Source organism: Camellia sinensis, chromosome 9 (genome assembly GCF_055761805.1).
Source record: "Camellia sinensis isolate YWXY chromosome 9, ASM5576180v1, whole genome shotgun sequence".
Taxonomy (NCBI): Eukaryota; Viridiplantae; Streptophyta; class Magnoliopsida; order Ericales; family Theaceae; genus Camellia; species Camellia sinensis.
In genome coordinates, this window is record NC_138969.1 from 51,003,916 (window position 1) to 51,148,094 (window position 144,179).

Consider the following 144,179-nt stretch of genomic DNA (forward strand, 5'->3'; position numbering starts at 1 on the left):
CCTCTCTATATTTGAGGCTTCAAAACATGATTTTAGCCTCTGAAAAACCTCTAAGATTCAGAAGTAAAAAGCTAAAAAAAAAGATAATAGAAAGGTGGGAAACACAAGGGCAAAGACTTAAGAAGTTAGGTATAAAGAAGGGTGATCCACCCTTTCACCCTTAATGGCCTTAAACCACAAGTTTCAGCCCAGAAACTCAATTTAAAAAGAGTCCAAAAACAGTAGAAAAGATGGCAAACAAAGAAGGGAAACAAGTTAAGAATTATACCTCTTGACGAGGGATACTCTTTTTAAGTTACAAACTAACAATTACACACCCTCAAGAGCTAAATACAAGCTCAAAAACACCTTAGCACAAATACCACAAGGTTTGCTTTAAAGTGTATAGGCAAAAAGTGAATAACTTACAAAAGAGAGAGAATTGTAAAGAGAGAAATATTTTTGCTCCCAAATTTTTCTAACCTAAATTTTTCCAACCTTCAAACCAAGAGGGAAGGTCATCTATATATAGAAAACCATGTGTCTAACTCGAAAATATCTATGTACATACAACTGGAATGGTGTATGCATCTGAAGGGATAGTTGGCAGAAAATATCTGTTTTTTTTTTTTGAACTAGTGGCTAGCAGGCCACTAATAGTGGACGACCAGCCACTAATACTAGCCAGCAGGACACATTAGTGAGAGGCATGCCACACTAGTGGATGGCAGGTCCTTGGAGGCTCAAGCCTGAAAAACCACTGTTTTGGTCCAAAACAAGGTACAATGTTTGTAGGTTCAACACTGAGGTTTCTTGTTGAGGCAATCAAGCATTTGACAAGCATACACATTCATCATTGGGTGCGCAATCGGTGACGCCCAAGTTGTAAGGGCGGTCAAAAATGGGGTGTCTACACTTAGTTATCGAGTGAATCCTCAGATTGTGTTTAAGAGAAACAAATGACCTATATTCATTGATCCTTTTTGTTGTGGGAACCTGAAGTACGCTATGTGGGCGTATTCGGCATAATGAGTGCTATCTTTGGTAAATGGTCAACTGAGTAGTTTAGACCTTAACCTTGCTCATTAGACTGTGGATAGGATGCTTTACTAGTAGTATATAAATTTGCCCCTTATAAGATTCAATGCGCTAGTTGGGTGCATCTTGGATGAATGCAAATTGGTTATCAAAATATCTTTAGAGAGGTAATTGCGCAAGGGACAGTGATCTTGAACCACTTCATATAAGGCGCACATGGTGGATTTCGTTGTATATGCTTGTCACAAGAGGTGATGATAAGGCTTATGTTTGGAATCTAGAATTACACAAACTGTGGTTTTGTTTTTTCAACCAATCACTTATTTTTGTGAGATTATGGGATGTTGATACTTTTATGGTTTGTGTCATAATGATTAACAGATGATGATGTTAACATGCAAGATTGGCTCACTCATATGAGCAATTGCCCTTGGCGCTTGGGAGAGAGCAAAGATAAGACTAGTGGTTATTTTTATTTGGAGCCAAGAGAGGCTTAAATTATCCACTATGTATGTTACCTTGGTTACAACCAAGATGAGGTCATGTTAAAGACCAAGCATGGATGTTAGTACCCACTTTCCATGTTGTGCCTGTTATGATTAGCCAGATACAAGATCTCATTTGGCGCTTGGAAGGCGAGCAAATAGAGAATTCGGGTTAGGTGCTAGAAAGCGACTGGACTAAGGTTTGTACAGTGTATTGAGTATGACGTCACTCTTTGGAAGAGTTGCTTCACTGTAGCATGTATCCATACTGCATGTGCTTGCCGACCAAGTAATAAGGTGAGAGAATGGATCATTGTTTCCTCACCATGTAAGTCTTATGTATCGTTATTGATATGACTTTCACTTATGTACCTTTTTGTGACCTTTGACTATGTCATAACGTAAGGGGTTGATGTTCTACTACTTTGGTATGTTGCCTGTGGTCATGTATGATTCGACCTTAAGGGACATTATTGGGAAAGCGGTTAATCCTAAACTAAATGGCATGAAGGCAAAAGGAAGATCATCTAGTATTGCACCACTATTGTATATTCACTGCCGAAAACTTACATCGTTCTGTATGAGAGGCGGATTGAGTGTGAATATATTGCAAGAATTAAAAGGGTCAAATATGCTTTTTTGAGAGATTAGAGATGTTTTTGGACCGGTGTAATTAGATGGGTCTAGGGTATATAAGACATTATTTCTATTCTTTTTAGGTTGATGTCCCTATGCTGGCTTATTTTGAGTTTCTAGCATAGAGCTCCCACATGCAGGTGTTTATCAACGGTCGCACGGTTCATTGCTAGTATGAGATTGTTTAATATTTTGGAAGATTGAGATAGAGATGTGGCAGTGTCATGCCAACTCATGTGCGAATGTGAGATGTTGGAAATTGGGTCGAGTACTGGACCCGAATTTGGGTGTTCATGTGGCATGACCCATGGCCCATTCAAATTACCCATGTAATTTGAATTTGAATTCCTAATTATCCTATTTGTTAGGATAACTCACTATCTATCTATATCTATAATATCTATCGGAGATATAGATAGATGGTTACATATCTGATTATATACATCTGATCTGGTATGTGAAAAAAAACTCCATAACGTTGTTTAATACTCTCTCTCTAACTCTCTCCCATTAAAATAATGATCAAGCCTTTGCACTGTAACTAGAGTGGGTGATACTTATACTGTGGTATGACTCCATTGCTAGGTGTTCTTAGTTCGTGGTTGTGAAGCATATGATTTACCTACAAGGTTCTTCGTTTCGGATTCTATCACATAAGGTATGGTTTGAATCGTTTTACCCGTTGCGTTATATCTGTATCTCATAGAGATCGATCTTGGCGGTAAAGGAGCTCATGGTCAAACGAAGATTCTTGATGGTAGAGAAGTTCAGGGGCTATTTGGTATACCCATTGAAGGCATTAATCAGTTTGGGAACTCTGGTAGCAAAGAAATTAAGGTTATTGAGAATAAAGGAGGATGAGGGTTAAATGGTGTGTGTACAATAGTTATGATTGAAAGATATAATTGTAGCTTTTAGTGTGTAGATTGAGAAAATTAATCAATAAACAAATTAATAAATGTGTGTATTGAGAAAAAAAAATGTGCACTGAGGTAATCAAGTGTGTGGAAATAGAATTTCCCCTGACATGCCTTTTACATCCAAAATTATTGACCAAAATGCCCTTACATTTTACATTCAGCATTAATGTCTTCACAAGTTGAAATTTTTGAAAACTTAAAAATTCAATAACTTTTGATTTAGATGTTTATTTTCAACAAAAATTATATTCTTGGAATGCTTTCATTGAGATCTATTAAATAAGATCTATGGTGAGTAAAAAAAAAATTTGGCAAAACAATCAATCAAATTTCTCTGACTTTTAATCAGAGAAATTTCATTGATTTATAGTAATTTCAATGAAATTTGTTGACTTTAGTGAAATTTTCTTGACTAAGTCAATGAAATTTCACTATCATCACTTTAGGTTAGTGAAAATTCACTCACTTTAGTGAAAATTTCTTGATTAAGTCAAAGAAAATCTAAATTTTACTGGAAGAAAGACATACTGAGAGATAGAGAGAGTAAAATGAAAAAAAGAGATGAGACACATATCAGTGAAATTTCACTAACTTAGTTCACTGTGAAGAAAAATTTAGAGAAATTTCAAAAATACATGGAGAAAATTCAAAAATAAATTCTCTTCACTGATAAATTTCTTTGGTATAAAACACAATTCAAAATTTCCATATAGAGATAAGACATACATTAATAAAATTTCACTAACTTAGCTCCAGAGAAATTTGAGACAAAATTTAGACAAATTTATCTACAAAGAAAAATTTAGATAAATTTCAAAAATACACATAGAAAATTCAAAAAAAAAATTCTCTTCACAGATAAATTTCTTTGGTGTGAAATACAATTCAAAATTTCCATAAATTTCACAAGCATGTGTATCGAAATGCAAAACCCTAAGCTCAAAAAGTCAATAAAACCCACTTCTCTCTCTATCATTTGATGCACCATTCAAAACCTGGAACCCAAGAGTAATGAACTTCTTGAATAGTAAAAAACCCAAGAGCACAGAGAAATTTTAGCATGTCCTCCAAATTTCTCCAGATCCGTGAGTTTATTATTGTTTATGATTACCCATTCATTATTTTTCAATAGATAAATCAAAGACTCAGCCTCATGGTAACGGATGAAGTAGATGGGAAAGCCGTGACCGCGAAGGCGGCGGAGAGGGGTTTGGGACTTGGCATTGAAGACATAAGCGTGGCCAGAATGAGAGTCGACGACGATGAAGTGGCCGTCGAAGTGCAAGGAGACAGAGATGGCGATGTTGGAAAATGAAGAGATTGTGGATTTGGGTTCTAGGGTTTGGAAAAAGAAGATTGTCACGTTGGCAGAGAGACCCAAATTTGTAGAGAGAGAAGGGAAATGTAAAGAGATCATAGAAGAAAGAGAAAGTACGTAGATCTGAAAGAGAAGAAATAAGAGACACAAATCAATATCATTTAAGGGTAAAGTTGGTTTTTTTTTTTTTTTTTTTTTTGAATAAAATGGAAACAAAGAATGTGAGGGACCTTAACTAAAAAAAAAAAATTATGGACCTCTCTTACTAGTAAAATTGGAGAGGAATGTTAAACCAATTTTTTTTTTTATTAATAAATGTCTCAAGAACACGAGGAAAAGACCCAAAAAAATGTAGAAGCCAAGACACTTATAACTAATATCACAACATATTTTACTCATTTTAAAACTTCTTTTAACTTTTTCATTATTTCGAAAACACTTTTGTATACGTATCTCAACATTAAACGATGCTCGAGAAAAAAAAATGCCCCAAAGCAGAAGCAAAAGATTATAAAAAAGTAAAAAAAAAGTGTAGAATCAAAAACACTTTCCACTAATTTCATAATATCGTTTTACCCACTATACAACTTTTTCTTTTAACCTTTTCGTCATATCCAAAACACTTTATATAAAAATCCCAACATTAAATAATGTCCAAAAAAACACTTGTTACATTTATCATTTTTCAAGGGGAAGGTTTCTTTCTCCTAAGATGGTGGAAGGTTGAATTGTCACCATTGACCTTTTCCATTGCCTTGTTTTTTTACATTAATTTGCAACAAAATTCAACTTCAGCCTAGTGGCTTATATTATTGGGGGATTGATCAATAAGTCTTATATTTTGAACTTGTAATTCATATGGTTTCATATTTTTTTCTTATGATCCATTTGGTTCTTTTAGACATGTAATGACTCATTTGCCCGCCATATTAGAGTATCACATTTAGAAAAAGTATACTAAAGAATTTTTTTAGTGTCACATAATACCCGTCACATTAGAGTGTCACATTTGAGAAAAGTACACTAAGAAGTTTTTAATTTTTTTAGAGTGTCATATCATACCCGCCACGTTGAAGTATCACATGTCACGTTTAGAAAAAGTACACTAAGGTGGTGTTTGGCAAGTGGGTTGGGGCTAAAATAGCCACAAAAGACAAAACAGGCTATTTTAGCCACAACAAACAAAACATCACATCCAACCCATAATCATTACACTCTTCTCTCACAAAAAAAAAGCCAAAAAGCCAAAAAGTCAAAAAGCCCTTCCCAAACCAAGCTTTTTAGCCCAGGCTAAAATAGCTAAAAAAGCCAAAAAGCCAAAAAGCCAACCCACTTCCCAAACGGAGGCTAAGGAGTTTTAATTTTTTTTAGAATATCATATCATACCCGTCACGTTGTCACGTTTAATAAAAGTACACTAAGGAATTATTATTTTTTTTAAGTATCACATCATACCTGCCACATGTCACATTAGGAAAAAGTACACTAAAGATTTTTTTTTTTTGAAATGTCACATCATATCCGTTATGTTGTCACATTAGGAAAAAATACACTAAAGAGTTTTTATTTTTTTCCGAATAAAAATTTTGGAGTGCCATATTATACGCGTCACGTTGTCACATTTAGAAAAAGTATACTAAAGAGTTTTTAATTTTTTGGAGTGTCACATTAATACTTGCCACATTTGAGTATTACATCATATTTGTCACATTAATAAAAGAGTATAGCTATCCACCAAAACACTATCAAAAAAATAGGATCACACGGAAATAAACTCTCAACTAATACGACTTAACAGATCACTAAAAAAAACTTGAGACTAATTGAAGTACTTATTTGTGAGATGTGATTTATTACTAAATATCCCTATATTATCCAATAGAGTATTGTTATTCAAGGTTAAAAATTAAACTTAGGGGTCGTTTGGGATGATCTAAATAAGTGCACTTTTTGACTTTTTATGAAATATGGGTTGGATTTGAAGTGATGTTGTAGAGAGGTGATGTGATTTAAATAAGATGATGTGACTTAAATAAGATAGTAACTTTTTGACTTTTTGACTTTTTTGTGTTATACCAAACTTAGCTTCAATTTTCAAAACTCAGTAATGTGGCAATCAATTAGAATGTTAAAGGTAACACTCTTTCTTATATCTTCTCTAATTATCAACTAATCATATCACTTATATGTCATTAAGTGTATAAAATAAGTTTAAAAAGTAAATTTATATATTATTTTTCTATTCGATAATGTATGTTGACTTTCATTGTCATGAAAATTGATCATTTTACACACAATACGGAAAGAGAATATTAGCCTTAATGGACCTTTCGTAATTGCATGTTGAAAATATTGAATGAAGCAGGCATGCTTTTGAAACAAGTATCTACCTCCCCAAGCAAGTTTGATTATACAATATTTATTAATCAAAAAAAAAATGATATACAAGTTTACTATTTAAGTTCATTTTCTACACTCAATGATGTGTAAGTAATATGATTGGTTGATAATTAGAGAAGATATAAGAGAAAGTATTGTCTTTAATATTCTAATGGGAAATTTGGCTATAAACCCATCTTATCTTCCTTTTATTGTTAAAAGGACCAAGAAAAAAAATTATACTTTTAAAACCCCCTCATAATTATAAAATCTTGTATAAATGACAAATTTTATTATTTAAATATTTTATCAGACTATTATACCCTCAACTAAATCTTCCCTAATCACCATCTCAATCTCTCAAGTTTCGTTTGATACAACTATTGTTATCTGTAGACGTCCCCGAACGTCCCGGGAGGGAAATCCCCCCCGTTTTGTTCATTTGGGCTTCCTACAATTCGGACTCAAATGTCACGGTCCCGTATCTAATCTCGCAGAGTGCAATGCAAGACCGATGAATCATCAAAGAGTCCAAATCCGGTAAATCGTTTTTGAAAACAGATTTTTTGAAAGAAGTGCCAAACATGGACTGCTTTATTAGATACAGAGTCGCCACCTAAATATTTTGTTTTGGGGGGAATTTAGGAAACCCTGACTCGTGCCGAAGGCCACGTGTCCGTCATCACCAAAGTTGCCTCGACTCGGGAACTTGGGTACGATTGGGGAAGGTCACTTCGTGAGCACCCCTACTCGCCCGATCAAAGATCGGCCTCTACTAACCATGATATCGAGTTTTGAAAATATTATGCGTTCTTATTCCGGTTATTAGCCTAGATTTACTACGTGATGCGCACAACATACAAGTATAGACCGAATTGCCTAAATTGGAATAAAACATTTCATGTTTATTTTTTAAAGCGGTTTGCTACTCGCAAGTAGGCTTAAAATGCAGATTTTGCCACCCTCGGGTGGGCTTAGAAAACATGATGATTTGTCACTCTCAAGTGGGCTTAAAACTCACAGTCAATGCATTATTCCAATTCAGATAATCCAACCTTCACCCACAGGCATTCAGGCAGTTATATCACATAAGCACGTAGCCTCATGGTAAGCATGTTATCATGGCAGTCACTCACACACATGCAAGGATGCTAAAGCATAAACACTTACCAAGTACTCCAAGCCAAAACAGAAGCTATGTTAGAAATCCATGCATGATCCTAACTATACAGAAATGCCTAATGCAACACATGCAAAAATGCAACTACAATAGGCTCGGCTGTTCTAAGAATGGCATATGAGATGCTACAACTAACACATATTCAACTTGGAATTGAGATACGATGTAGTTAGTATGATGCGCCGAGCCCGGTGCATGCAAGACAGATGAATGATGCAAACATGCAAGCATAAGTATTCTAATTGAAACATGCCCTAATCTAACCATCATAAGCTGGTAAATAAAAGGGAGAAAGAAGTGGGGTTGGAAGACATGCATCACGCACACTTATTACAACATTGCCCTCGCTCGGAGGGTCCGAATAAATAATACAGTCTGAATAAATAATTACAGTCTGAATGAATGATTAAATATTACAAAACTCTAATTAATTAACAAATTAACTAGGAAAGCAAATAAACTAGCACGCAAATTCATGGACCGCCTCAGCTTTATTCCGAATGATGAAAGATGCATGCTGGAGTTGCCTTGCGCAGAAATCCATTGCGATGCCCCGATTCGTCTCTGTTTGCAATTAATCCCGGAATGCTGTGCAAGGCTTTTGAAAGTTGTTGATTTCTGATTTGCTGCAACAGAGAGCAAGAAAGGGGCATGGCAAAGTATTTTCACATATGTATGCACACCTCGATCCTCGTGCCACCAATCACGCATCTCGATGCACGATGACCAAGGAGTCGAATTGCACGACTCGATGTGAAATGAATGCACATATAAACACAACAAGACCTAGACTCCATCATGGTTAATCTGGAGTGTCGGCGACTGGGAATTGAGACACGTTCCGTCACTTGGAGTACGAAACGTCCCTCGTTTCCCGTGCTTGGGCTAACTCCTATCCCAAACACAATGCAAATGAGATGGCATACACAATGTGACTAACATGTAACCTAGCATACACAATGCTATGGACTAAAATGACATACACAATGCACGTGACATGGCATGCACAATGCACTAACATGCAACCTAGCATACGCAATGCGATGGACTAAAATGGCATACACGATGTACGATGGACTTACACCAACATGAGTGGATCTCAGCCACACTCACATCAGTGGCCATATGATGGAAATGAGGCCACCGAAACACATACAAACATGCACGATGCAAGGGATCGATCCTAAGGCATCAAATGCCACTCTACCAAAGCATGGAAAAGGATGCAATATGGCATACAAACACACAAATTCCAGCTCTGAAACATGATACAAAATGGTCCCGAAACATGCAAACATGGCACACAATGCAAGCTATGGGGCCCGGGTACCGAAACTAGTGAAGTGTGTTACACTAGAGGTACCCAAAGCAATGCACCAATGGAAAAACCAACCCCAAACAGACCCTAGGCAGGTCTGAAACAGTGGGGAAATGGCCTAAAATGATGGCTCGGAATGCAAAGAAATGGAGCTCATTCAATGGCCCGAAAACAAGGCATTCATGGACAACTCTCGAGCACACTTAAGGAGTATAAAACATGGCAATATGGCATTGATGCAAGCTCTGAAATATGATGTAAAATGGACCTAAAACATGAACACACCTCAGTATATACATGTAATGAGCCTCAAAACTCAAAGTTAAGCATGGGTATTGAACTACAAGCATGCAAAACAAACATCATTTGACCACAAGACTGAAAAACAGAGCTAGAGAAGTCCAGAATATGCACAAAATCAGTTTAAGGTAAGGCCAAAAAGAGCTAAAATCAAGGGTCAACAAAGCATGCGAAATAAGCTAGTGAACCATGATTTACACTACAAGTATGTGAAGCACATAAGGGCTCACCGAACCAGCCAAAAACAGAAGTATGCCATGCCAAAATACGCCCAAATAACCACTAAAATTCAGTCAATGCATGCAAGAATGAAGTGTTCCTTTGGAAGGCCATGAGGTGGATTACTCTACACATACATGATGGACATACAAAGTGGAAAAACTAGCTCTGTAAAGAGGTTATGACAGCCCTAAAACTCACTGAAAAGGGCCTGAAATAGGTCAATGAAGCATGCAATGAAAGGTCCCTTTGAAAGGCCTTGAGGAGGATTACTCTACACATGCATGATGGACACAAAATATGGCCAAAAGGGCTCTGGATAGAGTCAAGTCAAACCTTAAAACTCACCAAATAGGGCCTGAAATGTGACTTCACAACATGCAAATAGGAGCCCCTTTGGAAGGCCAACAAAGCTAGTAAAGAGAACAAGGGGTGAGAGGGTCACCCCTCTCTGATTTTTGGGCTCAAAAGGCCAAACCAAGGCCGACACAAATGCTCTAATGCATAGCCCTAAACATGAGGAAATGAAGCATGCAAAGGGGAAGGTGACCCCAAATAGAAAAGTGACCTTAATCAAACTTAAAGAGGAGCTCAGTGGCTAAAAGGCCAAACCAAGGCCGACACAAATGCTCTAATACATAACCCTAAACATGAGGAAATGAAGCATGCAAAGGGGAAGGTGACCCCAAACAGAAAAGTGACCTTAATCAAACTTAAAGAGGAGCTCAAAAGAAAACTTTTTTCAGTTTATGTCGAAACCCAAAAATGCTCGCAAGTAGGGTTAAGATATGAAGCAAAATAATGCAAAAAAAAAAAGGGAAATAGAGGCTTACCCTTGTAGAGCCGACCCTCAGCAACTTCTGGACCAAGGTAATGAGCCTTCAACCTCTGCAAATCAGTTCCAATGTGCTTGGATGGATGGTAGAGGTGTTATGCTAGGAGGTGTAGTGTAATGGGTGCAAGAATAATGGGGTTTGGAGCTTGAAGAAGAGGGCTATGGAGGAAGAAGTGTATAAGCTTCAGCCAAAATTTTCTACCCCTTGCAAATGGTGAGGAAATCTTCTCTTATAGAAGACAAAGGGGCAAGGCTTCTCTAAGAAGCTTCAACAAAGGGTCAAAGCTTCTAAAAGAAGCTTAACAGAAAGGGTCAAGCTTCTTGAGGAAGCTAGACCAAAGGGTTCAAGCTTCCTCAAGAAACTTGACAAAAGGGTCAAGCTTCTCCTAGAAGTTAAGCAAATGGACCAAAGCTTCCTTAAGAAGACAAACAAGGGGGTGAAATCTCGAAGAGAGGGTCAAATGCTTCACAGCTAGCACAGCTGTGTTGCACTCAGGAAGGCCAAAAAGCAGAAGGTTGGCCGACCAGCCAAGGTGGTCGGCCGACCAGGGGTCAAAAGGGTCAAGGTGAAATGCTGGTCGGCCATACCAGAAAGGTGGCCTCTTAGATGAGTACAATACAGCTGTATGGTGGGAAACCAAAAATTGTGGCCCAAAAGAGAGGAAAACCAGCTTTCTAGCAAGGTTTAAAAGGGTCAGGAAAAAAAGCTGGTCGGCCTACCCATATTGGTGGCCTCCCAGATGAGTACAACACAATGGTGGTATGGGAGACCAGAAATTATGGCCCAAAAGTGAGGAAAACCAGCTTTCTGTCAAGAAAACCGGCTCGAGGAGAGAGAAAATGATTTCCAAAAGAATTGCTAGTCTCCCACTATAGTACCACCTTCCAAACAAAGAAAATAGAGTCCATACCAAAAATGAACCCTAACCGATGCAAAACGAGGGTTCGGGGGCCAAAACACGCGGCCTGGGCCTCGAAAACAGGCTGTTAGGTACCGAAAGTTGCGTGCGACCACGAAGATGGTCTCTCAGGCCACAGTGTCCGTCAAAAGAGAGGAAACAAGGTGTGTACCAAAAATCGGAGCAAACGGAGGTAGTTAAGCGGTCCTGAACTGAGGCACATGGCCGACGACTCAGAAAATCGGAAACTGGTCTCCAAACGGAAAAGATGGCCTACGACCACGAAACGTAGCCTACGGCTACTGAGAGATGGTCTACGAGACCTCTCCCTCCCTTCGGGAAGAGAAAACAGGACCTGATTTGCAAATCGAGGCAAAACACAAAAGAGCCCCGAAGTCCGGAGGTAAGGCTCGCAGCCGAGACTTTGAAACCTCAGAATGAGCACAACATGCATCATCACCGAGCACTCAATTGGTGACGTCTAAGTCTTAAGGCCGGTCAAAAATGGGGTGTCTACACTTTCTTCCTTTTATTGTTAAAAGAACCAAGAAAAAAAATTGTACTTTTAAAACCCCCTTATAATTATAAAATCTTGTATAAGTGACAAAATTTATTATGTAACTATTTTATCAGATTATTATACCCTCAACTAAATCTTCCCTAATCACCATCTCAATCTCTCAAGTTTCGTCTGATATAACTATTGCTTAGACGATGACGCCATGGCTAGGGTTTCAAAGGAGATCTTGTCGGAGTGACCAAATTTGGTAGAAAAACCGATGCTGAAGACCTCACATGCCTCTCCGCCACCTTGTTGCCTCCGCCTTCCACCTTCCACGGCATCTACTTCGTAGTTGACGAAAACCGCCGCCGCCACAGATCTAGATCTACTACCAACTCCAATTGAAGCATGAGAATATCAATCTGAGTTTCTAATGTTCCATTCGAATATTGATCTGTTGCTTCACCATCGTGGTACTCCAGGAGGTGGCGATGGAGTTTGAACGGCTTGAGATCTCGAAGAACTCGAGTTGTACGCTATCGACGCCATTACAGTGACTCAAGCTATTGATGTGGTTTTTGGAGTCGGTGAAGAGAAAGAAATACCTTGCTTAGTTATAAGTCTCTCTCTTGGTAGGTAGCATCTTTTCTTTCTTGATACAAACACGTAACACACACAGAGAAAGAAAGATGGTATTGAGGGTGCAAACATGGATGATTTTGTAGAAGATTGAACTTTGGTATTCATCGATTTTATTTTATTTTTAATTTGGCTGGTTATTAATCTAATTTTTTTTATTGGTTGTTGTTGACTGGAACATATAAATGTTGTTGGAAAGAGAAACAAAGAGAGAAAACTTAGATTATGATCTGTATAATTTCAATAGATAAATGTTGATGTAGAGAGGAGAGAGAGAACAGAGAATTGGGACTGTTTCAACAGATAAAACAATGAGTGGAATTGTTTCCAATTAGCTTTTTTTTTTTTTTTTTTATTTGTTAATAGATCTTAGAGTAAAATTTGACTTTGGTTCATTCATTTAGTATGTATTTTATTTTTTGTAATAGTAAAATTTTACTTTGGTTAAAAACATGTTGATTTGTTTAACAATATAAAATTTTACTTTGAATCATAGTAAACTTTACTCTAATTCAAAGTAAAATTGTACTTTCAAAGTAAAATTTCACTTTGAATCAGAGTAAAGCTTAAAATAAAATTTTACTCTGAAATTTTACTCGGGTTAAAAACATTTTGATTTGCTTAACGATATAAAACTTTACTTTGAATCAGAGTGTTTACTCTGAATCGGAGTAAAATATACTATGGTTCAAAGTAAAATTTTACTCTGGTTAAAAACATGTTGATTTGCTTAACAATATAAAATTTTACTTTGAATTATAGTAAATTTTACTTTGAATCATAGTAAACTTTACTGTGATTCAAAGTAAAATTTTACTCTGAAATACACTATGAGGATGGCTTAATAGGAGAATTGATAGATATGAGAATAATATAGTAAAATAAACAAGTTTTAAAATATTTGGGAGTTTTGAAAGTACTTATATAATTCTTATCCTTTTGAAAGACAAATTAGACAGTGAGAGATCTATCACCAAATCACCCTATTCTAATTGATCACTACATCACTAACTTTGAAAATTAGGTCTAATTTTTTATCTTGAATAGTAATGCCCAAAAAAATTTCTCCAAAGAGCTGCAAATGTGGAGTTCAAATTTCATTTGAATCTCTAATTCATAAATTCAATTTGTATCTTTTGTTGAAAATAAATGTCAATATATATTATGATGGGTTAATGCCACGAAACATATTGTTAGATCTATGCAATTGTCACAATAAGGATAAAAATACCCATACTCCAATCGAAGACCCACCACCTCCATTGTCTCTCTTCCTATCACATTTTCTACGACTCTCTCTCTCTCTCTTTAAAAAAATCAGTAACTGTATATTCCATTCTCTATCTACAAAAACAAAAACAAAAAAAAACAAAAAAAAAATTCTAACTCTCTCTATATTTCATCTCCTATGACCTATTATCAATAAATTTCTCTGACAATTAATCATTATTCCTTTCAGTAGTCTCACAATTCCTTTCTCTTCCCATTCCCCTTCCTCGATCACCATATCTCCTTTTCCCTCTCCCTTCCCCACTGATAGCCTCCCCAATACCCTAATTACAGTTGAGCATAACCCCTTTATCCATAGCTTTCATGGCAAAGTATTCTAGAGTTCTACACAATTTCACTAATTGCATATTGCCATAGAGTCAATATTTCAATTTTGTGATACAAAGTATGAGCAAGAAAGTACAATGAAGGAGAAAAATGAAAATTCATGCTACATTTAAAAGTAAATAAAAATGCCTTTTTAAAAAACAGAAATGCTCGAGACAATGAAAATTTTCACCAACATTGGCTTCTTTTTTTTTTTTACTTAAATGATGTGGGCTCTGCTCAACTTGTGTTTTGGTGACAATTTTCGTGATCCTATTTTCGTGATACATAGAAGAGCCTCTAAAAAATATTTGAAGAGGAATTGGTGTGGCCCTCCTAATATTCGTTTTATTTCTAATGTGCTAAACTTATCTTTTTTTAATTTAATGCACTCGTTTTTGTGGCAAATATATATATATATATATATATATATAATAAGGCAAGAAGGTTTTTGAAAATGTCTCAAAATGTATTAGAGATACATTTGGTTTTAATAGTTGAGATGAATCCTAATCAAAATTAATGGTCAGATTTGTTTGGCCCAAAATATCTCTCATCTCTTTTCTCTCCACTTCTGCCCTCTTTCATCATTCCACTACTTCCTCATCTCTCTCTCTCTCTCCCTCTCTCTCTCTCTCCCTCTCTCTCTCTCTCTCTCTCTCCAGAAAGTATAGCAACTCTCTTTATCTCTCTCTCTTCTTCCCTCCGGTGAAGACCTATCTCCACAACATAGAAGCCCCTCTTTCTCTCTACACATCTCATTCTCAGTCGCCCCCGCCAGGTTGCCATTGAAGCTGTTCTTCAAGCTGTTCTTGAATTTGGCTCTGTTGTTCATCGTTGTTGTTTTTGTTGCTGCCTTAGGGTAGTCAAATTAGGGCTCTTTTGTTTTTGTTTTTGTTTTTGTTGTTCAAGCTGTTCGATTGTAGTTCGTTAAAACGAGAGAGACGTTGGGGGAGGCAGATTAGGGCCCGAAAAGGTGAAGTGACATATCGAAGATAAGATCTGATGATGAAGATAAGATCGGAGATAAAATCGAAGATAAGATCTGATGACGAAACTGTTACTTTGTTTTTATTGCAGGAGAGTTAGAGGTGGTAATGGTTGCATAGTTGGAGACAACAATGGTAGCTTGTGAGTATAAACTTCTTCTTTCCTTAATTTTCTTGCGAAAATGGAGGAAAATAAGAGATGGGTTCTGCTAATTGTTTTACTGTTTTTTATGTTGTTCTGAGGTTACGTACTGTTTGGATGAGCAAGTAATTGGAGTGAGTTATGGGTTGATTGGAATATGGGTTTTGCAAAGTAAGAATTATAGATTGTTTGTCAGGAAAGCCTTCAACAAAATGTCTATTCACCAAAGGTAGGTACTTGGTAGGTCTTATTTTTAATTTTTTTAATATGAAATGTCTCTCTCACATATAGTAATTTTGGGGAGTAAAATTGATTATACAAATAAGAAAATTGGCTAAATCTTTAGTGCTCCACTCTCTATTTGATTTTTTTTTTAAATCAGCTGTTGTTCATAGAAAATTTGCTAAACCATTAAATGTATCCAACTTCTTTAATATGATGCTTGGCTTCCATTGGGAATTAAATTGTTCAATTTGCTTTTAGCTTACGATTTTTTTTTAAATTTAATATTATCATTTGTAAATGTTCTGCAATAATATATGAGTATATAATACTTGATTTTCAAATGTAATTTATCCAATTTAATGTAATTTATCATCTGGATTAAATTACATTAAATGGATTTAATTTTTTAAAAGGTTTTGGATTTGAATTAATACTTGATCTTCATAAAAATGGGTTTTATTTTTTAAACGGGTTTTGATTTTGGACATGGTTTTGAAATGGATATTGATTTCCTATGATTTAATCAAATCACGAATTTGAGAGAAAATAAAGTGAAGACAAAATAGAAAAAGTATGAATGAAAGAAGGGACTCATCGCCGCTCGTTGCCAATCTGTTCCGCGGCTGTCCACCACCATTAAAGAGGAAGATGAAACAAAGGAAATAAAGGGTTTGGAGAGAGAATAGTTAGAGACGTTAAAGAGAGAGAGAGATAATAGGTAAAGGGAAGAGACGATAGTAGAGATAATAGGTAGAGATAGAATAAGGACAGAGAGAGAGAGAGAGAGTGAGTGAGGCACATGTATAGAGTCCTAGAGAATTGTGATTCATTTATCTCTCTTCTTATATAATTGAAAAAATTAGTATAATCGGGAACATGTGTACTCTCTAAAAAATAATAGTAATAATAATAAAGTCAAACAGAATTAGTATTTTAATTTTTGATTATTTTAATAGATCAACATAGTTATATTTGAAAAGATAATTAATTTGAAAGTCAAAATTGGATCTATATTTATAGTTTGACTGCAAATTTTTAGCAACAAATTTGATAAATTACATTTTAATTTAATAATTTTATTTTCATTTATATTTTGATCTCATCATTAATTACATTGTGCCTTCAGGCATAGATATACACTAGTATATATATATATTTGAAGAAATGTGTCATATAAGGGTTGTAATCATGAAAAACATTATTGAGCTAGTTTACAATATTTTGCATGTGTTTTTTCAATTTTCAGATGCATTAAATAAAAAGGACTCAACATATCTAGAAAACCCATCTAACTTTACTCACAAATTTTGGAACTACATAATATATGTAGTGACCAGAAAGTGTTCATCTCAATAACACGTAAGAAAATCCACTAGTATAGTAAGGCCGGTCCTGAGATTTTCGGGATTTAAAGTCGATAATCAACTAATAAATTTCTGGGCCCTTTACATTTTTTTTTTCATTGAATGAAAAAAAAAAAAATTTAAGGTAAAGGACAAAATATTTGTATTAAAATCGCAAAAAATACTTAACAGTACAATAGCTCCTCTTTGACACTCGAGTAATTTTTTGACTCTTTGCTTCTTCTTTTTTTTTTTTGCGAATCTAGACGGATAATTTCTTTTAAGAGTCATGATGAGCTGAGATCAAAATATTTTTTTAGATCAAAATTCAAAACAAGAGTACCACCACCGCTTAACAAAACACAAAATTTTTAAATTATGTGATGTGAACTATTAAACTTAAACAAATTCTTCATGATGATGTAAATACCAATATTATAATAGCAATTAATTGAGCAAAAGACAAGACAAATATTTAATTAATTGAATAGAAAGAAAAAAAAATACATGTGCTGCTGCTTTGTTGCTTGGTTGGCTTGAGTTGCTGGTGTGCTATCAAACAAGCAGTTGGGAAAATTGGATTAAGGGAAGGTAGTAGGGTTAGAAATTAGATGGGCCTTTCAAGCTGCTGTCAAAGTGGGCCTTAACTATTGGCCCTTAATTATTAGGAATTAAGAATTGGATTAATTGTTGGGCCTTTCAAATTGCTGCTTTGTTGGGCTGCAGTGTTGGGCCTTTTAATTTTATAATGGACTAATTTATTTTAAGTTAGTTTGGGCCTTTTTAAATTTTTTTTGGACTTAAAACATACTTAATACATTACATTAAATTATAATAGGAGGGCCCCTTTTTTGAGCTTATTTTGAGGGGCCATAAGCCATGGCCTTGTGGGCCTATGGTCAGGACCGGACCTAGATGTGAACTATTAAACTTAAACACATTCTTCTTGATGATGTAAATACCAATATTATAATAGCAATTAATTGAGCAAAAGACAAGACAAATATTTAATTAATTGAATAGAAAGAAAAAAATAAAATAAAAAATACCTGTGTTGCTACTCTGCCCCGTCGTGTGCTGCTGCTTTGTTGCTTGGGCTGCTGGTGTGCTATCAAACAAGCTGTTGGGAAAATTGGATTAAGGGAAGGTAGTAGGGTTAGAAATTAGATAGGCCTTTCAAGCTGCTATCAAAGTGGGCCTTAACTATTGGCCCTTAATTGTTAGGAATTAAGAATTGGATTAATTGTTAGGCCTTTCAAATTGCTGCTTTGCTGGACTGCAGTGTTGGGCCTTTTAATTTTATAATGGACCAATTTATTTTAAGTTAGTTTGCGCCTTTTTAAAAAAATTTTGGACTTAAAACATACTTAATATATTGCATTAAATTATAATAGGATGGACCCCTTTTTGAGCTTATTCAGAGGGGCCCTAAGCTATGGCCTTGTGGGCCTATGGTCAGGACTGGGCCTGAGTATAGTTTATTTGGGCAATCCAGCCAAAGTAAACCTCTAGTTCATTTAGAAATTGGTTAGACTATCTATTTGAGTTCATTTATCTCTCCTCTTGTTTCCACTCTTCTTTCGTGATTTGTCGAGACTTAACGTCAAACCCTAGCACTGGCAAACATGGTCTTGATCGACTTCTTTGTGCAAAAGATGTAGGCCATGAGGACGTGAGGGATGGTGACCATGGAGGCTATGATGTTGGCAACATAGGACAAATGTGAATTTGAAGAGGCTAGGGTTCCCTTTGCACTTGAGATCAACAAAGGATAGGAGGGAATACTTGACATTGCTTTTGGTGTTAGGTTTGCAATTGGAAGCGAATGAGAAAAGAACGAAAAGATAGAAGATGAAGATGGTGAAACAAAGGTTTGGGCCGAAGGCAATTTTTGTCCTTATGGTGAAACTTGCGTGGATTTAATTACAGTATTTGGTATGTGGCGTTAGCACCACCTAATGTAATATAATTATTTGGTATGTGGCATTAGTGCCACCCTATGTAATATATTAATAATACCCAAATGCAAGCTGATATATGTTTTTATTTTGACCTTCTAAAGGTTGTGACTCGTGTAAACTATTCTTAATCTATTACAACTAAGATTATTATTATTATTATTATTTTGGGTGTGAGAACATGTAAATTAAGCATAATCAATTTTTTATAACAATAAAGTGAGATTACTTAGAATAATACTATATGTACTAATTAGTATACTAATTGATGATATGACATAATTTAAGAGATTTTTAATATTTATAATTTGTATAATGAATGGGGCCAATAATAAGTCATAACTAGAGTTGATATACTAATTAATATACTAATTTGTGTATGTAGCACCACCAAATTACTGAAGACCAAAAAACTTGTCCTAGCCATCGGTAATAGCCTTGTAATCGCCTCATGGTTTGATTTCAGACCACGTGGGAGTGATGCAACACATAACTCTCTTATTAAATTATTTTTGGGTCCATCCACAATTGATTCCTAACCCATTGTTATCCTACTCATGAAATGTGATATTTATTTAATAGTAGTTTAATTTAGCAATGTTAGGAATAGATTAAGTGATAGTTTTTCAATCTTCATTATTATTATTATTATTTTTTTTTTTTGTTGATTGCTGTATTTGTTCATTAATGTTTTCGGAATATTACTCCATCTCATTTAAAGGTTAAAAATTTAACATGAAAATATTGATTCCAAATTTTAGATCAATAATAACTAATACTTTGGAACACTAAGTATTGAATAATTTCTCCAACTCTTTACTAATATTCCTCCTCCTCCTCCTTTTTTATTTTTAGTTTCTTTAAATAATGGTAATAACACTACAGGAAAACATAGCAAAAAACACGGAGTTTTTAGCGACGCCGCGCCCCCCGTCGCAAAAAACGGTTTTTTGCGACGGTAACTTCACCTGTCACAAATAATAGCCTTTAGCGACGGTACTGACCCGTCGGTAATGAAACTAAGCGGAGGGGTCGGAAATGCGGATGTATTAGCGACGGTAAATAAAACCGTCGCAAAAAACCTTTTTTTTGAGACGGCATATATCATTTGCGACGGAAATTTGCCGTCGCAAAAAAGGATTAATTCAAACGGCGCCGTTTTGCCTTCTATTTGCGACGGTCTACATCATACCGTCACAAAAAGTCCAAAAAAAAAAAACCCCCTTCTTTTTCCTGTTGCCGCTCGATCCTCCTCCCCAAATCCCTAACTTCACCCCCAAATTTCCCAAACGGCCTACGAGGAAGACAGCGGTGGTGCGGCGGCGACGGCTCCGGCGACAAGAGTGGTGCTCCGGCGACGACTCTCTCTCCCTCTGCGTATGCTCTCTCTCTCTCTCTCTCTCTCTCGGTCTCTGTATATATAGATGAATGTCTGAAATCTGTCTATATATATATATATATGCAATGTATATAAATCTATATATATATATATATAAATCTGTTTATCTGAAATCTATATATATAAATCTGTCTATATATATATATAAATCTGTCTATATATATGTATATAAATCTGTTTATTAATAACATACTTTAATTAATAACATACTTTAATTAATAAATCTGTCTATATATATGTATATAAATCTGAAATCTGTCTATATATAACAGATTTGTCTCATGGTTATTAATAAATCTGTCTATATATATGTATATATATATATATATATATAAATCTGTTTATTAATGTAATTGGGTTTGGCCCCCTTGGTGAAAACGAAACAACAAACGGTGAGGATTCATCTTTAACCTCAATACTCTTCACTATCTTTGCCATTGGCTTGCTGTACAACTATTATCAATTAGTGTTTTTAATTTTTTTAATTATTTTTATGGTTGTTTTCATTTATATCTCTTCAACTATTATCATTTTTTTTTTCTATTTCATCCATAAATTATCAATTTTACCATTCAATCCTTCAAGTTTTTTATTTTTTTATTTTTTCCAAATCATATGCTCTAATTAGAAATAGTTTGTCAAAATCAGTAACAGTAGCAACCTAACATAATGTGAAAAATTTTAATCTTATAATTTAGACAACCACATCATCCGGCCAAACAACTATTTTCTTATTCATATTATATTAGAGCATCTCTATCAAAATAGTTATTTTTATTTTTTTAATTAAAACAGTGATTAAATCACTAAATTTCAACTCTATTGAACTAATAACTATCAAGTTAGCTATTTTAGTTTTCGTAGTTTTGGCTCAGTAAATGCAGTTAGTAGTTTCAGCTAGTCAAACATTAAAAATATATTATTTTTGGTATTTTTTAGTTACTTGTGTTGAGTTTACGAACTTAAGAACGAAATAAATTAAACTAATACTTTAATTGTTTAAATCGTCTCAAATTATATTGGTGTTTAAGAAGATTCAATTACAAATAACCATGAGACAAACTCAATTATAAAGTTTTAATAATAATATAAACTCAATTATAAAGGCATGAAGTTTTATCTTTAACTAATGGGGGTGTTTTTAACCACGGAAAGTCAGTGGAGGTTTGAAAAAACTTTACTAACGAAATAAAATTTTGACAATGGGGGTTTGATATCATACACATGTAATGGTTCGATTACAAATTTAAATTGCAAATGTTTAAATAAGTCATAAAAATATTTAAGAGAAAATAAAAAAAATACAAAAAAAAAAAAAACAGGATTTTAACCCTTATAATAAAATAAATCTTAAATTTTTAATTTAATTAATTTAAACCTTAAATAGGAATTTTAGACATTTCGTTAATTTGCCAAATAGGATGTCGAGTGAATATTTATGTGTAGGTATTATATTTAGAGTTACTTTGGTGAGATATTCTTGTGGATGTGTACAGATGATGGATAAGAGTTGGATTGATTTGCCAAATAGGATGTCGAGTGAATACATTAATGGGTTTGATGAATTCCTTGTGTTTGCCTACACCAATAGGGTTGAAGGTTCGATGATCAGTTGTCCGTGTAGGAAGTGTGAGAATCGATACTATTTTGTACGAGATGGTGTACGGGAGCATCTGATTTTGAATGGTTTTTTTAAAAAATACAAACATTGGATTAATCATGGGGAATCTTACATATCTCTGCATAGTAATCGAGAGAATGAAACATTAGCTAATTTAGACATTGGAGATGATATGATTGGAATGATACAAGGGGCTATGGGAAATCCACATGCCGGTACAAGTGTTGAGGGTGATGAACCACAGGGGCCTGATCCCCGTGCATCTGAACCCCAGCTCGGTCCAAATGCAGAGACTGCAAAGTATTTCAAACTTCTTCAAGATGCACAAAGTGAATTGTATCCGGGTTGTCAGAAGTTCACATCTTTGTCATTCATTGTTCGACTTCTACATTTGAAGGTGCTTAATCAGTGGACGGACAAGTCTGTTGACATGTTGCTTGAGTTATTGAATGAGGCGTTTCCGTTGGGTGTGAAACTCCCGGACTCATATTATAAAGCTCAAAAGGTCACAACAGATTTGGGCTTCACGTATGAGACGTGGGATGCATGTCCTAACAGTTGCATGTTGTTTCGAAACGAGGACGCCAATCTTGATAAATGTGTCATATGCAACAGTTCTAGATGGAAATCAAATGGTGATGGTGGTTCAAATGGTCCTAACACAGGTGGCAAACAAGTAGCTGCAAAACAGATGAGGTATTTTCCTTTAAAGTCAAGGTTGCAGAGGTTGTTTATGTCATCCAAGACGGCCAAGTTAATGAGATGGCATGCAGAGGAACGAACTGATGATGGTGTCTTCAGGCATCCTGCTGACTCCCTTGCATGGAAAGATTTTGACCGTCGGAATATTGACTTTAGTAATGATTGCCGAAGTGTAAGGCTTGGCTTAGCATCTGATGGTTTTAACCCATTCAGGACGATGAACATAGTTCATAGCACTTGGCCTGTTGTGCTCATTCCATACAACTTGCCGCCATGGATGTGCATGAAGCAACCATTTCTAATTTTATCTGTGCTTATTGACGGCCCGAAAGGACCTGGTGACAAGATTGATGTTTATATGCAACAGTTGATTGAGGAGTTTAAAGAACTATGGAATGAGGGTGTGTCAACATTTGATGCATCAACAAATCAAATGTTTCAAATGCATGCAGCTTTACTGTGGACAATTAGTGATTTTCCTGCATACGCAAACTTGTCAGGATGGAGCACTAAAGGAGAATATACATGTCCTTGTTGCAATAAGGAAACTACATCGTGTTGGTTGAAGCATAGTAGGAAACAATCATACTTGGGTCATCGCAGATTTTTACCTACTGGCCATAAATTCCGGAAGGATAAAGTATCATTTGATGGTAGTCGGGAAGTCAGACTCAAACCAAAATTGTTGTCTGGAACTGAGATGTTGCTACAATTAGAATCTGAGGGTATTTTAACCCAATACAATAGGGATGACCTTAAGGAGAGGCATAGGAGACAGGTAGAGAAGGAGAAAGCTGGACATCGCACCCATAGTTGGAAGAAAAAGAGTATCTTTTATGAATTGCCATATTGGGAGCACAATCTAATAAGACACAACCTCGATGTGATGCATATAGAGAAGAATGTTTGTGACAATGTGTTGTGGACAATATTAGGGGTTGCAGGAAAATCGAAGGATGGTGTTAATGCTCGGCGTGATTTACAAGATATGAATATTAGAAAACCCCTACATTTGCAGTTAAGAGGGTCGAATAAAGCCTATTTACCACCAGCACAATTCACGATGACCAAGGATGAGAAAGATTTGTTCTTGAAAGTGTTGAAGGAAGTAAGAGTTCCCGACGGGTATTCATCCAATATATCACGTCGTGTGCGCTTACATGATAGAAGCATTGGGGGTCTTAAGAGCCACGATAGTCATATTCTGATGCAACAACTTATTCCATTGGCTATTCGCAGATCGTTACCGAAGAATGTAATTGAACCCTTGATTGAATTGAGCAATTTCTTTAGACAATTGTGTTCGAAAGTGAATCGTGCGACGGATTTGCAATATATTAAAGATCGTATCGCTGTAACACTTTGTCATCTAGAGAAAATATTTCCTCCGAGTTTTTTTGATATAATGGAGCACTTGCCTATACATCTAGCTGATGAAGCGTTATTGGGTGGAGCGATTCAGTTTCGATGGATGTATCCAATTGAGAGGTATCTTCTTACTTTGAAGCAATACGTGCGTAATAGAGCTCATCCTGAAGGATCAATTGCTAAAGGATATCTTATGGAAGAATGCATGAATTTTTGTGCACAATATCTCAGTGATGTGGAAACCAAATCTAGTCGACCCGTGAGGAACTATAGTGGTGTTGATAATTTAGGTCATGCTACTGGTGAAAACACAAGCTTTTATCTTGATAATACTTCTTGGGTACAAGCTCATCGGTACATCTTATGCAATACAAGCGCGGTTCAACCATTCATAAAGTAGGTTAAGTCACTCACTCAATATTTTATTATGTTTTATTGAATTTTCAACTAAAATTTTTGTATGGCTAAAATTTCAATCTACACAGCAAACACCTTGAAGTACTTAAGCTCAAAATGCCTCGTGTCGACGATCATCAACTTCGGCGTGAACATTTTGAAACTTTTCACATTTGGTTCAAGGAACATGTATGTATTTAACTCTATAGATTCTAGTTACTTAAGTCGATCTACATTTTAAATTTTACATTTCGTGTTAAATAGGTCCAAACTTTGCGAAGGACTACTGATGTCATACTTTCTGAAGAGATTATTCTATTGGCAAATGGTCCTCATAACCTGGCAAGGAGGTTCAACGGGTATATACTGAATGGGTTTCGGTATCGAGTAAAGGCCATGGATGATCGTCGAGCCACACAAAATTGTGGTGTAGCTTTGAAGGCAGATACCATAAGTTATGCTAGTCGAAAAGACAAGAATCCTCGTCTGGGGTCTGTGTACTATTATGGACAATTGACAGATATTGTTGAGATTCGATATTCCAATGAGAAGAAACATGTGTTGTTTAAGTGTGATTGGATTGACAACATTCACGGAAAGAAAGAAGATGTCTTCAATTTCACGTTGGTGAACTTCAATCATTTGTTGTACCGAGATGATCGAATTACCAATGAACCTTTCATCTTGGCGTCCCAAGCAGAGCAAGTTTGGTATGTTGCAGACCCGTTACAACCAGACTGGCAAGTCGTGGTGAAGATGTCTCAAAGAGGTTTATTTGATATGAGTTCAACTGATCCACAAATCGAGCCATACATGAGCCAACAATTGGAAGAAAATATAATGCTTCGTGATGAAGAAGTTGGTTGGGTGAGGGAAGCCGCAGAAGGGGAAACTGTTGATGTTCAAATAGGCTGATATGTAATCAACATTAGTAATTCAATTAAGGCCAAGGTTGTAGTTAATCATCAATTTCTTAATTTACTTTGTCTTTGTAATTGTATTAGTTCAATTCATGTCATATTATAGTTGATGACAAACCATTGTCTATGTTTCTAATGTCAATTAATGTTATATTGCTTGCAGATTATTATGGGAAGGAAGAGGAAGCCTGATCATCCCCGGCGCATGATGTCTGATGTGCTACATAACAGGACATCAGTAGCACCACCATTAGAGGAGGCATCACATCGGCCAGCATCGAAGGGGCCATTAGTGCCACCACCATCTGAGGGGCCATTACCACCGTATCGACCACCATCAGTGGCACCACAGCAGCTACCATGTACTCGGCCTCCACGCCTACCATCGGTGCGTCCACCATCAATGGCACCACAGCAGCTATCATCATCAGCTTATGAGCCATCCGCAGGTATTTAAATTTGCTTTGATTTGCATGAAAATTATTTACACATACATTTATTTATGCTCATTATATATAACTTGTTTATTCTCATTGTATTTTGCAGACCCTTCGACTTCTTCACAGCCCACATCAGGTTTATTTGATATGATTTGTATTCACATTATTTAAATTTGCATTTGGTTGTTACCATTGCATATTGTTTATTATTATTGTATATCGCAGGTCATGTTAGTTCTTCATCAACCTCGACTAGGCGTGGTAGAGGATGTGCCAAGGGCATTAAAGAGTGGGGTACTGGTAAAAAGCTGCACATACAATTTGATGGAAATTACTGCCCAATAGGGGATAACGTGGCCAAGTTAACTACTCAACTTGGCATTATTGTCCGGAATGGTAACATTGTTCCTCTTACTTTTGTTGACTGGAACAGTGTGCCTGATGATATTGTTGATGCTATCTGGAAGGATGTGAAGGTAAAAGTATATTTTTGTCCACAAATTTGAATTCCAAATTTGTGTTATACTTAGCCTTAAACTTTGTGTTTTATAGGACAATTTGAATATATGTCCAGAGGAGTACAAGCCAATCTGCATGAAAAACTGCAACAGCATATGGAAGCATCACAAGAACAAGCTTAAGGCTAAGTATTTCAAGCCTAGAAGCTTTGATCCTAATCTGAAGGATGATGTTCCTATGAACGTTGTGCCAAGCCAGTGGGAACAACTTGTGGAGTATTGGCATACTTCCGATGCTGAGGTATACAATTACGTTATATTTATGATATGTAAACATACAAATCATATTTACATACTTACATTTGTTGAACTTGTAATAGAAAATTGCAAGTAGGAACGCTAAAAATCGGCGAGCTCACGGCATAACTCATACCACAGGGCGTACTACTTTCTCTCAGATACGGCATGAGGTTTACATTTTATTGTTTTATTTTTCTATATAAATAAACATTGTATATTTGCAAATTATTTGGATTCTAATTTTCATATTTCTAAAAAAAATTTAGATGACCAGTAAGGGGGAGTCTACTGATAAGATGAATGTTTGGCTTATGACACGTAGAGTAGATGACCCAGAGGTTATCCAGACCTTGGTAGTTTCCAAACACCTTTGATTGTATTTAAAGTTTATTTTTTGTGTGTCAACCATCTTAATTTGGCATATACTTGTGTGTCTTCTTCAATACAGGATGAGTTTAATCGTCAACTCTCTATGCTACCTGAGGATGGTCGGACTTTGGAGGCTAGGAATGCCATTTTCCATGAGTTGATAGGTCATGACAGACATGGATATTGTCGCACATACGGGAGAATCGTGCCTCGGAGAGTGGTGTATAAGGATGGTGCTGGGCCATCACAGTCAACACCCCAGCCATCGACTATTGATCAGATCACGCAGCAGGTTCGTGCTGAGCTAAGGGATGAGTTGAGGGAGGAGCTGCGAGCAGAGTTCTCTACACATTTGCAGCAGATGAGAGCTGAGATGCTGGCCCTTGTGTCACAGGGGGCGAGTGTGGATCCCAACAGACAGGTTCCATATAAACATCACAATTGTTTGATAGTTCAATTTTCACTCAAGATTATGTATGAAATTCGAATATGATTAACACATTATGCACTGACTAACATAGGTTCCTGATGCATCGAGTGGCCACCGGGCATTTAGGGAATCTGCAGAAGACGAGAATCCATATACACCACCACCAGAAGATCAGGTATAAAATTTATCTTTGCATTCTAAGCTAAAATGCATTTTTGCGTTCTTTACTTGAATTCGAGGCGTTAACGCCCCAAAATCAGCAAACGGCATCGGTTTAGGACAAAACTTGGCACACACGACCGCCTAGGCACGAGAGACTTGTGGGAGAAGACGGGGCTCGAATCGGGTTCCCAGTTTGGGAGTTAGAGCCGGATTTCACTTTAGGCAAATTACTTCCTTAAGAAACTTGAATTCGAGGAGTTAACGCCCCAAAATCACCAAACGGCGTCGATTTAGCACGAAACTTGGCACACACGACCGCCTAGGCACGAGAGACTTGTGGGAGAAGACGGGGCTCGAATCGGGTTCCCGGTTTGGGAGTTAGAGTCGGATTTCACTTTAGGCAAACTACTTCTTTAAGAAACTTCTTTTCGAGGCGTTAACGCCCCAAAATCACCAAACGGCGTCGGTTTAGCACGAAACTTGGCACACACGACCGCCTAGGCACGAGAGACTTGTGGGAGAAGACGGGGCTCGAATCGGGTTCCCGGTTTGGGAGTTAGAGCCGGATTTCACTTTAGGCAAACTACTTCTTTAAGAAACTTGAATTCGAGGCGTTAACGCCCCAAAATCACCAAACGGCGTCGGTTTAGCACGAAACTTGGCACACACGACCGCCTAGGCACGAGAGACTTGTGGGAGAAGATGGGGCTCGAATCGGGTTCCCGGTTTGGGAGTTAGAGTCGGATTTCACTTTAGGCAAACTACTTCTTTAAGAAACTTGAATTCGAGGCGTTAACGCCCCAAAATCACCAAACGGCGTCGATTTAGCACGAAACTTGGCACACACGACCGCCTAGGCACGAGAGACTTGTGGGTGAAGACAGGGCTCGAATCGGGTTCCCGGTTTGGGAGTTAGAGTCGAATTTCACTTTAGGCAAACTACTTCTTTAAGAAACTTCTTTTCGAGGCGTTAACGCCCCAAAATCACCAAACGGCGTCGGTTTAGCACGAAACTTGGCACACACGACCGCCTAGGCACGAGAGACTTGTGGGAGAAAACGGGGCTCGAATCGGGTTCCCGGTCTGGGAGTTAGAGCCGGATTTCACTTTAGGCAAACTACTTCTTTAAGAAACTTGAATTCGAGGCGTTAACGCCCCAAAATCACCAAACGGCGTCGATTTAGCACGAAACTTGGCACACACGACCGCCTAGGCACGAGAGACTTGTGGGAGAAGACGGGGCTCGAATCGGGTTCCCGGTTTGGGAGTTAGAGTCGGATTTCACTTTAGGCAAACTACTTCTTTAAGAAACTTGAATTCGAGGCGTTAACGCCCCAAAATCACCAAACGGCGTCGGTTTAGCACGAAACTTGGCACACACGACCGCCTAGGCACGAGAGACTTGTGGGAGAAGATGGGGCTCGAATCGGGTTCCCGGTTTGGGAGTTAGAGTCGGATTTCACTTTAGGCAAACTACTTCTTTAAGAAACTTGAATTCGAGGCGTTAACGACCCAAAATCACCAAACGGCGTCGATTTAGCACGAAACTTGGCACACACGACCGCCTAGGCACGAGAGACTTGTGGGTGAAGACAGGGCTCGAATCGGGTTCCCGGTTTGGGAGTTAGAGTCGGATTTCACTTTAGGCAAACTACTTCTTTAAGAAACTTCTTTTCGAGGCGTTAACGCCCCAAAATCACCAAACGGCGTCGGTTTAGCACGAAACTTGGCACACACGACCGCCTAGGCACGAGAGACTTGTGGGAGAAGACGGGGCTCGAATCGGGTTCCCGGTTTGGGAGTTAGAGCCGGATTTCACTTTAGGCAAACTACTTCTTTAAGAAACTTGAATTCGAGGCGTTAACGCCCCAAAATCACCAAACGGCGTCGATTTAGCACGAAACTTGGCACACACGACCGCCTAGGCACGAGAGACTTGTGGGAGAAGACGGGGCTCGAATCGGGTTCCCGGTTTGGGAGTTAGAGTCGGATTTCACTTTAGGCAAACTACTTCTTTAAGAAACTTGAATTCGAGGCGTTAACGCCCCAAAATCACCAAACGGCGTCGGTTTAGCACGAAACTTGGCACACACGACCGCCTAGGCACGAGAGACTTGTGGGAGAAGACGGGGCTCGAATCGGGTTCCCGGTTTGGGAGTTAGAGCCGGATTTCACTTTAGGCAAATTACTTCCTTAAGAAACTTGAATTCGAGGAGTTAACGCCCCAAAATCACCAAACGGCGTCGGTTTAGCACGAAACTTGGCACACACGACCGCCTAGGCACGAGAGACTTGTGGGAGAAGACGGGGCTCGAATCGGGTTCCTGGTTTGGGAGTTAGAGCCGGATTTCACTTTAGGCAAACTACTTCTTTAAGAAACTTGAATTCGAGGAGTTAACGCCCCAAAATCACCAAACGGCGTCGGTTTAGCACGAAACTTGGCACACACGACCGCCTAGGCACGAGAGACTTGTGGGAGAAGACGGGGCTTGAATCGGGTTCCCGGTTTGGGAGTTAGAGTCGGATTTCACTTTAGGCAAACTACATCTTTAAGAAACTTCTTTTCGAGGCGTTAACGCCCCAAAATCACCAAACGGCGTCGGTTTAGCACGAAACTTGGCACACACGACCGCCTAGGCACGAGAGACTTGTGGGAGAAGACGGGGCTCGAATCGGGTTCCCGGTTTTGGAGTTAGAGCCGGATTTCACTTTAGGCAAACTACTTCTTTAAGAAACTTGAATTCGAGGCGTTAACGCCCCAAAATCACCAAACGGCGTCGGTTTAGCACGAAACTTGGCACACACGACCGCCTAGGCACGAGAGACTTGTGGGAGAAGACGGGGCTCGAATCGGGTTCCCGGTTTGGGAGTTAGAGTCGGATTTTACTTTAGGCAAACTACTTCTTTAAGAAACTTGAATTCGAGGCGTTAACGTCCCAAAATCACCAAACGGCGTCGGTTTAGCACGAAACTTGGCACACACGACCGCCTAGGCACGAGAGACTTGTGGGAGAAGACGGGGCTCGAATCGGGTTCCCGGTTTGGGAGTTAGAGTCGGATTTCACTTTAGGCAAACTACTTCTTTAAGAAACTTCTTTTCGAGGCGTTAACGCCCCAAAATCACCAAACGGCGTCGGTTTAGCACGAAACTTGGCACACACGATCGCCTAGGCACGAGAGACTTGTGGGAGAAGACGGGGCTCGAATCGGGTTCCCAGTTTGAGAGTTAGAGCCGGATTTCACTTTAGGCAAATTACTTCCATAAGAAACTTGAATTCGAGGAGTTAACGCCCCAAAATCACCAAACGGCGTCAGTTTAGCACGAAACTTGGCACACACGACCGCCTAGGCACGAGAGATTTGTGGGAGAAGACGGGGCTTGAATCGGGTTCCCGGTTTGGGAGTTAGAGTCGGATTTCACTTTAGGCAAACTACTTCTTTAAGAAACTTGAATTCGAGGCGTTAACGCCCCAAAATCACCAAACGGCGTCGGTTTAGCACGAAACTTGGCACACACGACCGCCTAGGCACGAGAGACTTGTGGGAGAAGACGGGGCTCGAATCGGGTTCCCGGTTTGGGAGTTAGAGTCGGATTTCACTTTAGGCAAACTACTTCTTTAAGAAACTTGAATTCGAGGCGTTAACGCCCCAAAATCACCAAACGGCGTCGGTTTAGCACGAAACTTGGCACACACGACCACCTAGGCACGAGAGACTTGTGGGAGAAGACGGGGCTCGAATCGGGTTCCCGGTTTGGGAGTTAGAGTCGGATTTCACTTTAGGCAAACTACTTCTTTAAGAAACTTCTTTTCGAGGCGTTAACGCCCCAAAATCACCAAACGGCGTCGGTTTAGCACGAAACTTGGCACACACGACCGCCTAGGCACGAGAGACTTGTGGGAGAAGACGGGGCTCGAATCGGGTTCCCGATTTGGGAGTTAGAGCCGGATTTCACTTTAGGCAAACTACTTCTTTAAGAAACTTGAATTCGAGGCGTTAACGCCCCAAAATCACCAAACGGCGTCGGTTTAGCACGAAACTTGGCACACACGACCGCCTAGGCACGAGAGACTTGTGGGAGAAGACGGGGCTCGAATCGGGTTCCCGGTTTGGGAGTTAGAGTCGGATTTCACTTTAGGCAAACTACTTCTTTAAGAAACTTCTTTTCGAGGCGTTAATGCCCCAAAATCACCAAACGGCGTCGGTTTAGCACGAAACTTGGCACACACGACCGCCTAGGCACGAGAGACTTGTGGGAGAAGACGGGGCTCGAATCGGGTTCCCGGTTTGGGAGTTAGAGTCGGATTTTACTTTAGGCAAACTACTTCTTTAAGAAACTTGAATTCGAGGCGTTAACGCCCCAAAATCACCAAACGGCGTCGGTTTAGCACGAAACTTGGCACACACGACCGCCTAGGCACGAGAGACTTGTGGGAGAAGACGGGGCTCGAATCGGGTTCCCGGTTTGGGAGTTAGAGCCGGATTTCACTTTAGGCAAACTACTTCTTTAAGAAACTTCTTTTCGAGGCGTTAACGCCCCAAAATCACCAAACGGCGTCGGTTTGGCACGAAACTTGGCACACACGACCGCCTAGGCACGAGAGACTTGTGGGAGAAGACGGGGCTCGAATCGGGTTCCCAGTTTGGGAGTTAGAGCCGGATTTCACTTTAGGCAAATTACTTCCTTAAGAAACTTGAATTCGAGTAGTTAACGCCCCAAAATCACCAAACGGTGTCAGTTTAGCACGAAACTTGGCACACACGACCGCCTAGGCACGAGAGACTTGTGGGAGAAGACGGGGCTCGAATCGGGTTCCCGGTTTGGGAGTTAGAGCCGGATTTCACTTTAGGCTAACTACTTCTTTAAGAAACTTGAATTCGAGGCATTAACGCCCCAAAATCACCAAACGGCGTCGGTTTAGCACGAAACTTGGCACACACGACCGCCTAGGCACGAGAGACTTGTGGGAGAAGACGGGGCTCGAATCGGGTTCCCGGTTTGGGAGTTAGAGTCGGATTTCACTTTAGGCAAACTACTTCTTTAAGAAACTTGAATTCGAGGCGTTAACGCCCCAAAATCACCAAACGGCGTCGGTTTAGCACGAAACTTGGCACACACGACCGCCTAGGCACGAGAGACTTGTGGGAGAAGACGGGGCTCGAATCGGGTTCCCGGTTTGGGAGTTAGAGCCGGATTTCACTTTAGGCAAACTACTTCTTTAAGAAACTTGAATTCGAGGCGTTAACGCCCCAAAATCACCAAACGGCGTCGATTTAGCACGAAACTTGGCACACACGACCGCCTAGGCACGAGAGACTTGTGGGAGAAGACGGGGCTCGAATCAGGTTCCCGGTTTGGGAGTTAGAGTCGGATTTCACTTTAGGCAAACTACTTCTTTAAGAAACTTCTTTTCGAGGCGTTAACGCCCCAAAATCACCAAACGGCGTCGGTTTAGCACGAAACTTGGCACACACGACCGCCTAGGCACGAGAGACTTGTGGGAGAAGACGGGGCTCGAATCGGGTTCCCGGTTTGGGAGTTAGAGCCGGATTTCACTTTAGGCAAACTACTTCTTTAAGAAACTTGAATTCGAGGCGTTAACGCCCCAAAATCACCAAACGGCGTCGGTTTAGCACGAAACTTGGCACACACGACCGCCTAGGCACGAGAGACTTGTGGGAGAAGACGGGGCTCGAATCGGGTTCCCGGTTTGGGAGTTAGAGTCGGATTTCACTTTAGGCAAACTACTTCTTTAAGAAACTTCTTTTCAAGGCGTTAATGCCCCAAAATCACCAAACGGCGTCGGTTTAGCACGAAACTTGGCACACACGACCGCCTAGGCACGTGAGACTTGTGGGAGAAGACGGGGCTCGAATCGGTTTCCCGGTTTGGGAGTTAGAGCCGGATTTCGGTCCAGTCAGAATTATTTACTAAACTATCTTTCTAATTATATAGTAGTCAATTTTTTTATATATTTTTCTATATTTAAAATATTAACACATTATATGGTTTTTAATTATTTTTATCTTGTTTTTTTCAGATATTTCCTGAGTAGCAGTTGGCTTTTTCTGGAATGCGGGCGTATCAAGATTATGACCAATTTTTGTTTTTGTAACCCACGAACGAATGAAGACGAAAACTTTTGGTTTTGGTTTTGATTTTGATTTATGTTATTTAAATTTGTGAGCAACATTATGTATGTATTATGCGACGTTATGTAGTGGCATAATTTTTATTGTTGTGAATTTTTATTTATGTATTGCTATGAATGGAACAATATTATTAATTTTCATTATTTGTCAATTTTTGTTTATGTACGTATTTATATTATTCTGTAATTTTTCAATTTTTTATACTTATTTTTTATCTAATACAGGTTATTTTAATTTTTTTAATAATTTATCAGCAGGGTTTTTTTTTTTTTTTTAATTTTTTAAGACGAGAGAAGAACCCGTCGCAAAAACCATTAATAGGCTTTTGCGACGGTACCAACACAGTCGCAAAAGCTGTCTTATTGAATGTACAGGACACCTTCAGCGACGGTAACCGTGCCGTTGCCAATACTTATAAGATGCCAGAGCCTTTAACGACGGTAATGTTCCTGTCTCAAAAACTCACTTTTAGCGACGGGAATTACGTGCCGTCGCGAAAAGTGATTTTTTTCCCATTATTTGCGACAGGAAAAGTAGTGTGCCGAAGAGATTGAAGTCCAGAGATAGTCGAGCTCCAGGAAGGAGTAAAGAAGACTTGAGAGATTACCTCAAGAGGAAGCAACAGAATACTGAAGCTGAGGTAACTTCCCCGGTTAAGCCGAGGACACCATTCTCGGTGGAACTGGACAAATTTTAAGCACCAAAGCGATTCAGTATGCCGAGGTTCCAAATATATGATGGTAAGTCAGATCCCAACTTCCACGTTGGGCTATACCTGAATTCGATGGCATTATATTGGTTCCATAAACTACCGAAGGGAAGCGTAAAGGCTTAGGAAGGCCTGGCCGAGATGTTTGTGGCCAGGTTTGTGACGAACAAACTGCAGCCATTGAGGGTGGACGCATTGATGGCTCTGAAGATCAGCAAAGACGGAGGCCTTAGGGCCTATGCGAAAAGGTACTATGAGGTGTTCAATCGAATACCAGAATGTAATCAAGAAGTAGCGGTCGTGTCATTCAAGAACGGCCTAAAAGACAATTGTCCGCTACGGAAGTCTTTGGCAAAAACTTTGCCAAAAAGCATGGAAGAGCTCATGGCGAGAATTGAGAAATATGCCAGAGCCGAGGAGGACACATCAGGGAATAAGGAGGTAAAGCAGGAAAAAGGGAACGGCGAGCCGAAGCGAAGCCGAGGTGACAACGGATTTAACAAATCGGAGATAGAATTGAGGGGTAAACAGGCAGTGACGACTGTGTTCCGAATCCCAGTACACAAAGTCCTGGATCAAATCCGAAATCAACCTTATTTCAGAGCACCAGCAAAGGCCCCAGGGGAATACATAGGAAGGAACGTTGGTAGGCGTTGTGCTTACCACAATGAAGAAGGGCACCCAACTCAGGGCTGCAGAGCCCTAAAAGCATACTTAGAGGACTTAGTAAGGCAAGGTCATCTGAGGGACCTCGTCGACGAAGCCAGGACAAGAGAAGAGCAGGCAAGATTGCCTTAAGCACCAGCGGCCCCGCCTCCCCCAGCACAGCAACCACAGGGAGGGGGACCTAGGGTGGTTAATGTAATTCACTCAAAAGTGAACGAAAGCGACATTCGGGGAGAAACCCAAAGAGTAAAACACCTGCAGCACGTGAACCAGGTCGGACATAAAAGACCTCGGCCTGAAGAGTGCCGAGGACCGATGATAGCCTTCACTGAAGCTGACCTAGAGATGGTCCAGCATCCGCATAATGATGCCTTGGTAGTATCCCTCCAGGTTGGGGAGTGTGAAGTGAAACGCATCCTAATAGATTAAGGTAGCTCGTGTGACATCATGTACGTTAGATGTTACAAGGAGCTAGGCCTTCACCCAGACGACATGGAGCAATCGAATGGCCCGATGGTCGGATTCAATGGAACGCCGACGTGGCCACTGGACGCAACAAGCTTGAAAGTACAAGCTGGCACTAAGAAGATCAGGACAGAATTCATGGTGATTGACACACCTTCACCATATAACATCATCTTGGGAAGACCATGGTTGCATGCAATGGGGCAGTTCCCTCAACATTGCATCAACTACTGTGGTTCCCAACAGAGCATGGGATTGAAGAAGTCAGAGGAGATCAACTGCAGGCAAAAAGCTGCTCCATGGCAACAATGAAGTCTACTTGCAGCGTTCGAGAGCCAAAAGAGGCATAAATTGAAGATGAGGACGTGGAAGTACTAGAAGACGTCGGCAAAGAACCAGCTGAGAAGAGCGAAGAGGCACTAAAGAAAATCCTCGTCCAGGATGGAGACGAAGAACGCTTCTTTCTTCTCGGCTCAGGCTTAGCCGAAGAAGAGGAAAAAGAGTTGAAGACTTTTCTAAGAGCCAACATTGAGGTGTTCGCCTGGACATCTTACGAAATGCCTGGCATTGACCCCGAGGTCACTTGCCATAGACTGAATGTCGACAGGTCGACAAAACCTGTGATTCAACGAGCTAGAAGACCGACGTTGATGCATGTCGAAGTAGTAGAAGAAGAAGTGGACAGACTTCTGGAGGCCAGGGCCATCCGAGAAGTTCATTACTCGACATGGCTATCCAACACAGTAGTGGTAAAGAAGAAGAACGGTAAATGACGGGTCTGCGTAGATTTTACAAGCCTGAACAAAGCTTGTCCCAAAGACTGCTTTCCTCTACCCAAGATTGACCAGTTGGTAGACGCCACATCTAGATATAGAAGGATGAGTTTCCTGGATGCTTATAGGGGGTACCACCAAATAGCCATATACCCCCCAGACGAAGAGAAGACAGCGTTTATCACCCCAAAAGGCCTATACTGTTACAGAGTGATGCCTTTTAGGTTGAAAAACGCAGGAGCAACCTACTAAAGGTTGGTAACCAAAATGTTCAAACACCTGATTGGCCAAATAGTAGAAGTCTACATCAATGACATGGTCGTGAAGACCAAGGAGCCTAAGAGTCATCTTGCCGACCTAAAAGAGGTATTCGAGATCCTCAAAACATATCGGCTCTGACTCAACGCATCAAAGTGCGCGTTTGGAGTTGGATCTGGTAAATTTCTGGGGTACGTGGTAACAAGGAAGGGCATAGAGGCCAGCCCAGATCAGATCAAGGCCATCATAGACCTACAGAGCCCAACATCGGCAAAACAGGTACAAATGCTTACTGGAAGGGTCGCAGCCCTAAACAGGTTCATAAGCCGAAGCTCAGACAAATGTAAACCCTTCTTCAACCTGGTGAAGAAGACCACGGACTTCCTATGGATTGAGGAATGTGAGGTCGCTTTGGCCGACCTAAAGAAATATCTGACCACGGCTCCGGTCCTCTCGACATCTGAACCTGGGGAAGAGCTGTTTTTGTACTTAGCTATGTCAGAACACACAGTAAGTGCAATGCTAATCCGAGAAGAACAAGGAGAACAAAAGGCTGTTTATTATGTAAGTAAAACCTTAGCCGACGCAGAAACAAGGTATCTACCACTAGAGAAATTAATGCTGGCCTTAGTAATGGCCTCAAAAAAATTGAACCATTACTTTCAGGCGCACAAGATTGTGGTGCTCACAGAGCACCCACTGAAGTCCCTGTTACAACAAGGAGACTTAATAGGAAGAATAGCAAGATGGGCAGTTGCCTTGGGCCAGTATGACCTGGAGTTCAGGCCTAGAACAGCAATAAAGGGCCAAGTGTTGGCCGACTTCGTGGCAGAATTCACGCCTGAAACCATCGAACATCGGGCTCCGTTGAGCCAGGATGAGCATTGTCCCAGCAAGCAAGGAGAATCCCAGCCTAAGGCAAAAGAGCAAAGGAAGGAAAAACTCAGACCCTACAGCATCTACATCGGCGACTCATTCAGACTGTTTGTCGATGGAAGTTCAAACCAACAAGGAGCGGGGGCAGGAGTACTGCTGATATCTCCAGATAGAGAAATAATAGAACAGTCCATCCGTTTGGGGTTCAAGGCCTCAAACAATGAAGCGGAATACGAAGCATTAATTGCAGGGCTAAAACTAGCAGCAGCAGCAAAAGCAGATGAGGTAATTATTTTTTGTGATTCACAGCTTATTGTTAACCAGTCAACAGGAGAATTTGCAGCCAGAGACGAAAGGATGTCGGCATATGCAAAAGAGGTCATCAGATTGACAGCCCTATTTCAGAACTGCCGACTACTCCAAGTTAGCCGAGATGACAACACCCACGCCGACGCGTTGGCTAACCTGGCAAGTTCAATGCAGACTGGAAAAACAAGGACAATTATGATTGACTATATGGCGGGCCCGAGCATAGAACCACAGAGCACAGAGCAGGAAGCAATGTGTGTGGACATGGGGCCAAGCTGGATGGATGCAGTTGTTGTATTCCTGAAAGAAGGAAAGCTGCCAGAAGATTGTAAGGAGGCACACAAAGTCAGATTAAAATTGGCAAGATTCAGTCTGACAGTAGATGGACACCTCTACAGAAGGTCCTTCACTGGACCCCTTTTAAGGTGCGTACACCCTTTGCAGGTTGAAGATTTCCTATATGAAATTCATGAAGGAATTTGTGGAAGCCATGCTAGGGGCAGATCATTAGCCCACAAGGCCATTACCCAGGGGTATTGGTGGCCCTACATGCAAAAGGATGTTGAAGCCTACGTGAAGAAGTGTGAACAATGCCAAAGGTTTGCACCTTTGATACATCAGCCAGCTGCTGACCTAAACCCAGTATCCAGCCCTTGGCCGTTTGCCCAATGGGGCATGGATCTTGTTGGGCAACTTCCCCAGGCAACTGGGCAAAGAAAATACTTGCTGATAGCAACAGATTACTTTACGAAGTGGATAGAGGCAGAACCTCTTGCCAAAATCCGAGATGTGGACGTCAAGAATTTTATATGGAGAAACATCATCACCAAATTTGAGATTCCAAGAGCAATAGTTGCCGACAACGGAACACAGTTTGACAGCAAACTCATCAAGAACTTTTGTGCGAAATTCAAGATCAAGAATTACTTTTCAACACCAAGTTTTCCCCAAAGTAATGGGCAAGCAGAAGCATCCAACAAAGTAATTTTGGATGGAATAAAGAAGAGGCTGCAGGCAGCAAAAGGAAAGTGGGTAGACGAATTGCCCAACGTGCTTTGGGCATATCGGACTACGCCGAGAAGATCAACAGGGGAATCCCCCTTTGCCATGGCTTATGGCACAGAAGTAGTCATTCTACTGGAAGTCGGCATCCTAGGGATTCGAACCCAGGGAGTTGAGAACGGGACAAATGACATACTCTTAACCCGAGATTTGGATCTTTTGGAAGAACGAAGAGAGAAAGTTGCAATTCAACTCGCAGTATACCAGCAACAGCTTGCCAGAGCTTACAACAAGAAGGTCAATCCAAGAGATTTTCAAGTCGGCGACCTAGTCCTGAGAAAAGTCGTCGGCAACAAGAAGGATTCCAGAGAGGGCAAGCTTGGCCCAAACTTGAAAGGACCCTACAGAATTACTTCGGTATTAGGCAATGGAGCTTATCGGCTTGAAGATAACGAGGGCAAAGCGCTGCCAAGACCTTGGAACACTTGTAATTTGAAATTCTTCTATCATTAGATGTGCATTATTTTTGGCCGAGGTCATCAATAAAATCTTTTTCCTTTTCTTTAAACACATATGATTGATAAAGTTACATATTGGTATTTTTGGAGACATGAATAATGAGAACCCAAGTAGAACTCAGGTTCACATTGGGGACAGAGAGAAGACAGAGACACTTAATTCACTTGTTGAAATTTGTAGCAATTTACAAGTTGAAGTTAAGCCGAGATGGTTCCTTATCTTCACTTATTGAAATTTGTAGCAATTTACAAGTTGAAGTTAAGCCGAGATGGTTCATTATCTTCACTTATTGAAATTTGTAGCAATTTACAAGTTGAAGTTAAGCTGAGATGGTTTCTTATCTTCACTTGTTGAAATTTGTAGCAATTTACAAGTTGAAGCTAAGCATTCCTTATCTTCACTTGTTGAAATTTGTAGCAATTTACAAGTTGAAGTTAAGCTGAGATGGTTCCTTATCTTCACTTGTTAAAATTTGTAGCAATTTACAAGTTGAAGCTAAGCGGAGATGGTTCCTTATCTTCACTTGTTGAAATTTGTAGCAATTTACAAGTTGAAGCTAAGCCGAGATGGTTCCTTATCTTCACTTGTTGAAATTTGTAGCAATTTACAAGTTGAAGTTAAGCCGAGATGGTTCTTTATCTTCACTTGTTGAAATTTGTAGCAATTTACAAGTTAAAGTTAAGCGGAGATGGTTCCTTATCTTCACTTGTTGAAATTTGTAGCAATTTACAAGTTGAAGTTAAGCCGAGATGGTTCCTTATCTTCACTTGTTGAAATTTGTAGTAATTTACAAGTTGAAGTTAAGCTGAGATGGTTCCTTATCTTCACTTGTTGAAATTTATAGCAATTTACACGTTGAAGCTAAGCGGAGATGGTTCCTTATCTTCACTTGTTGAAATTTGTAACAATTTACAAGTTGAAGTTAAGCTGAGATGATTCCTTATCTTCACTTGTTGAAATTTGTAGCAATTTACAAGTTGAAGTTAAGCTGAGATGGTTCCTTATCTTCACTTGTTGAAATTTGTAGCAATTTACAAGTTGAAGTTAAGCCAAGATTACTGTTTCTCTTCGCTTGTTTAAATTCGTAGCAATTTACAAGTTGAAGCAAAGCCGAGGTTATTGCTAAACACTTGTAGCAATCTACAAGTTGGTTAAACCAAAGAAGATGCTTAACACTTGTTGAAATTTGTAGCAATTTACAAGATAACGTTAAGCCGACATATGATCATCTGTTGAAATTTGCAGTAATTTACAGGTTGAGGAAAAAGCTAAGTATGTTGTTTAAACACTTGTTAAAATTCGTAGCAATTTACAAATAGATTATTATTTAACACTTGTTATGTTAACCTTGTCGATCCCTGTTACAATATATGTTAATTCTTGTTGAAATTCGTAGCAATTTATAAATAGATTATTGTTTAACACTTGTTATGTTAATCCTTGTTGATCCCTGTTACAGTATATGTTAATCCTTGTTGAAATTTGTAGCAATTTACAAGTAGGCTAGACCGAGATCACCGTTTAGACACTTGTTAAAACTTGAGAAAAAGTTTGCAAAGTTAACATTGAGTAGTATATGTTTCACACTTGTTAGAATTTATGAAAAGTTTGCAGGTCAGTATCTTGCCGAAGTAAAAGTTTTGTAGCTATTATACCCGAGGTATGTAACCCCGAGAAGATTGCACAAAGGAGGCAAAGTATGAAAGGCATACAAAAAATTCTAAGTATAGAATCAAACAGAGGCAGTCAAGGAAAAGGCAAAAAAGAATGCAGTCATTCAAAAAAAGATAGTTATGTTAAAATATCTAACACAAACAGAAGGCACATCGGCCGTACAGAGAAGCTTCTACTGTCCACGAAACAAAAAAGTACAAAAGACAAAAAAAAAAGAGGGACATCAAAGTTATGATTCTTCTACATCAGGCGCAATTCGAGACTGGACCTCGACCGATTCTTGGAGAACTACCTTGGCTGATTCCTGGAGAGCTACTTCGGTAGTCTTTTCCGCTTCGATTTCGGCATCAATCTGCGCAAGGGTTTCATCAAGACTTTTTTCGGCTGGAGGAACGTCAGATGAGGCCTGTTCAGGAGTAGTTTCCTTGGCAACTGCATCACCATCAACATCTTGAGTCAGGTCCAATACCTGCTCATTCAGAGAAGGAGACTTAGGCCCAGCAGCCTCCTTGGATTTCCTTACTAAAGCCTCATCCTCACCTTCCTCCTCATCTTCAGACTCAGATTCAGATTCTTCTTCAGCTTGACTTGGAGGTGGAGGAGGAGGAGGAGGGAATGGGAGAGGAATAGCTTCGGCCTTGCGCAGAGGTGAATCTTCAGGAATATTGAGCTTTTTGGCCAGGGACATCCAACTAAGGGAAAGGCCCCTGTTGCATGCCTGCCTAACTTGTAATTTGTATTCCTCTGTAACATCGGCCATTCCTCGAGCATAGGCTTTTTCGTCGGCCTCTTTGATTTTAGCATCTTTAGTGGCCAAGGCCTCCTGAAGTTCCTTTTCGGCTTGGGCCTTTTTGTCCTCGGCTTCTCTCTTCTCGGCCTCGGCAACCTTCTTGATGGCCTCAGCAGATTCGGCCTTTTCTTCGGCTAGGGTTTGGGCTTTGGTGGCAGCCTCAGCCTGGTCTTCCAGTTTTTTCATTTTTGATTGAAGAGTTTTGTTCTCCTTTTTAAGGGCAGAAACCTCCCTCTTCATGTCGGCCAACTTTGCCCTGTTTTCAAAAGCTTGCATAGAGAGAGAGAGTGGGCATGTTGAATGGCCTGAAAGAGCACAGGGCAAAAATTATTACAAAATTTCACAAAGTAAAAGAGAAGACAAGTTTCCATGTAAAGACACTTACTTGGACAGAACATTGGAGCATAAAGGCATAGTTCTCGTACTCACTCATCTTGGCATTCCGCTCAAGATCACCTGGGAGAAGTAGGGCGGTACTGAGTGCTACGCCGACATTAATGTCGTCGGCACTATCGCTGGCAAGAACAGGCTTATCTTTTAAAGTAATTTCAGGCGTCCATGGGACTTTTGGTATTCTGGACCCCGAGGTCGTCGCAGACGATGACCTCGGCTTCTTTGATTGTGTGGACTCTAATGGCTGTGTCTCAGCAGACCTTTTTTTGGGAACGGAAGCCGTCTTCTCACTCCCTGCCAATTGTGAAATTGTCAGGGTATCCTCAGCCTCAACTTCAGTGGCTTTAGCCTTTGGCTGGGCTTTCTTGGTTCATTTTGGCTTTGGTGGGGGCATGGTTTACGTCGGCTGAGCATCGACGTCAACAGGGAGATCGGCAAGGAGGTCTTGAGCAACGGGCTTTGGGCGACCCATCTCAGCAGTTTTAACAAGTCTTCGCCGACGTTTTCGTTCTTGTATTGGGACTGTCACAGCCCAAACCCGGCCCCATGGGTTTAGCACCGTAACCGGCCAGTAATCCGAGATTACCGAAGGCCTGCAGAACAGTAATACAGTAAAACAGAGTACAGGGCCTGGCGGAAGCCAATACAGTAATTAAATAGTGTCCATTGAGCTGTGACAGTCTGTATGCAAAAAGGCTTTTCATACATTCACACATAAACAGTACAGAACAGTAAGTACAATATTTACATCCATTCAAACTAGGGACTCAATCCTATAGAACAGTACAGAAAACATTCCGTCTGTACAAAACAGTACGGTCTATACAAAATTTACAGTCACACAGTACAGGGACCTAATCCCTGTATAACAGTACAGTAAACAGTCAGGCTATACAGAACAGTTAGACAGTATAGAAGACAGGCGGGGGAAAACCAACAAAACACCCCCAAGCCATAGCATGGCAACTCGGAACCTCGCAGTGAGGCACAAAGGCTGGCTTGACAAAACTGGAGTAACCCTGACGCCTCTAGCTGCGGTCTGGTGCCTGTACACCTACATATATATATGAGCAGTGAGCTAAAGCCCAGTGAATAACATAAAGCGTAAAGGGGTTTAGAATGAATGTCCTTACAGTAATAAAAACAGTTCAATTCAATCAGTGTTTCAGTCGTTCAGTACAGTAAACAGTCGTATGTGGTACATCCATTAGCATAACAGTAACAGTAGGTCTTAAAAGACCGAACAGTAATGATGGCCATCAGTCAGTAAACAGTAGTGGTTCCACGAGGGAACCGACAGAGATCTCTGTAACAGTAACAGTAACAGTAAACAGTAGGTGCTAAGGATGCCACAGTACAGTTCAGAAATAAAGGACATACATTCATTCAGTTAACAGTAATCAGTTCAGAAAACAGTACAGTTCAGTTGTTCAGAAAATAATCATTTGTGAACATATCTTTACACAATCGTTACTCACAGAGTTCTGGGCTACAGTATGCTAGAGCGTGTCTCCCCAGTTGCCAACCCTACACAGTTCACAGGTTGAACACACTAAGCTATACAGTTGGGAAATCTCATAACTTAATCCCTAATTGCCTTGGTGTGTTCTACAATGATATCCTCATCAAGATGCCTTAAACTAGGCCTAAGAATGCCTAGGATGGAATGAGGATGCAAAAATACACTTAGAAAACATTTTGCAAACTTTGCTGAAAATAGGGGCTTCGCTCGAGCGAGACTTTCTACGCTCGAGCGTAAGTCCAAAATCAAAGGATTCGCTCGAGCGAGGAATCCTTCGCTCGAGCGGTCTGCAAAACAGTAAAAGTACTGGATGCTGAAATTTTACGCGCGATCGTCGCTCGATGGTCGCTCGAGCGGAGCCCTGGACAAAGGTGCTCGCTCGAGCGGGGAATCCTTCGCTCGAGCGAGGAAGCCAAATCTGGAATTTCCAGATTTGCCTCCCAAGCTCAAACCAAGCATTCAACCACTCCAAACTCGACCTCTTGGGCTCAAATTCTGGAAAACACCACTAAATTCAATGTATAACAAGATTCAAAGCTCAATTCATGAATTCAAGCCCCAAAGGTGAGTCAATTAAAACCATATTCAAACCCATTTTCAAGAACAACATTCAAACATGAATGAATGAGTTTTAACCCAAATTGAAGCTCCAAGGCTTGCTCAAATGAGCTCATTTCTTTCCAAAACCAGATGAAAACATGGTCTATAACAACAATATGAGCATGCATGTACCAATGTCCATGTAATCAACCTCAAAATGCAACAATACCAACATGCATGCAAGAAATGATCTTCAATCCATCATTTATGGACCAAATCATGACTTAGCTCTACAAATTAACATGAATCATGCAAGAATGAACTCAAGAACAGCAACAAGAAGATGGATGTCCTACCTTAGTCTTGTAGAATTAGGAGTGAGGGAGCTCAAATATGCAAATACACTTCAATTACCAAGCAATTCTACCAAGTTCCAAGCAATGCAAGATGAAACTCACTCTCTCCCTCTCCAGGTCGGCTAAAGCAAGGAAAATGGCTGATCAAAATGTGTTTTGATTCAAGTATAAGGCTCAAGTGTGTGTATATGAGATAGTGGCAAAATGGTAAATATGGCAAACTCTTTAATTGGCTTATTTTAATCTAATTTAATCATACCTAATCAGTTTTCAGATAAATATACCATAAAATCACATTAATTACGAGGGTCACGGAACATCAATCGGTTTCTAATTCGGCCGCCGATAAGGCCTTCAATTAGCAGTTTAAACATATAAACATGAACAGATAATCAGACAATCAAACAGATAGAATGCAATTAACTAACATATACTCAGTTAATTCAGATTCCAATTTCAATCAGTCAGTTCAGTACTTTACTCAGTTCAATTATCAGTCAGTTATCAGTCATTATCCGTTTCGTTTAACAGTAATCGGTGATTATCGGTAATCAATCAGTCCCTAATCAGTAAACAGTATGAGGGTTGTTACAGTCTCCCCTCCTTAAAAAGAGTTTAGTCCTCTAAACTCGAGTTACCTTCATTCTGGAAGAAAACAGGATTCAGTGGAAACAGTTCAGGATATCGTTTAGCCATGTCATCTTCCCTTTCCCAAGTGGCATACACGCCACCGTGGTTCTGCCAGTCAACTTTTACTAGCGGGATCTCTTTGTTCCTCAGTTTCTTGATTCGTCTGTTTACAATCTGTATAGGCCGTTCCTCGTAAGTGTAGTCATCACTCAACACTATCCGAGCAGGCTCAATCACATGGAAAGGATCCCGGAGATAATCTCTTAACATAGAAATGTGGAAAACATTATGCATGTGTTCCATTTCAGGAGGAAGCGCAACTCGATAAAATATTGAAGACTTGAACAGAAACAACTAAGTATTGACGAACGTCTGCAAGAAGAAACAGACATTAGAAACAGATAAAATATTGAAGACTTGAACAGAAACAACTAAGTATTGACACTGAGCTCTTACCCTTACCCTCTTTAACTGATCGGGGAAGAGGGTAGAGATGGGCATCCTCATCTGCGCCAAACTCCCAATTTCCCGAAGTAATAACATAATCATCTCCAGCCCCCTTGTTGGAGTCTGGGAGGTCGGCTACGATTTTGAATTTTGTAGACCTCGGCTTAAGATAATAGACGTAACCTTTTTCCTTCAGGTTAAGGGTGCACATGGTATAACAATATTGTATGTCGGCTAAGGTGATCCTAACGTTTTCCTGTTTAGCTAAGGCGATAATACCAAAAATCACTCGATAAGAGTTGATTGCCAGTTGCATGGGGTTCAACTTATAATAATGAAGAATCTCGCGAAAAAGGATGTTGAGTGGGAGCCGGAGTCCGCACTCAGTAAAAGCTACAATGGGAAGGGGCATGGCATTTTCTGTAGGCATGATGGAGTCATCATCCCCAGCGAGTCTCAGGTGGACATCAACAGGGATGGAGAACTCCTGCCTAAAGTACTCAAGTTTGGTCGGGGTATCTACCATGTGCCTTCACATACCCATAACGTCGGCCTAAAATCAGAGGGCTAGGTTTCAAAAAGAAGATGCTCTTAAGGGGTTATCGGGACCTCGGCGAAACCCTAGGTATATGCTGGTAAGGACTGTTTCAGTTTTTTCCTAAGAATTGATAGGTTCTATAGACAAATCCCAAACCTAAATCTATAAAGGCAAAGATTGAAAGCAAAAATTGAAGGCAGAGATCTGGAAAACAACACAGGAAACAAGAAACCAGAACGTAGTTTCAGAATGAAGAACAGAAGTGGGGTTCTCAAAAGCATAAAGAAAACAAGAACTACAGGGCCAAGAACAGTGACAAAAATGCAAGAAGTAGTGAACAATAAATATGATTCACAGAATTAACAGTTTAAACAGAACAGTAATGGCAGAAAGAAGATAGAAGAACATCAGTGAACTGAATACATAAAGAATAGTGGCTTACCAGAGAAATTGAAGCCGGAATAAAGTTCGCCGAAGACAGACGACGGTTACAGAAGTGACAGAGTAGCGAGAGCCTCACCAGAGAGACGAATGAAGTTGTAGAGCCTGGAGCTTGAACAATGGCGGATTCGAGAGACAAAGCTTAGAGAGAGAAAAAGCAAGTGAATCAAAGCGCAAAGTGAAGAGACGAAGGCAAAGGTAGTATTTTTGTTGAAAACAACGGCGGCAAAATAAGGCATTTACTGCGCCTGGAAAAACGCATGCGTCAGACGGCGCAGACAGATTAAGACGGCTTACAAGCGCGTCACCGGCACGGGCCAATAAAGATGAAACGCGTGTCTAAAACGGTTGAATTGAAGTGCATGACATCTCATGCGCGTAAAAAGTTCCTTAAAAATCTTTGATTTTTTAGGGAAAACATGTCGGCCAGAAATGAATGATCTCGGCTGTCAAATCTTAAGCCGATTTACTGGAAGAAAATACAGATATAGGTTCCATCACCTCAGAATGTCGAGGTAATAAAACCTAGGGGGCAGTTGTGAGGATGTATTTTCTGAATACCAACACGTGGCAAGGTGACGCCGACGTGTCAGCCGAAGTGCCACGTGTCCTGGTTGTGACGCCGAGGTTATCTCGGCGAGGCCGAGGTTATCTCCGAAGATATCGGAATCCGAGATAATCGGATGGAGGACAAGAGTCCTAGGACAAAGAGGAAACTTGGCCAAGATAAGGATAACACTCTTAGGGAGTTTATCCTTATCTCTTGAGGAATCCAAAATAAGCACAGAATTGGAGTCCATAGAAGTCAAGCTTCTAGTGGGATTAGGATTGAGTAAACTATAAAAAAGAGGCACCCCGTGGGTCTAAGGTACGCAGTTTTATGCTTTGAGTAGTGAGTTTAGCACTTGATTATCTTTGAGAGATATACTGACTTGATCGTCGGAGTGCCCCCGGGTGGAAGAGCCACTGCCGGAGCCTTTTCTTTCTGTTACAGATTTGCTGAAGCCATCTATTCTGCCGGTGCTCTCTAGCTGATTATTAGGCGGGCAGTGTGGTCAGAAAATCACTCACACATTCAGTTTTTTTTAAAAAAAATAAAAACGAAACAAAAACTAATTTGGTAAAAAAAGTTTTTTTTAAAAAATACTCATAATTTTTATATAAATTTTCATTTTTAGGAAAAAAATTTCCTTTTTCTTTTAAATATCTATTTTTATTAAATTCAATTTTATTGTTCAAATATTTTAAAAAAAAGATTTTGAAGAACAAAACCAAACAAAATGCTTACCTATGTTGAAAGTGTAAAAGAGAAAATGACCGGGCAGTGATATTTTTACAAAATTATTACAAATTTATAAAAAAAAAAAACCTTATAATTATAATTATTAATATTTAGAAACTTTATCACTAATTTGTAATTGAATTTTAAAATACCACCGACCTGTTATTTCCCTAAATTTGAATGTAGCTTAGAATTTTACACTGCGTGAGCCTCACGAAAGAACCACGCACCCGTGGCTATGTGGTCATCGAACCCACCCCACCCAATATCATATTCTTCGAACCATCCACTGCCTCATGGGTCCGATCTCCCAACACTCGACTCGAACCCCTCTCGCTCTCTCTCTCCCTCTCTCTCTCTCTCTCTCTGTGTATTGCAGCAACCTAGGTCTTCAAAACTTGCTTGTCTGAGAGACCAAATCAATGACCTATTCATCTATATCTATCTACATATATATATAAAGACAGTGGTGGTTTGTGGTGGCGCAAGAGCTTGAGAGAGCGAGTCTTGTCTGATGAATCGTCGTTTCATACACCACGGAAAATGTTGGCAACAATCACAGTACATCGCCTGCGCACGTTAGTCCTCCTCACCAATTCCATTGAAAACCAATCGTCTCCATGTCTAGGTCCGTAGTTTTCATTTAACTCTTCAATTGCTCCTGGGTTTTCTTTCTTTTCTTGATTCTGTGGTGCATTTGACATTTTACAGTTTTTTGCTTTTGGGTTAGGGCTTGTTTTCTAAAGCTTTTGTGATTTATGAGATTTTCAAAAATTCATGATTTTGGGTTCATAGGTTTCCTTGTTCTGTTATTTGGTATTCCAATTCACGGGTTTAGTGTTTTTTATTTTTGTTTTTAATTATTATTATTTTTTTTAATTTTTAATCTTTAAAAATGAAATGGAAAGTATTGCATATAGGCCCTGTTTGGCGTAGAGCTGTGGAAAGTGCTTATAACTTATGCCTAAACAGCATATAGCTTATAATTATGAACATAAGCTGATTTCTGACTTATAAATTAAGCATGACTTCCAAAAAGCTATAAATTATAAGTTATAAGCTAAACCAAACACATCAAAATAGCTTAAATTAAGCTGAAAGCTGAAATAAGCAGCTTTTAAGCTGCACCAAACAGGCCTATAGATTTAATTTTTGGAACTGTAGACGGATATTTAGCTTAAGTTCAATATTTTAAATTTAATTAAGCGTAACCATACTTGGGTTTGCTGATTCCCATTATATTGGAGAACCCGAATTTTTCTTAGAAGCCCCTGTCAAATTTATGTTGCAGTGGTTATACACACTCGCATTGCCGTTAATGAGGTAGTTATTTTGATTTCAAATGAATGATACAAGTGTTTGTCTCATTGAACAGACTGGATTAGGTTGGATTAGTATTCCCATGACTACTAGTTGCAGGATTACGAATTCTTTTAGATTGCGTATTCTATCTTATATTTGGATTGAGTTAGGATTTAAGGAGTGATTAATAAAATATTATCTAATCCGATGTTTGTTTAAGGGGATTGGAAATGATAGGACATGACAGGACATGGGATATCCAATATATTGACCATAAATAATATCCCTATTATAAGTAATGTAAAATTTTGCACTAGCATGTGTTATAATTTTTAAAAAGCAAATTTACATATTGTTGCTCCACATCCATTTTGATTCATTTGAACAAACTTTAATCCACTTTTGTTTAATAGAAAAAAATCCAAAATCATTCAATTATAAAATTTATATATCCATAAGCAACCATTAAAAAAATACATATTGGTATTTTAATCATCCAACCATTCATTGTCCAAATTCAAAAAAGTATTTATTTGAACAAAATTTAACCCCCACTTTTTTTAATATAAAAAATAAAAAATCATTCAACTATAAAATTTATATATATACGAGCAACCATTTGCATTGCTATTTTAATCATCCAACCATTCATTGCCCAAACTCAAAAAAGTATTCATTTGAACAAAATTTAACCCCTTTTTTCTTTAACAAAAAAAATAAAAAAATCATTCAACAATAAAATTTATATACACAAGCAATCATTAAAAAATATGCACTGCTATTTTAATTATCCAATCATTCATTGCCCAAATTCGAAAAGGCATTTATTTAAACAAAATTTAACTCTTTTTTTTTTTCGAATAGAAAAACATCAAAAATCATTCAACTATAAAATTGTAGAAATATAAATCTACCATTCATCATTTCAAAATAAACATTCCAAGTAGCATATTGCAACATGAAGTAACAAAATATGAGCCGTTCAACAAAAAAAGTAGAAAGCCTGTCCTTATTACATGCATTAGAGTAATCAAAAAATTATGTAGAAGGACATAAAAGAGTCACAAGTCTGTCATGGAGCACTCCTAGGTAGCAACCTCATCGCCCACCTTAGTGTGTCATCACGTGCCAAGCTGAAGAACATGTTGAGCTTTTGAGCACTTTGTGCTATGATCTCACAAGCATTTAGCGTTTCATGAAGAGTAATTGGCAACTTAATAGGTTCATCATTCAAACTTGCCTGTTTAGATGCGAGATCATGTTCATAATCCATCCTTTGACCAATGAAATCTAGCTTTTCATTGGTAGCAAAAAATACCTCACCCAACTTGTTAGCAATCATGGACAACCTTTCCACTACATCATCATTACCTCTAGGCCTCTTCTTGTTGTCATTCTTTTTTTGTAGAACTTTCAGGTGATCGTTGACTTGATAAGCTGGAGCAATTTATCCCCTCGCCAATATGACTATTCATACCCATATGTTCAAGAAATGTGCCATCATGTGCAAGACTATTAACAGCAATTTTCCTTAGCATTTATAGCATGAACTGCATCGGCAGGCCCTTCAGCAAACTCCCCCGTAGCTCAATCCTTACCAAATATGTGGATCTATTAGTCGAAATAGGGAAAACTTTTGTTTCGTAGGTTTTCGCATCGCTCTCCCTCTACAATAACCAATTCAATTAATATCTCCAATTTAAGATTAAAGAAAAATGAATTAAAAAATTAACAACTTGTACAAAGTAACTTAAAGAAAGTATTTTACCCGAATGTATGCTTCCCAGACACTATCACTCTCAACATCAATCCTTTTTTCGGTGTCATTCCATTCAAAACCACTGATACCCAGTATTTTTGCTACACAGTTGTAGTGCTTCTTCCATATCTTTATCTTTGATTCGATGTGGTAATTTCATAAGGGTAGCCGGCCTATTGTATGAACCGTATGGCATAACATCATAAAACAACGCCTGTCTGTATGAAGTTGTTCAATGCATGTAATGTCGTTTTTTCTCACTAGCCGGTTAATGTGGTCCATCTGTTCTTGCAATCAATTGGGCCCTCTAATAATGGCACGACGATGCTTGTAAATGTACCTCTTCAAGACAATTTCAATGGCAATATATGCTACAATGCATAAGGCGTACAATTCTTGCATTACAACTTGCAACACTATGTATAGCTCAAGCTCCTCATTACTCTCATCTCCAAAACCATTAAAATTGTAATCCATCTATGCAAACAGTGATGCACATCAATATATTAGAGTATAAGAAAACTTCATAATTCCAAAAAAATTAGCCAAAAAAAAAAAAAAAAAAAAAAGAGATTGTCACCATTGGATTGGATGCATTTTAAACCCATGCATTTTTAAAAAATATGTGTTTATCAGGGCCATTGGGTTCATTGGATGGGTATCTTAGTCTCATTCATAAGTTTTATGTTTTTTTAATCAAATAAACCTTGTTGCTAACCAAAGGAAGCACAACAAATATATTATATAAAAAAAAAAAAACCCATTTATTAAGTCTAATTTGCCCACCAAATAGAGTGGACTACCAAACAGAGCAATCCAATTTTCCCAGCAATAGACACACAACAAAAGCAATAATTAAAGAGATTTCTTTCTTGAATTTTCCTAATTTCTCAACATATTTACATAGAAAGTGAAGTGTGTCTCTGCAAGAACTCACAAAATCACCATATAATTGCAAGAAAACTGAAGCTAATTGTTGAAGTAAAACAGGGCATAGAGAGTAGGACTTACCAGTGGAAAGGAGAGACAAAGAAACAATAATTAATTGATGAGTGGGCATATGATTGCCAAAACAGATTTAATAACTACTAAATAAATTTTTTGACAAGAAATGTTTAACTTTCTAAACTAATTTTCATTTTATTATATTTTACACGAATATATATATATATATATATATATGTATGTATTTATATACACAGATTGTTGTTACACAAAAGAAATTGGTATTTTCATTTTATTTATTTTATTTTATTTTACACAAACTGGTATATATATATACATACACAATATATACACCATACACAGGTCTCTCTCTCAATCGATTATGTATGTATGTTCGTAAAATCGATTATATATGTGTTTGAATGTGATTTATGTGTTTTTCTTCATCATCTTCAATGCGATTTATGTGTTTTCACCTAAAATCGATTTATGTGTTTTTTTTCATCATCTTCAATGTGATATATGTGTTTGAATGTGATTTATGGTTATCATAGAAGATAAATGAGTACCACAATACATAGAACTCCTCAACCTCCCTAGTCCTTTCTCCATCAAAACAAAATTAAAAATCTAATTTAATCAATTAAAAATCAAGACAAAACTTTTGCTAAACATTGAACAATGCTTCAACACATACAAATCTAACAATATGACCCCACAATCAACAAATGTGAGAAGCATAACCCTGGATCTATGAAGATGAAGAGAGAGAAAAAGCAATAACTATAACAACACCAATGTAAAACAAAGATTCATACAAATCAAACCATGTAATAGCAACGTAATTCAAACCGAGCATCAATAGGGAGAAAAAAAAAAAAAATTTACTCACTAAAATTTGTTGAGATCAACAAATCGTGGTACAAAAACGATGAATGATTTTTTCAAATCAACAAATGGTGGATCCAAATTGATAAACAGTTGCTCCAGATCTGTGAATGGCGGCTCCAAATTGGTGATCAGTGGCTCAAGATTGGTGACAAACTTTGGAGACTCTCATCTTATCACAACGATGTCAAAGAAGATTGAGGGTTGTGGAATAAAATAATCAACAAATATAGATATATAGTGAGGGTTAATTTGGTCATTTGATGGGTTAGTCCAGACTTTGGCTTAGTCCCTCAATTTATATCCCACCCCCCTCTGTAGAATTGAATAGTCCATCATATGTGGGATACCTGGATGGATTGTTACTCCGTACTTCAATTTTTTAACCAAACATCGGATTAATAATTTTATTGGACTATTAGTCCAATCCCAAGCACATGTCTGCCCAAACACACATGGCCTAAGGGTATAAGGATCGAAATGTAGTATCCACTCTTTTCCAAAGTGTGTAATTGCATTATTGAAGCCTTGAAGGGTTTTTCTGTTAAATTTATCTTCACTGTAAATGAACAAGACTTAACTATCTGCTGAGGAACTAAGATGTTAGGGTGTGCCAATTATTTGAATAATTGCTGAATACACTTGTTATGTAGTTAATCTACAATATTTATGTCGCAAACAATCTGTGTTGGTGGTAATTGACACTATAGTTCGGAATGCAGGCTTTTGACAATTAGGAATATTAGGACAGTTGCACATTCTATTCGTGCAAACCAGAGGAACTTTTATTCAGAAGGAAGTAAATATGGGGCAGCTGTTACAGCCGGGTTACATTCCCCCCAATACAGATTATACTCGCAGTATATTTTTCCTATTCGGGAACATGCTTCATTCGCGGGGTACAAAATCAAGGGCAGTTTTGGCAAGATTAGTTTCTCGAGTAAATTTTCTACCATCCCTGCAAGTAACACAGTAGCACATCATGCCCAAGTTGCTTGGAAGAGACTCTCACAGATGTCTTCTCAGAATTGCCAGACTTCCCTTCTCATAAGTAGGACTGCTCAAGCAGTTAGTTTGGCCTTGAGCCGATCTTACATGGTTGTTCCTGGTATATTTGCCTTGACATGTGGCAATCTAGCATTGGCACAAACATCAGCAGACATGGACCCTTTCTACTCAAGAAAAGCTTTGTACATGCGTGCTGAAGATGGGCATGCTTTTGTGACCTCATTATTATTTGCAGTGTTTGAAGGAGTGGTCTTGTTGCTAAGAGCTATTTATTTGGCAATTTTGTTCTCACCCAGCATAGTCATGGGCCCATTTGCTGATTGTTTTGGACCTCAATTTAGAAAAACATGGCTTCAGGTTGTACATCATACACTTGAAAGAGCGGGCCCAGCATTCATAAAATGGGGCCAGTGGGCAGCTACACGGCCAGATCTCTTCCCTAGAGATTTATGCTCTGAACTTTCAAAGCTTCACACCAAAGCTCCTGAACACAGTTTTGCATATACAAAAAAGACTATCGAAAAAGCTTTTGGTCGTAAGCTTTCTGAAATTTTTGATAATTTTGAGGAGGCACCTGTAGCATCTGGAAGTATTGCTCAAGTCCATCGAGCTTCATTGAATTATCGATACCATGGTCGACAAATCAAGCCTATTGTAGTTGCAGTGAAAGTTAGACATCCTGGTGTTGGTGAATCGATTAGAAGAGATTTTGAGATAATTAATATTGTAGCAAAGTGTTCAAAGTTCATTCCTACTCTGAAGTGGTTAAGATTGGATGAGAGTGTCCAGCAATTTGCAGTTTTTATGTTGTCTCAGGTTGACCTTGCAAGGGAAGCTGCCCATCTAAGCCGCTTTATTTACAATTTTCGTCGATGGAAGGATGTTTCTTTTCCAAAGCCCGTTTATCCCCTTGTGCATCCTGCAGTTTTGGTGGAAACTTTTGAGCAAGGGGAAAGTGTGGCGTACTATGTTGATGAGCTTGAAGGGCATTGTCGCCTTAAAAGTGCACTTGCACACATTGGGACTCATGCACTTTTGAAGATGCTTCTAGTAAGATATTTAATATTTTTCTTTGCATGATTAGTAATTTTTTTGCCTTAAAGTTTTTTTTTGTGGTGCATTGTTCGTTTGCTATTTAGTTTTCAAATTTATTAAATGTTTGTTTGCGGGGATGATAGCAACACACAAATCATATCGGTTGAGTGCCTACATTATAGCTTTATTTGTTTGGGATTGCCACTCTTGACTATACACTCTATGTTCTCGCTAATGAAGAGCTGATTGAACATCAATTTCAGGTTGCTTGGCACTATGAAAGCAGTAGTGGTAATGTGAAAGTCCCTGTTGTTAGTGGTAATTATATCCTCTTATTGCAACATATTTTGGGTTTTCTCGGGGTGGCATGAGTTGCGGATTAAACTACTCTGGAGTTCTCATTATCTCAACTTAGAAATTGAATTTTGAAACCTGTAAAGAACTTGGATGCTGAACCCTATGAAACCATTTACATATATGCCCATTTGTATTTTCCCTCTCTATAATGACAACATGATGCATTGTTAAAAAAAAAACTTGAACTTTTTTTTAATTATTTATTGAAGTGCAAAGGTTACGAGTTACTCTCCATCTCCATGTCATGTACGTCACTTTAAGATACAAGTTTTGCATTTAAAAATTCTAAGAGAGATTTGATAAGATAATGAATCACATAAATCTAATCCTTGTTTCTAATACACCAACACAAGCTAAGCTGTGGTGCAAACAGATTGGCTATAGGTTTTTAAAGGCTCTAGGGGTTTAAGAATGGGAAATCCTTTTTCTCCTTCGTTCTTTTATTATTATTATGGATTGTTCTTTGTCGTATGCTAAAGAAGGTGACATGGATGATCGATTAAATGGCTTTGAGGTTGAATAGAGGGGGTGAGGTGGCAATGGTGTTACACTTTTTGTGACTGATGACACTATTATTCTCTATGGAGTGCAGGAGGAGATGAGAGTTTCGAGGCTTGTGTTATGCTTTGAAACAGAAGTTGGGATGTAGGGTTGGTTCCCTTCCTTCGATGGGTTCATCTTTTAAAGATAGGGTAATGTGGCATGTGCTCGTAGAAAGGTTCAAGAAAGGTTCACTATTTGGAAAAAGTAATATTGTCTTACAAAGGCAGAATTACTTTACCAAGGGTGCTCTTTCCAGTTTACCAATGTAATTCTTATGCCCTTTTACTATTCCTTCTTCCGTGGTGTGAAGGTTAAATAAATTAATGAGGTTTTCTTTAGGGAGAGATTTGAGTGATATTTAAGTATCATCTTGTTGATTGGAAGGAGGTATCTCTAGCTTTGAAGGGAGAGAGTTGGGAATCCGTTATGGGTATCTATACTGCCTTTGCTACGTAGTGAGCCCTACAGGAGCCACGACATCGTCGCCTCTGCATCAACATCTACAGTGGCAGTCCTTCCAAGGCACCATGATTTCCCTTAGCAAACTAATTGGGGTTATATACCTGGCCTAAGTGAGGGCATATATACCACTAGTATGGTTGCTCGGCTCACTAACTCACTCAGCGCCCTAGTAAGCAAAACACCAAGTGAATGAGTCAAAGTATGAAAGAGCTCAAGACATGGCCCACACCACTACTCAGTTGACCCAAGCTCACCCAATAAATTATAGACCACTTGGTAGCACCATGGCTTGGCACCTCCCAGCTCTCCAAGATTTGCCCCCACTCGACCAATGGCCCTTCATATCTCCTTTCCACAAGGCATGTCAAGGAGCAGTCAGGAGCACCTCTCGGCTAGCGTGCCTCTGCTCAGTCACTTTCACTCGGCAGCAGCATAAGTTGGCCTATGTATCCCCCTATGCATTCATCTCCTTAATTGGGATCATTACTAACTACTATCATGGCCATCACTAGGCATGCTAGGCTGGGAGTAGTGTCCACTACTTGGGATCATGTGAGGATTCTGAATTAGAAACTAAGATCATGGGTTTGTCAGGGTTGTTTGGCTCTATGTTATCAGAAAATGCTAACACCTTAGTGAATTACGTGTTGGTACGCACGTTCCGAAACATGGTACACTTCCATTCCAAGTGATAAATTTAATGATCCAAAATGATCCCAAAAGTTTTTTTTCAATATATTTCCTTAAATGTTACCTTAGGAGAAAAAAATCAAATATATGAACTAAAATCTAAAGTGAGTTAAGTTTTGACAAGACAAAAAATCAAAAATGGGTTATAATTTTCATAAAAATGATTTGCTGCATGAAAATTATATATATATATATATATATTATTGGATACCTAATAGTTAAAAAAAAAAACTACTCTAGAAATACCTTAAATTCTCAAATCTAATATGTGTAAGCCTACTCCTATCATATCACATTTTAAAACATGTGGCGTGCCACGTTCCTATTCCCGTTCCATGTACCGGAACAATCCACGTTCTAGGTAACATAGGTTTGGCTTGCTTCCCATGGGAAAGAAGCTCCTCTTTGACTAGTCTTAGAGAGAGGGACATTGACCCAACAAGTAACACCTTGAGGGACGCAATGATAGGCCTAATACCTTTGCTCTGTCGAGCCACGGAGGGCTGGCCACCTACCCATTGTGAGTTGGCTTCCAACGGTCTTGAAGCCTATATAAGGGAGTATCCATGCATGTATACAACACAACTGCCACGCACGTAAACAACACAACTGCCACGCACCTAAACTCAAGCTGTATTGCAAAATGTATTTTTTCGTCACTATTTTAGTATTGAGTTACCAAAAGTTCAAGCTCTCTTAGTTTCTGATTAGGTAACATACAATTTTGGTATTCAAGATATTGTTTTCTCCTTTTTCAGGTGGACAACTTTATTCATGCAGATATGCATCCTGGAAATATCCTTGTCCGGGTACCTCAAAGCAAGTCTTCTCAGAAACGGCTCTTTAAGTCAAAGCCTCATGTTGTCTTCATTGATGTAGGCATGACTGCCGAACTTTCTAACAGTGACAGAGTAAATTTGGTGGAATTCTTTAAGGCTGTTGCCCGTAGAGATGGTCGCACTGCAGCAGAGTGCACACTCAGATTATCTAAGCAACAGAACTGCCCAAATCCTGAGGCTTTCATTAAGGTAGTATGGTAGTTTTTTTTATTTTTTATTTTTATTTTGAAAATATATAAATTTAGATTTTTGGATGTGGCTGTTTGGAATTTGTAAGCGGTGGTTCTGGTAGGTATCTAGTATGTTTCATTTTTCCTTCAACTATATTGCTTAATGGACATGAGAAGTTCTTTCCTAACTTATATATATTGTTTCATCTGATAAGCTGCATTTATTGAAGCTTTTTGTGCTCTGCTCTAAATACTTTGTTTTAACAGGAAGTGACAGAATCATTTGATTTCTGGGGTACTCCAGAAGGTGATGTGGTTCATCCTGCTGACTGCATGCACCACCTACTTGAGCAAGTTAGGCGTCACAGAGTCAATGTTGATGGCAATGTCTGCACTGTGATGGTTACGATTTTGGTTCTTGAGGTAAATATCTTTTCTACTTTCATTTGTGTAAGCTTAAGAGTTGAGTGATTGATCCAGTATAAAAAGTGGGAAGAAGAAGAAAACATATGACATAGCCCACTGAAGGTTGAATATTTTATAGGATAGTAAGCTCCTATAAATAAATAAATAAATAGTTTGGCTCTGTTCACTCTCCCCTTTTCACTAATATACTCCATATTTTGTCCTTGTTATGTAATTTTTTCACAAATGACAAATTGCCCCTCCCTGGAAATGAAAGAAGAGAAGTGTAAAGGTTTGTGGTAGGACAGTTTAAGTAGTTGATAAAAGTGTAAAGCGATTTATTGTAACTATGCCTAATAAAAATAGAAGGATGAGTGTATTCGTTAAAAGGGGAGTGAGAATAAAACCACAGAGTATTAGCAAATGCGATATCAAACTCACTATATCGAGTTAGATCCCCACATTTAGTCTATGGGCATTTGCTATCCCAACTCTGATGTTTGTCTGATGACAACTACTACTTTACTTATTAGATTAGTATTACTATTAGCCACATAACTTGGGGGAAAATCATGAACTAAATAAAAATCAAATCCAAAGATGTGCAGAAAATGAAATTTGGTTGCCCTCAAGACGTTGGGAAAATAAATTGAATTATATGTTAAATTTTTTTTCATTCTAGTAGGTAGATCCGATCGGCTTCTTGTTTCCTGTGATTTTGGGCAAAGTGAAAGTGACGAAATTGATCATCACATATTTACTCAACAATGCAAAAATGCTTTTGCACACTTCCTGATAAATTTTGGACTCTTTTATATGTGGTTACTAAATGAGTGAAACACAGATTACTGTGTCGGACTTGCCAATTTCCATTAGCAAAAAGTGTTGTCATGGGCCGTTTGGTGCAGCTTCTGGAAAGCTAAAAATTGATAATCGGAAAGTAGAAGTTGAAAGAACCTCTCCTCCTTTTTTCCAATGATTAGTTTTTTTCAACTTATATAAGTTATTCTGTCTCATAAGCTGTAAGTGAAAGTTACGCCAAATATTTTGACACACATTTTCAAAAATTAAAAAAAGAAAGAAAATAAGTTATAAGCAGCTCTATAAGCTGCATCAAACAATTTAAGTTGTTGCTTATATGCGGATGATGCAATATATTGTTAGAGTAAACTATAATTTGGTTCTCATTTTGGTGTCTAATATCTTCTGTAGGGTTGGCAACGGAAGCTTGATCCAGACTATGATGTTATGCACACACTGCAAACATTGCTTCTCAAAGTTGACTGGGCAAAGTCACTCTCGTATACAATCGAAGGGCTTATGGCTCCGTAAAACATTATTTGTCTGTGTTACTATTTCTCCACAATTTTGGCTGTGTAAAACCCAAAACTGTATATCAGTCCTGAGAAATCACTTTAGAGTCTCTCTTAGGTCTGTTTTCTTTTACTTTCAGCTGGCTCTTATTGTGTGCCTCACCATCCATTAATTTTACAAGGAAAATTTTGTATTTACTATTGTCGTTTTCCCCCACAAAAAGTTACTGTTCACTCTAATTCTTCCTCTGAGAAGTGGAAAGTACATAAGAGCAAAAGAAAGAAATAAAGGAATTATTCTTTGATCTGTTGATTATTCAATTAATTTTCACTCTCCAAAGTATATGATAAATGTGACTTCATTGAAATGTTAGTAATATTTTGGTTGATATCATTGGCTCTTATGTATATTTTTCTCTGTTTTCGTGATGCGCAACCCAATACATTTAACTAAACAGGTGGACTATGATCCTGTTTGGTAGAGCTGTGGGAAAGTGATTATAACTTATACCTTAACAGTTTATAACTTATAACTGTGAACATAAACTGATTTTTGACTTATAAATTAAAATTCGCCTCCCATACTCAAAGAATAAGTTGATTTTTGATTTACAAAAAGTTATAAGCTGTATTGTTAAGCTGAACTAAATACATCAAAATAACTTAAATTAAGTTAAAAGTTGAAATAAGCCCTACCAAACAGGGCCTATTTGTGGTTGTAACCGGAGAGGGGACGCTGCACAACCATTACTGTTGCGCCTTTTGGGGGAGGTTTTTTCGAGTATTTTTTGACGATTTGAACTGTTCAGAGGTCGTCGAATAGGTCATCCATATAAAAAATCAAGTTGATTGGATATTTGTAACCCTATAATCAAAGCACATTTGTTTCTATAAAAATTCACGGTTAACATAATTTTCATAAATTTTTAAAACAATTGGGATCTATTCATGGGGTTATGAATATCCGATTAATTTGTTTTTTACAAAAATAATATTCTCGACAAATCTTATAATATGAACGATTCAAATTATCGAAAAATACTCCGAAAGACTTCCCAAAAGAGGGCAGCAGTAATTACTGTGCCTTAGCACCCCGTTATCTGCAGGTACTACTTTTATAGCTGTGAAAGCTTACTCAATTGATTAATGTGGCTTAGCATAAATAAAAGGAGAAGAAAAGGCATCAAACACCTACTACCTTGAATATCAATACATTTACAGTTGGGAAGGTTTCAGATTTTAATCGCGTTGCAACGCAAGGTATCCGTTTGATTTAATAGATGTGCGGACTATACTAATGGTTTCTATAGTTTAGGGCTTATGTTATTTTGGTCTCTAACTTTTTAATTGTAACACATTTAATTTTAAATTTTGAATCTTATTCCAAACAAGGATAATTGAAGATACCATTACTTAATTTCAAGGGCAAAATTGTTAATTTTATAAAATATGAACTAATTTGACAAAAATAAATGTCAAAAAAATATTTTTGAATTTTTTAAAATTATTTCTACCCACTAAAGATAAAATTATGTAAAATTAATAAATCTCTTAGACATTTATTTATTCTTTTTGACCGAATTAATTTTTATTATGTGTTTGGATGATGATCGTTGTTTTTATTTTCATTAAATTAGTTTCTATTTTTCCAAAAGTCAAATATGACAACAATTTTAATATTATTATCAAACCAATCTATTAAATCAAAAGATCCAAAACTAAAAATATTTCATATATTAAATATATTGATTACACATTAAAATTCTAACAATTACCCGTTACATGATCATCATCCAAACACATAATAAAAATTAATTTGGTAAAATAAATAAATAAATAAATGTCTAAAAGATTTATCAATTTTACATAATTTTATCTTTGGTTGATAGAAATAATTTTAAAAAATTTTAAAATATATTTTTGACATTTATTTTTTTCAAATTAGTTTATATTTTATCCAATTGACAATTTTACCCTTAAAATTAAGCAATGGTATCTTCAATTACTTTTATTTGAAACAAGATTCAAAATTCATGATCAAATGTATCACAATTGAAAAGTCAGGGATTAAAGTGACACGAGTCTCAAACTATAAGAACTGTTAGGGTACCTCTATTTACACACCACATTTAGTCTCAAGGCACACCATTAATTGGTTATTTTTTATTACAACAATCACCTTACCTAAAATGACCAAAATGACCATAACTGAATACACACCTTAGTTGAACACACATCCAAACCCTAACCCTAGCCATCATTGCTGCAGCCGCTACCATTTCACCATCGCTGCCTTGTCACCCTCTCCAGATACGGTAAATCCCCATCACCACAAACCCTCGCCGCCGTCAACCCTCTCTCAACCCCACCACCTCGTAGATTGTGAGAGTACAGATCGCGATCGCGATTGCGATCTCCCTCTCTCTCTCTCTCTCTTTTAGTAGGAGGTGTGCCACCGGGGTCATGGGAGATGAGCAGCACACGGTCGCAATCGCAATCAGAATTTCAACTGTGGGGGCTGGAAATTGCGACAGTGAGAAATGGGGTGCAGTGGGAGGACTAGGTGAGTCTTACCAGAGGGGTTGGGGGTGGTTCACCGAAGGGTGGCGGCGATCTACGAGGTGGTGGGTCTCTGGGAATGGAGACGACTTACGGGACTTGGAAATGGGCAGCAACAGTTGCGAAAATGGAAGGAAAGGTTGACGGTGGTGGCTATGGTTGGCGTTGATGGTGGTTGCCGGTGATGGCTGCTGCCGCTGGTGGTAAGTATCTAACAATTAGGGCTTTTTTGTTTTTTTGAATTTGAGGTGTACTAAATGGTGTAGGACTAAGGGCAAAAATAGAACGTTGTGGTGTGTGTTAAGAAAAAATTTGTTTCAAATTATAAAAGGTGTGAACTGAGTAGCGGTATGCCTTGAGACTAAATGTGGTGTGTAAATAGATGCACCCCGAACTGTTAATGTGATTTGCCCTTTATAGATTTTATGATTTGTTTATTTGGGAGGAATTTTTTTTTTCTAAAAAATATTTTTTGCACTTTTTAGTGTTTGGTACAATTCTAGACTAAATTTTATCAATGCCACTATACTACTAGTCCCACCATCATCATCACCTCCTCTACCGTTATCACCCCCCAACCACATCTACCACCGCTTCCTCCTCCACAACCACCACCTCTGCCACTTCACAACCACCACTAATACAACCATAGATGTAATCAAACATAGAAAAACGTTTTCTATAAAAAAATATTTTTTGAAAATAGTTTTCATAAAAACCATTTTCCCATTCCTGCCAAACAAAAGGTGAGTCGAAATCAAAAATTTTGCCAAATTGGCAAGTTTTTGTAATGAGAAATGCTATGTATCCTAAACATTCTACCAAATATTTTACAAAATCTCTCACATAAGGTGGGACTCACACAAATCCATATGTGTGTGGGTCCCACACCCATATGAAAGGTTTGGTAGAATGTTTGGTAGAATATTTGGGATTCCTAACATAACTCTTTTGTAATATTTTGCTGGAAGAAATTTAGGGGAAGATGCAAACAACTAGGGTAATTCTATTTCAACATGTCATTTAATGCACATCTTTTTAGTGCATACACTTAATGAATTTATTTATCTTTTTTTTTTTTTTTTAACTCATTTCACATATAAAATGTTCCAAATATGTCCATAACATATAATGTGTGTACTTATCAACACAAAAATCCCAACACATTATATACATATACCACACAAAATATATACTTACACCACACCCCTAAACCTAACTTAAACCGTGCCCTACACACAGACATTTTTAGACACTCTCCAACAGTACTCTGATGATATTCTCTAAGGTATGCCATTTTTTTATATCAATAATTTTTTGTTATTATTTTACTATTATTCTGCAAAAACTAATGCTCTATTTGATTTTGAATTTTCAAAAAAATATATTTTGTTAATTTTAAAATCTTGTTATTTTATTTTTAGTAAACTTATTAAATATTTTAATCAACCTTATTTTAGATCCACTTAATTTATATACATTTAAAAAGTAAACTATTTGCAAAAAATATAGAAAAAAAAATCAATAAATATTGTGTATGCTTTTTAAGTGTATCTAAATGAAATGGATCTAAAAAATAATATATATATATATATATATTAGAATATTCAAAATATTCAGTAAAACGGATTGAAATTTCAAAAATTATTTTTCAAAACTCAAAATCAAACAAAGTGTCAATTATAGTTGTACTATTTTCGTTATTTGTTTCATATTGACCGGCAAAGAGATGGAAAACAGTTTGCTCTAGTTATCTAAATAAATTCAACAAATTTGGCAATTAACAACTAAATCAAACAATAGTTTTCGGTTCTTTTACTTCCAAATCAAATATAAATTTTCGATAGATAACTATTTTTTAAGTTAGTTTTCGAGTATATGAAATATTTTCGGAAGTAAATTTCCGTATAGGTGCAACATTTTCGAAATTGGTTTTTGAAATAATAATTGTGACAACGAAAAAAATAGTACTTCCAAACAAATAAAATCACCTTTTCGTTGCCTAATTTGGGATGATAATTATGACAATATAAGAGCAGGTTTGATGTGTGTATTTTTTGAAAAGAAAATGTGCACTGAAAATTTTCATCTAAAAGATGTGTACTAAAAAAAATCTAGTTTTAAGATTTGATTTGTATATTGACATCCATATTAGTCATTTTGTTTAATGATAAAATTATTAAAAATAAACAAAAAATAAAAAATTAATTCATTAAATGTGAGTACAAAAAGTAAATGATGTGTGAAAATAGTATTTCTGATTAATGCAATTCAACAGCCATGAATTTCTCATTTCAGGGGTACCAAAAACATAATTGTACAAAATTTTGGAAGTGCAGTTGCTTCAAACACAAAACAAAACAAAACAAGACAAGAAAAAGTGAAGGGAGCTTACGGTGTTGACAATCTTGAATAAAGTGTCTCAGAAGACCAAAAACATAATTGAGGCAGCGTTGATGAAGAAATCCAAGAAAAATTATAGGGCTTTTCGTCAACGCTGGACTCAATGATGATTTTGCAATTTAGGGTTAATGGCTATGTCCAGACTCTCTCAAATCGTTGCCTCTTCTTCTGCACATATATATTGCAATATGGGGTTAATGGCTATGTACTGCTTTATCGTACTCAAATCCTGTGCTACACTATACACATTGTGTTTTGGTGTGCGCCAAATTTTGTTCCTACATGGCAACAGAATAGAGAGTATGGTTAGTTGGCATATTTTATTTTATTCATAAAACACACAAAATGCCAACAATTTATGGACAAGGGGGACAACAACTTCATTCCAAGTTCTAACGTTTAATAACAGATTTACAATTCTTCAATTGTTCTCAAGGTCTAACCCCCCAAAACTAGTATAAACAATTATAAAAAAAAATGAAGTGTATGGTTTAGATTTATTTTAAGTGTGATCTATATCATATTAAATTTGAATTTACATGACACTTAATTTTATGTGATAGAACGAAATTGACATGAGAACTAAATTAATGATAAAACTTTGAATTCTCCCAATATTATTAATGAAAATTTGTTTTGCCCTTGGGATATTTATGATAAACCTTGTTTTTGTAACCAAGCAATCTAAAATTTAGAAACAGTCAATTAGTTTTTTTGTTGTTTTGTTTTAGAGAGTAGCTTAAAAATTAGGAAAACAAATTAAAAAACCTAATAATTGATATTCTTTACTAAAGTTACAAGCTTCCTAATAAAATGCTGTACTAAAAATAAAAATATAGATACTCCTAAAATATTACCCTACATTATTTTTGAACTACTTTTTCTCATTTCATAACTTTTTTGGTTAAATAATAGCATAAAGAAAAATGATATATATATATATATATATATGCCCACTTTTTAAACTCAATGATGCATAACTAATATGATTGATTGATAATTAAAGAAGATATGAGAGAAATATTGCCTCAAATATCATAATTAATTGCCATATCATTGGACTTAAAAATTGAGTCTAATATTTAGACTTGCATAGCAATTTCTAATAGTAATGCATCAATTGACCAGTTTTACTTATTATTAGTTGTTTTCCATTAACATTCATTTAGTTTTAACTAAAAATTTTCAGAAAATAATTTTTCATGATCAATAGAAAATGAGTGGCTGAATTTATCTTTTTTTTTTTTTTTTTTTTTTTTTGGGCTTTGCAAAGGAGGAATCATTTTCCGGAATAGAGTTATACTAATACCACCATCACACAACCACCCTGCTAACACCACCGCCACCACTCCTACTGTTGCTACCCTACCACTATTGCCACCACCACCTTATCACTACCACTGCCATTGTCATTGCCGCCACCACTCTACCACCACAACCACAACCACACCAACATCACCATCACCATCATAAATCAGTAACACATCTTTTTTAAGGTCACAACCAAAAAAAAAAAAAAAAACTATTTGTAAAAACAAAAAATGCTTTCCGCGGAATGATTTCCACCAAAAAAAAAAAAAAAATGTTTTCATGCCAACCGATGTGTACTTGACACTGAAGTAACCATATATTTTCATGGGGTTTCATTAAATTTTCCAGTACAAAAACTAACAATTGGTCCAACTGCAATTTAATATTTACATTTGATTGATACAAATTTACATAGACAATTTAGTCCTTAATCTACAATATCCAACAACAAAATAATCTACATATGCTGCACAACTCGACCATCACAAACCAAAACATACATAAAGATCAGATTCTTCTCTATCTTCTCCGAAGAACAATCTTACCCTCTGCATCTTCATGCATAATGGGAACAACTTGAAAAGGTGGATTGTTTCGCCAAATTTGAGGCTTCTTCATCTGATGCCCCATTTGTGCAAATTTATCAGCAGCTCGGTTTCCTTCCCTATAAATATGTGTCACAATACAATTATTCAACTCCGGTATCATCAAATTTATATGACTAACGTGCCTTTGCGCTTCTGTACATTTAACAAGTCTTTTTTGTGCAATTATTTCAACTAATGTCTTGGAATCGCCTTCGAGCCACACATCGTTCCATCCATTCTCAATCACCAACTCGAGGCCTCTTCTAAGCGCTGCCAATTCGGCAATGGTGCTAGTGGTTTTTCCTATGGATTGAGCATAACCAAACAAAAACTCAGCCTTGTGGTTCCTCAAGACACCTCCAATGCTTGCTTTCCCGGTTTTTCCCTTGCAAGAACCGTCAAAGTTCAATTTAGTCCACCCAACATGGGGCTTCTCCCACGCCACTGGAATAGGTTCCTTATGCCAATTCCTAATAATCAAAAGCTGAACTGGACTTTGTGTTAGTCTTTGACATCTAATAATATTAGAAATGGTCAACATAATTTGAATGTGTTTTTACTATATTAAAAAATAAAAAATTCAAAAAATTGATGGGAAATCGAATATTTGTATGCTTTTACTAAAAAAAGTTCCAAAAAAATCATATATATTTATGTTAATAGAAAGTTTTTGTATATACAGAGAAGGGTTCAAGAATGTACAAGAAATCAACTAACATAAGATTAAAATGAACATGGAAATTGAATGCTGGTGCAAAACAAAAAAATGTTTTTGAGAATTGACCATTAAACCTTTCAAAGAGAATGCTGAAAGCATTTCTAAGCAGAACGGTAAATTAAGAGCAACCCTTTTATGATTATATGAAATCATGTACGTATAACTTTATGTGCTTATATATTGAAAAGTTGGAGGATATAGAAAGCAATATAGTTCGAGAATATCACATGAACAAGGCACCTCGTTTGGATACCCAGAAAAAAAGAAAGAGAAAAGAATAGATAATGGTTGAGAATATTCCCTTGAAGAACTACTTAAAGTTTTATTCACGTAAGAGTTTGCTTGAAAGGCATAAGCACTGCATGAATTAATATATAGATAGACAGGGGTTTGCTTGAGAAGAGAGTGCAGGACATGTTGACCATTGAACTCTTAATAACTGTCAAAAATAACCACTTTTCATTCCAAGAAAAATAGTGAACACTAATTCGAATTTGAAAAACCAACTTCCTTTCTTATCCACACAAATGGTAGTTTAACCAAAAATTTAGGGATTCATGATTTTGTAGATTGAGGTCTAAATTTGTCTAGATACACGGTTCGCTTATCACGCTTCGAGTAATATCATGCCACCTTATGCTATGTTCGGTTCTTGGATTGGTAAATGGAATGGGAAAAAAATATGGTGATGGGCTGTATACCTTCTCTAATTGACATCAACATGTTTTGATGAGTTTGCACCATACGATTTGATCAATCTTTCCTCAAAAAATTTATGAAAAGGCGTGTCCATCATTTCTGATCAAATTGAATGGCTGAAATTGTAAATTTCAGATGGATTTTAGGACAACTGATCTAAAAATGGGAGCCATAGCTATCATAGCCCAATTTATCATTCAATTTTCTCTTCTTTCAAGAAATTTTAGTGACGGGATCATGTTTATTTTTTGTTTTATTTTTGGAATAAACGGACCATATTATTGAGCAAATGCATAAGTGCAATAAAATTCCCAAAACAAAAAGAGAAAGCCTCGCACAGAAGGGATGAAAACCTCCCACAGAGAAGGAAAAACAAGCTTCCATGCAGAGAGAAAACATAAAGATAAAATAAATAAAATAAAATAAAATAAAATTTATTCACCCAAAAAAAAAAAAAGATAAAATAAACAAAACTCACAAAAACATCTAACAACACATCATTACAACAAATAAGAGTTGTAAAGACTAATATTTTGTCTCTAAAAGGAAAAAATTTATTGCAAAAAACATTTAGGAACAAATTCATGCCGTGGTGAGGATAGTCCTGTCAAAATTGTCTTGGAAAAAAAAAAAAAAGAACTTTCAGCAATAAAATTTTGAGAATATTGCAAAAAAATATACTTGACAAAATAGTACGGTCCAAAAATATTTATTTTTTGAGTGGTAATAATTCATCATTAAACGTTTAATTTCGTCACAAAAAATACAATAATGAAGCTTTTGATAGCAAAAATATTTTTTTCCTAACAAGTAATTTTGTGTCTAAATTTTTGTCTTTAAAATCTTAATTTTTTATAGTTAACACACCAACTAAAGCCATCATAATGTTCTACAAAGTCTTGTTGTTGCTATGTTACTTAGATGTCGCAATCTCCATCACACAAGAACAAATCTGACCTAAATCTACGCATAACTCAGCATCTATGATGACTGTTTGCAACAGATCTAGTTCAAATTTGAAAGTTATGGCGGCGTTGAGTTGAGGAAAAACTGCAAAAAGTGTGACAGCGGTGATTAAAAAAAAATGAAAAACAGAAATACGTTCGTTGGACGGTAAGAAAGATCAAGGTGAAATGGAAGAGAAAATGGTGATGGAGCCAGCGGGCAAACTGAAACTGATCTAGGATGTGAAGAAGAGACGGAAACGATTTTTTTTGAGAGAGAGCCGTGAAAGTCACATCTTAACTAAGCAAATTGAGATGGGCAAGGTACACCTGCAGGAAAAAAGAGAGGAGAATTTGGCATGCCATACCACTGGTCACTCTTTGGTCCATCTGGAAGTTCAGAAATGAGTGCCTCTTTCAAGCCTCCCAACTAAAGATACAGGTGTTGCAGGAACTCATAATCACAACGCTTGCAATTTGGTTAAAGTCCTCTTCCAAAGAATTCCACTTCTCCATTAATTACCCTCTAGGCAGCAGAGTTTTGCATATTGCACTTGGTGAATTGATCTGATCTGCTAGTCTTGTCTGTTAGATTTGGCTGAATGGATCTGTTAGTCTCCTATGCTGGTATAGAAACTCTGTTTTGGTTGATTTGGTTGATTTGGTGTGTGAAGAAGCTCTTCATTTGGCCTGTTTTGCTCTGTTCTGCTCAGCTGGGACTGCATTTTGGTTGCCTTTCTTGTCTGTTTTGTTTCCTTTGCTTGCTTGTTGGTTTCTCACCAACTAGAGCTTGGAGCTTGTGTTAGCTCCAAACTCCTCTTTATTGATGTATTTTACCATATTTTGTATGTTTCATCAATAAAAATTTCTTTTGCCGTTCAAAGGAAAAAAAAAAAAAAAAAACTAAGCAAGTTGAGACGTTTAGAATGACTCTTTAAGCACTCAAAAAGATGATGAAAATCCAAGAAAATACTAATTACTGCATATTTTTCTACCGTCTCTCCTTTGTCGCAATGAATTCATAGAAAACAAACCCACAACCTATGTAACCATTCATACTTTCAACAATGGGAATTATATTATAAGTTCTAATAATAGTCACTCATAATTTGAAGAGATATGAAGAGAACTTATTCAGCATTTTTCTGGATTTTCTGGCATTTGGTATGATAAAAAACAAAGTTAATGGAAAATATTTTATATGGTCTACAGAAAACAAGTTCATTTGGATGAAAAATATTTTTCAATTTTGAAAGGTGAAAAAACAATTTATGAATTAAAATTTATGTTATATGGACTTTTCAAAATAAATCAAATACTTGTGTCGGATACCCGACAGTCGGACAAAGGCATGGGATATGTGTCGGATAATTTTAACGAGTACTTCTTACATAATTATATATAACGCTATTATTATATAATTGCTATAAATGTCTTTTTAACATTGTAAGTTACATATGTACCACCATTTGTTTTAAAGTTGCAACCAAATATAGAAAAACGTTTTTCATTTGAAGATTTTCCACGGGAGCAAATGGAATGTAAGTCTGTGTCTCCGGTTTCTTTTAATTACCTACTGTATCACTACTATTGCACAAAATAGCCCATAAAGCTTATGTTGTGCATGAGTAATAATGGATTCTTGATCTTTATGTTTCACACTGTCCCTATAAACTAACATATCAATACATTACAAGGAAGTGAAAACAAGTATCACACTAAATTTTTTTTTTTTAGAACAATTCACAGTCAAGGATGGACTTGTTTAACAATAAAATGAACACAATCACACTATAATTTGTCTATGGTGTTTTCATGACCCTATTTCATATCCAAGACTGTCTTTCTTCATCAAGTGATCAAGATACATGTAGTTCACATTTCACAATTTTTATTTTGAGAGGTTGGAATACGAAGAAATTGTCCTCTAAAACTGCTCATTACTGCCAATAAGCCACAACCAATCGAGTGAAACTCCTGCAAATATGCCGCCTAGAAGACATAACACTAGCAAATTACCCAAGGCATTTTGCTCTGGACCCTACAAAACCAAGAAAGAACTCAATGATTGATCATTATGAGGAGAAATTTTGAATTCAATATTAAACACTATTGGCTAATGTCAGTTAACTTACCTTGTAGCCTTTGGGAGCTTCTGTAAGGACACACACAGTTAGATAACCATTTGTTAGTCCCAAGAAAGATATGAGCATTATCATCCATCCCTGACCACCATACTTTGCAGTGAAGTAGAACGCAGGGATAAACAAGACTCGAGACATAGTTGCAAACAAAAGTCCTTTTCGCGATTTTAGCTTGAGTCTCTCCACAAGGGGAATGTATCTTGATATCAAATCCCATACATTGTACATTGCTACCAGAACGAGTGTATACCTGAAAGAGGGATAGAATTTGAGCCATTTTGTCATGTTGTAACAATAAATAGTCTAGGAAACTAGTATTGGAAGAAACTTAATCATGAAACTTGTGGGATCTATTTTTCACCACTTACCATGACCCTAACAGGTGATGTGATTTAGTGTTTTCGAATAAGAACCCGGGGAAGATTGACAAAGTCAGGACATATATAAAAAACAAGTCCAATGCATAGTCTGTGTTCTGAAAAAACAGTTGCTTGCTGCTCAACCGCTGTCTTTGATGTTTATCATCAGCTTCAACCTACATAGACATCAGAAGCTCTTTTAAAGTTTTGTATATTGAAGCTTATTTTTTAAGTATTTCCGCTAAAAAGAAAGCTGACATACTTCTCGGCTTGCCGCTTCTGTTTGGATGCCAGCAGCAGCAAGGTCTGATGAAACAGTTTTCGACCCTTCTGAGGCTGCTTTTGTGCGATAGTACTTCACAATTGGTAGTCTAGGGAAGATGAACGCGTATAGGAATATGCATAGAAACTCAAAGAATGTTGAGATTGCAAGGAACAACACTGCGAAAAAAGACAACAATAGTAAACATAATTAACAAGAAACTTTCTAAAATTGTTATCGCCTATCAAGGAGAGAGAGTTTACGTACTAACTCCCTTGCGCAGACCATTACTAGATTTTTCAAAGACGGCTTTCGTGATTAACCTCAAAGCAGACGTGAGAGCTCCTGATGCAGCCAAGCCAGCTAGGAAAGTCTGCAAAATTCATTACAAGAATGTTTATGAAGTAAGCAATTTTAATTCAAATTGTTGGAAATGAAAGCAAAAGTAGTCTAACAATTGATGGAAAGTAAAATTAAATGTCAAAATGCTTATTACTTGGATGAACTCAGGGCACATGAAGGACAGGTCCCCCACCATTCCTCCTTGAACATGAGCATCTGCAACTCCAAAGGCAGCCACAATGGCACATACACCAATGTAATTTCCAGTACCGCCCTTCCCGGATGTGACTAAATCCAACTTTTAAAAAGTAAAACCAGATTGATTGTGGTGACTTATATATAGATGAAATAAGACTATGGGACAAAAGCAACAGTACCAAATGAAGTGTTAAGACTACTTACAACTAGGAGAGACAAAGTACTTATGAAGAAAAGGATGTATCCGGTCAAGTTACGTTTCCTTGTATTGATCTTTGACTCATTATATGCAAGTATTGCCATTGTTCCAAGTGCAAATGGTTGATAAACAAGGGTAAGTATCCTCGCTGGATGGTATCGCTTCAAATCCAGAGGAACAACATCAAATAAATTGTTAACAACAAAATAATAATAATAATAATAATAATAATAATAATAATAATTAAATTGTCAATTTAGGCTTTGAATTAGTGATCATAAAAGTGATATTTAGCCCCACACACACACGCGCGGGAAAAAATAAAAGAAAAAAGAAAGAAAAAAAGAAAGGAGGGATGGGAAATTGGAAATATAAAATGGGCTGCTTACTCTTTTCGGGAACACCAAAGAATAGTAATCTTCTATAGTCAACATGCTGCTCCAGGAGACAAGGGAGCCGAGTCCAAGAATCCAACATACGACGATTGCACCATACTTCCCCTGAAATTAATATAAAAATAAGAACATAAATCAGTGTTTTTGTAATAAGATGTAACTAATTAACTCTATCTAGGAGAAACGAAAGAAATCAACAAATATAAAGTTTTGAGCCACAAACCTCAAGCCTAGTTGGAGCTTCAATTGTATCAGCAATAGCCATAGCTTCTTCTCTATATATAACAATAGCAATATTGATTGGAAGACAGAAACATAAACCGGAAGGAAATGAAACTGATATAGCGAAAAATTTTTTTTTGTAAGATTTGTTAGTTTGTATAATATTGTTACTCAGAATGGAATATTGGGCAGTGATTACATCAAAAATGAAACTGCTAAATGCAGATGAATTCTATATGGAACTGCCTGTTGGACAATCTTCACCGTATTTAAAAAGATATAATTCTGTTGTGTACAAAACAACAACAAGAATAAAAGAAATAGAGAAAAGGAGAGAATATGTTTGATTACAAAAATCAAACTCGAAATAAAAAATAAATAAATAAAAACAAAACAGATTTTATTTTGTTACAAAAACAAAATTAAAATCTGAATAAATAAACAAATAAAATAACACTGAAAGTAATTAAATAACTTACTTGATTTAATTTCTTCGAATTATTTTTGTGATCAAGTCCAGTGTTTAACACTGTCTCCTTAAGACAGATTCGTCCTCTCCACGGTGCTTTCAGAATTCGGACGTCTATCTCCCAGGATGAAATGATCTTCCACAAACAATAGCAGCACTACTAATTGTTTGCCTTACGAACACACTTAGTGTTTACACTCTTTCTTTTGAAAATAAAATGCAGCAAGATGAAGAATAGAAAACAGAAGTGAAATACGAAATTTCTGAATGTAAACATCAAATGAGGGTGGTCCTATTTATAGATGTGAAGGTGGCTCTTCAATTTGAATTAAACAGGTATGTAACTCTTTGTTTTGAATTGAACAGGTATCATACCTGTTGGGTTTTGAATTCAAACAGATAGTAAAACGGGAAGGGCCCTGTTTGGGTGTGCATTAATTCCAAAACAGTTTATTTCTGTTTGAAACCGGGAAGGGCCCTGTTTGGATGAACAAAAAAAAACCAAACCAATTTAATTTGAATTATGGATTTTATTTTAATAAAAAATAAAATTAAATTCAAATGTTTTTGGCCCAAAAAGATTAGAAGCCCAACCCAACCACACACCACGCACCCGCGCCCAAGCCCAGCCCAGCCCGCCCGACCGACCGGACGGACGGCGGCGGCGGCGCGCGCGCGCGTGTGTGGTGATTTTTGGGTCCAATGGGTCTAGCCCATTTTGCCCATAACCTCTCCCTCTAAAACACTTGGGTACCCCTTGGGGCACACCCCAAGTATCTCACCCTAAGCCTTATAAACCCTTTCAAAACCTCCCACCAAATCAATGTGGGACAAGCCAATTTACAACCTAATTGTTGGACAATCTTCACCGTATTTAAAAGGTTTTAATTCTGTTGTGTACAAAACAGCAACAAGAATAAAAGAAATAGAGAAAAGGAGAGAATATGTTTGATTACAAAAATCAAACTCGAAATAAAAAAAATAAATAAATAAAAACAAAACAGATTTTATTTTGTTACAAAAACAAAATTAAAATCTGAATAAATAAACAAATAAAAACAACACTGAAAGTAATTAAATAACTTACTTGATTTAATTTCTTTGAATTATTTTTTCTGATCAAGTCCAGTGTTTAACACTGTCTCCTTAAGACAGATTCGTCCTCTCCACGGTGCTTTCAGAATTCGGACGTCTATCTCCCAGGATGAAATGATCTTCCACAAACAATAGCAGCACTACTAATTGTTTGCCTTACGAACACACTAAGTGTTTACACTCTTTCTTTTGAAAATAAAATGCAGCAAGATGAAGAATAGAAAACAGAAGTGAAATACGAAATTTCTGAATCCAAAATATCAAATGAGGGTGGTCCTATTTATAGATGTGAAGGTGGCTCTTCATTTTGAATTAAACAGGTATGTAACTCTTGGTTTTGAATTGAACAGGTATCATACCTGTTGGGTTTTGAATTCAAACAGATTTGAATTAATTCAAACAGATAGTAAAACGGGAAGGGCCCTGTTTGGGTGTGCATTAATTCCAAAACAGTTTATTTCTGTTTGAAACCGGGAAGGGCCCTGTTTGGGTGAACAAATAATCCAAACCAATTTAATTTGAATTATGGATTTTATTTTAATAAAAAATAAAATTAAAAAAAAAATGTTTTTGGCCCAAAAAGATTAGAAGCCCAACCCAACCACACACCACGCACCCGCGCCCAAGCCCAGCCCAGCCCAGCCCGCCCGACCGGACGGACGGCGGCGGCGGCGCGCGCGTGTGGTGATTTTTGGGTCCAATGGGTCTAGCCCATTTTGCCCATAACCTCTCCCTCTAAAACACTTGGGTACCCCTTGGGGCACACCCCAAGTATCTCACCCTAAGCCTTATAAACCCTTTCAAAACCTCCCACCAAATCAATGTGGGACAAGCCAATTTACAACCTTAAGGAATTTCCACCAAAACTCCATTTTCATGGAGCACACTTTGGCTTCAATTTCCCATTCACTCGGTAATGGTTTTGAGCAACCAAATATACCACGTGAATCACAACGCGGCATAGAACGCGTTACCACTTTGACCCGAGTTAATCGACACTCGGGGCCCACCTAAAAAATAGACCAAACTTAGGAAAAAATTCTGGTTTTATCCAGAATTTTATAACCATTTCCAACAATCCCCCACATGAATGGAATTTGATGACAACGGAAATGCAACAATATGCAGACTTAACGAAAGAGTATAAGTCGAAAATATCTTGCATCAGGATAGGTAGTTTTCGGCTTTGAACCTTCCCTAGTGATAACCTATCGGACTTACTGGCTAACCAATGGACGCGATGCCTTGAATTGTTCAGCCGTTTGTGTAAGCCAAGACAACAGATTTCACACAAAATATCTTCTAACACATCGTGGTTCTCACTGTTGTGTTCATTTTGGCCTTGAACGCACCTGGTTTTGATAAGTGTTTCTAGAGAATTTAGCCTCTTCATTCTCATAGAACCGGCCCCAGTTCAACACTCATATAGGTGATTCTTATTGTGAGTATCTCTTTATACTCGTCTTGATTTTATGCCTTAATCAAGATATAAGTAATCATTAAAAGCAAAGCTTATCCTTATACCCCTGCAGACAACATATGTTGCAGATATCACTCTCACCATAGGAATGGGTAGGAATTTTAATCCCTTGGTGATTTCTGGCGAGCCATACATAACTTAGTTGTCCCTTTGAACTTAGTTCTTGGGATCTCCAGTCATATAAGTAGGGTTACCATTATGACGACTCTTATGTAATAGGCTTTAATCCCATCCCCTTTGATGAACTATACACTAGCTCTTTTGTCAAACCTTTTGTTAACGGATCCGCAATATTCTCTTTAGATTTTATATAATCTATTGAGATTATTCCGTTTGACAACAATTGCCTTACGGTATTATGTCGACGACGTATATGTCGTGACTTACCGTTATACATGTGATTCTGTGCCCTGCCTATTGCAGATTGACTATCACAATGAATGCAAATAGCTGGCACAGATTTTGGCCACATTGGAATGTCTTCTAAGAAGTAACGAAGCCATTCTGCTTCTTCACCTGCTTTGTCTAAAGCAATTAACTCGGATTCCATTGTGGATCGTGCGATGCAAGTTTGTTTCGTGGACTTCCAAGAAACAGCAGCGCCTCCTAGAGTAAAGACATATCCACTAGTGGATTTTGAATCTTTAGTATCCGATATCCAATTGGCATCACAATAGCCTTCGAGTACTGCTGGATATCGAGTAAAGTTCAAACCATGATCACGAGTAAATCTTAGATATCTAAGAACACGAATGATCGCTTTCCAATGGTCTTCTCCAGGGTTGCTAGTGTACCTACTCAATTTACTGATAGCATAAGCTATATCAGGATGAGTACAATTCATTAGGTACATTAGGCTTCCAATGATTTGGGAGTATTTTAACTGAGACACTGCATCACCTTTATTTTTTGATAAATAAAGACTGATGTCTACAGGTGTTCTAGCTAAATTCAAATCATCCTTGATAAATTTATCAAGAATTTTCTCAATATAATGAGATTGAGATAATGCATATCCGTCAGATGTTTTAGCAATTTTCATTCCTAATATAACATCTGCGACCCCCATATCTTTCATATCAAATCTTTTGTTAAGCATCTTCTTAGTTGATTTGATCATGTTTTGACTGCTTCCGATGATAAGCATGTCATCCACATAAAGACAAACTATGACATATCCTAGGTCAGTGTTTTTAACATAGACGCATTTGTCACATTCGTTTATCTTAAACCCATTAGTAAGCATTGCATGATCAAATTTTTCATGCCATTGCTTAGGTGCTTGTTTTAATCCATAAAGGGATTTTACAAGTCGACAAACTTTCTTTTCTTGTCCTGATACTACAAACCCTTCGGGTTGTTCCATATAGATCTCTTCATTTAGATCACCGTTTAAGAAAGCTGTCTTAACATCCATTTGATGTATTTCTAAATTAAACAACGCTGCTATAGCAATAAGCATGCGAATGGATGTTATTCTTGTCACAGGGGAATATGTGTCAAAATAATCCAGACCTTCCTTTTGTCTGTAACCTTTAACAACAAGTCTTGCTTTATACTTGTCAATTGAACCATCTGCTTTCATTTTTCTCTTGAATATCCATTTATATCCAAGAGGTTTAGAACCTGGTGGAAGATCCACCAATTCCCAAGTATGATTTTGCATAATGGATTCAATTTCATTATTAACAGCCTCTTTCCACAAAGGTGCTTCAGGACCTGTCATTGCTGCCTTAAAGCTTTGAGGTTCATTTTCTAACAAGTATGTCAGAAAATCTGGACCAAAGGATTTTGATGTTCTCGCTCTTTTACTTCGTCTTGGTTCATCATTAGTTAAATCCTGTTGGTCGAGACTATTACTAGTCTCTTGTGTTTGATTGTCATTAGTCTCTTGACTTTGTGTACAATCATAAGTTCTTTTCTGTGAACTTAATTCCTGTCCTTTCTTGTAAGGAAAGACATGTTTAAAAAACACAGCATTCCTTGACTCTATAATAGTGTTCACATTTATATCAGGTATATCTGATTTATAAGTCAGAAACCGATATGCACTACTATTCTGAGCATAACCAATAAACACACAATCTACTGTTTTTGGTCCTATCTTAGTTTTTTTAGGAACAGGTACTTCAACTTTTGCCAAACACCCCCACACTTTTAAGTATTTGTAGGAAGGTGGTCGACCTTTCCACAATTCATAAGGAATGCTTTTGGTTTTCTTGTGGGGTATTCTATTAAGAACATAATTAGCAGACAATATTGCTTCCCCCCACAAGTTCTGTGGTAAACCTGAACTTAGTAACATGGCATTCATCATTTCTTTTAGGGTTCTATTCTTCCTTTCAGCAATTCCATTTTGCTGTGGAGAATAAGGGGCTGTAGTTTGGTGAATAATGCCATGTTGTGCACAAAATTCATTTAATGGTGCATCATATTCACCACCCCTATCACTTCTAATATAAATCAATGAATTTTAAAACAAATTCAAGGAAAAACCAAAATAATTATGACTACTCAAGTCAGAATTAATGTTTTGACAAAATCATATCCTCATAAAAATTTTTGCCTAAGAATCAAACAATTCAAAAACCCATTTGATTGTATACATTCTTGCAACTCAATAACAAATAAATGTCACTGTCATAAAAATATTTGTGACAGAAGAAAATTAAATTATCTCAACTAATGCAAGAGATACACCCCCATATTAATAAAATGGTTCATGATTTAACAAATTCTACTACGCAAGTAAAATAATTATTAATGACATCTCATGTCACATAATTCAATAAACAATATAAAAGATTTCTTAAATTACTTCCCAATTAAACGGACCGATATAATTACATACATCTTCATGTTTAAATTTCTCTGGTATTTAAACACCCATTCAAAATTGATTAGAAATATTCAAATTAACATGCTTATGTCCAAAGTCGACATAACAATTTATCATTCCAAATCACTTGAAATTAATGTTAAGAAATAACTTGAGTTGATATCATACATGCATATCAAACGCATCAACTAAAAATAATGAATCAACAAAATAAATTAATCATGCACGATCCCATCACTTGCATCATGAAATAAAAGGATTCTCAACTCATAAATAAAATCCAACGCATTTAAACTTTACACTTCAAAATTAATAAGTTTGATTTGTACATAAATAAACAAATTAAATATGCATTAAAATGTTCTTCTGAATATATATATATATATATATATATATATATATATATTTTCCGACTCAAGTACCTTTTCACAAAGGGTTCAAAAATAAGTGGTCTACCAAACGAAACCATAAGTTACTTACAAAAATAACAGATTGTGACCGAGTCACAGAGTTACATGATTGATTAACAAAATTAATTTTATAGTTACTAAAACTAGAAAATAAATTAAAATACAAAATAATTTTATTTTCCTTGTTACTAAAACTATCTGATTACAAAAATCAGAAAACCAAACCATAAATTAATTTTCTAGTTACTTAAACCAGAAAATAAATTATAACACAAAATCATTTTATTTTTCTTGTTACTAAAACTAGAAAATAAAATACCACAAAACTTATCTGATTACAAAAATCAGAACAAACACAAAATAATTTTCTAGTTACCAAAATTAGAAAATAAATTAAAACACAAAATAATTTTCTAGTTACTAAAACCAGAAAATAAATTATAACAACAAATAATTTTATTTTTCTTTGTTACTAAAACTAGAAAAATAAAATATCACAAGAATTTTCTGTAATACCAAATAATATTCTGAATTGTTAATGACACCAGTATCGTACTACTAGTAGTTGTCAAAGAAAAGAGACAGTATATTACTACTATCTGTCAAATAGCATAAATCACTATTTGTTTTTCCAACCAGAATATTAATTTGAAAACACAGAAAATTAAATACAATGAAGATACCCAAAAAGGAATCTGTCTTAAGATTGTAAACAGATGGTTCAATTGACAAGTATAAAGCAAGACTTGTTGTTAAAGGTTACAGACAAAAGGAAGGTCTGGACTATTTTGACACATATTCCCCTGTGACAAGAATAACATCCATTCGCATGCTTATTGCTATAGCAGCGTTGTTTAATTTAGAAATACATCAAATGGATGTTAAGACAGCTTTCTTAAACGGTGATCTAAATGAAGAGATCTATATGGAACAACCCGAAGGGTTTGTAGTATCAGGGCAAGAAAAGAAAGTTTGTCGACTTGTAAAATCCCTTTATGGATTAAAACAAGCACCTAAGCAATGGCATGAAAAATTTGATCATGCAATGCTTACTAATGGGTTTAAGATAAACGAATGTGACAAATGCGTCTATGTTAAGAACACTGACCAAGGGTATGTCATAGTTTGTCTTTATGTGGATGACATGCTTATCATTGGAAGCAGTCAAAACATGATCAAATCAACTAAGCAGATGCTTAACAAAAGATTTGATATGAAAGATATGGGGGTCGCAGATGTTATATTAGGAATGAAAATTACTAAAACATCTGACGGATATGCATTATCTCAATCTCATTATATTGAGAAAATTCTTGATAAATTCATCAAGGATGATTTGAATTTAGCTAGGACACCTGTAGACATCAGTCTTTATTTATCGAAAAATAAAGGTGATGCAGTGTCTCAGTTAAAATACTCCCAAATCATTGGAAGCCTAATGTACCTAATGAATTGTACTCGTCCTGATATAGCTTATGCTATCAGTAAATTGAGTAGGTACACTAGTAACCCTGGAGAAGACCATTGGAAAGCGATCATTCGAGTTCTTAGATATCTAAGATTTACTCGTGATCATGGTTTGAACTTTACTCGATATCCAGCAGTACTCGAAGGTTATTGTGATGCCAATTGGATATCGGATACTAAAGATTCAAAATCCACTAGTGGATATGTCTTTACTCTAGGAGGCGCTGCTGTTTCTTGGAAGTCCACGAAACAAACGTGCATCGCACGATCCACAATGGAATCCGAGTTCATTGCTTTAGACAAAGCAGGTGAAGAAGCAGAATGGCTTCGTCACTTCTTAGAAGACATTCCAATGTGGCCAAAACCTGTGCCAGCTATTTGCATTCATTGTGATAGTCAATCTGCAATAGGCAGGGCACAGAATCACATGTATAACGGTAAGTCACGACATATACGTCGTCGACATAATACCGTAAGGCAATTGTTGTCAAACGGAATAATCTCAATAGATTATATAAAATCTAAAGAGAATATTGCGGATCCGTTAACAAAAGGTTTGACAAAAGAGCTAGTGTATAGTTCATCAAAGGGGATGGGATTAAAGCCTATTACATAAGAGTCGTCATAATGGTAACCCTACTTATATGACTGGAGATCCCAAGAACTAAGTTCAAAGGGACAACTAAGTTATGTATGGCTCGCCAGAAATCACCAAGGGATTAAAATTCCTACCCATTCCTATGGTGAGAGTGATATCTGCAACATATGTTGTATGCAGAGGTATAAGGATAAGCTTTGCTTTTAATGATTACTTATATCTTGATTAAGACATAAAATCAAGACGAGTATAAGGAGATACTCACAATAAGAATCACCTATATGAGTGTTGAACTGGGGCCGGTTCTATGAGAATGAAGAGGCTAAATTCTCTAGAAACACTTATGAAAACCAGGTGCGTTCAAGGCCAAAATGAACACAACAGTGAGAACCACGATGTGTTAGAAGATATTTTGTGTGAAATCTGTTGTCTTGGCTTACACAAACGGCTGAACAATTCAAGGCATCGCGTCCATTGGTTAGCCAGTAAGTCCGATAGGTTATCACTAGGGAAGGTTCAAAGCCGAAAACTACCTATCCTGATGCAAGATATTTTCGACTTATACTCTTTCGTTAAGTTGCATATTGTTGCATTTCCGTTGTCATCAAATTCCATTCATGTGGGGGATTGTTGGAAATGGTTAATTTTTTCCTAAGTTAGGTCTATTTTTAGGTGGGCCCCGAGTGTCGATTAACTCGGGTTAAAGTGGTAACGCGTTCTATGCCGCGTTGTGATTCACGTGGTATATTTGGTTGCTCAAAACCATTACCGAGTGAATGGGAAATTGAAGCCAAAGTGTGCTCCATGAAAATGGAGTTTTGGTGGAAATTCCTTAAGGTTGTAAATTGGCTTGTCCCACATTGATTTGGTGGGAGGTTTTGAAAGGGTTTATAAGGCTTAGGGTGAGATACTTGGGGTGTGCCCCAAGGGGTACCCAAGTGTTTTAAAGGGAGAGGTTATGGGCAAAATGGGCTAGACCCATTGGACCCAAAAATCACCACACACGCGCGCGCGCGCCGCCGCCGCCGTCCGTCCGGTCGGTCGGGCGGGCTGGGCTGGGCTTGGGCGCGGGTGCGTGGTGTGTGGTGTGTGGTTGGGTTGGGCTTCTAATCTTTTTGGGCCAAAAACATTTGAATTTAATTTTATTTTTTATTAAAATAAAATCCATAATTCAAATTAAATTGGTTTGGATTATTTGTTCATCCAAACAGGGCCCTTCCCGGTTTCAAACAGAAATAAACTGTTTTGGAATTAGTGCACACCCAAACAGGGCCCTTCCCGGTTTCAAACAGAAATAAACTGTTTTGGAATTAATGCACACCCAAACAGGGCCCTTCCCGTTTTACTATCTGTTTGAATTAATTCAAATCTGTTTGAATTCAAAACCCAACAGGTATGATACCTGTTCAATTCAAAACCAAGAGTTACATACCTGTTTATTTCAAATCCAAGAGCCACCTTCACATCTATAAATAGGACCACCCTCATTTGATGTTTGCATTCAGAAATTTCGTATTTCACTTCTGTTTTCTATTCTTCATCTTGCTGCATTTTATTTTCAAAAGAAAGAGTGTAAACACTTAGTGTGTTCGTAAGGCAAACAATTAGTAGTGCTGCTATTGTTTGTGGAAGATCATTTCATCCTGGGAGATAGACGTCCGAATTCTGAAAGCACCGTGGAGAGGACGAATCTGTCTTAAGGACACAGTGTTAAACACTGGACTTGATCAGAAAAAATAATTGGAAGAAATTAAATCAAGTAAGTTATTTAATTACTTTCAGTGTTGTTTTTATTTATTTATTTATTCAGATTTTAATTTTGTTTTTGTAACAAAATAAAATCTGTTATTTATTTATTTATTTTTATTTCGAGTTTGATTTTTGTAATCAAACATATTCTCTCCTTTTCTGTATTTCTTTTATTCTTGTTGTTGTTTTGTACACAACAGAATTAAATCCTTTTAAATACGGTGAAGATTGTCCAACAGATGGTAACTAGAAAAATAACAATCTTATTAACAATCTTATTGGTAATTTATTTTCTAATTTTGGTAACTAGAAAATTACTTTGTGTTTGTTCTGATTTTTGTAATCAGATAAGTTTTGTGGTATTTTATTTTCTAGTTTTAGTAACAAGAAAAATAAAATGATTTTGTGTTATAATTTATTTTCTGGTTTAAGTAACTAGAAAATTAATTTATGGTTTGGTTTTCTGATTTTTGTAATCAGATATTATTTCGGTATTTTATTTTACTAGTTTTAGTAACAAGGAAAATAAAATTATTTTGTATTGTAATTTATTTTCTAGTTTTAGTAACTAGAAAATTAATTTTGTTAATCTATCATGTAACCTTTGTGACTGGGTCACAATCTGTTAATTTTGTAAGTAACTTATGGTTTCGTTTGGTAGACCACTTATTTTTGAACCCTTTGTGAAAATGTGTTAATTATTTTGACTTTATCATAGTTCATCGTGAGTATACATGGAAGAATTTGTTTCTAGAGTAAAATATTAGTTTTACAAACTAATTTTATTTTTTACAATGTGGATTCATAGTCTTGAATTGTTGCTGCACTTGCGTCGGAAAGTATATATATATATATATATATATTCACAAGAACATTTTAATGCATATTTAATTTGTTTATTTATGTACAAATCAAACTTATTAAATGAAGGTATGCTTTGTCATTTTGAAGTGTAAAGTTTAAATGCGTTGGATTTTATTTATGAGTTGAGAATCCTTTTATTTCATGATGCAAGTGATGGGATCGTGCATGATTAATTTATTTTGTTGATTCATTATTTTTAGTTGATGCGTTTGATATGCATGTATGATATCAACTCAAGTTATTTCTTAACATTAATTTCAAGTGATTTGGAATGATAAATTGTTATGTCGACTTTGGACATAAGCATGTTAATTTGAATATTTCTAATCAATTTTGAATGGGTGTTTAAATACCAGAGAAATTTAAACATGAAGATGTATGTAATTATATCGGTCCGTTTAATTGGGAAGTAATTTAAGAAATCTTTTATATTGTTTATTGAATTATGTGACATGAGATGTCATTAATAATTATTTTACTTGCGTAGTAGAATTTGTTAAATCATGAACCATTTTATTAATATGGGGGTGTATCTCTTGCATTAGTTGAGATAATTTAATTTTCTTCTGTCACAAATATTTTTATGACAGTGACATTTATTTGTTATTGAGTTGCAAGAATGTATACAATCAAATGGGTTTTTGAATTGTTTGATTCTTAGGCAAAAATTTTTATGAGGATATGATTTTGTCAAAACATTAATTCTGACTTGAGTAGTCATAATTATTTTGGTTTTTCCTTGAATTTGTTTTAAAATTCATTGATTTATATTAGAAGTGATAGGGGTGGTGAATATGATGCACCATTAAATGAATTTTGTGCACAACATGGCATTATTCACCAAACTACAGCCCCTTATTCTCCACAGCAAAATGGAATTGCTGAAAGGAAGAATAGAACCCTAAAAGAAATGATGAATGCCATGTTACTAAGTTCAGGTTTACCACAGAACTTGTGGGGGGAAGCAATATTGTCTGCTAATTATGTTCTTAATAGAATACCCCACAAGAAAACCAAAAGCATTCCTTATGAATTGTGGAAAGGTCGACCACCTTCCTACAAATACTTAAAAGTGTGGGGGTGTTTGGCAAAAGTTGAAGTACCTGTTCCTAAAAAAACTAAGATAGGACCAAAAACAGTAGATTGTGTGTTTATTGGTTATGCTCAGAATAGTAGTGCATATCGGTTTCTGACTTATAAATCAGATATACCTGATATAAATGTGAACACTATTATAGAGTCAAGGAATGCTGTGTTTTTTAAACATGTCTTTCCTTACAAGAAAGGACAGGAATTAAGTTCACAGAAAAGAACTTATGATTGTACACAAAGTCAAGAGACTAATGACAATCAAACACAAGAGACTAGTAATAGTCTCGACCAACAGGATTTAACTAATGATGAACCAAGACGAAGTAAAAGAGCGAGAACATCAAAATCCTTTGGTCCAGATTTTCTGACATACTTGTTAGAAAATGAACCTCAAAGCTTTAAGGCAGCAATGACAGGTCCTGAAGCACCTTTGTGGAAAGAGGCTGTTAATAATGAAATTGAATCCATTATGCAAAATCATACTTGGGAATTGGTGGATCTTCCACCAGGTTCTAAACCTCTTGGATATAAATGGATATTCAAGAGAAAAATGAAAGCAGATGGTTCAATTGACAAGTATAAAGCAAGACTTGTTGTTAAAGGTTACAGACAAAAGGAAGGTCTGGATTATTTTGACACATATTCCCCTGTGACAAGAATAACATCCATTCGCATGCTTATTGCTATAGCAGCGTTGTTTAATTTAGAAATACATCAAATGGATGTTAAGACAGCTTTCTTAAACGGTGATCTAAATGAAGAGATCTATATGGAACAACCCGAAGGGTTTGTAGTATCAGGACAAGAAAAGAAAGTTTGTCGACTTGTAAAATCCCTTTATGGATTAAAACAAGCACCTAAGCAATGGCATGAAAAATTTGATCATGCAATGCTTACTAATGGGTTTAAGATAAACGAATGTGACAAATGCGTCTATGTTAAGAACACTGACCAAGGATATGTCATAGTTTGTCTTTATGTGGATGACATGCTTATCATTGGAAGCAGTCAAAACATGATCAAATCAACTAAGCAGATGCTTAACAAGAGATTTGATATGAAAGATATGGGGGTCGCAGATGTTATATTAGGAATGAAAATTACTAAAACATCTGACGGATATGCATTATCTCAATCTCATTATATTGATAAAATTCTTGATAAATTTATCAAGGATGATTTGAATTTAGCTAGAACACCTGTAGACATCAGTCTTTATTTATCGAAAAATAAAGGTGATGCAGTGTCTCAGTTAAAATACTCCCAAATCATTGGAAGCCTAATGTACCTAATGAATTGTACTCGTCCTGATATAGCTTATGCTATCAGTAAATTGAGTAGGTACACTAGTAACCCTGGAGAAGACCATTGGAAAGCGATCATTCGAGTTCTTAGATATCTAAGATTTACTCGTGATCATGGTTTAAGATTGTTGGACAATCTTCACTGTATTTAAAAAGATTTAATTCTATTGTGTACACAACAACAAATAGAATTTAAAGAAATAAAGAAAAGGAGAGAAATTGTTTGATTACAAAAATCAAACTTGAAATAAAAATAAATAAATAAAAACAGATTTTATTTTGTTACAAAAACAAAATTAAAATCTGATTTAAATAAATAAAAACAACACTGAAAATAAATTAAATAACTTACTTGATTTAATTTCTTCGGATTATTTTCTGATCAAGTCCAGTGTTTGACACTGTGTCCTTAAGACAGATTCGTCCTCTCCACGGTGCTTTCAGAATTCGGACGTCTATCTCCCAGGATGAAATGATCTACCACAAACAATAGCAGCACTACTAATTGTTTGCCTTACGAACACACTTAGTGTTTACACTCTTTCTTTTGAAAATAAAATGCAGCAAGATGAAGAATAGAAAACAGAAGTGAAATACGAAATTTCTGAATGCAAAACATCAAATGAGGGTGGTCCTATTTATAGATGTGAAGGTGGCTCTTCATTTTGAATTAAACAGGTATGTAACTCTTGGTTTTGAATTGAACAGGTATGATACCTGTTGGATTTGAATTCAAACAGATAGCAAAACGGGAAGGGCCCTGTTTGGGTGTGCATTAATTCCAAAACAGTTTATTTCTGTTTGAAACCGGGAAGGGCCCTGTTTGGGTGTGCACTATTTCCAAAACAGGTTATTTCTGTTTGAAACCGGGAAGGGCCCTGTTTGGATGAACAAAAAATCCAAACCAATTTAATTTGAATTATGGATTTTATTTTAATAAAAAATAAAATTAAATTCAAATGTTTTTGGCCCAAAAAGATTAGAAGCCCAACCCAACCACACACCACGCACCCGCGCCCAAGCCCAGCCCGCCCGACCGACCGGACGGACGGTGGCGGCGGCGCGCGCGCGCGTGTGTGGTGATTTTTGGGTCCAATGGGTCTAGCCCATTTTGCCCATAACCTCTCCCTCTAAAACACTTGGGTACCCCTTGGGGCACACCCCAAGTATCAAACCCAAGCCTTATAAACCCTTTCAAAACTTCCCACCAAATCAATGTGGGACAAGCCAATACAACCTTAAGGAATTTCCACCAAAACTCCATTTCCATGGAGCACCCTTTGGCTTCAATTTCCCATTCACTCGGTAATGGTTTTGATCAACCAAATATACCACGTGAATCACAACGCGGCATAGAACGCGTTACCACTTTGACCCGAGTAAATCGACACTCGGGGCCCACCTAAAAAATAGACCGAACTTAGGAAAAAATTCTGGTTTTATCCAGAATTTTATAACCATTTCCAACAATCCCCCACATGAATGGAATTTGATGACAACGGAAATGCAACAATATGCAGACTTAACGAAAGAGTATAAGTCGAAAATATCTTGCATCAGGATAGGTAGTTTTCGGCTTTGAACCTTCCCTAGTGATAACCTATCGGACTTACTGGCTAACCAATGGACGCGATGCCTTGAATTGTTCAGCCGTTTGTGTAAGCCAAGACAATAGATTTCACACAAAATATCTTCTAACACATCGTGGTTCTCACTGTTGTGTTCATTTTGGCCTTGAACGCGCCTGGTTTTCATAAGTGTTTCTAGAGAATTTAGCCTTTTCATTCTCATAGAACCGGCCCCAGTTCAACACTCATATAGGTGATTCTTATTGTGAGTATCTCTTTATACTCGTCTTGATTTTATGCCTTAATCAAGATATAAGTAATCATTAAAAGCAAAGCTTATCCTTATACCCCTGCATACAACATATGTTGCAGATATCACTCTCACCATAGGAATGGGTAGGAATATTAATCCCTTGGTGATTTCTGGCGAGCCATACATAACTTAGTTGTCCCTTTGAACTTAGTTCTTGGGATCTCCAGTCATATAAGTAGGGTTACCATTATGACGACTCTTATGTAATAGGCTTTAATCCCATCCCCTTTGATGAACTATACACTAGCTCTTTTGTCAAACCTTTTGTGAACGGATCCGCAATATTCTCTTTAGATTTTATATAATCTATTGAGATTATTCCGTTTGACAACAATTGCCTTACGGTATTATGTCGACGACGTATATGTCGTGACTTACCATTATACATATGATTCTGTGCCCTGCCTATTGCAGATTGACTATCACAATGAATGCAAATAGCCGGCACAGGTTTTGGCCACATTGGAATGTCTTCTAAGAAGTGACGAAGCCATTCTGCTTCTTCACCTGCTTTGTCTAAAGCAATGAACTCGGATTCCATTGTGGATCGTGCGATGTACGTTTGTTTCGTGGATTTCCAAGAAACAGCAGCGCCTCCTAGAGTAAAGACATATCCACTAGTGGATTTTGAATCTTTAGTATCCGATATCCAATTGGCATCACAATAACCTTCGAGTACTGCTGGATATCGAGTAAAGTTCAAACCATGATCACGAGTAAATCTTAGATATCTAAGAACTCGAATGATCGCTTTCCAATGGTCTTCTCCAGGGTTACTAGTGTACCTACTCAATTTACTTATAGCATAAGCTATATCAGGACGAGTACAATTCATTAGGTACATTAGGCTTCCAATGATTTGGGAGTATTTTAACTGAGACACTGCATCACCTTTATTTTTCGATAAATAAAGACTGATGTCTACAGGTGTTCTAGCTAAATTCAAATCATCCTTGATAAATTTATCAAGAATTTTCTCAATATAATGAGATTGAGATAATGCATATCCGTCAGATGTTTTAGTAATTTTCATTCCTAATATAACATCTGTGACCCCCATATCTTTCATATCAAATCTTTTGTTAAGCATCTGCTTAGTTGATTTGATCATGTTTTGACTGCTTCCAATGATAAGCATGTCATCCACATAAAGACAAACTATGACATATCCTTGTTCAGTGTTCTTAACATAGATGCATTTGTCACATTCGTTTATCTTAAACCCATTAGTAAGCATTGCATGATCAAATTTTCCATGCCATTGCTTAGGTGCTTGTTTTAATCCATAAAGGGATTTTACAAGTCGACAAACTTTCTTTTCTTGCCCTGATACTACAAACCCTTCGGGTTGTTCCATATAGATCTCTTCATTTAGATCACCGTTTAAGAAAGCTGTCTTATCATCCATTTGATGTATTTCTAAATTAAACAACGCTGCTATAGCAATAAGCATGCGAATGGATGTTATTCTTGTCACAGGGGAATATGTGTCAAAATAATCCAGACCTTCCTTTTGTCTGTAACCTTTAACAACAAGTCTTGCTTTATACTTGTCAATTGAACCATCTGCTTTCATTTTTCTCTTGAATATCCATTTATATCCAAGAGGTTTAGAACCTGGTGGAAGATCCACCAATTCCCAAGTGTGATTTTGCATAATGGATTCAATTTCATTATTAACAACCTCTTTCCACAAAGGTGCTTCAGGACCTGTCATTGCTGCCTTAAAGCTTTGAGGTTCATTTTCTAACAAGTATGTCAGAAAATCTGGACCAAAGGATTTTGATGTTTTTGCTCTCTTACCCCGTCTTGGTTCATCATTAGTTAAATCCTGTTGGTCGAGACTATTACTAGTCTCTTGTGTTTGATTGTCATTAGTCTCTTGACTTTGTGTACAATCATAAGTTCTTTTCTGTGAACTTAATTCCTGTCCTTTTTTGTAAGGAAAGACATGTTCAAAAAACACAGCATTCCTTGATTCTATAATAGTGTTCACATTTATATCAGGTATATCTGATTTATAAGTCAGAAACCGATATGCACTACTATTCTGAGCATAACCAATAAACACACAATCTACTGTTTTTGGTCCTATCTTAGTTTTTTTAGGAACAGGTACTTCAACTTTTGCCAAACACCCCCACACTTTTAAGTATTTGTAGGAAGGTGGTCGACCTTTCCACAATTCATAAGGAATGCTTTTGGTTTTCTTGTGGGGTATTCTATTAAGAACATAATTAGCAGACAATATTGCTTCCCCCCACAAGTTCTGTGGTAAACCTGAACTTAGTAACATGGCATTCATCATTTCTTTTAGGGTTCTATTCTTCCTTTCAGCAATTCCATTTTGCTGTGGAGAATAAGGGGCTGTAGTTTGGTGAATAATGCCATGTTGTGCACAAAATTCATTTAATGGTGCATCATATTCACCACCCCTATCACTTTTAATATAAATCAATGAATTTTAAAACAAATTCAAGAAAAAACCAAAATCAATATGACTACTCAAGTCAGAATTAATGTTTTAACAAAATCATATTCTCATAAAAAATTTTGCCTAAGAATCAAACAATTCAAAAACCCATTTGATTGTATACATTCTTGCAACTTAATAACAAATAAATGTCACTGTCATAAAAATATTTGTGACAGAAGAAAATTAAATTATCTCAACTAATGCAAGAGATACACCCCCATATTAATAAAATGGTTCATGGTTTAACAAATTCTACTACGCAAGTAAAATAATTATTAATGACATCTCATGTCACATAATTCAATAATCAACATAAAAGATTTCTTAAATTACCTTCCAATTAAACGGACCGATATAATTACATACATCTTCATGTTTAAATTTCTCTGGTGTTTAAACACCCATTCAAAATTGATTAGAAATATTCAAATTAACCTGTTTATGTCCAATGTCGACATAACAATTTATCATTCCAAATCACTTGAAATTATTGTTAAGAAATAACTTGAGTTGATATCATACATGCATATCAAACGCATCAACTAAAAATAATGAATTAACAAAATAAATTAATCATGCACGATCCCATCACTTGCATCATGAAATAAAAGGATTCTCAAATCATAAATAAAATCCAACGCATTTAAACTTTAAACTTCAAAATGACAAAACATACCTTCATATAATAAGTTTGATTTGTACATAAATAAACAAATTAAATATGCGTTAAAATGTTCTTGTGAATATATATATATATATATATATATATATTTCCCGACTCAAGTGCAGAAACAATTCAAGACTATGAATCCACATTGTAATAAAAAATAAAATTAGTTTGTAAAACTAATATTTTACTCTAGAACAAATTCTTCCATGTAAACTCACAATGAATTATGATAAAGTCAAAATAATTAACACCTTTTCACAAAGGGTTCAAAAATAAGTGGTCTACCAAACGAAACCATAAGTTACTTACAGAATTAACAGATTGTGACCGAGTCACAAAAGTTACATGATTGATTAACAAAATTAATTTTCTAGTTACTAAAACCAGAAAATAAATTACAATACAAAATAATTTTATTTTCCTGGTTACTAAAACTAGTAAAATAAAATACCGAAATAATATCTGATCACAAAAATCAGAAAACCAAACCACAAATTAATTTTCTAGTTACTTAAACCAGAAAATAAATTATAACACAAAATCATTTTATTTTTCTTGTTACTAAAACTAGAAAATAAAATACCACAAAACTATCTGATTACAAAAATCAGAACAAACACAAAATAATTTTCTAGTTACCAAAACCAGAAAATAAATTAAAACACAAATTAATCTTCTAGTTACTAAAACCAGAAAATAATTATTACAACAAAATAATTTTATTTTCCTTGTTACTAAAACTAGAAAAATAAAATATAACAAGAATTTTCTGTAATACCAAATAATATTCTGAATTGTTAATGACACCAGTATCGTACTACTAGTAGTTGTCAAAGAAAAGAGACAGTATATTACTACTATCTGTCAAATAGCATAAATCACTATTTGTTTTTCCAACCAGAATATTAATTTGAAAACACAGAAAATTAAATACAATGAAGATACCCAAAAACGAATCTGTCTTAAGATTGCTGGACAATCTTCACTGTATTTAAAAAGATTTAATTCTATTGTGTACACAACAACAAATAGAATTTAAAGAAATAAAGAAAAGGAGAGAAATTGTTTGATTACAAAAATCAAACTTGAAATAAAAATAAATAAATAAAAACAGATTTTATTTTGTTACAAAAACAAAATTAAAATCTGATTTAAATAAATAAAAACAACACTGAAAATAAATTAAATAACTTACTTGATTTAATTTCTTCGGATTATTTTCTGATCAAGTCCAGTGTTTGACACTGTGTCCTTAAGACAGATTCGTCCTCTCCACGGTGCTTTCAGAATTCGGACGTCTATCTCCCAGGATGAAATGATCTACCACAAACAATAGCAGCACTACTAATTGTTTGCCTTACGAACACACTTAGTGTTTACACTCTTTCTTTTGAAAATAAAATGCAGCAAGATGAAGAATAGAAAACAGAAGTGAAATACGAAATTTCTGAATGCAAAACATCAAATGAGGGTGGTCCTATTTATAGATGTGAAGGTGGCTCTTCATTTTGAATTAAACAGGTATGTAACTCTTGGTTTTGAATTGAACAGGTATGATACCTGTTGGATTTGAATTCAAACAGATAGCAAAACGGGAAGGGCCCTGTTTGGGTATCTTCATTGTATTTAATTTTCTGTGTTTTCAAATTAATATTCTGGTTGGAAAAACAAATAGTGATTTATGCTATTTGACAGATAGTAGTAATATACTGTCTCTTTTCTTTGACAACTACTAGTAGTACGATACTGGTGTCATTAACAATTCAGAATATTATTTGGTATTACAGAAAATTCTTGTGATATTTTATTTTTCTAGTTTTAGTAACAAGGAAAATAAAATTATTTTGTTGTTATAATTATTTTCTGGTTTTAGTAACTAGAAAATTAATTTGTGTTTTAATATTTTCTGATTTTTGTAATCAGAGATTATGGCTACTGCAACTGAAACTGCATCTGGCAGTGATACTCCTATTGTTACACCTACATCGGTCCCTATCCAGAACCATGTTCATGTACCAATCAATCATGGAGAAAAACCGGAAAAATTTAATGGTACCGAGTTTAAGAGATGGCAGCAGAAGATGCTGTTCTATCTTACAACTCTTAATTTGGCCCGGTTTCTCCATGAAGAGGCTCCAGCACTTAAAGAGGGTGAAAGTGATCGGCAAGTTGTTGCCGCTGTAGATGCTTGGAAACATTCAGATTTCCTGTGCAGAAACTACATCCTAAATGGCCTTGACAATATGCTGTATAATGTATACAGTCCTCTGAAAACAGCAAAAGAATTGTGGGATTCTTTGGAGAAGAAATACAAGACAGAAGATGCCAGCACGAAGAAATTTGTCGTCGGTAAATTTCTGGACTTTGTTATGGTAGACTCCCAAACGGTAATATCTCAAGTTCAAAGTTTTCAAATAATTTTGCATGATATTCATTCAGAAGGTATGTCTCTTAGCGAGTCATTCCAAGTCGCAGCTTTAGTGGAAAAGTTACCACCGGCTTGGAAAGATTTCAAAAATTATTTAAAACATAAACGCAAAGAGATGACTATGGATGAATTGATTGTAAGGTTAAGAATTGAAGAAGATAACCGAAAGGCTGAAAAGAGGAATGAGAAAAATCCCATTGAGTCCAAGGCAAATGTGGTTGAACAAGTTCATAAACCACATAACAAAAAGAGAAAGTTTACTGGAGATGGTCCTAAACAAGGCGATAGTAGCAAGAAGTTCAAAGGAAAATGCTATAACTGTGGCAAAACTGGACATCGAGCTTCTGACTGCCGCCGCCCTAAAAAGAATCATGGAAGTACAAGTAAGAAGACCACCAATCAGGCCAATGTAACAGAATTGGATTACATCTCTGACGGAGTGAATGACATCAACCTCTCTGCTGTGGTGTCTGAGGCTAACTTGGTTGGAAATCCCAAAGAGTGGTGGGTTGACACTGGAGCAACTCGTCACATATGTGCGGACAAGAAGATGTTCACTACCTACAATGAGGCTGCAAATGGTGAACAACTTTTCATGGGAAATTCTTCTACTTCTGCTGTGGCTGGACAAGGGAAAGTAATCTTGAAGATGACATCAGGGAAAGAACTGACCCTCAACAACGTACTACATGTACCTGACATCCGGAAGAATTTAGTTTCTGGGTCTTTGTTAAGTAAAAATGGTTTTAGGCTTGTATTTGAGTCTGATAAGTTTGTATTAACAAAGAGTGGTATGTATGTTGGTAAGGGATACATGAGTGATGGTCTCTTTAAGTTAAATGTAATGACAGTTGTACCGAAAGTTGCTATGAATAAGAATAACACATCTTTTGTTTATATTCTTGAGTCAAATTTATGGCATGGTAGATTAGGACATGTGAATTTTGATGCTTTGCGTAGATTAATTGGTTTAGATTATATACCAAAGTTTGAAATTAATCCTAATCATAAATGTGAAATTTGTGTAGAAGCGAAACTAACTAAGGCTCCATTTAAATCGGTTGAAAGAAAAACCGAACCTCTAGAATTAATTCACACTGATGTATGTAATTTAAAGTTTATTCAAACTAGAGGTGGCAAAAAGTATTTCATAACATTTATCGATGATTGCACAAGATATTGTTATGTTTATTTACTTAGAAGTAAAGATGAAGCCTTAGAAATGTTTAAACTCTACAAAACAGAAGTTGAAAATCAACTTGGTAAAACCATTAAAATGGTTAGAAGTGATAGGGGTGGTGAATATGATGCACCATTAAATGAATTTTGTGCACAACATGGCATTATTCACCAAACTACAGCCCCTTATTCTCCACAGCAAAATGGAATTGCTGAAAGGAAGAATAGAACCCTAAAAGAAATGATGAATGCCATGTTACTAAGTTCAGGCTTACCACAGAACTTGTGGGGGGAAGCAATATTGTCTGCTAATTATGTTCTTAATAGAATACCCCACAAGAAAACCAAAAGCATTCCTTATGAATTGTGGAAAGGTCGACCACCTTCCTACAAATACTTAAAAGTGTGGGGGTGTTTGGCAAAAGTTGAAGTACCTGTTCCTAAAAAAACTAAAATTGGACCAAAAACAGTAGATTGTGTGTTTATTGGTTATGCTCAGAATAGTAGTGCATATCGGTTTCTGACTTATAAATCAGATATACCTGATATAAATGTGAACACTATTATAGAGTCAAGGAATGCTGTGTTTTTTGAACATGTCTTTCCTTACAAGAAAGGACAGGAATTAAGTTCACAGAAAAGAACTTATGATTGTACACAAAGTCAAAAGACTAATGACAATCAAACACAAGAGACTAGTAATAGTCTCGACCAACAGGATTTAACTAATGATGAACCAAGACGGAGTAAGAGAGCAAAAACATCAAAATCCTTTGGTCCAGATTTTCTGACATACTTGTTAGAAAATGAACCTCAAAGCTTTAAGGCAGCTATGACAGGTCCTGAAGCACCTTTGTGGAAAGAGGCTGTTAATAATGAAATTGAATCCATTATGCAAAATCATACTTGGGAATTGGTGGATCTTCCACCAGGTTCTAAACCTCTTGGATATAAATGGATATTCAAGAGAAAAATGAAAGCAGATGGTTCAATTGACAAGTATAAAGCAAGACTTGTTGTTAAAGGTTACAGACAAAAGGAAGGTCTGGATTATTTTGACACATATTCCCCTGTGACAAGAATAACATCCATTCGCATGCTTATTGCTATAGCAGCGTTGTTTAATTTAGAAATACATCAAATGGATGTTAAGACAGCTTTCTTAAACGGTGATCTAAATGAAGAGATCTATATGGAACAACCCGAAGGGTTTGTAGTATCAGGGCAAGAAAAGAAAGTTTGTCGACTTGTAAAATCCCTTTATGGATTAAAACAAGCACCTAAGCAATGGCATGAAAAATTTGATCATGCAATGCTTACTAATGGGTTTAAGATAAACGAATGTGACAAATGCGTCTATGTTAAAAACACTGACCAAGGATATGTCATAGTTTGTCTTTATGTGGATGACATGCTTATCATTGGAAGCAGTCAAAACATGATCAAATCAACTAAGCAGATGCTTAACAAGAGATTTGATATGAAAGATATGGGGGTCGCAGATGTTATATTAGGAATGAAAATTACTAAAACATCTGACGGATATGCATTATCTCAATCTCATTATATTGAGAAAATTCTTGATAAATTTATCAAGGATGATTTGAATTTAGCTAGAACACCTGTAGACATCAGTCTTTATTTATCGAAAAATAAAGGTGATGCAGTGTCTCAGTTAAAATACTCCCAAATCATTGGAAGCCTAATGTACCTAATGAATTGTACTCGTCCTGATATAGCTTATGCTATAAGTAAATTGAGTAGGTACACTAGTAACCCTGGAGAAGACCATTGGAAAGCGATCATTCGAGTTCTTAGATATCTAAGATTTACTCGTGATCATGGTTTGAACTTTACTCGATATCCAGCAGTACTCGAAGGTTATTGTGATGCCAATTGGATATCGGATACTAAAGATTCAAAATCCACTAGTGGATATGTCTTTACTCTAGGAGGCGTTCATTTTCTAACAAGTATGTCAGAAAATCTGGACCAAAGGATTTTGATGTTCTTGCTCTCTTACTTCGTCTTGGTTCATCATTAGTTAAATCCTGTTGGTCGAGACTATTACTAGTCTCTTGTGTTTGATTGTCATTAGTCTCTTGACTTTGTGTACAATCATAAGTTCTTTTCTGTGAACTTAATTCCTGTCCTTTCTTGTAAGGAAAGACATGTTCAAAAAACACAGCATTCCTTGACTCTATAATAGTGTTCACATTTATATCAGGTATATCTGATTTATAAGTCAGAAACCGATATGCACTACTATTCTGAGCATAACCAATAAACACACAATCTACTGTTTTTGGTCCAATTTTAGTCTTTTTAGGAACAGGTACTTCAACTTTTGCCAAACACCCCCACACTTTTAAGTATTTGTAGGAAGGTGGTCGACCTTTCCACAATTCATAAGGAATGCTTTTGGTTTTCTTGTGGGGTATTCTATTAAGAACATAATTAGCAGACAATATTGCTTCCCCCCACAAGTTCTGTGGTAAGCCTGAACTTAGTAACATGGCATTCATCATTTCTTTTAGGGTTCTATTCTTTCTTTCAGCAATACCATTTTGCTGTGGAGAATAAGGGGCTGTAGTTTGATGAATAATGCCATGTTGTGCACAAAATTCATTTAATGGTGCATCATATTCACCACCCCTATCACTTCTAACCATTTTAATGGTTTTACCAAGTTGATTTTCAACTTCTGTTTTGTAGAGTTTAAACATTTCTAAGGCTTCATCTTTACTTCTAAGTAAATAAACATAACAAAATCTTGTGCAATCATCGATAAATGTTATGAAATACTTTTTGCCACCTCTAGTTTGAATAAACTTTAAATCACATACATCAGTGTGAATTAATTCTAGAGGTTCGGTTTTTCTTTCAACCGATTTAAATGGAGCCTTAGTTAGTTTCGCTTCTACACAAATTTCACATTTATGATTAGGATTAATTTCAAACTTTGGTATATAATCTAAACCAATTAATCTACGCAAAGCATCAAAATTCACATGTCCTAATCTACCATGCCATAAATTTGACTCAAGAATATAAACAAAAGATGTGTTATTCTTATTCATAGCAACTTTCGGTACAACTGTCATTACATTTAACTTAAAGAGACCATCACTCATGTATCCCTTACCAACATACATACCACTCTTTGTTAATACAAACTTATCAGACTCAAATACAAGCCTAAAACCATTTTTACTTAACAAAGACCCAGAAACTAAATTCTTCCGGATGTCAGGTACATGTAGTACGTTGTTGAGGGTCAGTTCTTTCCCTGATGTCATCTTCAAGATTACTTTCCCTTGTCCAGCCACAGCAGAAGTAGAAGAATTTCCCATGAAAAGTTGTTCACCATTTGCAGCCTCATTGTAGGTAGTGAACATCTTCTTGTCCGCACATATGTGACGAGTTGCTCCAGTGTCAACCCACCACTCTTTGGGATTTCCAACCAAGTTAGCCTCAGACACCACAGCAGAAAGGTTGATGTCATTCACTCCGTCAGAGATGTAATCCAATTCTGTTACATTGGCCTGATTGGTGGTCTTCTTACTTGTACTTCCATGATTCTTTTTAGGGCGGCGGCAGTCAGAAGCTCGATGTCCAGTTTTGCCACAGTTATAGCATTTTCCTTTGAACTTCTTGCTACTATCGCCTTGTTTAGGACCATCTCCAGTAAACTTCCTCTTTTTGTTATGTGGTTTATGAACTTGTTCAACCACATTTGCCTTGGACTCAATGGGATTTTTCCCATTCCTCTTTTCAGCCTTTCGGTTATCTTCTTCAATTCTTAATCTTACAATCAATTCATCCATAGTCATCTCTTTGCGTTTATGTTTTAAATAATTTTTGAAATCTTTCCAAGCCGGTGGTAACTTTTCCACTAAAGCTGCGACTTGGAATGACTCGCTAAGAGACATACCTTCTGAATGAATATCATGCAAAATTATTTGAAAACTTTGAACTTGAGATATTACCGTTTGGGAGTCTACCATAACAAAGTCCAGAAATTTACCGACGACAAATTTCTTCGTGCCGGCATCTTCTGTCTTGTATTTCTTCTCCAAAGAATCCCACAATTCTTTTGCTGTTTTCAGAGGACTGTATACATTATACAGCATATTGTCAAGGCCATTTAGGATGTAGTTTCTGCACAGGAAATCTGAATGTTTCCAAGCATCTACAGCGGCAACAACTTGCCGATCACTTTCACCCTCTTTAAGTGCTGGAGCCTCTTCATGGAGAAACCGGGCCAAATTAAGAGTTGTAAGGTAGAACAGCATCTTCTGCTGCCATCTCTTAAACTCGGTACCATTAAATTTTTCCGGTTTTTCTCCATGATGAACATGGTTCTGGATAGGGACCGATGTAGGTGTAACAATAGGAGTACCACTGCCAAATGCAGTTTCAGTTGTAGTAGCCATAATCTTATTTGTTGTTGTGTACACAATAGAATTAAATCTTTTATTGTTGGACAATCTTCACCGTATTTAAAAAGATATAATTCTGTTGTGTACAAAACAACAACAAGAATAAAAGAAATAGAGAAAAGGAGAGAATATGTTTGATTACAAAAATCAAACTCGAAATAAAAAATAAATAAATAAAAACAAAACAGATTTTATTTTGTTACAAAAACAAAATTAAAATCTGAATAAATAAACAAATAAAATAACACTGAAAGTAATTAAATAACTTACTTGATTTAATTTCTTCGAATTATTTTTGTGATCAAGTCCAGTGTTTAACACTGTCTCCTTAAGACAGATTCGTCCTCTCCACGGTGCTTTCAGAATTCGGACGTCTATCTCCCAGGATGAAATGATCTTCCACAAACAATAGCAGCACTACTAATTGTTTGCCTTACGAACACACTTAGTGTTTACACTCTTTCTTTTGAAAATAAAATGCAGCAAGATGAAGAATAGAAAACAGAAGTGAAATACGAAATTTCTGAATGTAAAACATCAAATGAGGGTGGTCCTATTTATAGATGTGAAGGTGGCTCTTCATTTTGAATTAAACAGGTATGTAACTCTTGGTTTTGAATTGAACAGGTATGATACCTGTTGGATTTGAATTCAAACAGATAGCAAAACGGGAAGGGCCCTGTTTGGGTGTGCATTAATTCCAAAACAGTTTATTTCTGTTTGAAACCGGGAAGGGCCCTGTTTGGGTGTGCACTATTTCCAAAACAGGTTATTTCTGTTTGAAACCGGGAAGGGCCCTGTTTGGATGAACAAAAAAAAACCAAACCAATTTAATTTGAATTATGGATTTTATTTTAATAAAAAATAAAATTAAATTCAAATGTTTTTGGCCCAAAAAGATTAGAAGCCCAACCCAACCACACACCACGCACCCGCGCCCAAGCCCAGCCCAGCCCGCCCGACCGACCGGACGGACGGCGGCGGCGGCGCGCGCGCGCGTGTGTGGTGATTTTTGGGTCCAATGGGTCTAGCCCATTTTGCCCATAACCTCTCCCTCTAAAACACTTGGGTACCCCTTGGGGCACACCCCAAGTATCAAACCCAAGCCTTATAAACCCTTTCAAAACTTCCCACCAAATCAATGTGGGACAAGCCAATACAACCTTAAGGAATTTCCACCAAAACTCCATTTCCATGGAGCACCCTTTGGCTTCAATTTCCCATTCACTCGGTAATGGTTTTGATCAACCAAATATACCACGTGAATCACAACGCGGCATAGAACGCGTTACCACTTTGACCCGAGTAAATCGACACTCGGGGCCCACCTAAAAAATAGACCGAACTTAGGAAAAAATTCTGGTTTTATCCAGAATTTTATAACCATTTCCAACAATCCCCCACATGAATGGAATTTGATGACAACGGAAATGCAACAATATGCAGACTTAACGAAAGAGTATAAGTCGAAAATATCTTGCATCAGGATAGGTAGTTTTCGGCTTTGAACCTTCCCTAGTGATAACCTATCGGACTTACTGGCTAACCAATGGACGCGATGCCTTGAATTGTTCAGCCGTTTGTGTAAGCCAAGACAATAGATTTCACACAAAATATCTTCTAACACATCGTGGTTCTCACTGTTGTGTTCATTTTGGCCTTGAACGCGCCTGGTTTTCATAAGTGTTTCTAGAGAATTTAGCCTTTTCATTCTCATAGAACCGGCCCCAGTTCAACACTCATATAGGTGATTCTTATTGTGAGTATCTCTTTATACTCGTCTTGATTTTATGCCTTAATCAAGATATAAGTAATCATTAAAAGCAAAGCTTATCCTTATACCCCTGCATACAACATATGTTGCAGATATCACTCTCACCATAGGAATGGGTAGGAATATTAATCCCTTGGTGATTTCTGGCGAGCCATACATAACTTAGTTGTCCCTTTGAACTTAGTTCTTGGGATCTCCAGTCATATAAGTAGGGTTACCATTATGACGACTCTTATGTAATAGGCTTTAATCCCATCCCCTTTGATGAACTATACACTAGCTCTTTTGTCAAACCTTTTGTGAACGGATCCGCAATATTCTCTTTAGATTTTATATAATCTATTGAGATTATTCCGTTTGACAACAATTGCCTTACGGTATTATGTCGACGACGTATATGTCGTGACTTACCATTATACATATGATTCTGTGCCCTGCCTATTGCAGATTGACTATCACAATGAATGCAAATAGCTGGCACAGGTTTTGGCCACATTGGAATGTCTTCTAAGAAGTGACGAAGCCATTCTGCTTCTTCACCTGCTTTGTCTAAAGCAATGAACTCGGATTCCATTGTGGATCGTGCGATGCAAGTTTGTTTCGTGGACTTCCAAGAAACAGCAGCGCCTCCTAGAGTAAAGACATATCCACTAGTGGATTTTGAATCTTTAGTATCCGATATCCAATTGGCATCACAATAACCTTCGAGTACTGCTGGATATCGAGTAAAGTTCAAACCATGATCACGAGTAAATCTTAGATATCTAAGAACTCGAATGATCGCTTTCCAATGGTCTTCTCCAGGGTTACTAGTGTACCTACTCAATTTACTTATAGCATAAGCTATATCAGGACGAGTACAATTCATTAGGTACATTAGGCTTCCAATGATTTGGGAGTATTTTAACTGAGACACTGCATCACCTTTATTTTTCGATAAATAAAGACTGATGTCTACAGGTGTTCTAGCTAAATTCAAATCATCCTTGATAAATTTATCAAGAATTTTCTCAATATAATGAGATTGAGATAATGCATATCCGTCAGATGTTTTAGTAATTTTCATTCCTAATATAACATCTGCGACCCCCATATCTTTCATATCAAATCTTTTGTTAAGCATCTGCTTAGTTGATTTGATCATGTTTTGACTGCTTCCAATGATAAGCATGTCATCCACATAAAGACAAACTATGACATATCCTTGGTCAGTGTTCTTAACATAGACGCACTTGTCACATTCGTTTATCTTAAACCCATTAGTAAGCATTGCATGATCAAATTTTTCATGCCATTGCTTAGGTGCTTGTTTTAATCCATAAAGGGATTTTACAAGTCGACAAACTTTCTTTTCTTGCCCTGATACTACAAACCCTTCGGGTTGTTCCATATAGATCTCTTCATTTAGATCACCGTTTAAGAAAGCTGTCTTATCATCCATTTGATGTATTTCTAAATTAAACAACGCTGCTATAGCAATAAGCATGCGAATGGATGTTATTCTTGTCACAGGGGAATATGTGTCAAAATAATCCAGACCTTCCTTTTGTCTGTAACCTTTAACAACAAGTCTTGCTTTATACTTGTCAATTGAACCATCTGCTTTCATTTTTCTCTTGAATATCCATTTATATCCAAGAGGTTTAGAACCTGGTGGAAGATCCACCAATTCCCAAGTGTGATTTTGCATAATGGATTCAATTTCATTATTAACAACCTCTTTCCACAAAGGTGCTTCAGGACCTGTCATTGCTGCCTTAAAGCTTTGAGGTTCATTTTCTAACAAGTATGTCAGAAAATCTGGAGCAAAGGATTTTGATGTTTTTGCTCTCTTACCCCGTCTTGGTTCATCATTAGTTAAATCCTGTTGGTCGAGACTATTACTAGTCTCTTGTGTTTGATTGTCATTAGTCTCTTGACTTTGTGTACAATCATAAGTTCTTTTCTGTGAACTTAATTCCTGTCCTTTTTTGTAAGGAAAGACATGTTCAAAAAACACAGCATTCCTTGACTCTATAATAGTGTTCACATTTATATCAGGTATATCTGATTTATAAGTCAGAAACCGATATGCACTACTATTCTGAGCATAACCAATAAACACACAATCTACTGTTTTTGGTCCAATTTTAGTCTTTTTAGGAACAGGTACTTCAACTTTTGCCAAACACCCCCACACTTTTAAGTATTTGTAGGAAGGTGGTCGACCTTTCCACAATTCATAAGGAATGCTTTTGGTTTTCTTGTGGGGTATTCTATTAAGAACATAATTAGCAGACAATATTGCTTCCCCCCACAAGTTCTGTGGTAAGCCTGAACTTAGTAACATGGCATTCATCATTTCTTTTAGAGTTCTATTCTTCCTTTCAGCAATTCCATTTTGCTGTGGAGAATAAGGGGCTGTAGTTTGGTGAATAATGCCATGTTGTGCACAAAATTCATTTAATGGTGCATCATATTCACCACCCCTATCACTTCTAACCATTTTAATGGTTTTACCAAGTTGATTTTCAACTTCTGTTTTGTAGAGTTTAAACATTTCTAAAGCTTCATCTTTACTTCTAAGTAAATAAACATAACAATATCTTGTGCAATCATCGATAAATGTTATGAAATACTTTTTGCCACCTCTAGTTTGAATAAACTTTAAATCACATACATCAGTGTGAATTAATTCTAGAGGTTCGGTTTTTCTTTCAACCGATTTAAATGGAGCCTTAGTTAGTTTCGCTTCTACACAAATTTCACATTTATGATTAGGATTAATTTCAAACTTTGGTATATAATCTAAACCAATAAGATTGTTGGACAATCTTCACCGTATTTAATGTATACAATAGGCAGGGCACAGAATCACATGTATAACGGTAAGTCACGACATATACGTCGTCGACATAATACCGTAAGGCAATTGTTGTCAAACGGAATAATCTCAATAGATTATATAAAATCTAAAGAGAATATTGCGGATCCGTTAACTAAAGGTTTGACAAAAGAGCTAGTATATAGTTCATCAAAGGGGATGGGATTAAAGCCTATTACATAAGAGTCGTCATAATGGTAACCCTACTTATATGACTGGAGATCCCAAGAACTAAGTTCAAAGGGACAACTAAGTTATGTATGGCTCGCCAGAAATCACCAAGGGATTAAAATTCCTACCCATTCCTATGGTGAGAGTGATATCTGCAACATATGTTGTCTGCAGGGGTATAAGGATAAGCTTTGCTTTTAATGATTACTTATATCTTGATTAAGGCATAAAATCAAGACGAGTATAAAGAGATACTCACAATAAGAATCACCTATATGAGTGTTGAACTGGGGCCGGTTCTATGAGAATGAAGAGGCTAAATTCTCTAGAAACACTTATGAAAACCAGGTGCGTTCAAGGCCAAAATGAACACAACAGTGAGAACCACGATGTGTTAGAAGATATTTTGTGTGAAATCTATTGTCTTGGCTTACACAAACGGCTGAACAATTCAAGGCATCGCGTCCATTGGTTAGCCAGTAAGTCCGATAGGTTATCACTATGGAAGGTTCAAAGCCGAAAACTACCTATCCTGATGCAAGATATTTTCGACTTATACTCTTTCGTTAAGTCTGCATATTGTTGCATTTCCGTTGTCATCAAATTCCATTCATGTGGGGGATTGTTGGAAATGGTTATAAAATTCTGGATAAAACCAGAATTTTTTCCTAAGTTTGGTCTATTTTTTAGGTGGGCCCCGAGTGTCAATTTACTCGGGTCAAAGTGGTAACGCGTTCTATGCCGCGTTGTGATTCACGTGGTATATTTGGTTGCTCAAAACCATTACCGAGTGAATGGGAAATTGAAGCCAAAGTGTGCTCCATGGAAATGGAGTTTTGGTGGAAATTCCTTAAGGTTGTAAATTGGCTTGTCCCACATTGATTTGGTGGGAGGTTTTGAAAGGGTTTATAAGGCTTAGGGTGAGATACTTGGGGTGTGCCCCAAGGGGTACCCAAGTGTTTTAGAGGGAGAGGTTATGGGCAAAATGGGCTAGACCCATTGGACCCAAAAATCACCACACGCGCGCGCCGCCGCCGCCGTCCGTCCGGTCGGGCGGGCTGGGCTGGGCCTGGGCTTGGGCGCGGGTGCGTGGTTGGGTTGGGCTTCTAATCTTTTTGGGCCAAAAACATTTGAATTTAATTTTATTTTTTATTAAAATAAAATCCATAATTCAAATTAAATTGGTTTGGATTATTTGTTCATCCAAACAGGGCCCTTCCCGGTTTCAAACAGAAATAAACTGTTTTGGAATTAGTGCACACCCAAACAGGGCCCTTCCCGGTTTCAAACAGAAATAAACTGTTTTGGAATTAATGCACACCCAAACAGGGCCCTTCCCGTTTTACTATCTGTTTGAATTCAAAACCCAACAGGTATGATACCTGTTCAATTCAAAACAAAGAGTTACATACCTGTTTAATTCAAATTGAAGAGCCACCTTCACATCTATAAATAGGACCACCCTCATTTGATGTTTGCATTCAGAAATTTCGTATTTCACTTCTGTTTTCTATTCTTCATCTTGCTGCATTTTATTTTCAAAAGAAAGAGTGTAAACACTTAGTGTGTTCGTAAGGCAAACAATTAGTAGTGCTGCTATTGTTTGTGGAAGATCATTTCATCCTGGGAGATAGACGTCCGAATTCTGAAAGCACCGTGGAGAGGAAATGAAGGTATGCTTTGTCATTTTGAAGTGTAAAGTTTAAATGCGTTGGATTTTATTTATGAGTTGAGAATCCTTTTATTTCATGATGCAAGTGATGGGATCGTGCATGATTAATTTATTTTGTTGATTCATTATTTTTAGTTGATGCGTTTGATATGCATGTATGATATCAACTCAAGTTATTTCTTAACATTAATTTCAAGTGATTTGGAATGATAAATTGTTATGTCGACTTTGGACATAAGCATGTTAATTTGAATATTTCTAATCAATTTTGAATGGGTGTTTAAATACCAGAGAAATTTAAACATGAAGATGTATGTAATTATATCGGTCCGTTTAATTGGGAAGTAATTTAAGAAATCTTTTATATTGTTTATTGAATTATGTGACATGAGATGTCATTAATAATTATTTTACTTGCGTAGTAGAATTTGTTAAATCATGAACCATTTTATTAATATGGGGGTGTATCTCTTGCATTAGTTGAGATAATTTAATTTTCTTCTGTCACAAATATTTTTATGACAGTGACATTTATTTGTTATTGAGTTGCAAGAATGTATACAATCAAATGGGTTTTTGAATTGTTTGATTCTTAGGCAAAAATTTTTATGAGGATATGATTTTGTCAAAACATTAATTCTGACTTGAGTAGTCATAATTATTTTGGTTTTTCCTTGAATTTGTTTTAAAATTCATTGATTTATATTAGAAGTGATAGGGGTGGTGAATATGATGCACCATTAAATGAATTTTGTGCACAACATGGCATTATTCACCAAACTACAGCCCCTTATTCTCCACAGCAAAATGGAATTGCTGAAAGGAAGAATAGAACCCTAAAAGAAATGATGAATGCCATGTTACTAAGTTCAGGTTTACCACAGAACTTGTGGGGGGAAGCAATATTGTCTGCTAATTATGTTCTTAATAGAATACCCCACAAGAAAACCAAAAGCATTCCTTATGAATTGTGGAAAGGTCGACCACCTTCCTACAAATACTTAAAAGTGTGGGGGTGTTTGGCAAAAGTTGAAGTACCTGTTCCTAAAAAAACTAAGATAGGACCAAAAACAGTAGATTGTGTGTTTATTGGTTATGCTCAGAATAGTAGTGCATATCGGTTTCTGACTTATAAATCAGATATACCTGATATAAATGTGAACACTATTATAGAGTCAAGGAATGCTGTGTTTTTTAAACATGTCTTTCCTTACAAGAAAGGACAGGAATTAAGTTCACAGAAAAGAACTTATGATTGTACACAAAGTCAAGAGACTAATGACAATCAAACACAAGAGACTAGTAATAGTCTCGACCAACAGGATTTAACTAATGATGAACCAAGACGAAGTAAAAGAGCGAGAACATCAAAATCCTTTGGTCCAGATTTTCTGACATACTTGTTAGAAAATGAACCTCAAAGCTTTAAGGCAGCAATGACAGGTCCTGAAGCACCTTTGTGGAAAGAGGCTGTTAATAATGAAATTGAATCCATTATGCAAAATCATACTTGGGAATTGGTGGATCTTCCACCAGGTTCTAAACCTCTTGGATATAAATGGATATTCAAGAGAAAAATGAAAGCAGATGGTTCAATTGACAAGTATAAAGCAAGACTTGTTGTTAAAGGTTACAGACAAAAGGAAGGTCTGGATTATTTTGACACATATTCCCCTGTGACAAGAATAACATCCATTCGCATGCTTATTGCTATAGCAGCGTTGTTTAATTTAGAAATACATCAAATGGATGTTAAGACAACTTTCTTAAACGGTGATCTAAATGAAGAGATCTATATGGAACAACCCGAAGGGTTTGTAGTATCAGGACAAGAAAAGAAAGTTTGTCGACTTGTAAAATCCCTTTATGGATTAAAACAAGCACCTAAGCAATGGCATGAAAAATTTGATCATGCAATGCTTACTAATGGGTTTAAGATAAACGAATGTGACAAGTGCGTCTATGTTAAGAACACTGACCAAGGATATGTCATAGTTTGTCTTTATGTGGATGACATGCTTATCATTGGAAGCAGTCAAAACATGATCAAATCAACTAAGCAGATGCTTAACAAAAGATTTGATATGAAAGATATGGGGGTCGCAGATGTTATATTAGGAATGAAAATTACTAAAACATCTGACGGATATGCATTATCTCAATCTCATTATATTGAGAAAATTCTTGATAAATTTATCAAGGATGATTTGAATTTAGCTAGAACACCTGTAGACATCAGTCTTTATTTATCGAAAAATAAAGGTGATGCAGTGTCTCAGTTAAAATACTCCCAAATCATTGGAAGCCTAATGTACCTAATGAATTGTACTCGTCCTGATATAGCTTATGCTATCAGTAAATTGAGTAGGTACACTAGTAACCCTGGAGAAGACCATTGGAAAGCGATCATTCGAGTTCTTAGATATCTAAGATTTACTCGTGATCATGGTTTGAACTTTACTCGATATCCAGCAGTACTCGAAGGTTATTGTGATGCCAATTGGATATCGGATACTAAAGATTCAAAATCCACTAGTGGATATGTCTTTACTCTAGGAGGCGCTGCTGTTTCTTGGAAGTCCACGAAACAAACTTGCATCGCACGATCCACAATGGAATCCGAGTTCATTGCTTTAGACAAAGCAGGTGAAGAAGCAGAATGGCTTCGTCACTTCTTAGAAGACATTCCAATGTGGCCAAAACCTGTGCCAGCTATTTGCATTCATTGTGATAGTCAATCTGCAATAGGCAGGGCACAGAATCACATGTATAACGGTAAGTCACGACATATACGTCGTCGACATAATACCGTAAGGCAATTGTTGTCAAACGGAATAATCTCAATAGATTATATAAAATCTAAAGAGAATATTGCGGATCCGTTAACTAAAGGTTTGACAAAAGAGCTAGTATATAGTTCATCAAAGGGGATGGGATTAAAGCCTATTACATAAGAGTCGTCATAATGGTAACCCTACTTATATGACTGGAGATCCCAAGAACTAAGTTCAAAGGGACAACTAAGTTATGTATGGCTCGCCAGAAATCACCAAGGGATTAAAATTCCTACCCATTCCTATGGTGAGAGTGATATCTGCAACATATGTTGTCTGCAGGGGTATAAGGATAAGCTTTGCTTTTAATGATTACTTATATCTTGATTAAGGCATAAAATCAAGACGAGTATAAAGAGATACTCACAATAAGAATCACCTATATGAGTGTTGAACTGGGGCCGGTTCTATGAGAATGAAGAGGCTAAATTCTCTAGAAACACTTATGAAAACCAGGTGCGTTCAAGGCCAAAATGAACACAACAGTGAGAACCACGATGTGTTAGAAGATATTTTGTGTGAAATCTATTGTCTTGGCTTACACAAACGGCTGAACAATTCAAGGCATCGCGTCCATTGGTTAGCCAGTAAGTCCGATAGGTTATCACTATGGAAGGTTCAAAGCCGAAAACTACCTATCCTGATGCAAGATATTTTCGACTTATACTCTTTCGTTAAGTCTGCATATTGTTGCATTTCCGTTGTCATCAAATTCCATTCATGTGGGGGATTGTTGGAAATGGTTATAAAATTCTGGATAAAACCAGAATTTTTTCCTAAGTTTGGTCTATTTTTTAGGTGGGCCCCGAGTGTCAATTTACTCGGGTTAAAGTGGTAACGCGTTCTATGCCGCGTTGTGATTCACGTGGTATATTTGGTTGCTCAAAACCATTACCGAGTGAATGGGAAATTGAAGCCAAAGTGTGCTCCATGAAAATGGAGTTTTGGTGGAAATTCCTTAAGGTTGTAAATTGGCTTGTCCCACATTGATTTGGTGGGAGGTTTTGAAAGGGTTTATAAGGCTTAGGGTGAGATACTTGGGGTGTGCCCCAAGGGGTACCCAAGTGTTTTAGAGGGAGAGGTTATGGGCAAAATGGGCTAGACCCATTAGACCCAAAAATCACCACACACGCGCGCGCGCGCCGCCGCCGCCGTCCGTCCGGTCGGTCGGGCGGGCTGGGCTGGGCTTGGGCGCGGGTGCGTGGTGTGTGGTTGGGTTGGGCTTCTAATCTTTTTGGGCCAAAAACATTTGAATTTAATTTTATTTTTTATTAAAATAAAATCCATAATTCAAATTAAATTGGTTTGGTTTTTTTTTGTTCATCCAAACAGGGCCCTTCCCGGTTTCAAACAGAAATAAACTGTTTTGGAATTAATGCACACCCAAACAGGGCCCTTCCCGTTTTACTATCTGTTTGAATTCAAAACCCAACAGGTATGATACCTGTTCAATTCAAAACAAAGAGTTACATACCTGTTTAATTCAAATTGAAGAGCCACCTTCACATCTATAAATAGGACCACCCTCATTTGATGTTTACATTCAGAAATTTCGTATTTCACTTCTGTTTTCTATTCTTCATCTTGCTGCATTTTATTTTCAAAAGAAAGAGTGTAAACACTAAGTGTGTTCGTAAGGCAAACAATTAGTAGTGCTGCTATTGTTTGTGGAAGATCATTTCATCCTGGGAGATAGACGTCCGAATTCTGAAAGCACCGTGGAGAGGACGAATCTGTCTTAAGGAGACAGTGTTAAACACTGGACTTGATCACAAAAATAATTCGAAGAAATTAAATCAAGTAAGTTATTTAATTACTTTCAGTGTTATTTTATTTGTTTATTTATTCAGATTTTAATTTTGTTTTTGTAACAAAATAAAATCTGTTTTGTTTTTATTTATTTATTTTTTATTTCGAGTTTGATTTTTGTAATCAAACATATTCTCTCCTTTTCTCTATTTCTTTTATTCTTGTTGTTGTTTTGTACACAACAGAATTATATCTTTTTAAATACGGTGAAGATTGTCCAACACTGCCAAGTCCCAACCCTGGAAAAGGTCATGTATGCTAACAAAATTAACAGATAGTACCTATTAACAGCTTATCAAATTTTGAAAAAATTGCTGAAACATTGGATTCCCAAGGCACATTTCACACATTTCTAAACAATTTTACATGTTTTCAAGCATTTTTTTTATAATATATTTTAAGCACTTTTTCTTGCTCTCATCAAGACATTATTTGGGCTGTCATTAGCATTTTCAAGAGAGTTTGGAAACATATACCTGAATTGGGTGAAAATATCAGATCAATGAAGCAGCTAGGAAGAGGGTAACATGATATATATGATGTTTTAGTCTTGAATTGATCTGTATAAAGACCAGAGAGCTTATGAAGAGGACTAGAAGAAGAGTCAGCAAAGATGAACTTACTTTTGCAAGGATTGGTGAGTGTCAAAGTCTAAAAGAAAGTGAATTAAAGATGCTTTTCCAGTTGATGATATATGTGGAATCTTCACCTATGAAAGAGTGATTGGTGGACTTAAAGCTGAGAAAATGTTGGAGGAAAAAAAATCTTGACAAGTGTTCCACAAGGAATCTCCATCCTGCTATTCCAGTAAACTCAAAAACACGAGTCCACCAACAGGACCCAAAATGAAGAAAGTGAGTATATCAATATGATTAACTTGAAGAAAGTGCATTTAACAATGCTAAGTCCAAGTTAATCAGTAGCAAACTAGTGTTGTTGCCTTGCTTATATGCCACTGATTCGTTTGTGTTTCCAAAAATAATCTGTTCTCAAATCGTTTTGCCCAGGGATGCTCAGTGGATATACCGATTTGTCTAAATCGATCGAACCGAACCGAACCGATCCATAGCATTTTGGATGGATGCGTGATGATAAACGGACAGATATAAATTGATTTTCTCCAAACCGCCTAGTTTTGGACGGATGGCTGATTGGAGATTACTAGATCGCAATCAAACTGCGACTACCCCTAGTTTTGCAGTCATTGTTAACATAGAGGTTTTTTGGATTATTATCCATGTTTGTGGTTATTATTAATAAGACAGATTGGAATGATATCCTCAAAAAAAAAAAAAAAAAAAATTATGTCGACAAGTTTTATTATGTTCAAAATCTGTAAAATATAAACTGTCAAACTGATTCACATCCATTCGCCAATCCATCAAACTGCTCAATCCGCATCCGCCAATCCGGCAGACAGTTGCAAATTGATTTTATTTTCTCCAATCCGCCTAGTTTTGGATGGATGTCAGATTAGAAGTTCTCAAGCTGCGAGCATCCATAGTTTTGCCCTCCTGTCTGCCTATCTTCAATTCATTCCAAATCATTAAATTATGTGGAATCTCAAAGCATGATTCAATAAAAGTACATTGGAACAAAATGATAGAAGAATTTGGGAACAAAAAATCCCATGCTGCAACAAGTATAGAGGTTAATTTGTCCAAGGATTTCATTGGCTACATTATGTTTGGTTCACAATCATACGCATATATAAGAGTTAAATTGATTAATTAAGCTGATTTTTTTTTAATTGTAATTAAGCGGCGATTTTGCACACTTTCAATTTTATTAAGTACGAAAACTTATCATATAAGGTCATTAATTTGCTCAAGAAAGAAAAGAAAATATCAAATTCCTTTTTTCTAAAGCAATAATATGTTGAAGTGTCTAAGAGCATCTCCAACGCAGGAGCCAGAAGGGGAGAATTAGGCATTTTGCCTATTGAAGTTGGATTTCGAAGCTCCAACGCGCTCTGCAACTGAGGAGGCATTTTGCCAATTCTTGTTTTGGCTCTCCACATGTAGCCAGCGTCCTTTGCTAGGCAAAGCACTCTTCCCGCCATTGTGTTGGCTTCCATCACTGCTTGTTCCATATCTGTTCCAGCCCATTGATGATCACAGGTATGGCTCTCTTTCTCCACTTCCCTGTTCTTCCCCATCAAAAGTTTCGATTTTTGTTTTTTGGTCTGTATTTTCATGCTATTTTTGTATATTTAAAGCTGCATTTGATACATTTTTTTGGATAAAAAATTGGGTTTTGGGTTAGCTAAAATTATTGACAAATGCCACGTCAATATATACAGAATGTTATAAAAAGATTATTTATTTATTTATTTATTAATGTTTATTATAGTTTTCTTTTAAAAATTAGTTAAGTTAGTTTGAATGGTTAGCTAAAATAAAGAGTATGGTTGGAGTGTACACTAGCTAAACTAGTTAGGCAAAATAAAGAAGGTAGTTTTTTGTGTACTTTGAAGAGGCATTTTAGAGAGCATGGTTGGAGATGCTCTAAATCGTGGAATAAACCATGGAGGGAAATCCAAATATAAGAAACAAGGAATTCGGTCCTCATAATAACGATTCTGAATCAGTGGAATATCAGCAACAAGCTCACCACACAAATGGCAATGCAATCTAGCTCACATATCAGTCTTCAAATCCATATCATATCCACTTTTGGGACATGAATCCAACTTGAATGTGAGTTCAGATCGGATTGAACTAAACAAACATCTACATCATAACATGTTTTGTGACCGTTTAAGCATTATTAATTAAGAAACTATTAAACTTATTCAATACATTGAAATACCAGAATGCAATATGTACAAAATAGAGATGTGATTTAGCAAAAACATATAAGAGTAGAATGTATAATGCCAAAAGTTCACATTAGGTGGAACTCCAATATTACTATTTTCTAATCCATGGTCAAAATGCTCCAATTATTGGGCCACCACCAGGTGTGCATGAGGATGACATCCAAGTTGGCAGGTGGTATCTCATCCGCCATTCGTTTAAAATAAGACGGTTTAGAAAAAATCAATCCGCATCTGTTCACCAGTTTGGCAGATGTTGATTGAGTGGGTTGTGCGGATTGACGGATGGATGCTATCGGTTAGGCAATTTGGACTTTACAAATTTTGGACATTTTTTAAAATTATAATTCACAATCTCCAATAATTAGTAATCTGGAAAAAAATACATATATGTATTATTTGTCTATAATAGGCTATGGCACCACACATGCATAATTTTTAGGTATTGTTTTTCATTTTCATAAAAATATATATTTTATTATTTCTATTCTATGTTGTTACTTGTTAGTGGTTTCTTTTTATTTTTATTTTTATTTTTTTTGAACTTTATATACAAACTGATCGAGTTTATGCAGGTGCGGGATGGTTGATCCACTATGTGAACCGTGTTCGCAAATTTTAAAATATTTTATCTACATTCGTCCGCCAAAAGACATGCATCAACTCAAAATCAATCAAGTTCGGTCGGATTAGATCGATTGGACGGATCCATAATCACCCCTAGTTGACAACTAATTGATTACTTTATACTTCAACATTTAAGTTGGGTTTGGATTTAAATTGTAAAAAAAGATTTGTGAAGAAAAAAAAAATGTAACTCAAATAAAGTAATGTGAGAGACTTTTAAAACATATGTAGCATGCGTTGTGTTTTAACTGATTGATTCTTAAATAAATCAACAACTATCATATAATAATTCACGAAAAAATTTACTTCTAAATATTTTATATATTTATATATATTTTTTATTTTTATTTTTTATTTTTAAATTTAAAATCAAAACACAACTTTAAAATGGGCAGTAATGGGTGGATGAGAGCAACTCTCAGAAATGCAGTTGGTTTCGTGGAGTGTTTGCTGATGTTGAATTCACACACACACACACACACACGTGGCTCTCTGTATAATCCTTCTTCACACGAGTCCATGTTGGAATATGGAATATTATATATTTAATTTAAGAATTTAATTTTAGGGTTTAATTGCGTAATTATTTAATTCTTTTTTCCATGTATCTTATATTGATTATATATAGATATGGTCTCACTCAAATTAAGGTAAGCCAATATTTTACAACTCTCAACTTGGTATCAGAACTTGGTTGGGCCTATGACTAGTGGACTATTTGTCCAACTAGTGTGCGTTGTGGTCCAGGAGGGTGTGTTGGAATATGTTCCACATTGTTTGGAGTTGCCTTATCTGTACTAGTTATAAGGCTCTAATTTTCTTCTCCTTAACACCCGGATTTTAAAGAGAAATATGGGTTGGATTTTTCAACTGTCCAAAGCAACCAAGTTGGATGGAGAATCTGATCCATACTCATGATTTTTCTATAGGGATTATCTTCTACATTTTATTACACTAAAACAAGTTGGGGGGGGGGGGGGAATTAATGATTCCAGTTTAAAATTGAAGTAATATAACATCTAATTACAATATATATATTGTAATAAATGCAATTCAGGGGTACCAAAAACATAGTTGTACAAAACTTTGGAAGCGCGGTTGCTTCAAACACAAAACAAAACAAAACAAAACATGAAAAGGTGAAGGAAGCTTACGGAATTGACAATCTTGATTAAAGTGTCTCAGAAGAGCGAAAACATGATTGAGTGCAGCATTGATGAAGAAATCCAAGAGAAACTACAGGGCTTTTCATCAATGCTGGACTCAATGATGATTCTGCAATCTGGGGTTAATGGCTATGTCCAGACTTTGTCAAATATTTGCCTCTTCTTCTGCATATATATATATATATATATGTATTGCAACATGGGGTTAATGGCTATGTACTGCTTTATTGTACTCAAATCCTGTACTACACTATCCACATTGTGTTTTGGTGTGCACCAAATTTTGTTCTTACATGGCAACAGAATAGAGAGTATGGTTAGTTGGCATATTTTATTTTATTCATAAAACACACAAAATGCCAACAATTTATGGACAAGGGGGACAACAACTTCATTCCAAGTTCTAACGTTTAATAACAGATTTACAATTCTTAAATTGTTCTCAAGGTCTAACGCCCCAAAACTAGTATAAACAATTATAAAAAATGAAGTGTATGGTTCAGATTTATTTTAAATGTGACCTATATCACATTAAATTTGAATTTATATGACACTTAATTTTATGTGATAGAACGAAATTGACATGAGAACTAAATAATAAAACTTCCCAATATTATTAATGAAAATTTGTTTTGCCCTTGGGTTATTTATAATAAACCTTGTTTTGGAAACCAAGCAATCTAAAATTTAGAAACAGTCAATTAGTTTTTTGGTTGTTTTGTTTTAGAGGGGCAGTCAATTCACCAAAGATCCTCTAGAGTGAAATTTTTCTAAAGTTTCCTAGAGTGCTATATTGTGTGGTTGAGATTTACTGGCAAGTCACATCAGAAAAATTGATATGATTTGCCAGTAAATCTCAACCACACAATGTAGCACTTTATGAAACTTTAAAGAAAAATTACTCTAGAGGATCTTTGCTCCAGTCAATTAGTTTAATGTTTGTGAAACAAGTAGCTTAAAAATTAGGAAAACAAATTAAAAAACCTAATAATTAATATTCCTTACTAAAGTTACAAGCTTCCTAATAAAATACTGTACTAAAAATAAAAATATAGATACTCCTAAAATATTATCCTACATTATTTTTGAACTACTTTTTCTCATTTCACAACTTTTTTGGTTAAATAATAGCATAAAGGAAAATGATATATATGTTCACTTTTTAAACTCATTTTTTAAATCTAATGATGTGTAAGTAATATGATTAATTGATGATTAGAGAAGATATATATAAGAGAAAGTATTGCCTTAGGGGTTGGTTTGGGAAGTGGGTTGACTTTTTGGTTTTTTGACTTTTTTGGCTATTTTAACCTAGAGCTAAAATGCTTGGTTTGGGAATGACTTTTGATTTTTTTGGCTTTTTTGTGAGAGAAAGAATGTAATGATTATGAGTTAGATGTGATGTTTTGTCATATTGGGCTAAAAAGCCTATTTTGTTTTTTGTGGCTATTTTAATAAAAAACACCCAACTTTTTTCTTCCCAAAAAGAGCCTAAATATCATAATTAATTGTCACATTATTAGAATTAAAAATTGAGTTTAATTTTTAGACTTGAATAGCTTTGTAATAGTAATACATCACCAGAACAGTTTTGCTTATTACTAGTTGTTTTCCATTAATATTCATTTAGTTTTAGCTAAAAAATTTGACAAAAGAATGTTTTTATGATCAATAGAAAATGAGTACATTTCGCTGAAAAATATTTTATTTATTTATTTATTTATTTATTTATTTATTTTTGCTTTGCAAAGAAGGAGGAATCATTTTCCGGAATAGAGTTTTACTAATACCACCATCACACAACCACCCTACTAACACCACTGCCACCACTCCTACTGTTGCTACCCTACCACTATTGCCACCACCAACTTATCAATACCGCTGCCATTGTCATTGCCCCCACCACCCTACCACCACAACCACAACCACAACCACACCAACATCACCATCACTATCATAAATCAGTAGCGAATCGTTTTTAAGGTCACAAAAAAAAAAAAAGGTTTCCACGAAATGTTTTCTAGAAAAAAAAAAAAGAAAGTTTTCATGCCAATAGATGTGTACTTGACACTGAAGTAACCTATATTTTCATGGGGCTTCATCAAATCACTACAAGAAAATACACTTTTGGCGACTAATTTTTTAGTTGCCAAAAGTACAGTTTTTAGTCACCAAAACACTTTCCCAACCAAAAATTTTGGTCGTTGGCTTTGTCGCGAGTAGATTGTCGACGAAGGTATTGGCGACTAAAAAAATTTACTCACCAAAAGTCCTACAAAATGGCGACTAATGTTTTAGTAGGCAAAAGTAAAAGGTATTAGCAACTAAAATTGGTTTAGTCGCTGATGAGTGAAATTAGCGACTAACATATTAGTCGCCCAAAAGGATACTATTTTAATTTAACTCACATCTTCAGCTACTAAATCTTTTGTCACGAAAACTTCAAATACCTACGGCGACCAAATTGTTAGTCACCAATACTGTTCTTTTAGCTACTAAATGTTTAGTCGCGGAAAGGTTGATCCTTGTTTTGCGACTACACAGGTTAGTCGCCTGTGATATTTAATTATGTTTTGCCGACTAAATATTTAGTCGCCAAAAGTGTTTTTCTTTTTTGGCTACTAAACAATTAGTCGCCAAAACTGTTTTCAATTCGTTTGGCTACTAAACATTTAGTCGCCAAAAGATTTATTTCTTTTTTAGCTACTAAACAATTAGTCACCAAAACTGTTTTCAATTCGTTTGGCTACTAAATATTTAGTAGCCAAAAGATTTATTTCTTTTTGGCTACCAATTGTTTTGTCACCAAAAACACCATTTTATGTGTTTGTTTTGTTTTTTTCATTTTAATAACTTTTTCACAACATGTATGTATCCACCGCAACCGATAATAGGTATACAAACAAATCAATATATATATTATCACATATTCCATAATGCATATTTCACTTGCAACCATCAAGCAAAAAAGTACACCTTCTAATGTAAACTTATATACAGACCAACTATATATATTCCAATTACAAATAATAACGTCATACATAACAAATACGTTACCAAAACAATGTCCTCTATACACAAAATATTTTTACTATACTATTCATTATAATGACCATTTGGCATGGTACAAATTACCATGGTAATATGTACCATGACAAAAGATAATCTATATATACCACCAAAGCAATTAATACAAGTTCCAAAAGTATTATGTACCCCGCCAAAAATTATATGTACGATTCATCCAATTCCACACAAAAAAGTAGAGGACAACAAAAAATTTTCCAAATTTGCAAAACTGTGAATTATCTTCCGGACAAAAAAAATGAAAGATCCACATGTCAATACCAAAAGCCATCTACACAACAAAAATTACACCCATTAGTTCCATTGTAAACAAAAATTGTAAACAAAAAGTTACAGCCATCAACAAAACACAAATTACAAGGATGTCAATTGTAATTGAAATTGTATTTAAATATAGTTTGAATTTAGGAAGTAATGGTTAAAAAATTTTAACTGCTGAAACTAGGACACATAAAATGAATTTTCAAAAATGGGGAGTTGGAAACACAAAATGAGATGGAGAGAGGATTATAAAATTTTAATTATCAGTTTACAACACTTCTCATTTCAGCTTTCTCCATCATATGTGCACGCTCCTTTCTCACTCCAACCCTAACACGGTGCTCACTTGGTCTTGCAGAAAACTTAGGATCTAAATCTCCACAATGACAATATGTGAAAATGTGGAAAGGTATGTACTGTGTACAATATTGTACTAGAATAAAACTTAATATACTTCTAAGCACTTGGAAACTCAATGCAAAGGTATGTACTGTGTAACATTTACGTTGGCTTATAGAACAAAGTCTACTTAAATGTGTTGGTATTGTCAAAATCTTGGCAATCATGATCGAATGAGACTTTATTTCATACCAAAGCTCATATGATGTTACACCCCTAAACATCTAATGCGGCGGGTGCCATAAGTATGATTTCTTTGTTTTTTTGAATTCTTGATTTATGACATTATTGTAATATTTAATATGCTTCTAAGCTTTTGGAATTCAATGCAAAGCTATATGTATAACATTTATACTGAATGGACTTACATAGAATAGAACATTTACACAGAACTTTAGTTAAATGCATTGGTACTATTTCTCACAATCAAACGATACTCAATGCATAGATATATTATTTGAGAGTTTGCATTCACACCTCAAAAAAGTAATCTGACCAAAGCACATAGTTTAGGTACACCATTTAAATACTCATGTACTCCCTAAATTAATAAGCACTTAACACACAAAATTGGGTGCTACTTTTATCATTTTTTGTTAGTTAATCCACAATTTTAGTTATTCCATTGTTAGACTTAGGAAAGTCTCAAATAGGTTACAATTCAAATGGGTTCGGTTGAGTTGAGAGTTTATTCAAGTTTAGTCTAAAGTGCAAAGAAATTTCCTAAGTCAGGCATGAGCCCCAAGTCAAGTTTAGTCTAAAGTGCAAACATATATATATTTTATTCATAAAACTACATATATAGACATGCTTATAGAACATATATATTTATAAGCTTTATATATATTTATAAGCTTTGTGGCGTTTGTCACGCCAATTCCCAACGTACGCGTGCTAATTACATCCCGTCTGACCCCACAGGTCCTATTTGACATGAGGAAGCTACCTGTGGCATCCATAGAGTGTTTCGAGGGTTGCTTTGAATTTCCGACCCCGAAAGGTTTTTTCGGCTAAGTTTATGGCGTTTTTCACGCCAACTCCCAACGTACGCGTGCTAATTACGTCCCGTCTATCCCCATAGGTCCTATTTGATACGAGGAAGCTACCCGTGCCATCCATAGGGTGGTTCGGGAGCTGATTTTAATTTTCGGCCTCGAAATGCCTTTTTCGGCTATGTTTATGGCGTTTTTCACGCCAACTCCCAACGTACACGTGCTATTTTCATCCCATCTATCCCCATAGGTCCTATTTGACACAAGGAAGCTACCCGTGCTATCCCTACAGTGGTTCAAGGGCTACTTTCAATTTTCGGCACTTAAACGCCTTTTTCGGCTAAGTTTATGGCATTTTTCACGCCAACTCCCAACGTACACATGATAATTACATCCCGTCTATCCCCACAGGTCCTATTTTACATGAGGAAGCTGCCTGTGCCATCCATAGTGTGGTTCGGGGGCGGATTTTAATTTCCGGCCCCGAAAAGCCTTTTTCCGCTAAGTTTATGGTGTTTTTCACACCAACTCCCAACGTATGCGTGCTATTTTCATCCCCTCTATCCCCACATGTCCTATTTGACACAATGAAGCTACTCGTGCCATCCCTATAGTGGTTCGGGGGCTGCTTTCAATTTTCGGCCCTAGCAGGCCTTTTTCAACTAAGTTTATGGCGTTTTTCACGCCAACTCCCAACATACGTGTGCTAATTACGTCCTGCTTGTCAAACAGGTCCTATTTGATACAAGGAAGCTACCCATGCCATCCATAGAGTGGTTCGGGGGCTGATCTTAATTTCCTGCCCCGAAAGGCCTTTTCGACTCAGTTTATGGCGTTTTCACGCCAACTCCCAACGTACACGTGCTAATTACGTCCCGTCTGTCCCCACAAGTCCTATTTGACACAAGGAAGCTACCCGTGCCATCCCTACAGTGCTTCGGGGGCTGCTTTCAATTTTCGGCCCTTGAAGGCCTTTTTCGGCTAAGTTTATGGCGTTTTTCATGCCAACTGCCAATGTACGCGTGATAATTACGTCCCGTCTATCCCTACAGGTCCTATTTGACATAAGGAAGCTACCCGTTCCATCCCTACAGTGCTTCGGGGGCTGCTTTCAATTTTCGGTCCTTAAAGGCCTTTTTCGGCTAAGTTTATGGCATTTTTTACTCCAACTCCCAACGTACGTGTGCTAAATACGTCCTGTCTGTGCCCACAGGTCCTATTTGACATGAGGAAGCTACCTGTGCCATCCCTACAATGCTTCGAGGGCTGCTTTCAATTTTCGGCCCTCGAAGGCCTTTTTCGGCTAAGTTTATGGCGTTTTTCAAGCCAATTCCCAACGTACGTGTGCTAATTACGTCCTATCTGTGCCCACAAGTCATATTTGACATGAAGAAGCTACCCGTGCCATCCCTACAATGGTTCGAGGGCTGCTTTCAATTTTCGGCCCTCGAAAGCCTTTTCCGGCTAAGTTTATGGCACTTTTCACGCCAACTCCCAACGTACACGTGCTAATTACGTACTGCCTATCCCCATAAGTCCTATTTGACATAAGGAAGCTACCTGTGGCATCTGTAGAGTGCTTCAGGGGCTAATTTGAATTTTCGGCCCTCAAAGGCCTTTTTCGGCTAAGTTTATGGCATTTTCCACGCCAACTCCCAACGTACACATGCTAATTACGTCACGTCCATCCCCACAGCTCCTATTTGACACAAGAAAGCTACTCATTCCATCCCTACAGTGGTTCAAGAGCTCCTTTCAATTTTTAGCCCTCGAAGACCTTTTTCAGCTAAGTTTATGGCATTTTTCACGGCAACTCCCAATGTATGTGTGCTAATTATGTCCCGTCTGTCCCCACAGGTCCTCTTTGATACGAGGAAGCTACCCGTGCCATCCATATAGTTGTTCGGGAGCTGATTTTAATTTTTCGACCCCGAAAGGCCTTTTTCGGCTAAGTTTATGGCGTTTTCCACACCAACTCCCAACGTACACGTGCTAATTACATCTTGTTTGTCCGCACAGGTCCTATTTGACACAAGGAAGCTACTCGTGCCATCCCTACACTGGTTCGAGGGCTACTTTCAATTTTTGGCCCTCAAACGCCTTATTCGCCGAAGTTTATGGCGTTTTGGTGAGACCCTTTTGGTTCAAGGGTTGATGAGACCGTTTTGGTGGCTGAGGTACATTGTAGTAATTGTAACTTCGCTATGAACCAATAATGGCTTGCATGCACATTAGACTAGTCCAGTTGTACTAGGTATATTGTAGTAATTGTAAATTCATTCCAAGTTCACTTGGTTTTTCAATTAGTCTTATATCTCAAATGACATTCAATTGGATGGGGCTCCTAATATAGTTATTGCCCACATATTCATAGGCTCATCATACCCAATTTTGGGAAACTCAATATTTCATTGAAATCATGTGGTTACCTTATGGAAATCAGATTACGGTCCTTTGCGTAATGTATCGAAACACCAGGTCGTCTGCTGCAAAGTCTACTCACATTATGCCTTAAAACTTATTTGAAGCACAGAACAAAAAAAAATTGCATAGCAACTTTAGAAAACAATTCTATGTCAATATGATCCATATTTTTGTAGAACTTGCAGTAGCTTATCAATAAAATTCTTTTTACTGAATGGTAGGATGACCATCTGAACCTTGCAAGAGGGTTGTGAGCGGTGACACCACATCGTTCAGATGATTGAGTTGTACTTGTTGTGCCTCCCATGCTTTTTTTTCTTCTTCGACTTGTTTCATCAGCTCCTCTCTTTCCCTCATAATTTCCTCCTAATCTCTTTCGCGCTCCTCTTTCTCCTTCAATAGCTCCTCGTGATCTCTTTGGCACTCCTCTTTCTCCTTCAGCAACTTCTCGTGATCTCTTTGACGCTCCTCACGAAGAACCTCTAGTTCCGCTCTCATTGACTCCATATGTTTATCACGTGCTCGTGCCGCACTAGAAGCTGTGGAAAAGGGTTGTGGGCCTATCCCAAATCTACGCAAGTAATTTTTTTTTGCCCCGAGCACTTGCCTTGATAGTTCTTCGTGGGTCAATGGCAATCCCACATTGGTGGCTATCACTTATAGATTCACCATATCATCTTGTCATGGAAAAAAACAATAAAGTCAAGATGGCAGAAGGAATTTAAAACAACTTTACTAATTGATATGCAACACAATTGGTTTCAACATTCAATACTCACATGTAGCTCACCACATTTGGGGTCAATCCAGTCTCCCGTCTTCTTGGACTTGTGTGATTTCTTATAAAATTCAACAAAATCTATATCTCCATCCTCATTTGCTTGCTAGGTATGAAAAAATTCCATTGACAAATTGGATAAAGTAATATTCAAAATCAAAAAGAATCAATCATCCATAACATTACTAAATTAACAACTTCTCACCATAAGCGACATTGCTATAGGAAATGATCGCGATCCACTTATATGATCATAGGGGAGCATACCCCTATTTGCTTTACCAACTTTAGAGCGTTTCTTAAAATATATATAAAAAAAAAAAAAATTAGTGAATAATTTTTACATATTAACACATAAATTAATTTCAAGAATGGGGTTTCTAATTAATTTGTTACCAAGTGAGATTCATCTTTCCAAGCAACATCAATTAGATATTTCCAGTCCTCTAAGCTCACTCCACTAGGCACATAACTATAGGGGGACATCAACACCATTTTCCTCAAGTTCGAGGAACTCTTGCTTTAGATTGTACCTCCAATCCTTGTATAGCAAATATGCCTTTCTATCGAGGATCTGTTGAGCTTGTTCATCATTATCAAAATCATCGCCGATAACAAACTTGTCCTACAAACATAATAAGAGAATTAGTACATCAATTAATTTAAGCAATTACAAATAACATAATAAAGACATTATGGCAAGATGAATCTCATACTAGCACTGCTCGCATCTTTGGTACTTTGATCGATTTTTCTCCATGACTTCACGCTCTGAAGAGGGCACAACCGTCTAATTTGCAATCCCAACTCATTCGTCGCTAGGGTGGCATTCCCTCTTGTGATTGCGTTCAACACCCGATTGACATAGACATGTAATTTCTCTCCTTTTTCCTAGCTATTTTTTTCTGCACTAATTTGTCTAATGTAGGTCCTTGTACACGAGTTGACCTTGTTTGCCTTGGTACAAAAGGGGAAGCAAGTCACAAATTACAAACATTGCTAATGAAAGTGAAAAAAAATTGCTGCTGGTTGTGGGTCCTGTTAGTTTTGTTGCTGCCTACTACTGTTTGGCTGCGTAAAGTCTTGGTAAATTTTGTTACAACTTGGATTTCGATGTTATCCATGCAGCTGGGGCAACTGCCTGTTGGCTGTTGCTGCTGTTGTAGCTGATTTAAAGCTTGTTTGTTTTGGTTTTTCTTTGTTGTGTAAGTGTCCTTGTTATATGTAAAGTAATGTTTGTTTTTTTTTTCTTTTTACTTTTCTTTGTCTTTATGGGGTTTTCATTGCCTTACTTTATGACTTATGCACCCAAAAAAAAAAAAAAAAACCATAAACAATTAAGTTCAATGCTCTTACCCACGCCACCTGGCTGCGTCTCCTCGACCATTGTTTGTGTATCATCTGGTGGCTGCGTCTCATCAGAGAACATCAGCGGGGTGCCAATCTCCTATGGACATGCTTCAGAGGTTGATAATACGTTGCCACTTGTTGCTCTCTTACGCCGCCCCGTCTTGATTCCAAGACCAATGGTACCTATATTAAGTAACAAACATACATGAGTAATAAACGTCACATACATCATTTACATACATTTACATAAACCTCACATACGTCATTTACATACATTTAGATAAACCTCACATACATAAATGTCCAAACATCATTGGATGTTTAAATGTCATTATTTTTTGGACAACCAATCACAGTTGGACTCTTGTATTTGTAGTTTCTAATAAAGTAAGATTGGTAGTGTGTATAGAATTATTCAAAAAGAAAGACCTAACTTCAAGTTTATAAAAAAAAAAAAAAAAAAAAAAAATCCACAACGAAAATTGAAGACCAAATCAGGTATGAAATTCATATGCCTATGTTGAAAGGAAGAAGGATAATGTTTAGTAGTTTAACTGCTACAATTGCTTATAATGTTTAGTAGAGCCTCTGTGTTCAATAACATAACATTGAAAATAATAACACTAGTAAACTGCATCTACTTTTGCATTCTAATAACCAACCAAATTATTGAACCATCCACGTCTCCAAGCAATACAAAATGTTTTAGTAGATCAGTTTCCTCAATAATGACACAACATGTCAAAGTTCAATAATAAATTGCTCGTTAATCATGGCTTTGTTCACTCATACATCTTCATTTCTTTGTTTTCCAATCAGCATCAATTATTTTTCAACATGAAAAAAAATGTTTAAAAGGAAAAAGCCATGAGAATCTCCAAGGTCTCTTGTAGCAGCTGTGCTTAAAAATAAGGGGACCTACACACCAGTGGTGTGTCAAAAAAAATATTACAACAAAGTGATAAACTTCATAAATGTTAATAATTAAAATCATAAACTTTTTCACTATTTTGTAATAATTTTTGAAAACACATCCTCAATAGTAATTTTCCCTTACAAATAAAACAAACAGATCACATTCCCAACCCAAATAGACCCATCCACCGAAAAAAACAGAGTTATAGATTCAACAAATGCAACATATTAAGCCAATCTCGATTTAAAACCAGCAAGTTGCTGCCTTCTAGTCTATGCCGCAAGTCCATCTAACAACCTCTACATAGGAAAATTGTGAAAAACATATTTCATGGTGCCATTGACACTTTTAATAATACAATTACATAGTGTGACAGTCATAACAACACATCTCCATTGCACTTGTATTTAGTGTCACCACCTAATGATCCAAGTCAGAGGTCCTTTTTTCAAGAATACAAAGCAAATACAGTGTCAAACACAACAATCTTCCGTCAATGCTTTATCAATTTGGGATTACAAGTCAAGATGTCTTTTTTTAATTTGTGCTTTCACATTTCTCAAAATGTTTTGTCAATTTGAAAAAAAATTAATCTTAAGCTAATCATGATTCCCACATAATAAAAGAATGGTTATTAAAAGGAAATCTTGTAGTAATTAGCACAGATTAGCACAAATAGTCATAAAAATCTTGCAACGGCACCCAAAAAACAGGGCCTAAGCATTTAAGCAACCAACACAAAACAACAAAACAGCAGCACCTAAGCATAGCAGTCAAGCATGAATACAAACAGATTAACAACCAACACAACATGAATAACAACCAAACAGCAGCACACAAAACAACAAAACAAGGCCTCAGCAGAGCAGCATGAATACATTTAAACAACCAACACAACTTCCCAACTCAGCCAATCAACCATCCTACCATTAGCTAGCACCTAAGCATAGCAATCAAGCATCAAGCAACCAAACTGGAAAAAAAAACTGCAACAAACTCTCCAAGTCAGCAACCAGAGACAGAGCATGCACACCAAATCAAATAGATTAACAGACCGGCAAAATAATGGTTGTTCAACGCGCAAAATTGATCAACCCACTATCTTACAGAGTAATGCAAACCAACAGACCAATAAAACCGAGCATACAGACTCAATTACAACCGCTAATATTCCTCCAATTAAAAACTACATCAGTGACTGAAAAGGGAAAGTCCTTGATAGAGGCCTTGAGCCAAAAAGCTAATCTAACCTTGATTAGTTCCCACAAATCCGCCGAGTTAGGATGGGCATCAGTGAATACACACTCGTTCCTATGCTTCCAAAGTGACCAAAAAATGACAAGGGGAATGGCTCTCCAAAAGTTAGTGATTAAACACTTGTATTTTCCTCCCATCCAGCAAATGAGTAAATCTACCACAGATTCTGGGATGCACCATTGAATCCCCCAGTCAAAAAGCACAACAAACCGAATGGAAAATCTGACTTGAGTATGAATTTGATTTTCAATTTTTGGCCAAAGTTCATAGAAATCGTAGAGGAAATTAGTTACAAGGGTATTAAGTTCATAGAATATGAATCTACTTGGGAAATTGGGGTCCGAAGAAGAAGAAGAAGAAGAAGAAGAAGAAGAAGAAACAAGACATAATTAGTCTACTCACATTTAAAGCTAATTTACTGAATAACCAAGATTAGGCATGAAATTCAAATTACAAGGTTCATCAATTTAAGAGGTTGAACATTGCACAAAATTAAGAAATTATACATAACATCTGACAACGTAATACAATAAGAACAAACACCGTATTCCTAATTGCCCTCATTACATCAACAAAACAAGCCGGACAAAGAAACAAAGTTCATCAACAATCTACTTAGAGAACACATAAAGTAATTTTACAACAAAGTGAGTTAAAAACTCTAGGTCCGTATCTGTATCAAAATCACTTTCTATCTCATCTTCTTCTTCGTCATTACCTACGATTGTTAGTTTATCATTGTCATCACAGATGAAAGCATCATCCATAACACCCTCAGGTTGTACACGCTTATTGGACTGAGAAACTTCCATTGAAATAATTTCAGGTTCAATGTCATCGCGATGCAAAACAACACCATCATCAATAGGCTCAGTTGGTACAACAGTAGTGGTTTCATCTTCTTGCAACACTTCATCAAATTCTAGCATATCCAGCTCTGGCACATCCCAAATTCGTCGATGTTGAAACTTTTCTACGACTCTCCAATTCGGCCCGAACTTCGTATCATGAACATAGAAAACTTGTTGAACTTGGCTTGGGAACACAAACGAGTCATCTTTATACCATCGACTTCTTACATCAACAGTTGTCACATGTGGTTCGACACGCAAAGTTCAACTACTACTGGTGTTATACCATTCACATTGGAACAAAACAACCTGATGTCCAAACAAATATGTCAGTTCCCACACTTTACAAAAGTAGCCATAGAACTTTATCAATTGGCCTTGGTGGTCACCTTCCACTACCAACCCACTATTTTGACATTTATGACGGTTATCCCGGTCGACAGTATGGAATCGAACGCCATTAGAAATGCATCCTGAATATGTGCTCACTACGGCATTAGGTTCATTGGCTAATGTCCACATCTCATCGGTTGCTTCGGGTGACTTTTGATTTCACAATGGGTTCATCTACACAACAAAGTATGTCATGTTAATTCAAACTTAGAATAATTTAACGTTATCTGCAAACTATACACTAACGAGTTTTAGCTTACGCAATCTTTGAACCATTTAGGAAATTCTTTGCATTGTCGCATTGCAATGTTGCATGAACTTCCATATTTTTGTTTCAACACGAGCTTGTGTTCCCTAGTTAATACAATGTAATTCATAAGTAATTGGAATAATGAAGACTTTAAAAAATAAAAACCATGTAGAAAATGTATGTTACATATATTATGAGGAATCATACTCTAGATATTCGTCCACTTCCAAACTATTGTGTAGGACAAACCAATGATCCAATTCGCGGTCAGCTACGGACACATCAATTGCCCTTGGGAGTTGACCAAAAGGACAAACATTTTGAGTGAAAATCGCCAACCTCGGGCCATTGTCACCCCCATCGTAGTTCATTTCTTCCCAGTTAAACACCGTTTCAACTCTATCCAAATACATTGAACAAAACGACGTACACTATTTTGATATGTAGCCCTCCACAATGGAACCTTCTGGTCGAGCTTTATTGCCCACAAATCCTTTCAGAAGTCTGAGCATCCTACATGTAAACATCAGCCTGATTGTCAATATGGTCATATTGAACTATATTTAAATGAAAAAAGTTCTGACTCGTAGTTATACCTCTCAATAGGAAACATCCATCGATATTGCACAGGCCCTCCAAGCATAGCCTTGTAAGACAAATGAATTGTCAAGTGGACCATGACATCAAAAAAAGCAGGAGGAAAAATCTTCTCAAGCTTACAAAGTATAAGTACGATTTGTTCTTACAATTTCTCCAAATCAGTCACCCTCAATGTCTTTGAGCACAACTGTTTGAAAAAGTTCCCAACTCAACCAATGTGGTCCCAATCACGGTAGGAAGGTATCCTCACATCCCAATAAAAAGAAGTCATTGTAGAAGGACATGGCAGTCATGACTCTTGAGGCCAACTAAATACCACCCTTCGCGGTGACACAGTTGGATATATTTGTCGCATAGCCATCAAGATACTTAATCGATTTCAAGAAATTAGAAAACCCTTGTCTCTCTACTGGGGACAATGTGTACAATGCTGGAGGCTTCTCGAAAGAGCCATTCGCATGCCTTATCAAGTGTAACTCCTTTCGTATTCGCATCTCCTTCAGATCCAAATGTGCTCTGTCTGTGTCCTTGTTCTTGTCATTTATGCTCAATAGTGTCCCAAGCAGATTGTCACATATATTCTTCTCTATGTGCATGACATCAAGGTTATGTCAAAGCTTAAGTGTTTTCCAATAGGATAGGTCGAACAAAATGCTTCTTTTTGTCTAGTTTGGAGTTGGATTTTCAGTCCTTTGTCTTTTTTGGTTGGTTGGATGCTTTCCATACGGCATGTACATCCCCAAATTAATTTACTTCAGTATTTGTTCTCCCAATAACTCCACAGGTTTGGACCGATTCTCAATTTCACCGTTGAATAGCTCATTTCTTCGCCAATTATGGTTCTCAGGTAAGTACCGCCGAGCACCCATATACCCTATCTTACTTCGCAAACTCTGAGATGATGCATCCATGTTACAATTAGGGCAGACCAAGCAACCTTTTGTACTCTAACCAGACAAGGAACCATATGCAGGGAAGTCATTGATGGTCCACATGACTGCTGCATGCATTGTAAATATTTGGTCGTTTAAGGCATCATATGTTTGCACACCATGCTCCCACAGATTAGTTAACTCCTCTACTAATGGTTGCAAGTAAACATCAATGTTTCTTCCAAGTGCGGATCGTCCGGGAATAAGCAATGACATCATGGCAAAAGGATCTTTCATACACTTCCATGGGGGTAGATTGTAAGGCATTAAGATTGCGGGCCACATACTGTACAATGTACTCATATTTCCAAATGGATTGAAACCATCCGTGGCAAGCCTTAGCCTTACATTTCAAGGATCCACAGAGAACGTAGGATGCAGCCTATCAAAGTCCTTCCATGCCTCACCATCAGCTGGATGTTGTAATACTCTATCATCCACACGCTTATCTTTGTGCCATCTCATACATGCGGCTGTTTTTTTCGACATGTACAATCTCTTCAACCTCGGTGTCAAAGGAAAGTACCTCAGTATTTTGTGTGGAATTTTTTTACCCATCTTGTCGTTCAACTTGTATCTAGACTCTGTATATGTAGGGCAATTCTCCAATGTGGCGTTGTCCTTCCAAAATAAAGTACAATCATTCTTGCATGCATGAATGGCCTCGTATCCCAAACCCAATTCACGTAAGAACTTTTTCACTTCATAAAGGGTCCATGGAACAGTTTCATCACACTTTGGTAAAATGTCTTTGAAAACTTGCATAACCATATCAAAAGATTTTTTGCTCCATTTATTGTACACCTTCACGTGAAGCATCTTAATTACGAAGGACAAGATGGAGAAATTTTCATACTCTTGATATACTTTGCGCTGAGCATCATCAAACAACTTCATGAACTTCAACAAATTGTGCCTTTCTAAACTAGTACGTTCTTCGTCGATATGATCATCCATGGGACCACTCATGTAAATCTCTTCTAACATGGTAGGAAGTTCACCCACATTTTCGTGATTGGCTGTTATTCCAGCTCCATTGCTTTCAATATCATCGTTTCACATAGTAGGATGATCATGAGACATGGGAACATGTTCCTCGTGGTGCACCCATGTTCGATAAGAGCATGCGATTCCTCTTTGAATCAAGTGCAACCGTACAACGTGTCGACTAAATTTTGTGCCGTTCAAGCAATCAACACAAGGACAACGGATTTCATCCTCCAACCCTAAATTCTTCGTAGCAAACTCAATAAATAACTGAACACCTTCTAGATACTCTTTACTTTTCAGCCTATCTTTTATCATCATCCAACTCTTGTCCATTATTGGAACAGTACACATCAAGCAAAGATGAACATGAGAATGGATAGCATATGGAAAAATACTCTGTAATGGAAGAGAGCTTAAGTAAGTTTAGGGGTTCGATTATCATTGCTTTTTGAAGTAAACATAATAGTAATAACCGATCGGGATGTTTTGCCTATTTGTCAACTGCATATAGTTGGATAATTTGACTAGTAACTTGGCATGTATTCATACGCAAATGTCACATACATGAACAATTCTATGTGAAGTCATCTTAGAGGGAGACATATAATTGTAACCCTTAGAAAGGGAAATTAAATTTGATATTCAATATAGATTGGACTTGAATAGATCTCAACAAATACATTTTGTAAACATAAATTTTATGAAAATCAGATGTGTAAAACAAAAGTAATGAAATTTTAAAGTTTTGAAACATTGAAAAAAATAAAGTAATTGCTTTATACATTAATTTGGTTGTTATGCACAAATCACAAAGAACAAAGACCCAAAAAAAAAAAAAATTAGTGTGACTCCCATTGAAGATGCAATCAGCAGATGCTCTTTTCCATATGTGAAACTAACACCTCCAAATATTAGTGTATTCAATACTATTTTTATGCATTATTCACAAATAAGAGTGTATTCAAGACTCTTTTAAGCATTACCCACTAGTTGTAGTGTATTCAATACTCTTTTAGACAAAGTACAAGCTCATGTGAGCGTATAGTGTAGTAGATGACCATTGGCTATTTGATGCTTGGATATTTGGGTCTAAAGCTGTGTAAAATATATAATATTTTTTAATTAGTTGACGTTTATGTGTTTTCAAGGTAGCTTGAAAAGGTGTCATATTTTTGTGCTATTTTTGACGAATAAAAAATTATAAAATATATTAGATGTATCATTTAGAAAGACTCTTATGTATGAAATCAAAAGAGGTGTAATATTTTCCTATGATTAATTGGGGAAGGAAATAAAAGGGACACACAATATAATAAATGAGTTGTACTATTAAGCAAGTGGGCAGTGGAGGACTCATGAGATAGGCCACCATTGTTGCAACAAATAGAAAGTTAAGAGAGGTCTGTGGTCTCCTGGGGAAGATGAGAAGCTCATCGGACATATCACCATTCATGGCCATGGTTGTTGGAGTTTTGTTCCTAAACTAGCAGGTTTGTACAATTTCAATTTAAATTCTTCTCTTATTATCTAGCTATATGTATGTATACACACACTTCTTTGTCCTTCCAAGAACTCTGCTGCCTTCACACCATGCATTGGAAGGAAAATGGGAGGCAGACTAACCCACCATGTTGTTTTCTTTCCCATGGTCAATACCTCCTTTTAATTAGTCACAAATGAACAATAAAGAAATAATTTGGTTGTTATGGAAGTGAGGCTAGCATGTTGATTAATTAACAATTGATTAATCAATAGTTAATTAAATAATTAATGAATTGATTTACCTGAAACAGAGGCACATTTGATCATATAGTGGGCTTTCGAATCTAACTGTGTTTAGGATAGATGGGGTGCCACCCCCAATGCCCAAAATCTAACACTGAAGAACCTAACACATTTGGTCATATTGTGTGCTTTCAGTTTCAGTCTCTATTGACTATGAAAAACCTAACAATGAAGATTGAAATTTCAACAATCCAAAATTTCAACCAAACCCATTCACGAATTTAGAAAAGCCCTAAAAAACTATTTACGAAATCAACAGAAAATGAAAGGAAAAAAACATATAAAAACCCTACAGAAAGTGTGAGAAATGGGAAAGGGAGAGAAAACGAGAAAGAGATACAAAGACATAGACCCAGATCGACAGAGAGGGTGAGAGATGAGAGACAAATACCTGTAATCAGTGGTGGTGCCGATTTGCAGTGGTTATGGCGGCGAGCACCGATGGCCAGCGATGGTGAAGATCGGTGGTGGCGAGCGGCGGTGAGGTTTAGTATCGACTACTCTCTATATTAGCGTGTGAGACATAACATAACCAAAATGTGTGTCTGTGTAAGTGGGATACTAGGCGCCAATATTAATGAATTTCCCTCTAAATTTTTTTTGAAGCTTTAGCGACTAAATGCTTATTTGTCGCCAAATCTCCTTAACAGCGACTAACCATTGGTCGCCAAACATAACATTTTTTGCTACTAATGTTTACTTTCGTCGGCAATGTTTAATATACAACAACAAAATTAGTTTTGGTCGTCAAAAATTCATCAAAATATGTCCATTTTTTTTAGACTAAATTTTTTTGTCGGAAAATGTTATTATACGGCGACTAAATGAAGATTTAGTAGCGTAAAATGGAAACAAACAGTGACTAAAACTAATTTTGGTCGCCAATAAGAACTATATGGTGACCAAAATAATGTAGTAGCTAAAAGATGCAATCAATGCCGACTAAATCAAGTTTTTAGTCGCCCAATATGCTATTTTTGGCGACTAAAATTGTTTTGGTCGCCAATTTTAGTCGCCATATGTGCAGTTTGTTGTAGTGAATTTTCCAGTACAAAACCTAACAATTGGTGCAACTGCAATTTAATATTTACATTTGATTAATACAAATTTACCTAGACAATTTAGTCCTTAATCTACAATATCCAACAACAAAATAATCTACATATGCTGCACAATTCAACCATCACAAACCAAAACATACATAAAGATCAGATTCTTCTATATCTTCTCCGAAGAACAATCTTACCCTTTGCATCTTCATGCATAATTTGAACAACTTGAAAAGGTGGATTGTTTCGCCAAATTTGAGGCTTCTTCATCCGATGCCCCATTTGTGCGAATTTATCAGCAGCACAGTTTCCTTCCCTATGAATATGTGTCACAATACACTTACTCAACTCTGGTATCATCAAATTTATGACTAACGTGCCTTTGCGCTTCTGTACATTTAACAAGTCTTTTTTGCGCAATTATTTCAACTAATGTCTTGGAATCGCCTTCGAGCCACACATCGTTCCATCCATTCTCAATCACCAACTCGAGGCCTATTCTAAGCACTGCCAATTCGCAATGGTGCTAGTGGTTTTTCCTATGGATTGAGCATAACCAAACAAAAAATCCGCCTTGTGGATCCTCAAGACACCTCCAATGCTTACTTTCCTAGTTTTGCCCTTGCAAGAACCGTCAAAGTTCAATTCAGTCCATCCAACTTTGGGCTTTTCCCACGCCTCTGGAATAGGTTCCTTATGCCAGTTCCTAATAATCAAAAGTTGAACTGGACTATGTGTTTTAGTCTTTGACATCTCATAATATTAGAAATGGTCAACATAATTTGAATGTGTTTTTACTATATAAAAAATAAATTTAAAAAAAAAAACAAAAAATTGATGGGAAATCAAATATTTGTATGAAAAAGATGACTATGGCGCTTTTACTAAAAACAAGTTCCAAAAAAATCATATATATTTATGTTAATATAAAGTTTTTGTATATATAGAGAAGGGTTCAATAATGTACAAGAAATCAACTAACATAAGATTAAATGAACATGGAAATTGAATGCCTGTGCAAAACAAAAAAATGTTTTTGAGAATTGACCATTAAACCTTTCTAAGAGAATGGCAACAACATTTCTAAGCAGAACGGCGAAATAAGAGCTACCCTTTTATGATTATATGAAATCATGTACGTATAACTTAATGTGCTTATATATTGAAAAGTTGGAGGACACTATGACAATTTATACCTTCAGCGACCAAATTTGGCGACTAAAACTTTTTTTGTCACCAAAAGTCAGACCTTTACCAACTAATCTTGCTATTAGTCGGCAATATTTAGCATTTTAGCTACTAAAATTTTTTAGTAGCCATATATTAGTTATTGGCGACAAAAAAAATTTAGTCGCTAAAATTCATGTAAAGAGGCGACTAAAAGGGTTTTAGCAGGCGTTTGTCTATTTTTTTGGCTACTGATTCTAATTTTGGTCGGCGTACATAGCCTTTTGCCGACCAAAAAAATTTTAGTCGCCAAAAGATAGGTTTATTTACTAAACTATCAGTGACTAAAATAATTTTGTTGTTGTATGGTTAGTGTTTTCTGACAAAAAGAATACTTAGTAGCCAAATTAGACAAATATTGACTATTATCTGCCGACCAAACAGCATTTGGTCGCTAAAAGTAGGGGGAAAAAATTAGAGGGAAGCGTATGAATTGGCGCCCTCCTGTTTCACACATTTTTTGTATCTATTTTGTCTCACAAACACACAGACCCACTCACCACAAACCGGAGGCCCACTCACCACCAATTGTCACTACCACTGTCTGACCCCACTATCGCATGTCGCCACCGCCGACGCCGAAATCACCACTAACATTGCCGCAAATGACAAATTTGTCTCTGTCTCTCTCTGTTCGGTCCTCCACCGCCACCGCCGACGTCGAAATCACCACCAACACTGTCGTATTTGTTGTTTATTCTTTCACCTTTACTGCATCATCCACCTATATAAATAGAAGTTGTTTTGAATTTAAGAACTCCAGATGGTTAATATAGAAAACAGTTTTGAATTTTGCTTTTCCTTCAAGGTCAATATAATATAAATGGCACAATATAAAAACCATGGAAGGGAAAAACTTTGGATCATAACAAGTTCATGATCCAAATATTCTAGGTAAGAAAAGTTGGTGATAAGAAGGATTACAAATTAGAATGGGAACAATTGGATGAACAAATATGGCAAACTAACATGTGTTTCATTTTTTGTATCCTACTCATTTTGTTTATAGTTTCTTGAAATTTGATGGGCATGCCGAAGAATTCAAGGCTATGAGGAACCCTTGAAGTAGAATATGCATGGCAAATAATAGTTAAAGAGCTATTTACTTGTGATTACCTTGTAGAATAAACTTAAAAAGAGTTTTGATTATGTCAATTTGTAGTGGGCAATACCATCAAGATAATCAAAGAAATAGTTATCTATTCGACGCAATAAAATTTGTATTTGGACGATCAAAAAAATTCATCAAACTTTAGATCTTATTGTCTTTGTTGTATGAAATTTTTAAGAGTAACAATTTTAATAAAGGGAAAAATATCATCTGCAACTTCCTGCCTTACAAAATAGGGAAATAGGGAAAAAAAATCATATGCAGCTTTAGTAATGAGTGTATGTTTGGTTATTTATGTTGAAGACATCATAAATAAATGGAGATATTTGGTCAATTATTTGCTCATGTCTTGTATCATTCTTCTCATAAATTTTGCCAAATATAGTGCAAAAGTCTCATCTAACACTTGAAAGACAATACAAGGACATTGATGCTCCATTATTAAAACAAAAATCATATTAAAGGCAAAATTGATGAAATAATGTTATTTTTATAATTATAAACTAAATTGATAGACATTTTAATTTTTATTAAATAATATAAATAAGACATCATTTTGTGTGATTTTTTTTTTTATAATTTTTTTTTGTATTTTCTTTGTAATCCTACTTCACCCAAATTGTCATATTTTATGGCCATCCTAAAAAATCCTAGTCGGTCTTTCATTAGCTTGAGTTATGACAGAAATTTTTAGCTTATCACAATGTGGATTCTTTGGTGGATAGCTGATGTTATTTGACGTTCTCAATTTATATGGACACAATGGACGTGCACCCTACTTTGTTTATTCAAAGATCAAGTGAAAAGCAGCTGACTAACATGGGCTTTTCGGGAGCTATATCTTCATCTTTCCTAATTTTTCCTACCCCTTTGGAGGAGAATTATCCCAAATTCACAGATTCCTTTCAGGTTTCCTCAGAAAGGGAACTAATGATGCATTCCATTTCTCCTCGGCCAACTCCATTGGATTCTAACAGTGGAACATTTGGGAACTTGTTCTCATCGACTTCTGGATTCCGCACAGATGTTCATTTCTCTTCAATTTCACCCCAAGCAAGGTGTTTCCATAATTCTCCATTCATTTCTTAGTCATTGGGTGATGCTACATCTTTGCCACCAATCCACCCATCTCACTCAAGTTTACATGCAACACAATTGATCAATTACCCTGAGGAAAACAATGATATGTCTTGGACTACAGATTTGCTGCAAGATTTCCTTGACTTCCCTGAAAATATACCTGTCCAGAATGGTCAGGTAGAAACTGTTACTGGTGTAATGGCATCTCAAGAACATGTTACGAGAACTGATTGGCAGGAATGGGCACACCAGTCAATCTCTGTTGTGCTTTGGTGGCCTTAACACATCTATTTCTAAATTAACCAGACCTTAAGAGCAATGAATTTACTAGCAACAACCAAGTTTGGCCAATGGAGGAGATAGGTAGAGATGTGATGTCCATGGCCACAAATGTGCATCCAATAGGAGTATCTTTGTTAATTTGCAAAAAATGCTTTTAGACTAACCAAAAATGAGGCAATAAGACCACCTTCATCATCGGTTGAACTAGGGTCCTCTATTCTTTAGCCAATAGGACAGTATGCAACTTAAGCAAAGCAATGCTGGTCTTTCATGGAGCATGATTGGTAAGAGCTTGTGCTATCACCATATATACTCACCAAAGCTAGATAAATTTACAAAATTACCATCCAATCCAGAAAAGTTCTTCGGTTGGTATCACTAGGTGCTTTCTCCACCACTTCTTTCAGTCAAAGGTTTGTCTTCTAAGCATCACAAACACTTCTAAAAAAGTGGTGTGTTTGTGTTGGACATCGACACTCATTGGATATTTCTTGACACGTTGTACACACGTCCAAACATGTCATATTATTATTTTAATTTTTTTAGACTCGGAGATGCTTCGGACACTAGGGGACACACATTTTTGTCGCTTAAAAACACATGAAACACTTTATAAGTTGAATAAAATAACTTACATATAATGATAAAATAAAAACAATATAGATTTATACCTATTAATCCATCCTCCTTTGGATTTTAGGAATTAGTATTATGTTCCATTTTTATTATTTTTTAATGAATGATTCATATATATTATATTCATTTTATTATTATTTTTTATTATGTTGCCTTATATTTTTTTTTTAAATTAGAATGTCCACATATCCATGCCGTGTCTGTGTCTGTGCTTTTTAGGTACTGTATGTTTGTCAAAATTCCGTAGAGGAGACTCGTCATTTTGTTTTTTTGATAAGTTAAGAGGTGTATAAAAAGAGCATATAAAAGGGGCACCAAGGGTGCAACTCGTATACGGAAAGAAGACCTATATTAACTATACATTAAAACCTATCAAAGGCTTCTACAAAGCCCAAAAATTGGTTCAAGGATAGATCAACACTTTTGAGAACCAACTATATGAAGTAGAAGATAATAATATACTCTTTAATTTGAAGAGGCTCCTCTGCCATCAAAATTACTTCTATTCATTCTCTTCACGCATCCCACATCAACACCCGAGGCAGCAAAAACCAATCATTCCTCCTCCTTTTCCCCCATCGAACTCATCTCCTAAAATGAAGAAGCTCCCTCACCTTTTGAGGAAAATGCACTCCAAACCAAACATAATAGCCCCCCAACCACCGTGTGACTCTCACGGACAGTTTTTCCATGACAAACAACTAACAGAATGTAATTCGTACCCGTAGATAGGGAGTAAGAGCCGAATACGTACTAAACTTAGTCGAAAAGGGGCATTTTGGGGGCAAAAATTCAAAACAGCCCCCGAACCACCTTGTGGCTCTCACGGATAGTTTCCCCAAGACAAATAGGACTTGTGACAACTAACGGAGTGTAATTCGGACCCATAGGTAGAGAGTTAGAGCCGAATACACCCTAAACTTAGTCAAAAAAGGGCGTTTCGGGGCAAAATTTCATAATAGCCCCCGAACCACTATGTGGCTCACACGGACAGTTTCCCCATGACAAATAAGACTTGTGACAACTGATGGAATGTAATTCGGACCCGTAGGTAGGGAGTTAGAGCTGAATACGCCTTAAACTTACACGAAAAAGGGCGTTTCGGGGGCAAAAATTCAAAACAGCCCCCGAACCACTGTGTGAGTCTCATGGACAGCTTCTCCATGACAAATAGGACTTGTGAGAACTGATGGAATGTAATTCGGACCCATAGGTAGAGAGTTAGAGCCGAATACGCCCTAAACTTAGTCGAAAAAGGGCGTTTCGGGGGCAAAATTTCATAACAGCCCCTGAACCACCATGTGGCTCTCACAGACAGTTTTCCCTTGACAAATAGGACTTATGACAACTGACAGAACGTAATTCAAACCTGTAGGTAGGGAGTTAGAGCCGAATACGCCCTAAACTTAGTCAAAAAAGGGTGTTTCAGGGGCAAAAATTCAAAACAGCCTCTAAACCACCGTGTGGCACTCACGAACAGTTACCCCATGACAAATGGGACTTGTGAAACCAAACGGAATGTAATTCGGACCGATAGGTACGGAGTTAGAGCCGAATACGCCCTAAACTTAGTCGAAAAAGGCTGTTTTGAGGGCAAAAATTCAAAACAGCCCCCGAACTACCGTGTGACTCTCACGGACAGCTTCCCCATGACAAATAGGACTTGTGGCAACTTATGGAATGCAATTCAGACCCATAGGTAGGGAGTTAGAGCCGAATACGCCCTAAACTTAGTCGAAAAATGGCATTTTGGGGGCGAAAATTCAAAACAGCCCCTGAACCACCGTGTGGCTCTCATGGACAGTTTTCTCATGACAAATAAGACTTGTGATAACTGACAGAATGTAATTTAGACCCCATAGGTTGGGAGTTAGAGCCGAATACGCCTTAAAGTTACTTGAAAAAGGGTGTTTCGGGACCAAAATTCAAAACAGCCCCCGAACCACTATGTGACTATCACGGACAACTTTTCCATGACAAATAAGACTTGTGACAATTGACGAAATGCAATTCGGACCCGTAGGTAGAGAGTTAGAGCCGAATACGCCCTAAACTTAGTCAAAATAGGACATTTCTGGGGCGAAATTTCATAACAGCCCCCGAACGACCATGTGGCTCTCAAGACAGTTTCCCTATGACAAATAGGACTTGTGACAACTGACGGAATGTAATTCGGACCCGTAGGTAAGGAGTTTGAGCCGAATACGCCCTAAACTTAATCAAAAAAGGGCGTTTCAGAGGCGAAAATTCAAAACAGCCCCCGAACCACCATGTGGCTTTCATGAACAGTTTCCCCATGACAAATAGCACTTGTGACAACTGATGGAATGTAATTCGGACCTGTAGGTGGGAGTTAAAGCTGAGTACGTCTTAAACTTACTCGAAAAAGGGCGCTTCAGAGGCAAAAATTCAAAACAGCCCTTGAACCACTATGTGACTCTCATGGACAGCTTCCCCATGACAAATAGGACTTGTGACAACTGACGGAATGTAATTCGGACCCATAGGTAGAGAGTTAGAGCTGAATACGCCCTAAACTTAGTCGAAAAAGGGCGTTTCGGGGGGGAAATTTCATAACAGCCCCCGAACCATAGTGTGGCTCTCAGGATAGTTTCCCCATGACAAATAGGATTTTTGAAAACTGACGGAATGTAATTCGGACCCGTAGGTAGGGAGTTAGAGCCGAATACGCCCTAAACTTAGTCGAAAAAGGGTGTTTCGGGGGCGAAAATTCAAAACAACCCCCGAACCAACGTGTGGCTCATGCGGAGAGTTTCCTCATGACAAATAGGACTTGTGACAATTGAAGGAATGTAATCCGAACCCATAGGTCAGGAGTTAGAGCCAAATATGCCTTAAACTTACTCGAAAAATGGTATTTTGGGGGCAAAAACTCAAAACAGCCCCCAAACCACCGTGTGGCTCACACGGAAAGTTTTCCCATGGCAAATACAACTTGTGACAACTGACAGAATGTAATTTGGACCCGTAGGTAGGGAGTTGGAGCCGAATAAGCTCTAAACTTAGTCGAAAAAGGGTGTTTCAGTGGCAAAAATTCAAAACAGCCTCCGAACCACCGTGTGGCTCTTACGAACAGTTTTCCCATGACAAATAGGACTTGTGACAACTGACGGAATATAATTCGGACCCGTAGGTAGGGAGTTAAAGCCGAATACACCCTAAACTTAGTCGGAAAAGGCCGTTTTGGGAGCAAAAATTCATAACAGCCCCCGAACCACCATATGACTCTCACGGACAGCTTCCCCATGACAAATAGGACTTGTGACAACTGACGGAATGCAATTCAGACCCGTAGGTAGGGAGTTAGAACCGAATACGCCCTAAACTTAGTCGAAAAAGGCCGTTTTGGGGGCGAAAATTCAAAACAGCACTTGAACCACCGTGTGGCTCACACGAACAATTTTCCCATAACATATAGGACTTGTGATAACTGATGGAATGTAATTCGGACTCGTAGGTAGGGAGTTAGAGCCGAATACGCCCTAAACTTAGTCGAAAAAGGGCGTTTCCGGGGCAAAAATTCAAAACAGTCCCCGAACCACCGTGTGATTCTCATAGACTGCTTCCCCATGACAAATAGGACTTGTGACAACTGACCGAATGTAATCCGGACCCGTAGGTTGGGAGTTAGAGCCAAATACTCCTTAAACTTACTTGAAAAACGTCGTTTCAAGTGTGAAAATTCAAAACAGTCCCCAAACCACCTTGTGGCTCTCACGGACTACTTCCCCATGACAATTACGACCTGTGACAACTGACGGAATGTAATTAGGACCCATAGGCTTGGAGTTTGAGCCGAAAACTCCTTACACTTAGTCAAAAAACTCGCAACACTTAGTTTAAAGAGAGACAATTTTATGAAAATAACATCTACATATTCTAATAATTACCTTTATATATTAATAGGACAAAGAAATTACATATTAGATTGTTTGTGCAATTGGTTGGAATAAATATTGCATGATACATATATATATATATATATATACTTTCTTTTATTTCCAAGAAAACATTTCTCGATTATTCTACCTTAAATGCATGTTAGAACATGTTCCATATGGTTGACTGGATTGATATTTTGTAACCAATTCTAACAGTTCCTTTTTTTTTTTTTTTTTGTGTAGATGGCTTTGTTGCGTGGACTTGTTGATAATCCATATTGGTGTATGGAGAAGAATTTTCACTTTTGTATAGAACTAATATAATATTTTTTGTCATCCTCAGCTTTTGTGTAAATCACTATTACTGATACAAAAAACTTTTGGCAATCAATAGATAATGACTGTCATGGTACATAAATCGCCTTTTGTCGTGCTACATATATGACCATTTGTCAGCGTACATATATGAACATTTGTCATGGTCTATAGAAAAACTTTTGTCGTGATACATATATATGTCAATTTGTCGACGTACATATATGACCTTTTGTCATGGTCTATGGAAAAAATTTTGTCGTGGTACAGATTATGATGGTAATTTGTATCATGCCAAATGGTAGTTTCGCTTGGTAGTAAATGTATTTTTTATATACGGAGGACTTTGATTTTTGTATGACATATTTTGCATAGAATTATTATTTTAGTTTGGACAATAGTTGGTTTGTATGGCCTTTGACATTTAAAGTTATTTATTTGTTTGTATATGGATGCAGATTGTGAAATGATTGATAGTATGTATCATTCTGTTTATATGCGTATTACAGGTTGCATGGAATATAGATAGGTTGTGGAGAAATTATAATTTTGCAATAAAACATAATATCATGTTTTTGGCGACTAAACGACATTTGGCGACTAAACGTTTTGTAGCCAAAAAAAAAAAAATAGACATTTGGCGACTAAAAGTTTTGTAGCCAAAAGAAAATAAAACATTTGGCAACTAAAATATTTTGTAGCTAAAAACAAAAGCTAAACAATAAAAATACTTTTGCCGACTAAAAATTTAGTAGCCAAAAATGTGGAACTTTAGGCGACCAAATATTTAGTAGCCAAAACTGTGGGACTTTAGGCTACCAAATATTTAGTAGCCAAAACAAGAACTATTTGCCGACTAAAATTTTAATAGCCAAACATGTGAGACTTTAGGCGACCAAATTTTTAGTAGCCAAAATAAGAATTCTTTGCCGACTAAAATTTTAGTAGCTAAAAATGTGGGACTTTAGGCGACTAAAAGTTTAGTCGCCAAAAATGTACTAATTTAATTTAATGTCCAACCTTTTGGCGACTAAAAAATTAGTCGAAAATTGTATACATTTGGCGACTAAAATAATTTTAGTCGCTAATGACCTTTACCGACAATTCTTCGAAGACTACTTGTGCGACTAAATAAATTAGTCGTTGAAACCCTTCGGTGACTAAAAATTAACTTTTGGCGACTAAAAGTTTAGTCACCAAAAGTGAAAATTCTTCTAGTGGGATATAGAAAGCAATATAGTTTGAGAATATCATATAAACAAGGCAACTTGTTTGGATACCCAGAAAAAAAAGAGAGAGAAAATAATAGATAATGGTTGAGAATATTCTCTTGAAGAACTACTTAAAGTTTTATTCACGTAAGAATGCGCTTAAAAGGCATAAGCACTGCATGAATTAATATATAGAAAGAGAGGGGTTTGCTTGAGAAGAGAGTGCAGGACATATTGACCATTGAACTCTTAATAACTGTCAAAAATAACCACTTTTCATTCCAAGAAAAATAGTGAACACTAATTTGAATTTGAAAAACTAACTTCCTTTCTTATCCACACAAATGGTACTTTAACCAAAAATTTAGGGATTCATGATTTTTCGATTGACGTCTAAGTTTGTCTAGATACACGGTTCGCTTATCACGCTTCAACTACTATCATGCCACCTTATGCTATGTTCGGTTCTTGGATTGGTAAAGAATGGGAAAAAAATATAGTGATGGGCTGTATACCTTCTCTAATTGACATCAACATGTTTTGATGAGTTTACACCGTTTGATTTGATCAATCTTTTCTCAAAAAATTTATGAAAAGGCGTTCCACCATCCATCATTTCTGATCAAATTGAATGGCTGAAATTGTAAATGTGGGTGTTGATTTATGACCACACAACCAAATGAGAAACTCAGCTGAAGAGCACCGGCGGAATAGACTAAGCTCGCACAACGTGTCACAGAAAGATAAGAATTCGGTGTGGTTCGTCCATCCGGGGGCACTCTGACGCTCAAGTCAGTAATCAAATATCTCTCAAAGATAGCAAATTGTACTTAACTCACAAGAAAACACTTACTGCTCACAATATATCATACCACTCTCAGACCCACGGGGGTGCACTGCTATTATAGCCAGCATTGACCTGATCCCTGTAGAAGCTTTACTTCAGTGGACTTAAGCTTAATGCCCATCCTGGACTCTCAGCTAGATAGAGATAAACTCCCTGAGAGCTCTATCTTTATCCAGACTAAGATCCTCCCATATTCTAGGACTTTTGTCCC

General features: G+C 36.7%; 5 protein-coding genes and 1 long non-coding RNA gene across 10 annotated transcripts; 4 read left to right on the plus strand and 2 right to left on the minus strand.

The window, feature by feature from the left end:
- Positions 1-24,366: 24,366 nt before the first annotated feature.
- On the plus strand, positions 24,367-25,301 carry LOC145799411 (uncharacterized). Its single transcript, XM_082888989.1, has 2 exons — positions 24,367-24,575; positions 24,651-25,301. Exons 1-2 carry the CDS (start codon positions 24,504-24,506, stop codon positions 25,299-25,301), a joined length of 723 nt encoding a protein of 240 aa, XP_082745115.1. The 5' UTR covers positions 24,367-24,503.
- Positions 25,302-25,309: 8 nt separating this feature from the next.
- Positions 25,310-27,478, plus strand: LOC145799412 (uncharacterized). The gene is made up of 7 exons (XM_082888990.1): positions 25,310-25,755; positions 25,853-25,882; positions 25,972-26,222; positions 26,299-26,505; positions 26,585-26,674; positions 26,771-26,857; positions 26,953-27,478. Exons 1-7 carry the CDS (start codon positions 25,452-25,454, stop codon positions 27,364-27,366), a joined length of 1,383 nt encoding a protein of 460 aa, XP_082745116.1. The 5' UTR covers positions 25,310-25,451; the 3' UTR covers positions 27,367-27,478.
- Positions 27,479-47,960: 20,482 nt separating this feature from the next.
- Positions 47,961-59,845, plus strand: LOC114321185 (Protein kinase superfamily protein). Its single transcript, XM_028268329.2, has 5 exons — positions 47,961-48,436; positions 53,425-54,760; positions 57,556-57,825; positions 58,074-58,229; positions 59,424-59,845. Exons 1-5 carry the CDS (start codon positions 48,429-48,431, stop codon positions 59,541-59,543), a joined length of 1,890 nt encoding a protein of 629 aa, XP_028124130.2. The 5' UTR covers positions 47,961-48,428; the 3' UTR covers positions 59,544-59,845.
- Positions 59,846-66,100: 6,255 nt separating this feature from the next.
- LOC145798586 (uncharacterized) lies at positions 66,101-68,224 on the minus strand. Its single transcript, XR_014339669.1, has 2 exons — positions 67,177-68,224; positions 66,101-66,873 (listed from the first exon to the last, which is right to left on the minus strand). It is a non-coding gene; the product is annotated as an uncharacterized LOC145798586 (long non-coding RNA).
- Positions 68,225-70,370: 2,146 nt separating this feature from the next.
- LOC114321184 (equilibrative nucleotide transporter 3) lies at positions 70,371-111,442 on the minus strand. 5 transcript variants are annotated; one of them, XM_082886803.1, is made up of 11 exons: positions 111,142-111,442; positions 110,714-110,992; positions 72,868-72,919; positions 72,639-72,749; positions 72,255-72,410; positions 72,007-72,150; positions 71,778-71,883; positions 71,511-71,689; positions 71,258-71,424; positions 70,881-71,139; positions 70,371-70,786 (listed from the first exon to the last, which is right to left on the minus strand). In XM_082886803.1, exons 3-11 carry the CDS (start codon positions 72,907-72,909, stop codon positions 70,673-70,675), a joined length of 1,278 nt encoding a protein of 425 aa, XP_082742929.1. In that variant the 5' UTR covers positions 72,910-72,919; positions 110,714-110,992; positions 111,142-111,442; the 3' UTR covers positions 70,371-70,672. The 5 variants fall into 5 exon arrangements, with proteins under 5 accessions (XP_082742929.1, XP_028124122.2, XP_028124124.2 ...); XM_028268321.2 differs by having other exon boundaries at positions 110,909-110,992; positions 111,142-111,441; XM_028268323.2 differs by lacking the exon at positions 110,714-110,992.
- A 25,015-nt stretch (positions 111,443-136,457) lies between these two features.
- Positions 136,458-137,057, plus strand: LOC145799413 (myb family transcription factor PHL13-like). The gene is made up of 2 exons (XM_082888991.1): positions 136,458-136,721; positions 136,785-137,057. The coding sequence occupies exons 1-2, from the start codon at positions 136,458-136,460 to the stop codon at positions 137,055-137,057; spliced, it is 537 nt and encodes a 178-aa protein (XP_082745117.1).
- Positions 137,058-144,179: the final 7,122 nt, after the last annotated feature.

What these genes read in the sequence shown, in the direction of transcription:
- LOC145799411 (XM_082888989.1), top strand. Translation starts at nt 24,504, where the DNA reads ATGCCTCGTGTCGACGATCATCAACTTCGGCGTGAACATTTTGAAACT. An exon ending in ACATTTGGTTCAAGGAACAT is followed by an intron (nt 24,576 to 24,650) that starts GTATGTATTTAA and finishes CGTGTTAAATAG; the next exon opens with GTCCAAACTTTGCGAAGGAC.
- LOC145799412 (XM_082888990.1), top strand. Translation starts at nt 25,452, where the DNA reads ATGTTATATTGCTTGCAGATTATTATGGGAAGGAAGAGGAAGCCTGAT. An exon ending in AGCTTATGAGCCATCCGCAG is followed by an intron (nt 25,756 to 25,852) that starts GTATTTAAATTT and finishes TGTATTTTGCAG; the next exon opens with ACCCTTCGACTTCTTCACAG. An exon ending in TTCTTCACAGCCCACATCAG is followed by an intron (nt 25,883 to 25,971) that starts GTTTATTTGATA and finishes TGTATATCGCAG; the next exon opens with GTCATGTTAGTTCTTCATCA.
- LOC114321185 (XM_028268329.2), top strand. An exon ending in ATCCTGAGGCTTTCATTAAG is followed by an intron (nt 57,826 to 58,073) that starts GTAGTATGGTAG and finishes TTGTTTTAACAG; the next exon opens with GAAGTGACAGAATCATTTGA. An exon ending in TTACGATTTTGGTTCTTGAG is followed by an intron (nt 58,230 to 59,423) that starts GTAAATATCTTT and finishes TATCTTCTGTAG; the next exon opens with GGTTGGCAACGGAAGCTTGA.
- LOC114321184 (XM_028268323.2), bottom strand. Translation starts at nt 72,909, where the DNA reads ATGGCTATTGCTGATACAATTGAAGCTCCAACTAGGCTTGAG. An exon ending in AAGCTCCAACTAGGCTTGAG is followed by an intron (nt 72,750 to 72,867) that starts GTTTGTGGCTCA and finishes TATTAATTTCAG; the next exon opens with GGGAAGTATGGTGCAATCGT. An exon ending in TGTGCCCTGAGTTCATCCAA is followed by an intron (nt 71,884 to 72,006) that starts GTAATAAGCATT and finishes TGAATTTTGCAG; the next exon opens with ACTTTCCTAGCTGGCTTGGC.
- LOC145799413 (XM_082888991.1), top strand. Translation starts at nt 136,458, where the DNA reads ATGGACGTGCACCCTACTTTGTTTATTCAAAGATCAAGTGAAAAGCAG. An exon ending in CTTCTGGATTCCGCACAGAT is followed by an intron (nt 136,722 to 136,784) that starts GTTCATTTCTCT and finishes TTCATTTCTTAG; the next exon opens with TCATTGGGTGATGCTACATC.